The 141,415-nt window shown below is 52.5% G+C and overlaps 2 protein-coding genes and 1 long non-coding RNA gene across 9 annotated transcripts; 1 reads left to right on the top strand and 2 right to left on the bottom strand.

Annotated features, from left to right (window-relative positions):
* Window positions 1–2,718: 2,718 nt before the first annotated feature.
* Window positions 2,719–87,283, bottom strand: SYNE3 (spectrin repeat containing nuclear envelope family member 3). Of its 2 annotated transcripts, XM_081290915.1 has the most exons (19): window positions 76,593–76,680; window positions 56,167–56,193; window positions 50,329–50,486; window positions 43,272–43,444; window positions 41,675–41,984; window positions 35,273–35,434; window positions 34,036–34,386; window positions 31,837–31,970; window positions 30,101–30,275; window positions 26,143–26,325; window positions 24,873–25,016; window positions 23,903–24,037; window positions 21,407–21,568; window positions 21,110–21,282; window positions 20,515–20,644; window positions 18,931–19,092; window positions 15,842–15,991; window positions 15,200–15,238; window positions 2,719–3,051 (listed from the first exon to the last, which is right to left on the bottom strand). In XM_081290915.1, the coding sequence occupies exons 3-19, from the start codon at window positions 50,470–50,472 to the stop codon at window positions 2,857–2,859; spliced, it is 2,922 nt and encodes a 973-aa protein (XP_081147041.1). In that variant the 5' UTR covers window positions 50,473–50,486; window positions 56,167–56,193; window positions 76,593–76,680; the 3' UTR covers window positions 2,719–2,856. The 2 variants fall into 2 exon arrangements, with proteins under 2 accessions (XP_081147041.1, XP_081147040.1); XM_081290914.1 differs by lacking the exons at window positions 56,167–56,193; window positions 76,593–76,680 and adding an exon at window positions 86,542–87,283.
* Window positions 87,284–94,317: 7,034 nt separating this feature from the next.
* LOC308646291 lies at window positions 94,318–102,883 on the bottom strand. Of its 6 annotated transcripts, none has more exons than XR_014021350.1 (3): window positions 102,117–102,883; window positions 101,019–101,186; window positions 94,318–95,405 (listed from the first exon to the last, which is right to left on the bottom strand). It is a non-coding gene; the product is annotated as an uncharacterized lncRNA (long non-coding RNA). The 6 variants fall into 6 exon arrangements; XR_014021351.1 differs by lacking the exon at window positions 94,318–95,405 and adding an exon at window positions 97,598–97,887; XR_014021352.1 differs by lacking the exon at window positions 94,318–95,405 and adding an exon at window positions 98,169–98,515 and having other exon boundaries at window positions 99,621–101,186.
* A 119-nt stretch (window positions 102,884–103,002) lies between these two features.
* Window positions 103,003–113,229, top strand: GLRX5 (glutaredoxin 5). Its single transcript, XM_081289027.1, has 2 exons — window positions 103,003–103,341; window positions 112,661–113,229. Exons 1-2 carry the CDS (start codon window positions 103,053–103,055, stop codon window positions 112,837–112,839), a joined length of 468 nt encoding a protein of 155 aa, XP_081145153.1. The 5' UTR covers window positions 103,003–103,052; the 3' UTR covers window positions 112,840–113,229.
* Window positions 113,230–141,415: the final 28,186 nt, after the last annotated feature.

Here is a 141,415-nt window from a genome sequence, read left to right on the forward strand (position 1 = left end):
GACAGCCTGGTTCAAATCCCGCTGCAGCGTGCGCAAAAGTCTATCTTCACACTCTGCTTTCTCATCTCAAACCTAGAGGTAGAGTACTGTGGAACCTCTGGAGGGTGACAGAGCACAGTTGACAAGTGCCTACCAAGGGGCCAGGTGCCAAACCAAAGGTCACCTCCAGGTTACCTCCGGCCTCCCTGGCTGTCCTTACCTGCCTGCCCACCCACTCACAGCCTTGCTTTAGAAACATCTGGATCCTGAACTTGCTGGATGAAGAATAGAGCAGGGTTGGGGACAGGTGAGGGGAGGAGCTAAGGGCATCGGACTTGCCCACTTGTTACACACACACACACACACACACACACACACACACACACACACACACTCGCCTCCGGGCTGGGCCGTGATAGTCACGTTACCATCCACTCTAGGAGATCTCTCTTTGGGACAGAGGGACAAGACACACACAGGTTCCACGCGACATTCTTCTCAAATGGCACCTTGAGACTCCTGGTAGCTCTTGTTAAAGAGGCTAGAAAGTAGCAGGAACATAACCACTGTCCACACCTACTCTAAGCACAAGAGACGACATGTTAAAGCGCCTGTTCACGGGCCGTTATATCATGCCTGTGTTTATATGAAAGTAAGGAAGATATCAATTCTCTCTTTAAAAATAAGAGTTGTGCAAACAAGTAAATTTTTATGGCATCGTTATCAAAGTTTAAAAATATAGGGAGACATTCCCACCAGCCAAGCCTCATATTGCACTCCCTGTCCCCACCCCCAACATGGGGCACCTGAGACAAAATTATATTCATGATAAACATTTTTTTTTCTGGTAGTGCTGGGAATTGAAACAGGGCTCACATGTGCCAGGCAAATGCTCTACCCCTGAGCTGCAACTCAGCCTGGCTCTTTCTTTTTGAAGGTACCAATGTGGGGGATTGTGTTATATTGAGCAGGGCACTCCTGAGGACCATGGTGACTGGTTCAGCTTTGGCCCAGCCTCTTGCTGTGTGGCCATGGGTGAGTTACTTTCCCTCTCCAGGCCTCAGATTTCTTGCCTGTGAAGTGGGAGAGTTCAGATGGGAGCACTCAGGGTCCTCTGCTGTGGCCTAGGGCTGGACCAATTAACTAGTGAGCATCTAGGGCTGGAGCAGATGACTAGGGAGCATGTGTGCTTGGCTGCCTGGCCTGAGCCCTGAGTTCACCCAGCCCCTGACTTTCCAGTAAAGTGGCCGCCTACTGAGAGCAGCCTTTGTGACTGGTTCCCAAACATCTGGAGGGGAGTCAGTGCTTGGAGTGCCCCAGCACAGTTTGCCTGCCCTGCAGATGCCCAGCTCCTCCTAGCCAGGGCCCCATGAGGACTGCTGCACCACGGCCAGGCCCATGCTGAGGCGAGGGGGCCAGCCTGTGTGCGACAGCAGTGGTCTGGGCCTCGGTTTCCCCTCTGCTTAAAGTTCCCCCGTGTCTACAATACTTCATGATTCCAAGTCTGATACCACTCCGCTGGCCTCCTGCTAGCAGTTGAGCAAATAGATAAAATATTTATAAATAGATAAAATCTGTTTGTAAAGAGTGAACACTAAATAAAAGAGAATTTAGTGTTCATTTATGGAAACGTGATCCACTTTGAAGGCACTTAGGATCCATCCCAGAAACCCCTGGGAGGAAGAGATATTTCTGGCTCTGGGACCCAACATGGAGTCACCTTGGCCACATCCCAGGTAGTGCATGGAGCCCACGTGCCTAGACCTGGTCCAAAGGCCACGCTGGTGACCTGGGCCCTGGGACCCCAGTGGGGTGCTGGTGAGACATTCATGGTCCAGGGACCTGGCTGCCTCCAGTGCCCCTGTGGGAAGGGGAAGGAGCACCTTTCGGGTAGGCTGCACTCCGAGGTTGAGTCTTGTCTGTGTTGGACCCTCTGTCCCTACCCCCAGTGTGGCCAGAGCTCACCTTCAGCTCAGCTTCTAGGTGACAACACTCAGTCCCTCAGCTGCAGAGGTCACACAACTCTCCCTTCAGCTGCAGGGGCTGCTACCTGGAGCATTTCATCCTCCAGTATAAATAAAAAGTAAAGCCTATGTCCTTCCCTTCTTCCTGAACAAGACACAGACGAAATCTAAGCCCATCCGGAACACTCCAGGGACACCCGCTGTGGGTCTGTGCTCTCAGAACGCCGGCACTTGGTGCCACCCTTGCTCAGTGCTCCCTTACACTGTGCTCTCCTAATTCTGGTCTGCCCTTCAGGGTTCGTCCCCGCCTCTTCCACCTCCCACTGCCCCCAGGGTGCCCTCTCCCACCCTCACTCTCTCCACCTTCTCGTCCAGGCTTTAAGACGAAGTCAGCATGTTTGTTCTCATCCTGCGTAAAGCTAGAGTCCTGAGCTCCCAGCAAGTGAGGGTCTGCTCTGCTCTCCTGTGCTCACAGCTCTGACACCTGGGTTGGGGACTGGCTTCTGGGTGAGAGTTTGTCATAACGTTGTGTGTAGCTATCCCTGCTTGTCAGGGCCGATGGCAGGCCAAGACACAAATGCCACAAAGTCCCCTGGAGAAGGACACCGATAGGAACCTTGCTAACTAGAGAGACGTCAGGTAGGAAGCTGGACATACTGAGCATTTACATAGGTGAATATAAAAGTCCTAGACGTTGTCCCGAGTCATACACAGACACATTTAGGTATAAACAGACGATGACAACGCTGTATAAAAAGCGAGTTTGTTCTGGAAACCGTGGCGCGGGGTTTATGCCCAGGCAGCTCTGTGGTCTCTGGCCTGCCTGGTTCCAGGTTCCCCAGCAGGCAACCTCAGGAGGGGCCCTGGGACTGCTGGCGGTTGGGAGAGGACGTCACCTGCGTGCCCCAGTGGGCTAGGTGGGCGGAGGGCCACTATAGCGCAGCATGAGCGCGAAAGAGCGGGCGAAGTTGTTGGCCTGGGTGCAGCTGCGGTCCTCTTCCCCCACCGGGAGCAGGAGGAGCAGGAGCAGGAAGAGCAGGAACAGCATCTGCAGCGGGAGCGCCACGCAGCACGCCTTCCGGAGGAGCCCGCACCGCCGCCGCCGTGTCTACAGACACCAGACAGAAACACGAGGGACATGAGTATCTGGGTCGGGGGGTGGGGTGGGGGTGGTGGACACACCAGCTGAACCTGTGACCCCTGGCATCATCAGGTGCTCAATCTGTGATAAGGGACTGTTATGGTGTGGATGTGAGGTGTCCCCCAAAAGCTCACACGTGAGACAATGCAAGGTTCAGAGGAGAAATGACTGGACTGTGAGAGTCTTTACCCAGTCAGTGAATGAATCCCTGTGGGATCGACTGAGTGGTACTAGAGGCCGTGGGGTGTGGCTGGAGGATGTGGTTAATTGGGCCGTGGCTATGGGGTTCCTGTTTTGTATCTGGAGCTGGAGACTCTCTGCTTCCTGATCAAGGTGACGTCGCTGCGTCCCTCCACTACCCTCTCCCACCGTGATGTTCTGCCTCACCTCAGCCCCCAGGAAGGGAGTTGCCCTTCTATGGACTAAGACCTCTGAAACCGTCAGCCCTTGAACAAACCTTTCCTCCTCTACAATTGGTGCATTTCACCAGGGGCAAACATCTCTGTGGTTTTCTCAAACCATTTGCGGAGGGAAAGGAAGAAATCCAGTGTAACTGCAGGCTTCACTGTGGTGGCACAAGCCCTGGCTTGGTGCACAGGTCCCCACCAGACAACAGGTTGACTTTTCAATGATTTTTCAACTTTGCAATGGTATGAAAGCAATATATGCCACAGCTCGGTTTCTGAATTTGGCTCTGTTCCCAGGCTGGAGCACACAGCCCCACACTCCTGGGCAGCACAGCCGGCTAGCTGCAGCTCAGATGGCTGACACTCCTCAGGGTCAATACAGTTGCTTCCATGATTGAATGACACAGAGACAGGCATGTGGAAGGTCCTCCAAAGCCACAGCTGTCCTTGTATACGTGGCTCCTACTATTGGCATCTAAATACCACGATCACCACCATCACCACCGTGACCACCATGGGCAGCCTCTCCCTCAGCCACAGGCTCCCCTTCCCCTTTCTTCTCCTTCTCTCTTTCTTCCTCTTCACCATCATTTCACCGTCAGTGTCACCTGAAGGTCAGTCTCACAAGTTCCAGTGCCGGAGGGACTTCTCTGTTAGATGTCCATGAAAGGACCCACAGGACATTTCCTAAATCTACAGGGCCTGGCTGGGTTGTAGATTTGTGGATGTTTTCACGGCCTAGGGGTGTGGGGACGAGAGTTGGTCACTCAAGACCATGAAGGCCCTCGTGGTCAAGGTGTAGTATGGCACAGGGTCCAGCTCTGAGGGGCCTGGCAGGGTGGGTCCCAGTGTAGGCTCCACCATACCCTAGATATGTGATGTGGGCGGGTCAGTAACCTCTCTGGGTCTCTGTGTCCTTCTCTGCAAATCAGGGATAAAATGCCTCCCCCATCTGCTGGGTTGCGGTGCAGACTCAAAGCCAAGCACACGGCTACCACCATGAACTGTGCCAACTCACAAGGGCCGACTATAGAACCAACCCAGGTGCCCATCAACAGGACTAAGAAAATGTGGTGTATGTACACAGTGAGGATTGCTCAGTCACGAAGAATGAAAGTGTGGAATTTGCTGGTAAATGGATAGAACTGGAGAATATCACGCTAAGTGAAATTAGCCAAACTCAGAGAGTCAAAGGTCGTATGTGTTCGCTGATAGGAGGAAGCTATTGTGAAATATGGGGTAGAATGGAGGGGGGAGGAGGGACGGGATAAGGGAAGAACAGTGGGATGGATCTGACCCAACTTCCCTGTGCACCAGGGAATATATGAATGCACCACAGTGGATCTCAGCCTCATGCACATCCCAAGACACTAACAAAAAACAAAAAGTAAATAGCAGAAAGACCAGTGGAGCAGAAGGAAGGGAACAGGGAAGGGAGGAGGGGAGGGGAAGGGGAAGTCGTGGGGATTGAATTAGAGCAAATTATATTCCATGCTTTAATTATTATGTCAAATGAATCCTAATGTTATATATAACTAAAAAGAACTACTAAACAGAAAAAAACAATACTAGCTATTACTACTAGCACTGTTAGTACTGAGTCCTAGTACTAGTAGTACTAGGACTTGTGCTTCTAGTTACTATTAATATTATTAGTGATAGCAGCCCTAGTCCTATTTTGTAGAATGTATCTGCTGGGTTCCTGAAGAATCAAGGGCCTGTCCTGTAGAGCACCAAGTCACTGCTGCTCCCAGCAACCAGGGCGTGGTGGTGCTGGAGATGATGCTTACTGGTGATGATGATGATGATGATGGTAGTGATGGAGCCAGTGTTGGTGGGGCTGATGGTAGTGAAAGTAAGAGTGATGGAGGTAAAGATGGTAGTGGTAGTGATAATGACGATGATGGTGATGGTGATGGTGGTGATGGTGATGGTAATGGTGATGATGGTGGTGGTGGAGGTGATGATGATGATGGTGATGATGGTGATGATAGCAATGTCAGTGGTGATGGTGGTGATGATGATGATGGTGGTGATGATGGTGATGGTGATAAAGATGGTGATGGTGATGATGATAGCAATGTTAGTGGTGATGGTGATGATGGTGATGGTGGTGGTGATGATGGTGATGGTGATGGTGATAAAGATGGTGATGGTGATGATAGCAATGTCAGTGGTGATGGTGATGATGGTGATGGTGGTGGTGATGATGGTGATGGTGATAAAGATGGTGATGGTGATGATAGCAATGTTAGTGGTGATGGTGGTGATGGTGATGGTGGTGGTGATGATGGTGATGGTGATAAAGATGGTGATGGTGATGATGATAGCAATGTTAGTGGTGATGGTGATGGTGATGATAGCAATGTTAGTGGTGATGGTGATGGTGATGATAGCAATGTTAGTGGTGATGGTGATGATGGTGATGGTGGTGGTGATGATGGTGATGGTGATAAAGATGGTGATGGTGATGATAGCAATGTTAGTGGTGATGGTGATGGTGATGATAACAATGTTAGTGGTGATGGTGATGGTGATGATAGCAATGTTAGTGGTGATGGTGGTGATGATGATGATGGTGGTGATGATGGTGAAGGTGATAAAGATGGTGATGGTGATGATGATAGCAATGTTAGTGGTGATGGTGATGGTGGTGATGGTGATGGTGGTGATGGTGATGGTGATGATGATAGCAATGTCAGTGGTGATGGTGGTGGTAATGATGATGGTGGTGATGATGGTGATGGTGATAAAGATGGTGATGGTGATGATGATAGCAATGTTAGTGGTGATGGTGATGATGGTGATGGTGGTGATGGTGGCGATGGTGATGATAGTGATGAAGACACATTGCTAAATGCAGATATTTCTGGGAGCTTCTGGCCTGGACACTTCCGTCTCTCCCACTGTCCTGCTCCAGCTGTCTCTTCCAAATGATTGCACCCCACCCTTTTCCTCCAACCTCAAATGTTTTCACTCACCAAAGCCCACAGACACTGATTCTGTGCAAACAGACTGCTCGTAGCCCACATGATGAGTAAGCCCTCGTGGCTGTGTTGATTCAGCAGTGACTTCGGGGGTGGCAGCGGGGGAGGCGTCACGCTGTGCAGCAGCTGAGCAAGCAGGAGTTCACAGAGGAGGCCTCCCCTCCAGCAGCGGGGCTGGGTGGGACCCGGCAGGCACACGCCCTGCTTCCTCCTCGGGTCCGGCTGGGCTGCCTCAGCCTGGGGAGGCCCTGACTGGACTCCTGCACATTTCATGATGACTTTGCCTGATTCAAAACTCTGACCCATCTGGGGGGAGACCACATTTTGGGGCTGCCCGCCTGGTGGACGGCACCCCCTGAAACCTGCCGTCAGTGGTTCCCAAAGCGGGGGTCTGTTTAGTTTTCCTTTCCTGTTTGCTCCTCATGCAGACCGACCCTTTGCCTATTCGGGTGGGCAGGGGTGCTCAGCTGTGCTCTCGGGGGATGCCTTTGAGGTCCAGAGTGGGTCTGTGTTTATAGGTGCTGGCCGGGGTGGTCTGCTCCAAGGCTGCCTGCTGCCTGCCAGCCCGGTTCACCTCGAGCTCACCTCTTCCCTTCAACAGCCCCAGATTCCAAAATGCTCTTTAAAATAAAAAATTTTAAATGATCTTTAAAATGAAAGACACATTTTAATGATTCTCAAATGCTTAGAAGGAACACACACACGCGTGCGTGCACACCCAAACTACCTTCCAAGAAGCCAACAAGGAAATGGACAGTCTCAGCTCTTCCCAGCTCGAAGAGCTTCTCTGTGCCTCAGTTTCCCCACAGAAAGCCCTACCTGTCCTCTCCTTGGAACTCCCTGAAGAGAGGAGGGGAGAAGTGCTGAGCTCCCACCTTTCAGGGCGTGGATGCAGTGCGGTGGGGCGAGGCGCAGGGAACCAGAGGCGTCAGAGCAGCTCTGGCCACGAGTCCCTCCCGGCCTCACATGGGCCTGGACTCCACATCACTGAGGAGCTCAGGCAGGATGAGACTCACAGTGCACGTGACCCCATCTGCCACCCACGATGCAGGCCGGGGGAGGGAAGAAAAGGCAGAGTCCTGGCTCTTCTCAGCCGTCTGACCTCCACCAGGCCACTTGGCTCGGCCTCAGTTTCCTCATTTGTTGAGAAAAGGAAGAATGACACCGTCCATCGAACACGCATGGATGTGGGAGGCAAGGCCTGTGGAGCTCAGCACGCACAGCTGGGCTCAGCAAAGTTTCTGCTTCTTTCCCCTCTGACTCAGGAGCTAGACAGATGGGCACTCTATGAGCCCACAGGCTTCTGCCACAACAGGGGTGCAGAGATCGGGCACCGTGGACCTCCCCAGTCCATCAGAGGGGAAATCAGTGTCCTCCTTAAATGCCACCTCTCGGCTCCTTGGAGGCCCTCGTGTCCTCTGGCCGGGGCGCCTTTTCTGGCCTGACCCTTCCGTCTGGTGCACATGCTAATCTCCTTCTCTGATCCACTGATCACTCTAATCTCAGCTGAGTCACCACCTCAAGGAGCCCTCCTCTGGCCTCTGGACTAAGAAAAAAAAAGAAGCGTCCATCAAGCAGCCTTGTGGCACGCTGGCTTTCCTTTGGACCACTGCTGAAGGCCCATGCTGCCTGGACTCCCAGAAGGCAGAGTCCACTCTGGTTTGCACCCAGCAGTGCCTCAGTAGCACTCGACGAGTATTTGGTGAGTGACTGGGACAGTGAACATGAGGCCCTCCCTCCTGTGCTCCAGCCATCTGCTCCTCCCTCCGTGCCCTGCGTGCCACAGACCCTCGCTGACCACTGTCTGAGAACCGTTCTCACTGTAGCAATGGTTCACCCAGAAATCCGGACTCCACCAACACCCTCCAAAGTTTAGTCATGGCTCCCTTCAACTGCTCTGTGAGGCTGGCCTTCCTGTGCCCACTTTACAGGGAGGACATTGAGGCTGCAGGAGAGTAGCCAGCCGAGGTCACAGGGACAGGCTCGACCACCCGGCACCACTGCAAAGCCCAGGGTCTCTCCACCATCCCCTGGGGCGTCTCTCATGAGACACAGCCACTAAAGCCTTAGCACAAGTCACCTTGGCTCAGTTGTTCAACCTGCACCGGGAGGAGGGTCACACGCTGACCCAGAGCTTGAAGTGTGTGAGTCGAGCCACGCCCCCACCAAGGCTCGGGGTCCTTCCCAGCACCTGGTTGGGCCTCACTGTCCACCACTGAGATGCTTTCAGGCCAGCAGCAGGAGCCTGGGGTGAAGGGCAGGCCTGGCAGAGCCAGAGGTTCCCTGCCAATCCATGATGGCCCCGCCCCCACCCCTCTCTAACCTCTCAGCGCTGGTTCGTCCCTGAAGGTCCCCTGAAGGCTGCTGAGCTATGTGCCACCTGCTTCCTCTCCTGGGCTTTCCTCAGCAGGCCCAGGCAGGGGATGCGCCAGGCCTGCTCTTTTCCCAGGCTACTTGAGCAAGTCTTAGGGTGCCCATGGCCGCCCAGGCTGGGCCCTGCCTCTTCCGACTTGGACACTCTTCATCACTTTCTGGTACTGGATGCACTGAACTGCAGCCACAGTCACTTCAGAAGGCCCGGGGGCTGTGCCCCTGCCCACAGGCGGACAGGCCGGCAGTGGCCGGATGCGGGGGATTCACGCTCTCTCCCCGGGGGCTCTTCACAGGGCAGTCGGGCCGCAGACTGTGTTTTTCCTGTCCCTGTGTTGGTCTGGGGGTCGGAGAATGAGCCTATCTGAGCTGGCCTTTCCAAGGCGGTTTACCTCACAGGGGGGCGGTGCCCATGGTTGATCCAATGAGGGGTGCCCGGCCACACCAGGCAGGGACAGTGCCCTGGGAGATGTGCGGGCACACCACCCCTCCTTCCTCTGCCTCGCCCCTTTCTTCTCTCACCTCTTCTCATCTGAGATCCGTCCCCGACCCAGGCTCTGAGTCCAGGACTGGAACCAAGATCAGCGAGGGTCTGGGGTGGCCCAGGGCCCCCCAGCTTGGAAACCAGATGGTCATGACACTTTGGGGATGAATTTGGTTGGGCACAGGAACACGATGAGCTTTGCTTCAGCTGTGCTGAGTCCGAGGGTCCAGCAGGCACCTGGGCTTGGGACTGAAGCCTGAGGAGGGACCTGGGCTGGAGAAGGAGCTGCTGAAGGAGGTGCCAGGGAGAGAGGCCCCCCCGGGGGGGGGGGGTAGAGAGCCCCAGGGGACCGAGGATGCCCCCAGAGAAGAAAGTGCCTCCAGCGCCTGACAGGTGGTCCTTACAAAAGAAGTGATAACTCCATGGGAGTCCACCACCTGAGCCAGTGATCCAGCTGCACGGCCAAGGCTGGGCATGTGGACATCTCATGTCCCCTGATAAGACACCTGAGGACGACCTCAGCATTGCTCCTGAGACACTCCTGCCAAGAATGCATAACCAGACCAGTCACAGGGAACAAGGGAAAGCCAAACAGAGGACGTTCCAGCCTATCTGGCCCCTGCCTGAAAAGGTCAAGGTCAATGAAAATTAAGAAAACCAGAGAACTCTCCAGACCAGAGGGGACCGATGAGACGGACACTCAAAGGCAGTGTGCGGTTCTGGACTGGATCCCGGACTGAGTAGAACAGCCATGAAAGACCAAGAGGTGGGTTCAGATGAGGAGGCAGCAAGCCAATGTGCAAACCGTGGGCGTTAGCTAATAAAGGGCACTAAGACTGCTTCAATTACAACAATGGTTCACGCTCATCTCAACATTATTAAATGGGGGGAGGGGAGGGGCTGGGATGAGAGGAAGCAAACGGGAAGCCCGTGCCTTTTACTCGATTTCCTATGAACCTGAAACTGCCAAGACAGACCAATAATTCAAAAAAGACTACTGAGGCAGCTTAAGAATTTTTAAAATGGGCAATGAGATGGCTCAACAGTCACAGTTCATCAACATTGAGTTCATCAACACGTTTGGGTGAATTAAAAAAGTTAAAACAGAGAGAGGGGCCAGGATAGAGCCAAGAGGAGTGGGTGGAGGGATGTGCTGTCACCCAGTGCTGCCCAGAGGCCAGGGGAGTTGGGGACAGAGATACATCCACTGGGTTGAGTGATGAGGTAGCTCCTGTCACCTTGCTGGGGTGAAATTCAGAGGAGGGGAGGGGCAGAAGGCAGATGGGACAATGGAAGGAAGAAGGGACAGGAAGAGCAAGTGAAGATGATACCCTGGGTCTCAGTGGCCAAAGACAAGTTTCTGCACCAATTCATTCCCAAGTCAGAGAAGCCCTGTTGCTTCCGGGCTCTGAAGGTAGATGGAGAGATGGCCCTGGGATAACACAGGGTGTGGTTTTAGGCCTGTCCCTGACTCTCCTCTTTTAGAGGACAGAAATAGCATGGCCTAGTACAGCCCAGCACTTTGGCTGTGACCAGGGAAAAACCAGATTTGAGCTGTCTGCAGAGTTACAAGGTGAATCTCTGAGGCCCAAAGTCAGACTGTGTTGCTGTTGCCCAGCCCCGACCTGGCCCTGTGCAAGCCACACATGAGAAGAGGCCAAGAGGCCAAGAGGCCACTTCCTCCCCCTGAAGAAGGCGGTCATGATCGTTATGGACCAGGTATGTGAGTGTCCATCACAGTGCCCAGCACATAGTAGGGACTTTAAAAATCACAGTTCTGAGTAAAAGCTTATCTACCACAGAGAGCCCACTAATGCTTCATGAGATTTGATGTCACAGAATTAGAATTTCATCCCACTAAGACACCAAGGGAAAGGTGTCACAAGGTAAGAAAATAAAAACCTCCACCTAGACGGAGCGTTTGACCGAAAAGCCTGTGTCTAGCAGGGGCACTAGGGGCCGCACCTTTGCTGTCTGGGGAGAGAGAATAAACCAAGACAAGGACATCCAGTGTCTCATCTTGGCAGAGATTGAAGGAGGGGGACAAAAACTCATTTCTAAGAGTCCAGACAGCAGGCTTGCACTCTCAGTTTGCACAATCAGTGTGACCCGAAGAGAAACACACCCGGCCCACAGACAGGTGTCACGGCCATGGCAGGAGGGAGGTTGGCCTGGGTGGAGGAGGAAGCAAACCCACACCTCCCTGGAAGAACTAGATTCCAACACGGCGCCCAGACCCCAGAGCTGAGAAAAATGAAGTCTCAAAAATCTATGAAATATGGTCGAGTAAATGAACTGCGGCTCTCGGGGGCCTGAGTCACTGGGTTTATGGCGAGAGCCCATGCTGGGCTCCAGGTGGGAGGTGGCAGCTCTCTGCTCCTGCAACCCTGGTTTGCCCTGGCGAATGGCACGTGCGCCAGTCTGTTCCTCAGGTAAGAGTGTGTCTGGGAGGGTGACAGCACCTCCCCAGGCCAAGGCAGGACTTCGGTTAACTCGCAGCCCACTGCAACCCTAAACACCATTACGCTTTGTGGCTCTGAGGGCTATGGGCAGACATCCAGTGGCACGGAGCTGGCCAGGGCAGAGGCGACTGCAGATTAATACATCTTAATTATTCTGTTTATACAAACAAGCAGGATGAAGGCCCTACCGTAGCTGGAGCTTTCAATGACTTAAGGCCCAGAGAGAGAAAAAAGTGTAGAGAACCAACCGCTCGATAATTAGCTTGGGAGCAGACTTTTGGTTTTTCTTCCCTTTGGACTAAAAATAACATATGGGATGTTTTTACACTGGCAACATTACAACCTCTGCAGATGGTGCTTATTTTCTACCTGTCAGGCCTATGTGTGTGAGTGTGTGCAGAGTCACACACACGCTGTGCAACCCAGCACAAACCATAAGGATGCTATGGTTGGGATGGGGAGTGTCCCCAAGAGCCCATGTCTTGAAGGCTTGGTCCTCAGGGCGGCGCTGTTGGGAGATGGTGGTACCTTTAAGAGGCGGGGCCTGGGGAGAGGTCCTGTTGTTGGGGGCGTGTCCTAGGAGACTGGGGAGCCCTGCTCCTTCCTGGCCAGGCAGATGGTGGTTCTGCGGTGCCTCATGCTCTCTGCTGGGCTGTGCCACCTTGTCACAGGTCCAAAACAACAAAGCAGCAAACCATTGACTAGAAACTCCAAAACTGAGCCAAAGTAAACCTTTCTTTTTATGGTTTAATGATATTGAGTATTTTGTTATGAATTATATATATAAGCTAACACAGGAAGACCCGAAGGAAAAAAAAAAGATCAAACCCCACGGAGGATTTCCCCTTTTGAAAGCCACCACTCCTGCTCGCTCTGTCCTCAGGCACAGAAGCAGGGCCCTGTCTGCAGAGGTCTCAGGTCCTCGTTTCCACAGCAACTCAGAGGCCACTACGCGCCAGTTGTTGCTGAGGACTTTGCCTTCCACTAGCTCAGTGGATTCCCTTTCTATTCATAGGAAGACCACGGGTGAGGGACTAGCAAAAGGTCACACGTGCTAATGGTGGGGCCAGGATTCGAATCCAGAACATAAAGCAGAGGTTCTCCATGTGGGGACCCCAGGCCCACAGGATCAGCACTGCCCTGTTAGAAACACAGATTCCTGGGCCACTCCAGTCCTAATGGCTCAGAAACCCTAGGACTGGGCACAGCAGTCTGTGACATGGCTGCTATATATCAGCCCGTAGGTTGCTTACTTCCTCCCGGGAGACTGAGGTCTCGTCTCAAAAGCTGACCAGCACCAAAGTAAAAAATGTATACCTCCCCTTATCTTAAACACAGCCCCAGGAAGTCGATCTCGTGGCTGCTCCGGCTTCCTGCTTGCCTACCCCGAGTTTTATACAAAACGGCACCCAGCATCTGCTAGGAGGAGATGAGATAAACCTCGGGATGCAAAGACCCCCGTGGCTGCTGCCGTGCAGAGCTCTCTGCCCCAGAGATGCCCCCTGTGCTGCCAGCAACCCCAGCCGGATGCGAGGCACCCTCCGACCCCTCCTTCTGCCCGCCAGGTGTAGGAGGGCAGCGGCTCTTTCCTTCGCTGACGTGGCCCCAGTGCTCACAGAGCTCAGCCCAGTCGGCCCTCAGGGCACACAGGAGAAAGGAAGGAATGAAGGAAGGAGGATCGGAGGATCGGCAGGGCCACCACGGTGGGGAGGACCCACACTGACACATGAAGCACAGGCCACAGGGAACTGAGCCTGCACTGGAGGGCCGGGGTTAGCCAGCCAAGTGACACCTACCCCAAAGCCTTCAGCAAGCAATTCCTATGTGCTGGGCACCATGGCCAGGCCCCAGGGGACCCACACATGACTCCTGCAGGGACCTGCCCTGGGAGCTGCATAGATGGGGCTTAAAGTGCAGGAGTTAGAGGCAGCCAGGACACCTGGTCCCGTGTCCCTGTATCCCACCAGAAGCCACTAGGTGGGGCTGTGTGGGTCACCTGCCCTTTCCGGATGTTCTTTCCTGTTTCATGAGGAGGCTGGTGTGGTTCTGAACTTGGGGAAACCAGGGCTTAGGCTCTAAGAAGCCTATCTTCCACACATAACAGCTCACCCGACTGTCGACACTGATTCATGAAGTAAATAAAGTTGGCATTAACATTATACAGATGGGCCAGGTGAGCCCCAAACCAAAGTGACTTGCTGAAGGCCCCAGAGCTGCTTGGTGTTGGGCCCAGAGCACACCTTGGTCTCATAACAGCCCTGCCCAGTCCAGGGTCACCTGCACCCTGCAGATGCTGGAGCCCAGCTGGAGCCCAGGAAGGAGTCCTGGTGTGCCGGGCACCTGGACAATGTGTGTTCCAGGGAGGGTGAGGTCCTAAGTGCCTTGGGGCTCTGTGAGCCCGGCCTGCCGGGGCCTGTGTCATCCCAGGCAAGAAAACAAGGGTGTGCTCTGGAAACGGCAGCCCTGGGGACAACAGTTACATGTGGCTTTTCCAGAAGTGGAGAGACCCTCCAGAGCCCAGCAAGACATCCCCCCAGGCATCACACAGAAGGTTGAACCTGGGTGTTGGAGCCAGAGACCAGTCAGGAGTGTGGTGCCTCCGAGCATTTCAGCTCATTCACCTTTTCTGATTCCCCAGGCTTAAAGCAGAGACAAGAAACCACTTGGAGGGCTTGGGATGTGGCTCAAGCAGTAGCACGCTCGCCTGGCATACGTGCGGCCCGGGTTCGATCCTCAGCACCACATACAAACAAAGATGTTGTGTCCACCAAAAAATAAAAAATAAATATTTTTTAAAAAAGAAACCACTTGGCTATCAACGGAGGGTGAAATGAGATGCCCTGGCTACAGTGGACACAGGTCCAGGCCCCACAGTGGATGGCCAGTGGGCACCATGTCGGGCAGTGAGAACTGCTGCTTCCTCCCATTAGTACCCCATTCCTGCCATCACTTGGGCCTGGAAACACCATGGGAGTGACTCTGAGCATGTCTCAGTGGGCCCCAGAGGAGAACCTGCCTGGTGGAACTGGAAGGCCCCGCTGGCCCTTCCTCCTGAGTCCTCCTGAGCCCCACCCGCCCCTCTACCACCAAGGTGGGCACCCGGGCCAGGTTCCTGGGACTACCCTGGTTTACACCTGCGATTACAGTCATCATTAGGAGCACCCTTGTCACTCCCCAGTGTGCCCTGATCCTGGATGGCAAGCTCCAGGGTCCCTTCTCCACCAGGTGTCTGTCATGGCAAGTGCCCTTCACATCCTTGCCAGCCACTCCCCGAGCCTGGAGCTTCTGGAAAGCAGAGACCCCACAGAGCCTTCCAGAAAGCCCAGGGGTCCTGCCCCAGCCATCCAGGCCCTCAGCCCCCCAGATGCCTGCTCTGCAGCCCCAGAGCAGATGGCAGACACGTACCTTTTGGAATCCGGTGGGGTCCCCGGGAAAACTCAGCGTCTGTTGTTTTAGGAAGGAGAGGAGAGGGGGAAACAGGTGAGGTGAGCAGAACGCAAGTCCCAACAGGGCTTGTGCTGGGCTATCTGGGGGGGGGGGGTCTTCCCTAAGGCGCTGGCCGCCTGCTCGGCCCTGCCACGGGGGATTCTGTTTAATGAGCTTTTTAACACACTTGGGCCTGGCCTGCGGGCATGGTCTGGGGAGTCCCTGCCTGGCTGGCTGGGACACTGGCACCTGGCTGGGGCTGGGCTGACACCTAGTGGCAGAAAAACCTGCAGAGCAAGGTTTTGGCTTCTAGGGGCCTCAGCTCCCCTCTGGACGCAGACAGGGTCACTCCAGCAGCCGTGGCTGTGCTGAATGGAGTGACGCAGACAAAGCTCTCAGCATGGTAGGCAACCGTGAGGCCGTTGCCATGGTTACTGGGAGGCCAGCCTCATGGCAAGGGAGGATGGCCAACTGAGATGACCTAAGTCAAGTGTCCCTCCCCGACCCCAGCTGGGACGTGGAGGTGCAGGACAGAACACATGCAGGCTATTGGCCCAGTGAGGCTGGGCCCAGCTGTGGTCCCTCCCTGGGTCCCGACACCTGAGCATCCTCAGCACCTACCAGCAGGTGGCTGGAGTCCTTGAGCTTGGACTTGTACAGCATCCAGCGGTAACGCAGATCCTCTAGCTCGTCCGAGGTGCCCCTTGCTGGCCCAAGACGAACGAGGTTCTCGAATAGATGCTGACCTGTCGGTACTCGAGCCTCTAGCTCCTAGGGGAGAGGGCAGCATCATGGTGAGGCTTCTAATGGCCCAGACAGCCCACCCCCCTGGTAAGGGCAGGCTGATTGAATTGCCCTCGACAGAGAGGCCCCCAGGGAGGGGAGCACTGAACCAGTAACGTGGGACCCTCATGTGCAAGTGCAAGCCAAGGCCCAGCAATGCTCTCTGGAATGTTACAGAAAGACCTCCTGTGTGGAAGGGCAGCTGGACTGCCAGCCACTGTGGCCACTTGGCCTGCCATCCTAGGACCAGGTCCTAAAAGGGCTTGTCAGAGGAGTCGCCATCGTTTCAAAGGTCACCCCGTGGAACGTGCCTTTTCGTTGGCATGATTTCGTTTGGCAGTTGGTGCTGGAGGGAGCCAGTTTTTCTATCAAAATTGAGTGCCAAGGACAAACCTCTTAACTCTCAGGACTCCCGAGAGGCCATGTGATGCAGGGAAGGGACTGGGGCAGGAGCCTGGGTTTAAATCCTGGTTCTGGACCCTGATCGTACTCCATCTTGTTAGCTATGCAGTAGGCGACCATTTGCATCGTTGCTCAGAGCCTGCTAGAATGTGAGCTGAACAAGAGCAAAAGGGTCTCGAGGGTGGAACTAAGAGCCATTTCTGATATGATTGGAGTTGGGGGTGGGGGTGGAAAGTGAGGAGTGGCCAAATCTGAGGTAGGAGGGGCTTCCTGGTGATGGTCAACTGGATAATTGGGAACAAACCTGCACTGAGGACATGATATTAAAGACATTTTTAAAACGATCAAAAGACTTAACGAAAGAGTGAGTTACATCAGGTCAAAACTCAGGCAAGGAGAACTGGGGGTGCAGCTCAGGGGCAGAGCCCTGACCCAGCACATGAGAGGCCCTGGGATCAAACCCTAGCACCGCAAGAAACCAGAAATCCAAAACAACACGAAAGGAACCTCAGAGAAGCAAGCCTGTGTTAGGCCTGCGTTCACCCTTAGGATATCCTCCAATCTGGAAGAAATGGCTGTGAAGCAGATCTGTGGTTTGGCAACCTCCTCACGGGGTAGGGAGGCAGAGGTCAGACTCTGGGCTGCCTGGAGGTGGACAGAACAACTCCCCTCTAGCTGAGACGCCTACAGGCTTCACCCTCAGAGCAAAAGTGAGCCAGCAGTAAATCTGGGCCTGGTGGAGACTGGCCGCCCAGCTCCAGGTCATCTTGTAATCCAGGGGCCTGCAAGCCTTGGTCTTGGGTTCAGTGTCCCAGAATGACTCAGCCTCCTTCTCAGCAGGAACAACCACAGAAAAGCCCTCTCTGGAGGCAGAGGGTATCCTAGATCTCAAATTACTCTAACACATATTTTGTCCACCACAATATTCAGCACAGAATAATCACAGCCTCACACAAATACAAGGCACTAAGGAGAAGAAGCAGCAGAAATAACACACATCAGAACCATTCCTAAGATGCCTTGGGATATTGATGTTATTAGACATATTATAAAACAGCTATGTTTACTGTGTTCAAAGAATTAAAAGACTAGTGTAAACATTTGAGCAAGGATCTGGAAGCTAGCTAGGAAATATGACCCAGCAAATTGTTGAAAGAACCAAATAGAAGTTCTAGAGTTGATCATTAAAATTACAAAAGTTACACTCAATCAACATGTGTAATAGCTAAAGAGAGAATCAGTAAACTGGAAGACAGGTCAGAAAAAATATTCAGAATGCAACATGAAGGGATAAAAAGACGGAAAATACACAAGAGAAGCCAAGAGACATGAAGCACAGAGTGAGAAGAAATAATTTACGTGTTAATGACATAAGAGAAGGAGAGAAAAAAATGCACTAAAGCAGAGACAATGTTTTAAAGAGATAGTGTCAGAGAATATTCCAGAAAGATCCTTAATCATAGAGTCAGGTGTTCAAATGAATCCCATAAAGGATTAAAAGATAACAAACGTCAGACTCCAGCATGTCATAGTGAGATTTCATTAAAACAAGGAAGAGAAGAGGCAAGCTGGGGTCTGGTGAGAAAGGCCTAGCATGATGACCTTGGGGTCTGAACTTGTTCTGAAATGTTTCCATTAAGTGGACAAGGTCACTCTTGTCCCCGTGGTTCTGGAGGGTCATTCTGGCTGCAGAATGAACCATGACCTGGGAAGGGTCCCAACAGGGAGAAGGGAGACCATCTGGGAAGTTAGTTCTACAATCAAGGTGAAAAACAGTGCCTAAACCGAGGCACTCACAGTGAAAACAGCCTTCAAGGAGGTGGAACCAAGGAGGATTTGGTGACTATTAGGGTCTGAATTCTTGCCCCTCCCCAAATTCATGTTGAAACTTTACTGCCATTGTAACAGTATCAAGAGAACTGAGAGGTGACTGGGCCATGAGGGGGAGTTAACATTGCCCCCCTTCCTGGCCTAGGCCTCCGAGGGCATGGCCTGCTCCCACTGTCCCCTCCGACCTGCCTCTGCCATGGGAAGCCCGGGCTGCCCCACAGGAGGATAAGATGTGTGGTCCATGTCACTCTCTTCCCCACCAGCCTGCTGACCTCCAGAATTAGAGGCACTTGGTTGACCTTCATCTGACAGCAGACAGGCGAGGGAGCCCAGTCCTTGGCCTTCTGAACGGGCAGGAGCCAGGCTGAGCTCAGGGTCCAAATATGAGTTAAATACACAGCTGCTGTTTTCAGCTGCAAGCTGTTGGGGTTGTGTATTACACAGCAATTTCCAACTGATACAGGCGTCTAGAGACAAGGGCTGATATTCTTATTCCCAAGTAAGGAATAAGAAAAGGAGGCTGAGTGAAGGAAAGCAAGGAAAAGCTCTAAAATATTTGAATCCAAAAAGTTTAAGAAGCATTAATTCTACACAAGTGAGAACAGTTCACAAATGACTATCAGTGCTCCCTGTTAGAGCAAACACATCTATGGGTGCAAAGCCCACAGGCAAGGGGTGGCTTCTTGGGCACAAACCTGCAGCTTTGTCTCTCTGGTCCTCAAGTCCTTGGAGGTGGTGGTTCTCATTGCAATGGTTTGAATGAGCTTGGAGTTTTCTACCTGTAGCCACTGCTCAAAGTTCCTCAGGAGCTGGGGGAAATCTTCATGGCTGCCTCCTTCTTCCTCCAGTAGATGGGCCTGCAGGAACACACAGGGCCAGAGCCGTGGGGGTGAGAGAGGACCACTGGACATGTGGGCCTGGACGCGACTGAGGCAGCGGTGGGGGATGAGGACAGGGAGAGGCCTGAGGGGAGGATCTCTACTTAACATGGCCACATCTAGGTCAGGAGCATGCCTCAGTGTCACCTCTTCATTCCTAGTGCAAGTCATCGTCACCTCTTACCAGGACCGCTATCCAGCAGTCACCCTTCTACCACTCGTGTACCCTGTGGCTGTGACCAGAGTGATCAGTATAGAGCACGAGACACCTTCCATATGTGGTATCACCTTGTGCCTCCCTGATGTGGCCTGAGAGCCTCGGGCTCTGGCTATTGTGGCCTCCGAAGGTCAAGCTGGTGCTCCTCTCTGAGCCGGAGCCTGCAGGCGTGTCTTAGCCCCTGGACTTGGGCTGCCTCCCTCTGGGTCTGTGCATGCACGGTGCCCCCTGTCTGAAGCGCCTGTCTCCCTCCTCTCTCACTCCCACTCAGCCTCCAGGGCCCATGCTCCCAGGAGGGCTCTCCTGCCCCAGGTCTGGGTCAGGTCCACTCCACCACAAATTCATGGCATCGACCCGTCTGCCCACGTCTGCACAGTTTTGTAAGCTCATTTAACTGCCCATGGACCTGTCTTGCTCCTCAAACTGCACTAGAAAGCAGCATGGAGCCTGCTAGCGATGCAGACCGTGGGGCCCAACCAAGCTGCTGGATTGTAATCAGGTGCACGTCACAGTCGCAAAAGCTCTGAGTTGCTTTCTAAGCCAATCCTCGGAACACAGTGGCACTCAATAAATGTGTTTGGGTGGATGAAGGAAGGAGTGGGAGAATGAATAATTGGATTTTCTTTTTCTTTTTTGGGATGGGGTCTCACTATGTCGGTCTTGCACTCCTGGGCTCAGGGAACCCTCTGCTTCCGCCTCCACCTAGCTGGAGCAGGTGTGATCACTGCACTGGGCTTTGATGGATTGTTCTTGAAAAACAAGGAATAACGTTCTTTTCCACATGGCTCAGTTGTTTAAAGGCAGAAAGAGAAAGTGCTGATGATACCATGTTAGTTCTTTTCAAAAATATACAGCCAAGGCACAAAGGTACCCCCTTCTCCTGTGATCTCAGGTCTAAATCCAAGGACAGCAGGAGGTCTGTGACCTTGTCACTGTCCTCCCTGCTGGGGAACCATCTAGGGATTCAGAGAGGGAAGGACCAGTCTGGCCCAGGGTGGCCCGCCACCTGCCTGAGGCCCTCTCTGCAGCAGGCACCCTTGCCCTTGGGGCCACAGCAGGGACAAGTGAGATGGAAAGTGGCCAAGGCCTGGGAGCTGAGCCCGGGGTCCCAGGCAGGGAGGGTGCCATGCTGCAGACCCCACCCCACCCAGCACTTGGCCCTTCTCCCTGCTAGACACACTCACCCCACGACGATGCCTGGGAACGGGGTCCATGGGGTTGATGAGACACCCAGACTTCGGGATGTTGTTGGTGAAGACCAGTTTCTTCCCGGTGTCCACCTCTGTACTCTGCAGCTGCTGGCTTCTGATGAGGCTGGGAAGACAAACAGCCCCTCAAGGTGGTGACCTGATGGGGACCCATCGGGGCACTGGAGAAGTAACAGCCCTGGGCCTCAAGGGTGGCAGGACACTTCTGGGTTTCCCATCAACAATGAGCCAGCAGCCATCCTTCAGGTGTGGCAGATGCTCCTGAGTCTCCCATGTATCCCGTCTCTTCGTTGCAACCCCCCCCCCCGCCCCGGTCACACAGGTGCACATGCTCAGGACACAGATAAGAAACTGAGGCTCACACCAGAGCGGGCTGGAGGCCGACCCCCAGCCACGGACACCTCAGCCCCCCCGTCCCTGCCAGAATCCCCAGAGGGGCCCAGGTGTGGGGAGGCGGGCAGGTCCCTGGCACGACGCCTGGCTCAGAGCCCAGGCATCTGCTCGGAGCTCTTCCTGGTGGCAAGGGGGGCACTGCCACAGACAAGACTCAGAGCCAGCGAGGGCCTCTCACCTCAGTAGGTGCTCCTCCAGCAGCCTCAGGGCCCGCCAAGCCTCCGCCAGCTCCTGCAGCTCCGCCTGGACCAAGGCCGCCCCCTCAGGAGAAGACTTCTCCATCACCAGCTGGCCGTGCGCCTCGACCAGGGGCAGCTGGGCCTCCTTCTCAGGGAGGTCAGCCAGTAGCCTCTGGAGGACACGGGGGACACACACAGTGAGGGTCCTTCTTTGGGGAGGTCTCTGCTTCCCACGGTGGGAGCGTCAGCCAGAGAGGCTGCCTTGGGGGACGCAGGTGAGGGAGCCACCCCCTTACCTCCACCTCGGCCTCTCGGGACACAGCATCCCACGGGCCCACGTCCCGCTGGTGTGACTCCAGCAGCTGTGTGACCACAGTGACCCACTGCCGCAGCTCCTGCAGCTGGTGGCTGAAGGTGCAGTGCTCCCGCACGCTCTGCCGACACCTGTCCACGAGGTCCTGCAGCACAGCCGGAGGCCAGGGCACTGAGCGCTGGAGCAGGCAGAGAGCCAGGCACCCCCCAACCCCGCAGGACCCCAGACCGCCTGGGCCCTGGCTCCTCCCACAGCCAGACAGACACCACAGGCTGGTCCTCCCTGGGCACAGCACAAGGATCCCCAAAGATCAAGTCTGGTTCAAAACGCCTCCCGGCCTGTCTCCTATAGAAACAGCCAAGGGCAGGTGGGGCTGGTGTGAATGGGCACAAGCACCTTTGCTCAATGGAATGTTCTAGAGCAGCAAGAATGGGCACGCCGCACCAGGGCAACCCTACGGATGAACCTACAACCACACTGTGGGGGGCCAGCACGGACACAGTATGAGCATCTGTGTGGTTCCGTCAGGTAAGCCTAAATGACGCTGGGTCCAGTCTGAGGTCAGGAGCCGGCAGTGACTGGCGGGCGCGAGGGAGGCTGGCGTTGCTCTGGGTTCTTTCTGGGTGCTGCTGAATCCGATCCATTTAATTTAAGATTCCGCCGAGGTGCCCAGTAAGACATTCACTTTTCTGGATAGGACTGAACTTCACCAACAGGTTTTCAAACAGTCTTACTTTTTTCTCCTCCCTGAGGCCTGTTTCCTGGGAAACTGAGGCCTCGGAGGCTGGAACCTTGTTCTTCTCTGTCTCCAGGAAAGATGGCACTGAACACAGAAGAAGGCCATTTTCCATGCTCCTGGTCACCCTGCCCAGGACCCTTTTGAGCACCTTCTTCATCTCACTAGGAGCCAGTCAGACCCAGGGCCTACCGTTCCCTTTCCTGCTGTGTCTCCCAGCTTAGGGTCTCGTTATGTGGGGCCACCAAAGGCCCTGCCTTCCTGCGTTCCACAAACACAGGCTGGCCCTGCAGGGTTCCAGGACCATGCCAGGGATGGGGACCCAGAGAGGGGCTGGGCATTCCGTGGGCCTCCAGGGGGTATGGAGCATCTGTCCTCGAGGGCTGTCAGCAAGGGCAAAACGTTACCTAAAACCCCACTCCTCCTAGTTCTCACCACCCAATGCCTTCAATGGCTCCCTACTGCATAGAGCTGGGACCTACCCCTGGGAGACAGGAAGATCACTGTCTGGGGGGGGGGGGCACATTAAAACTCACTAGACTTAACAAGCACTGAACATCCAAATAACAGGAGGGGCGGTTTCCCCTTAAATGACTTGGACTGTCGCAGTCTGCAGTCCCTAGCTCCTGACTTCTGATCAACCTCGCTCACCGACTGGATGTGGGTACCGGAGCTGACTTCGGCTGCGGGGTGGTTTCCTGTCTCTCGACGCCCCCTCCCTCGACCTTGAGACCACAAGCTGCTCCTGGGTTAGGCAGACTCCATGCGTCACCTGCACCGTGGGTCTCTATAGGTGGTGCTGTGCTCCCTGGAGACCCCTGGAGTGTCTAACTCAATGCAGATGCCAGCCTCTCCAGGGACATGTCCCTGGTGTAAAAGGATGGGACCTGCACTTTGGTTTGATCACTTTTTGTCACATTCCAGAAAACCGCATCCCAGGAGGTCGAGCAGGCACCACCACGGATGGGGCACCTGTGGCCGTGACCTGGAGGGAGCGTTTACTGACCATCTCCCCATGTCTTGATGTAGCCACCTGGGAGCATTTAAGCATCAAAGGACAATATTTGATTATAACTATTTTTAAAAATCTCTTATATTCTAGAAAGTTCTAAATGGTCTGTGAGGGGAACTCACATTACCTATGGGCTGGAGGTTGTAAAGAGGGCATTGAGCAGGGTGGGGTGGGCAGAAGAACCTGCCTCACACTGTTTTCTTGACATGTGGTTGTCCGACACCAGCTCGCGGCCTCGGGACTCCACACAAAGGCAGACCCAGGCCTCCACCTGAAGGAACCAGCGCCCAAGTGGGGCTGCAGTCTGCGTTTCCACTTGTCCACACACGCAAGTGTCCAGGCGGCCACTAGAGGGCTCTGCAGACGAGGTTCTGCGGCCACCGGGGCTCAGGGCTCCCTTTGCAAAGGCCTCTGCGCGCAGGCTGCTGGGGTCGCAGCAGCTCTTCCCCCTCGCGGCCCTTAGCTCAATACTGAGTGGAGCCTTTACTTGCTTCTTGATGATTCATCTGCATCTACCCAACTAGAACGACCATCCCCAAGGGAGACGACGCCTTGGCCCTCTCCTTCAGGCTGCTCTGTTCGCAAGCCTAGTGCAGCGCCCCCGTGCGGAGGCCTCAGTAATCACCTGTCCCAAGAAGCAGGGAGGGAAGGGAGGACGGAAGGAAAGAGGGGAAAAGGCACCAAGAGCCCAGGGTTCTTGGTTGCCACTCAGGCTCCTCTGACGGCCTTACCTCCAGGGGCCTCTGCAGGGCCTGGTGGTCAGAAGAAAGCTGGTCCATCTTGTGCTGGTGGTTGGGATTCCCCTGGACAAGAGGCTGCATGGCTTCGATCTGCAGGCCCAGCTCCAGCCCCTCTTCCTGCAGCCCCTGCCGTGGAGATGGAAGGGCTGAGCCTCCTCCCTGCCCCTCACTGTTGAGGCTGATCAGGGCGGAGGTGGGGGTCGGCTCAGAGCCAGGGCCTGGGGTGGGGGCTTTCCAGGATACAGGGCTCCCCACATCAGCAGATGCACCACGTGTCTGGTCTTATAGGCCCAGCTCACGGCTGATGAAAAATTTAAAATCAGACCAAAATATTCTGGGACATCATGAAAATAAACTCAGTAAAAGATCAGAGGACATCATGGGGGACAAAATCACTTGTACTTTCACTTGATGATCATCCCGATTTCAGGTTTCAAGACTCAAACGCACCATGCGTAATATCTTGCAGAGAACTCTCAATCTATATATGAGCTGTCCTTGGGTTCTAAAGATAATCTTTGGATCACATGCATTTTCAAAACCAGCAAGTTCCTTATCCAACCAATCATTATCAATGATCAGTGTGTGAGTTAAAATGCATACTCTCAATCTCAGGATTGTGTTAGTTAACTGAAGGCCTCTGGACCCATTAGGGATAGTTAGCAATGCAATTTTAAAAACAAATACCAATGTTAGGCTTTGAAACTGAGAGGTAAATAATTATGATTTTGTTAGGCTTCAGAATCTGCAGTTTGAAGGTGCTAAAGGCCTTGCTGAGGCCAAGAACCATCAGATAAATAAGCAGAAATTCCATTAAGACAAAAAGTCAGATCTCAAGTAAGGTGTAAATCTCTGGCTCAAGCTGGCTCTGGCTTTGCTGGTTACTAGAAGAGGAGGAACTGCTTTTATGCACAAAAGAGTCAACCCTGTGAGGGTTGACTCGGCCCCACAGACCCCTTACCTGCAACCTCAAGAGCTGGGCCTGTTTTCCAGGAAGGTCCCGTTGAAGCCCTTTCTCGGCTTGGATTCTAACTTGGAGGTTTAAGAGCTTCCTCTGTAGGGGTTCAAAAGCAGCCCCAAAGTCCTTGTGCTGATCAAGCAAACTCTGCAGAGACAGAATGGGCAGCTGCGAATTAAGAGCTTTCCTCAGGGGCACCTTGTTATAGACCTGGCACCCATAGAAGGCCTGGCTGCTCCTCAGCACATTCTTGCTCCAGAAAACCTTCTCGGAGCCTTGCTGGGGTTGGGTGCCTCTTCTTAGGGTCCCATGATGTCCTTGCATAACACTTTGGCCACATCCCTCTAGAACAGGGGCTGGCAAACCCCTCCCCAAATCCCACCAGAGGCTGTTTACGTCGGCAAAGTGCTGCTGGACACAGCCACATCCCTTTATTTACCACTGAGGCTCCGGGAAGCCCACCCTGCATATGCTGACCAGGTCACCACTGGCTCACAGACAGCCTTTGGACATCTCCTGGGGATTGTCCATTTGTTGGTTTCCATCACCAAGTTGTGAATGTTTGGGGATGAACTCTCAGCTTCCTTTCTTTGTCTCCCCAGCTCCTAAAACCCTGCCTGGCCCTACTAATGGAGGCAGAGGACACAGGAGGTGAGACAGCAGGCTTGGGGTCAGGCCGTGTGGGGTATGTCCTGGCCCTGCCACCCTGGCCAAGAGCCACCACTGAGTTTCCTCATCGGTAAAACAGGGGGAAGAATAGCAGGTCCTCGTGGGTACCGTGGATCAGATAAGATCAGGGGGTGACACTCTGAGCAGGTGCCCGGCCACAGACACTGCCCTATGCCTCGGAGCTGCTATCATCCCCGCCAGCTCAGCAAGCTTTCATCCTGTAGAAGAGGAGGCTGTTCCCTGCATCCCAGCTGCATCTTGGATTGGGGACAGTCAGTGTGTCACTAATGACACCAGCCTCCAGCATCATGGTGGCTTAACAGTTCCAAGTGCTCTCACCTGCGCTGGTCCCTCCACCAGCTCCCTGTGGTATAAGATAGTTCACTTTGATTGCAGTGTAGCGAGGGGACAGACAGGTGGCTAGGGAACCAGTTAGAGGGATCCTGGGAGAATCCTACCCAGTTTATGCAGGAGGAGCCTGAGAGGGTGAGGGACAGAAGGATTCGTCCAGGCCACAGCGGTGAGCGGCAGTGGGGCTTGGAACACCACCGTGAGGGCCATTCCCACTGGCCAGGCCCAGTGCCGAGATGCCGCCGCCCCTCACCTGCAGCTTGCTCTTCCTCTGCAGGAGGCTGTTATGCAGCAGGTCCCTGTCCCTCACAGAACTCGCCACCTGCTCCAGAAGGGCGCTGGCTCGCTCTGGGCCGAAGATGCTGCTCAGCAGGTCCGTCTTCAGCTGCAGCATCGCCAGCTGCTCTTTGAGGCGGGAGCTTTCTGCCAGGGCCGCCTGTGGGTGACAGGACCCCCGGGAAGCTCAGCAGCGGGCCAGGAGCACCCGTTCCTGGTGCTGCCCAGCAGGAAGGTGCGCCTCTGTGCAGGTGTCACGGAGGCAGAGACCCAGACAGAAGCCAGAACTTCAGGGTCAAGTCCGAGTCTTCTCCCAACCACCCCACACCACCCACCTTGTCACCAAAGCCTAGTGATACTTCCTCCTTCTCCCCATCTCAGAAATCTGGCTCCTCTCCACTGCCACTGCCACTGAGGGCCGCACACGCTGGACCATGTGGCTTCTACCTGCCTGTGGCCTCCCAGTGGGAGCCGGGACTTCCCCGAACCAGCCTGACCTCTAGACAGAGGGCCTCCCCCAGCAGTGTTGTGAGGGGCCATGACATGGGAAGGCAGGAGGCTGCCCGGAGGGGTCACCCCTCGGTGGACTTCTGATATGCAGGGGCTTACCAGGCAAAGAGGGGACCTGAGGGGACTCAGAAGCCACCTCAGAGGATGGCAGCTGGCCTCCAGGACACCTGCACCCTGCACGGCCAGGCCCTGCCTGTTCCAGGAGGCCTGCCCTGACCATGCGCCCAGGAGTTCTGGAAGCCAGAGGTCCCCGTGTTATACCTGGTGATGTTACTGACACCCCCTCCCGGACCTGAGACCCTGAGCAAGGTGCGGGGCTGGGGCTGGACCAAACCCTCAGGCAGATTGGCAGGTGCAATTCAAAGGCGGGAAGCGCTGGGGTGGTCAGTGCTGGCTGGGGACATCAGAGAGGGCTCCTTGGAGGAGCAGGTGCTGATGTCAGCCCCTGAAGGGCAGCGGGCTGGCAGAGTGACTCAGACACGCTGGCATGACCTGCAGATGAGGGCACCCGGCCTGTGGCAAGCCACACAAGGCTGTCCAGCAACACAGCCATGCCCCTGTGTCCACTGCGTCCAGAGGCTGCATGGCAGGTGTTAAGGGCACCTGAGTTTGGATTCCATGCTAACTGGGAGGCCATGGGTGGTTCTGAGCCTCCCTTTCCTCTTTTGTAGAACCTGCAGGGACGCGCCCCTCCTGGGGCTGGGACGGGGCTGGAAGGAGCCTCTGGGTGCCCCGCATGCAGAGCACACAGAAGCTCAGCTCCCCCGGCTCCCGTCACTGACCAGCTGGGTGGGCCCCGATGTGTCTCCCCAAAAAAGATGCAGTAAGGTCTGAGTGTTCCCCCTCAGTCCCTCGGAATGTGATAGCTTAAAATGGGGTTTGTACAGAGTTAAGATAAGGTCATCAGGGCGGCCAGGGTCTCGCACCAAGGGCAGCTTTGAACGTGGACATTCACAGAAGGAAGGTGGGGAGGGGGTGGCCGTGTGTCAGCGGGCGGAGATCTAGATCTCTACCAGCCCAAGGTCGCCCGGGATCGCAGGCAGGGAGGGAGCCTCCTCAGAGGCTTCAGGGGGAGCACGGCCCTGCCTACCCTTGTCCTGGGTCTGGAGCTTCATGACAGTCCTCAGGAGCCACTTCACCAGCCAGAAACCCGCAGATGCGCAGGACACTCTCAGGCTAAAGCCAGGAGCCCAGCCAGGACAACTGAAGCTGGCCACTCAAGCCACACCTGCTGAAGGAACCCTCCCTCCAGGGGGTGGCACGGGAGAGTGACATGGAAGGCACCAAACAGAACACCTGAGCTCCTGGCTCCCCCTGCTCCCGCCAGCGGACCTGGGCTGGGAGTCCTGGGTCACCCTGGAGAGACTCCACTTGTGTCCCCTGCCTGGCAGAGGCCCTGGTTTGCTTTCAACCCCGGTGGAAGGAGGAGGTGGAGACGGGATCCTGGCAGAGCAGGAGAGCGCTAGGCGGAGTTGGCAGCCTGAGGCGGGTCCTGGCCCTGTCCATTGAGTGTCTGAAACCTTGAGCCAGGGGCTGCCCTCTCTGGGAACTGGCTCCCCTAACAGCCCAGCAACAACAATAAAATCAGTTCTTCCACCTCACAGAGCTGTTTCTAGAACCTGGGTGAAAACAGATGAGGACATCAGATAGGAGCCCTGTGCCCGCTGCTCCCGTCCAGCTCGGCCTCCCTGGAGAGGCCTGACCTCGGCCTCCACGGAGCAGCCTGACGGGAACAGGCTCTCTGACCTCTCCCTGGCTCCAGCCAATCTCTCCTCTGCAAAATGAGATGCATAATGGTAAAAATAGAAACACATTTTATACGTAAATATCCAACACACACTAATTATGACAACAAGGCTTTGGGAGCAGCCTAACTCTCTAATGGTGGATGTGTGAAATCACGAGCATTTCCAAAGTGGAAATCCCACGGCTGCTGCAGAAGATCACTTTTATTTGAACTGTTTTAAATGTTGCTGAGAAAAAAACAAATGTGTGCAGTGAGAACACCAGAGACACAGGCCCAACTACACAAAAATAGTAATTAATTAGTTAAACTTTCTGCCTGTCAGGGATCATGTCCCATGGAAAAATCTAGGTGGAATCCACCAGATTTACCCAGCACCAAGGTTTGTGGTGCACAAGAAATTCACTGACGAATATCTCAAAAAGATGACCACGGAGCCCTTGGAAGGAAGGGCCGTGCTCTGTACTCAAAAACTAGGGAGACAGAAAACAGAGTTGTGTGGCAACACGAGCCCCAAATGGAAAATCCTCTGGAGCTCCAAGACGTGGGCCATGGTCTAGGGTCAAGAAATGCCCTCCAGGGCGGATACCTAGAGGGACGGGAAAAGTGCTAGAGATAGTGTCCCCACAGGTCAACGGTGGCACTGCGGCCTGGGGGACTCCCATTCTCTGGCAGGTAGGCCTTCTACAGTCAGAAGGAACACTAGTGTAAAAAGGAGGCCGACACCCGGCACATTTTTGTGTCCCTTTCCACTCTACCCGTCTACGACTGGGGACAGAAGCATTCCGTGGACTTCAGAGCTCAGTGACGGCAGAGAACAGTGTTGACAGGTGACCCTCAGTCTCTTGTGGACAGCACTGACCATGGCAGCCGCTGCCAGCTGCTCACCCCACGGCCTTTCCTCCTCCCTCACCCAATAGCCGGCATGTTGGCTGGGTGACCAAGTGCCCACCTGGATGCCGGGGTTATTGAGACCATGGCCACAGGCCAGTCCCAGGGATCCCGTCATCCTCAGCCACTGATTGGTCCAGGGATGGTCAAGTGACTTTGAGGGACCAATGAGATGTAAGAGAAGCTGCTGGAGCTTCTGGGATGGGCCTCCCTGTTGATAGTGAAGTGGTGATGGAAGGAGCCCTTCGGCCCCCACAGTTCCCTCCTGCAACAGGTGTTGCTTGTGGGGGATGCGTGTGTGGGGTGGTGGCAGCCATTTTGGAGCCAGAAGGAGAAACACCACCTGAGCTAGGTAGAGCCTGGGTCCTTGATGACACTCAGTCCTAAAGTCAGCCTGTGTTTTAACCTGTCACTGGGCAGCTTTTGTCACTTGTAGCCACAGTGAAGGCACTGGCCTGACAACACCGCTTTCTCACAGAATGGCTAATGTTCCACAGAGGACGGCCTATGGTGGGGTCCAGAAGGAAAGGGGAGCTACCTCTGGGTGGGAGAGGGTCAGTGGGGCGTCCTGGGGTCATCCCAGGCTTTGCCTCCTACCCAAGTTTGAGGATGACCTGAATCACAGATGACAACATGACATTCCCTGTGCACTAGGTCTTGCCCAAGCAGTGAGCTGGAGCCCGTGTCTGTGGGGCCAGGGAAACACCCGTCCCCAGGATGGTGGCCGACACGCCCCACGCTCAGCCAGCAGCCTCCCGGCCACAGAAGCCGGCCCTCCTGGCGCAGTTACCTCGATCTGGGGCAGGAAGGTGTGGATGGAGGGCAGGTCTGGCAGGCTGGCGGTGACCCCCAGGAGCCGCTGGGCCAGGGCCCTCCACAGCTGCAGGCCCTGCAGGGGACGCTGGAAGCCCTGCCACAGCTCCACCCCCGTGGCGTTGCGGAGCCTGGTGCTCTTCCCCTTCATGCTGCGAGGACCAAGAAAGAGAAAGCGGGGTCAGCTCCGGGTGAGGCCCCGCCGGACCCCCAGGGAGCCCAGGAGCACTGCGTCGGGGTGGGCCCTCTCCGTCCCGCAGGCTGCTGGGAGGGTCTGCAGCCATGGGCACGAGGTACAGGGGAAGGGACTCTGGGTGACGTGGAAAGGCCTCAGCACATGCTCAGGTCTTCCTGGGCACAGACCCCAGGGCTCCCGGGGCCTCTGCGCTTGTACATAAATAAGACGTGTGAGCGTCCTCAGAGTCCAGAGGAGGGGTGGACGACCGGGAGTCTCAAGTCTGGCAGACAAGTCTGCGATCTAGTTGGCTCATCCTTGAGCCTCAGTTTCTTCACCTGACAAATGGGGAACACGGTGCCCCCCAAAACACTTGTGAGTGCTAACTGAGATAATACAGAGACGTCTCCTGGGAAGAGAGGCCTGGCCCGCCCACTGAGGATGAACCAATAACACCAAAAGCTTGGTCTAATTTTAAAAAATGAGCAAAAAACAGGAATGGGGTTTAGCGTCCAGGGCTCCTTTGACCCCGAGGGCTTTGCCCATCTGTAATAAAATGGCTGCAAAATCGAGCTGGGCTTTTGACACTCCCCAAGGAGTAGGGAGTAAGGTCCACCAAGGGCGGCAGGTTCTGAAAACCTCACCCATCCTAGAGCTGGGCCTCCAGGTCCACGCTGTCAGGACAAGAGGGCACAGCAGGTGAGCCAGGGGACTCCTGGCCAGGGGACTGCAAGCCGCAGGGTAAACCGTGAAGACCTGAGATGGGCACGGCCCCAGCAGGGGCGATCAGAACCCTCTGTTAACAGACAGCACCCCAGGCCCCACTCATTTCTAGGAGCACGTTTTCAAATCCAAGGTCCAGCTCCCAGACAGAGATGTGCAGCCCTGGAAAGCTCCAGGACAGAAAGCTGAGGCAGAGGAAGCCCCTCGGCCACTCTGACCCTTGGCATAAACCCCCCCACACCACCCTGGAGCACCTCACAGAGGACCCAGGCTGTGACCTTGATTCTGGAGAGGGGGACCTGGGCACGGCTGTGGGGGAGAGACACCACAAGCTGGACCCCTGCTCTGCCTGAGGGAGCCCGTACCCAGCAGAGGCCGCTGTGCTGTGTTAGCACGTCTCGGGGAAAGAGGGCCACACCCCACATTCCCACGCTGCTTCAGGCCTCAGAGGGAAGCCATCTCCACTCCAGGCCATGCCCACCCGCTAAGGGGACAGGCAGAGGCTGGTCTGAAGATGCGCTTGAGGTCCCAGAGTGGCCAGAGGCAGGGCACTGCTGTTGACCTATTGAGTAGCCCTCCCCTGGGGCCACTGCGTGGTGAACCCTTCCCGATGTTAATTGGCATGAAGAGACTTGATGGAATGGGCGCTGGGCTGCCCACCAAGGACAGAAACAGTCCAGGCCTCTTTCTAGGAGCGAAACCCAGAACAGATCTAGAGGGCCCAGCGCCTGAGCCGAGGGAGGACCCGCAGCAGCCGGTCACTCAGCAGGAGGCGGATGCACCACAGTCCTGCCCACCCTGGGCTCCCCGGGTACCTCTGGTACTCCTGGATGGCGGCCACCACGCTGTCGGAGAGCGGCTGCAGGTCGGGGAAGGCCACGAGGTCCTTCAGCTGGGCCTGTAGCCAGGCCACCCGGGGCTCCTCGGAGGCCAGCGCTGCCCGTGTTGCCTGCAGGACAGGATGACACCCCAGGGTGGATAAGGCTCCTCAAGGGGATGGCCACAGACTGCAGGGGGCTGAGCACAGGCCAGTGAGTGGCGCCAGGTCAGAGGAGCCTGTCACCGAGGGCAGGGGCCCGTCAGTTCATTCCTAGGCTGGCCTTTCCTCTCTGAGCTGCAGTTCTTACTGTCACCTGCCTCTGAATATGCTGGTGGCAGTTGCCAGCTCCTCATGCACAAACACCCAGGGCAGAGGGCACGCTGTCCCCTGCAGAGTGCCCCAGGTGCCTCATCCACCTGAGCCTCACCACCAGCCTGGAGAGAGGCTGGCCCACGTTCTACACAAGGACACTCGGGCTTAGCGGTTTGGACAGTCGTGAAACCTGCAAACTGTGTGCCTCACGGCTGGGCCACCTCGTCAGCTCAAAATGGAGCGTGCATCACAGGGTGCTCTGTGAATCTCTACTTCTACAGATGGACCACGCTCAAATCGCTTCACCTCACTGTGATCAGCCCCTCCAGAGGCTGCCATTTCCTGCTGGGGACATTGGAATTTGACCTTGACCTACAGAACTCAAGCCCCTCTGGGCTCCTGCTCAGGAGGAGGCAGGGTGGGGTGCTAGAGAGCACTTTGGGGCTGGGGGGGTGCAACACAGGGCAGGCCTGAAAACTGTCCCATATGATACAAGGGGCATGCTCCCACCAGCCACAGGGGACAGGTGGCACTGACCAGGCACACAGGGCAAATCAGGGGCCCAGGGCGGCTGCCACCCAGGCTCCCTGAGGCAGCCCTGGGCTTCTGCCCTCCTGAGCTGACCTCAGAACCTCCTTGCACAGGGATGGACCCATGGGCAGCCCCAATCAGGCTTAGTCACAGGGAATCCCCGGGAACAGGATCAAAGGAAGGAAGCTCTGGAGGGATTCTAGGAGACGCTCGGGTGATGTGGGCCACTAGTGGGCAGCGGGGCTGGTGGGAGCCTGCCTTTGTGGCAGATGCAATTCCAAATGCTCTGTCATTTCCCCAATTCACAGGCAACTGAGGCTAAAGCAATCCTCCCAAAGCCATCCCAAAAGCAAGGGGAGGAAGCAGGGCTGAGCCCAGGAGGTCTGGCCCCAGAGTCTCCTGGCCCTAACCCTGGACCACAGCACCTTCTGCTCATGCAGAGGGGAAATGGTTCCCTTGCAGGAAGATGATCGCTGCAGTGTGACCTGGTCTGCCACAGGACTGAATCGCAAGAAAGCCGAAAGAGTGCATGCCCTTGGTCACTGCCTGCTACTACCTCCAAAAACATTTTTGTCTGTGGGCAAAGATGAGAAAGAGGAGAGGCCGATGCATTTGGAAGATGCTGTGGATCTTGAGGAGATGAGACCGGGAAATCCCTAGGTCCTAGGGGAAAGCGGCGTGCCCTTGGAGAGGACTCTGGGGCCCCAGTCTCTTCCTCTTCCTGACTCATGAGATGAGCTCTTGGTATGAGCCAGGGGTCCACAGAAATGGGGCCACTAGATCATGGACTGGAGCCTTCAGAACCATGAACCAAAGCAAACCTTTTCTCTTTATAAGTGAATTGCCTCAGGTATTCTGTGATATGACAGTATGATGACTAATACATCTCCTAAGTGTAAAGGAGCAGGGTGTCCTCTGATTGGGTCTGGAGTCCACCCCACCATCCTCCATTTGGCCTCCCCAGACGCCCCCACCGCTGTGTCTGTCACTCGTCATGTCTCCATTACAAGCTTTTCTTTCTGTGGTAACAGCCTGTACTCTACTGAGATGTCCACCCCAAGCCACCAAGGGAGTCTGAGGCCCTGTCTACCTCTGGTGTTTACTCTCTAGCTCACCCTATGACCTTGGGAATGGTGGGGGGATTCTCTCTGGGCTTCAGTTTCCTCATCTGAAAAATGGGGGTGAACACCCATTTGTCCTCTACCCCTCCAGGAAGGTACCAGAGACCCAGGAAGCCAAAGGGAGTGTGCGTAAGGCTTGGTGGCTGTTCCGTCCCACGGAGGAGCTCCGAGTGGTGACCCCCAGGCTCACACACCTGGACCGCTCCAGGGCTTGGCCAAACCCCACTCACCGAGTACAGCCTCCAGCGGGCCACCAGCTCGTCCTCGGTCCCTGCCTCCTTCCCTGCAGGCTCCAGGCCCTCCTGGGCCAACCTCTGAAGTCCCTTCTTGAACTCTCCAAGCTCGGCCTCCAGCAGCCCAATCTGCCGCTCACAGGCCCCCCTGGACGAGAGCAGTCCCTGCAGCCGCTCCTCCTCCTCCTCCCAGAGGCCGTGCAGCTTCTCCAGGACTTTCCGCATCTCCTCCAGTTCTCCCAAGATCTTCTCCGCGCCCAGAGGAGAGGTGTTCTGAATGACACCCTCCGACTGCTCCTGCAGCCTCCTCAGAGACTCCTCGCCCCGGGGGAATTCCTTGGCGATGTCCTGAAGCGGGAAGGGCAGGGGGAAAGCAGACCTGGGATGCCACGTGGGCACTCATCCCTGGATTCCTGGGTTAGGGCTGCCCAGGTGGACTCTCTGCCCTAGGATGGGTGGCAGGGTGAGCACCTGATTCCCTCCCAAGCCCTTCTCAAGCCTTTGATTAGGTCAAGGAGAAAGTCGGTTGGGTGCTTCTCTGACTTAGCACTTTGGGGCACTGGTCCATCTTTTTAAGGCACAGAGCCATTGACAGCACTGTGGGGACAGTTTCACTGTGTTTATATGAGGAATGGTGCTGGGTTTCCATTTATGACAATATTTTTTTCCTGAATAACTTTCATCAACATTTTAAAAAGTAAGTCCATTAAATACAAATACGAAACACACCCATCAGGTGCCACATGGCTCTTGAATTATTGAGGATGACCTGCCCACTCACTTAGCAGAGGGAGCCGGGGTCTCTCCAGGGTCATGCAGTCACAAAGGCCGGCGTCTCTGGACTGAGGGCCCGAGGTCCACCCAGGGCTCTTCTCCTGGGCACTACATGAGTGCCTGGGTCATCCCCTGCTGCAGAGCTGTCCTGGTCATTGGAGGGTGTTTAGCAGCATCCCTGATCTCAGCTCACCCACCCCCAGTTGTGACAAATAAAAATGTGTCTGGACATTGCCACCTGCCTGCCTTGAAACCCACGGGTCTAGACCACGCTGCTGTGGTCCTGCGTGTCCAAAAATGGCCCCTGGCTCCCGGACTTCTGTGAAGCAGCCAGACCCCCAGCGTTTTGCGCTGGATGCCTTGCTCCTGTGCCCAGGCGCTGCCCTGTTAACTGTAACTCAGAACCCGCCGCAGGGGGGCGCTCCCTCCACGGCGTCCGGGGCCTGGGGCTGGGACGTACCTGCAGCGCAGAGAGGCGGAGCGTGGCCGGCAGCGAGCAGCCCCGTCCCATGCAGCCGTGCACCTTCTCCACCACGGCCCTCAGCCACAGCTGGAACTCGTCCACGCTCACCTGGTACTGCTCGTGCTCCTGGGCCACCCGCTCCAGCACCTCCACCCGGTCCTACAGGAGGGGAGAACCTGCTGTGAGGGTCCCCCGTCTGGCTGTCCCTGCCTTTAACTCTACTGCTGGTGTTCTTTGCTGCTGTGTCCTAGGAATGGCACTCAACACCTGGGGCTTGGTGACAACAAGGACAACACTCCCCCGGAACACTGTCCCTTCCAGTGCTTAGCACCATGGCGACCCGCTAAGAGCTTTACATATTCAAGCTTCTTGAACTCTCCTGGCAGCCCATGCAGTGCTCCCGTGATTATTCAGGTTTGGCAGAGGAGGACCCTGAGCCTCAGAGAGGTGATAGGACTTGCCCAAGGTCGCCAGGCTCAGACAGTGGGGAAGGCCAACCTGGGTGGCAACACAGGGCCAACAGGCAGTTCTAGCACCATGCCTACAGGGTACACAGGCTGCCCCCTTCTCCACGGACATGGTGATGCTTACTGCATGGGCTGGAATCTGACCTTCAGCCAGTCCCACTGAAGGTCTAACGCCCCAGAGGCAGGGTAGTTGATACTTGGGGGAAATGACAGTATCCCTGCTGTGAGACCTACTGTGCTCCTAGAGACTGTTCTTTAGAATTCCCTGATCACAGTGCTGTCTCTTAAGCCCCTTGATGGCTCCCTACTGTCCCAGGCTTAAATGCAAGTTATAAATTCTGGCATCCCAAGACAGGTCCTTGGCATGAGGCTCTGTGGTCCACGGGTCAAGGCCTTGGGCCAGGGAGCCCACTGCCTGTAGTTGGAACCTTGGCATGTAATGGACTCCTCTCTGCCGGAGTCTCTTCCTTCCTAACAACCTTATTGGGGTGCAGGGAGATGAAATAAGCCAGGGCTTGTGCCACTCTAAGGACAGTGCCCTGCAGCGAGGAAGCACTTGGTAACCATGAGTCATAGTTTACTATCCCCTGCTTCCCAGGGCTTCTGGCACAGTACACAGCACCACCTGGCAGAGCTGACCCCAGGGCCCTGCCTTCTTTCTCTGAAGCTCTGCCCACTACCCTGGAGGCCCAGGGTATTTCCAAAACACGAGGATGCAACCCTAGCCCAGCACCCCTCCATCAGGTTCCACCTTCAGGGGGACCAGGAGATCACTACAGACAACGCTGCCCCACTATGTCATCTAGCTCAGGACCGGCTCAAGGTGTGCCTCCTGAGTGACAGGAAGAGCAGACCCTGGGTGTCAGCCAACAAAGGGACTTTCCAGGGACAGTCAAGAGAAGGGAAAAGACAGTGGCTCATTCCATAGTGTGACTGGAACTTACGCATTATCTTCTTTAACATGATGCCACAAAACCTCTCTTCTGCCACTGTCCAAACTAGAGTCAGGAGGTCACAGAACTCTTGACAGAATCAAGGTTCAAGCCTCAAGTGTCAGACCCCAAATCACGGCTCGAGTGAGGCCTGGCAGACTTTCTATCAAGGGCTGCACGGCATGGGGTCTAGCTTTGTCCTCCGCCTGATTTCTGTTGCAATCCGCCAGCCACGTAACGGCCACTTCTGTTGTAGGACAGGAGCATCCTTAGCCAGCGTGTCAAGGATGACATGTTCCAACACAGCTTTCATTTTGGATAGTAAAGTTGGGATTTCATGCCATTTTGCCATCATGAAACATTCAGCTTTTAACTTCTCCCAACCATTTAAAAATGTGGAAACCGCTGCCAGCTGCCAGGGCAGACACAAGCAGGGGCGGGGCTGGATTTGGCACAAGGATTGCAGTTTGCTGACCTGGGCTTTTCATCCTGGAGAGAGGCCACGTCTGGGGGCGGGGGGGGGGGGGGCCTGCTTGCCATGAGGCTAAGTCAGAAGCTCTCAACTGGGAAGAGACACAGACAAGTGGACCAGAAAAACGTCCCCAGCGGCTTGTGCAAGCTCCCTCTCCTTTGAGAGGCTTCTCACCAAATCTAGAAACACTGATCCATTTAACCCTCTGTGACAACCATCACAACGGGAGAAAACCCCCCATTTTAGAGACGGAGACTCCCAGGCTTCAGACCAAGTCTTCAGGGAAGAACTGAGTGGTTCTCTCCAAACAAGTGCCTGCATCCCAAAGTGGACCCTGAACAGGAACCGTCCCCTGCAGCCGTGGGGAGGGTGCTGGAACCTAGCCGGTTCCCTGGCTGGCTCCCCAAGCCCCAAGGGACTGTTGGCATCCATCAGAACCCCCGCCCAGCTCCCCCATTCCCAGGGAAGGTTCATCTGTAAACACCGTGGGTCGTGGGTCAGGAGCAGCCAGCGGAGGCTGTTGGCCCGTGGATGCTGATGGTGACGGATGTGGGAGGGAAGTGCATTCCTCTCCCCACGTCCCCAGGAAGGGCCCACGGGAGGTGCCCCGTGTGTGAGTGATGAGATGCTGGCACCCGCCACGTCCAGCGTAAATAAAAGTCTCGGTGATGGGAAGCAGGCGCTCGAGAGGAGTGGCGGGCAGGGCCGGGATCCAGATGAGATCCGTGCCAGGCGCAGCCCTCACGGCAGGGTCCAACGTGGCCGTGGGAAGATGTCTGGGGTGACACATGGGAGAGTGCTCCGCCTTAGACCCAACAATCAAGCCGTCTGTGGCCCAGCGGAGCCGTCAGGGATGTCACAGCCCAGCCAGTGAGCAAGGGCAGCGTGGATCTGTGTCTCTGACCAGTGGCCAAGGTACCAGACAAACACTGCTTCTCTGAGGCCCACGGTGGGAGGGGGGAGGCCGGAAGAAAGAGGACGCTGCTATTCATCTTGTGCTTTGGCAAACGGAAGTAGTGGATTAAACACAAACAAGCAGGACACTCTGGGCAACCGGCCACCAGCCTGATTTCCCTCCGCCTGCTCTGGGCCAGCCTGTGTCTCTGCTCAGCTCGGCTCAGCCTGTTGACCAACCCAGAATCTCACCATCCAGAGGCCACGCTGGTCCCCTCCCCACCAACATCGGACCCTTCCCACCCCAAGGTCAGGCCTGGACCCAGAGGAAGTTCCCAGGACTGACCCTCACAGGCCCTTGTGCAGTCACTGGGGTGCCCTGAGGGAGCCTTTCATGCAAAGTGAGGTTGGCCATCAAACACGCAGAGCAGGTGACCAGGGGACTCTGGACCACCAAGGATCTTTGGGGCCACTGGATCTGCATTTCCTGCTTGGGCGAAGCCCGAGCATTTTCCTTGTGTCCAGGGTTGGCAGGCCAGGGTGAGCCCCGGAGTTGGTTCCCTGGGGCCAGATCCCACTGTGCTGACGAGGACCTTGGGCCACAGCCCTCTTAGTAGCCTGTCAGTGTTCCAAGGTGGTGGCACCCTCTGGGAACCTGGTGGGAACTCTGGCTCCTCAACCTGGAAAGATCCATTGAGTGGACCTGCAGGGGACCCGGAGGGCCCGCCTGGCCCTGCCCTCTGTCCACCTCGGTCCTCCCTCAGTCAGCTCTGGGGAAGATGAGGAAGGCCTCACCGAGTGCCACATCCCTCCCCATCCAAAGCTAAATGGGTTCCCTCGGAGTAGGGAGTGTTGCCGAACCTCTGGGGCCCGGAAGAGAAAATCCAGGGTCCAGGGACTTCAGCCAACAGCTGAAAACGCCAAATGGATGCACTTCTGGAATCAGGATCCAGTCACCCCCACACACCAGCACCCCACTGCCACATCGGAGTCACACTGACCAGCTCTTCTGGCAACTCTGGGGGCCTTCCACCGGGGCAGCTGCCCCCACATTGCTATTGTCTCAGTGGAGGACCCACACCCCGGCCCCCCAGCCCACCCCCAGCCTCGTGGAAACCTGGCAGGAAGTGCACCCTCCTTCAGGGGTCCCAAGCGCCCCCATCTCTGCTGCTTGTCACTTCCCAGCCTGACCCGCAGAAGCACTGAGGGCCCAGCGCTGGGAAGATGAGCCCAGGTGTGTTGATGCGTCCTGGACCTGAGGCCCAGCTGCAGGTGGAGCACCTAGGGAGCCACCCAGAACTTCTGTCTCTTCCAGTGGCCAGGGTTGTCAGACCCTTGGATTATTTTTTTTATATGAAAACTAAGCCCAATAACATCTTCTTTGTCTACTTCATAAGAAGGCTGCAGGAATCGAGTGAGGCCAGAGACAGGAAGAGGCTTGTAAAAAGTAGTGCTTCCCGATAAGAGTTGCCATTTCTACAGGTTTTTGGCCCATGTGAGGGGGAAGTCCCCTGGAATGACAGTGAGACTCTCCGAGGTGACCATTCCTGCCTTGGGGCCAGAATTAGTGCTCAGCCCGCACCTTGGCACCCGCCCACCCCGTGGACACCAACGGCTTCCGTTCCCTCTCCTCTGCACCCTGCACTAGGGGCTCTGCTGATGGGCACAGGCACCTGTTTTCTGTACAGTCAGGACGAGGGGCCAGCACTGTGCCCTTTAAGGGCCCAAGGGGAGACCTGGAGAGAGAACTGCTCTTGAGCCTGCCCTGGCCACTTGGGATTTGGCTTGCTGGACGAGATCAGCTGCTACACCTGCAAGAACGAACCTGATACCCGCCTTGCCCTTCCAGTTCCTGACCCCTGAGCAGCTGTCCTAGGACCTCTGCCACAGCCCACTGGGGCCCCGCGGGTTGCTCCCCTTCCTGCTGCAGGGATGGGGACTTGTGCATCCAGCAAACAGCCCTGCGCACCTGTTGCACGCCCAACATGGGTGCTGTTGCTATTTATTCTCACCCACCTGGAGCAGAGGCTGTCCTCCACGCTGGGAAAACACTGCTGATTTTAAAGAGCACACAGGTGTCTCAAGCAGCCCTGGCAACCTGGCAGAGCAGGGGAGCGGCCCCCAGGCCACACAGCTGGGAAGCAGCAGCCTGACCACCTTGCTCCCCACCGATTCCCTGTCTCTCCTTACTATGGGGCTTGTTTCCCCTGAGCTGAGCAGGAGGAGCCCAGGAGACTTCCAGCCCTGTGCTGTCCTCCGGCCAGGCCAGCAGGATCATGGGGAAGAGGGAGCCAGCCCTGTCCCCCAGCACACACCTGGCACAGTGGGAAGGAACAGTCCCCAGACCAGGAGGGAAGCTGCGGAGAACTCCGCATGACGCGCACTGGGCTTGGTTTCTAGAAGCTGGGGCTGAGCGCTCAGGCTGGACTCTGCATGAACTTTGGCCGCAGAAGAAGCAGAGACCCCCTACAAGGGAGCCCTAGGGGGGCTTCCTGCCCACACCAGCCAAGGGCAACTAGAAACACATACGTTCATAAAGTCAGCGTGAGACAGAAACCCGTGGTTTAGACTAGGCCTAACAGACAGAACCAGTCACCTTCGGAATACAGAGAGCCAGGGGCCTGTCCCACAGTTTGGTTTTGGGGTTCAGTTTAGAGAACCCACTTGATTCAGGAATCCCCAGGGGGACTATGAAGGTAAATTCCCAGGGGAGTTTTGCAGGCCGGGCATGTTCCACCCCCGAGGACACACAGAGCAAGCTTGGGGTGACTCACAGCTCCCACCCCCAGAGCCCCCAGGAAACAGTCCCCCCAACAGGAGACACATGAGCAGTAGCACCAGACCCTGGGGCTTTAGCTGCCTGAACAGCCCCGTGGGGACCGAGAAGTACACATGCTCAGAATACGATCCGCATCCAGGAGGAACAGGAGACTTTAGGAAAAAAGGACATTTGATAAAGAAAGAATAAGTGGACATAATAAAGAACCAAACAGAACTTCATCACATGAACTCAGTAACCCAATGAGTCAAGGCAAGGTGGGCAAGGGACGGGCGGAGGGCGGGGGTAGGCGAGGGACAGGAGGAGGAGGAGGGAGGGATGAGAGAGAGAAGAACAGCACAGTGACCAGCCACTGGTCACCACCTGTGGACTCAGACACAGGCACATCAAGCCCTGAGCGACTCTGGGCATGTGTGGGTAATGGGGAGTGGTGGGTGGCGGCAGCAGATGGACGGGTAGGTAGAAGGTGACGGATAGGTGCCTGGTGTGTGGTGGATCAGTGGATGGAGACAGTAGATAAGGGCAGGTGGGTGAGGGGTGGACGGGGAGAGAGATGGGTGAATGTGGGTGGCGAGGTGGGTGGGCTGAGGGGCAGTGCATGATGGGTGGGTGATCACCAGGTTGAGCACATGAACAGGTTAGGCTGGGGGGGATGGGTGGGTAGAGGGCTGGCTGGGTCAGTGGGCAGGGTGGGGGCCAGACAGGTTTGGTGACAGTGGGAGGCAGGTGGTGAGGAAGGAGAAGGTGGCCAGGAGGGTGCTGAAGGGAGGGCGGGGGCAGGGGTGCTGGGCGGCTGGACAGTGAACGGTGAATGGATGGCGGGGAGGTGGCTGGATAGGGCACGGCTGGCCTCACCTGGGCTTTGGCCCTCACTGAGTCGTACTCGGCCTTCATCCTCTTCTGGGCCTCTTCGTCCACGCTGGGGTCCCCGATCCTGTTGAACAGGGAGCCCGCCTCCTCCAGCAGCCGGTCCAGGAGCACGGCCTGGTTGTCCACGTTGTGCAGCAGCACCTGGGCGTGGCCCAGCTGCCACTGCTTCTCCTTCAGGCCCAGCTGCAGCTCCACCTGGGGCTCCAGAGTGACCGTCATCTTCTGGAACCAGCGGTAGAACTCGTCCCGGGCCAGCAGGTACTCGCTCCAGTGCAGCCACACCCACTCGATGCGGCTGTGGGCACAGAGCACGAGGCCATGAGGAGGTGCTGCCTGGCTCCTGGGCAGGGGCCATGCCACTGTCCCCGCCCCAGCACCAGGGGCCATGGAGAAGGCCCTGTCGGTTCCCCAGAGTCACTGGACAGCTGGTCGACACTCCAGATTCTAGACCTCGCTCGGTCCTCCAGGAAGAGACCCTCCTGTCCTGCTGATAAGCTCCCAGTGAGGCCGTGGCTCAGCATCAGGTATGTCCTGAGAACCACCAGCCAGTGACGTGGCTCAGGCAGCAGTAAGCCACTAGCACCCCAGTTCCACGATCAACACACCAATCCCTACAAAATCTCCCTGCCACCGGGACTCTGGACACATGGCCTGGTCCCCTGCCACATGCTGTCCACAGTCAGGAAGGACAAGGTCACCTGGGACTGTGCCATCAACGTGGAGATGCAGTGGTGTCTGTGGCTTGCTAGTTACTATCCAGTGGGGGACTGTGGCCTGCATGTGGGTTCCAGGGGCGCCGTGAACTCTCAGCGTGAGCACGCCTCTCCACCGGCCTCAGGGGCCCCTGAGCCACACGCAGGAACCCTCCCATCTGTAAGGTGGACCTGGCCCTCTCACTCCAGGCAGCAAACCTCAAGCCACTTTGTTTGGGATTTTGAGTGGGAGGGTTTGGAAGACAGCACCGGGCCTTGCCCTTGCCGTTGGTCATCTCTACCATCCCCCTAACCTTCAGGAGCACTTGGCGGCCCCTGTGACTGGAGGAAGTGCCTGTGGTTCAGAGGCTGGGGATGTGGCTCAGTGGTCAATTATATGCCTGGCATTTATGAGGCCCTGGGTTCAATCCCAGCACCAAAAAAAAAAAAAAAAAGGTGGTCTGGTAACTTTCCCAAGATCACACAGCAACCACACAGCAAGTAACGGGCTCCAGTGGAGGCCAGGTCTGTCTAGTCTCCGTCTCTCCTCTCCAACCCCTCCCCCCAAGCCGGGCTCCCTGGTGCAGGCAGAGCATGGGGCCAAAGCTGGCAGGCCAGGCCTTCTTCTCGGGGGCTAACCTAGAGGGCGTACGCGTGAGCAGGCTACCAGGATTCGTTAGCAAACCTGGGGGCTCCCAGTATCTACTGTCATCATTAAGCTGGATACTAATGAGGAAGAGGCAGGCAGGCCGGGGCCGAACCCCAAAGAATATCCTGTTCCAGGAATCCCAAGACTGAGAAATGCCCCCTGGACACAGGTTCCAGGCCAGCGTGGTGCTGGCCCAGGAGGGTCGGCAGCCCTGGTGGGTCCCCTGTCCTGGCTGCCCTACCTGTGACAGTGAGTCATATAGGTGACGGTCTCCTCCCACTGGGCCTTGATGTCCTTCAGCCGGGCCAGGATCTCCGACTTCTGGTCCTCGGGGCAGCACGCCAGGAGCGCCTCGGCCGCCCGCAACACCACATCCACCTTCACGCGCCCCTCGGGCTCCAGCTGACAGATTTTCTGTGGGCACAAAAGCCAGTTTCCCAGGGTTGGGCACACACAGACAGGCCCAGGCTCGAGAAGACAGTGGCTTGGAGCTGACAGCCCGGACCCTGGGGCTGGAGGAGCGGGGCTCAGACCTCCGCCCTGCACCCCTCCTCCGTGACCACGGGAGACCCGCTCCTGGCTCCCAGGTAGGAGAAGAGGGGGAGCCCGGCACTGCTGGCCCGTCCTGGGAGTACGCAGGCCCACTGGGCCTGGTCTGTCTGACACCTCTCAGTCTGCCCTGAGCTCCGTGATCTCATTTGTGAAATGGAGCTTTCTCACTCTGAGGTGGAATGACCACCGTCTGCCTCTCTGATTGTTTTTTCAGGATGAAAAGAGAAAACACATGCGGTGTATGTCACAGACAGTCATCTCGGGACTACTGTGGGGGCCAGCGTGGCCCAGGGGCCCAGTGCAGCCTCTGGAATCGGCAACCCTGTTTCCCCGTTAGCACCAGGGCCGTGGTCCCACAGCCGCTCCCACAGGTGACCAGTCATGGCAGGACTCATGGCAGGTCTATATCTAGGAGACAAAGGGGCCCTCTGATGGGCCACTTTAACTCAGAGACACCTGGGGCCTTGACAAGTGCCCCGAGATCCCCAGAGGCCTGAGCTGCTCCCACCAGCCCCCCTTGCTCCCCGGCCTTGGGACCTGTCCTGCCTCCCAGCCTCCCGGCTCCTCCCTGCCTGTCACTCTCCTGGGGGTGTCCCCTGCCTGGCTAACCTTATCTTGCATCAACTTCTTGGTGGCAGGAGGACCCAAAGGAACGTGCAAGGTCTGGCAAGGAGTGAGCCTCTGATTATCATCATTATTATTCTGATGCTCCAGGGCTGGAGTGTTGGTCCCTGGGTCAGACAGGGCTGCGTTCCCACTCCACCCCCTGCTACTATGTGACCTGTCACGGGACTTACGTCCTCTAGACCACAGAGCGGGAGGTCACGGATAGGCCACCAGGGCTGCAGTGTGTCAGGAGCTAGAGGACCTCTGTCACCTGCCGTCACCACCTGCTGCTCTGTGGCTTTGTGCTTCCTGGAGTTGCTCATTTGCCTAATGCTCAGGCTCAGTGCCCAGCGGTCTCCCTGGGGCTAGCTGTCAGTTTCCCAAGCTGAGGTCCCGGGGCCTGGCTTCTCGGACCCTGTTCTGTGGCTGGAGTGTCGGTGCTGCCCCGCTGAGGGCTGTGGCCAAGGCAGGCCATCCGGCACCTTGGGCCTCCCTTCCTGTCCCAGGGCAGCACTAAGGACCCCTGCTTTGCCCACCTCATGTAGTAATTTAAAAGTCACAGCAAAGAAAGCAAACTGTTGAGCACAGGGTACTGGTCCCAACCCCTCTTGATCCTCCTCAGGATGGTGACCGTGTAAAGGACGTCCCCACCCACGACACTAACCAAGCTGCTCCTGCAGGTCGCCTTTGTGTGCACAGGGGAGTGGGGTGGGGCACAGGTCGAGAGAAGCTGAGCAGGTGTCCCCAGAGGAAAGAGGTCTTATTTGGACAGTGGTGGGATGAGGCAGGTCCCACAGGGCGGGGCTTCCGCAAGCAACCAGTAGGGTCCCCTGCAACTGCTCAGTAGCAGGCAGCCATGTGGGGACGAAGAGGCCGGAATGGCCAGTGCAGATTGAAACCCCAGGGCTCCAGCTCTTAACCCACTCCCAGGTAGGCCACTGCACATCACTCAGGAACAGGATCCACAACAAGGCCAAGGACAAGTGTCCTGCCATCTAGAGAGAGTTTGACTGGTTATTAATGAACCTCCTTAAGGACGGGGTGACTACAACTCCCAGAATTTTCAGAGGGACACCACATCCCCAGGCTTGCAAGACGGGCATGTTGGCAATCCCAGTCTTACAAACGAGGGCGCCCAGGCAGGCGCAGGGGTGCATAACTGTAGTCCCAGCCACCGGGAAGCGGAGGCCAGGGATGGCAGAGGCCAGGAATTCCAGACGTGAGAGACCCAGGATGTTCCTCCCTCTGCAGGTGAGTCCTCTGTGGCTTCCCTGCAACAGAAGAGGAGCTGGCGGTCCCCGTGCAGAACACCAAGTCCCCCTGGCTTGAAGCAGAGACACCCGCCCCGAAAAGCCAACATGTGGGGTGTTCCTGAGGGCCTGGGGCTGTGTGGCTGAGCTGGGGACCAGATTTCCCACAGTCCACCCTGCCCTCCTCCCCTGCCCCAGGGTATGCTCCTCCCCTGGTCCATCACCAGCAGGGGCGTGGCCAGGAGCGCCTGGCCAGGGGTGCGCAGCCACCTGGGAAGGAGCCCTTGAGCCGCAGCCGTAAGTCGCTCTGATATGAAGCAGCCAGTGTGAACAAGGGGGGTGACGTGGGGATTGGAGTGGGGTTAACCAGGGTTTCAACCCAGCAAAGACCAGCTGAGCAGTGGGGCGCTGTGCTGGACAGTGGGGTCCCGCGTGAACAAGATGAAGCCGGCACTTCCAGGCTGCAAACAAGAGCTCAAGTGACTGTGAAAAAGAACCATGAGGAAGCTCAAGGAGAGGCCTGGGAAGTCCCCGAGGGCTTCCTGGAGGAGGCAGCACGGCTGCCAAGTCTTAGAGACAGGGTAGACCACTAGAGGGGGTCTGAGCAAGATAGATTTAGGGATGGGTGCATTTGGGTTTTGAAAGCTGAGTCCTAGGAAATGCTGGAATGTCCCTGACCAGAAAGGGGCCTAGAAGCCAGAGAGGGAGTAAGGCCAGGAGTCCTGCATCCAGCAGGATCTGGAGGGCTGGGAGCCAGGAAGGAAGAGGATCAGACAGGGGGACGCTGGGGGGGGGGGAGTTGGGAGCCCCAGGACCAGCTTGGCAAGGCTGGGCGGGGAGTGAACAGCACGAGGGCAAGGCCTGGAGCCAGCTGCCTCCACTGAGCAGCCAGAGAGGCCTTTGGCCTTGGCCTTCACTCTCTCTCCCTCCTGTAAGGCAGGGACTGTCACTTTCCCCAGGAGCAGGAGCCCAAGGTGCAGGCCCAGAACCCAGGCCTCAGCCGCTGTGGGCAGCCTGCCCCCGCCCCCAGGCGCCAGGGACAGAGGGGTTTCCCACCGTTCTCCCTCCCTCCTGCAGCGCAGGGCTGGGGCCAGGCCTTGCTCATGCTGGGCAGCCTCGGCCCCAGCCAGGCCCTGCACGCCCTGCGAGGAGTCTTCATTTCCTGCAGCCTCTGGCAGCACAAGGCCAGCTCTGCCCTGCTCTCTCCCCAGGACTCCTCCTGGCCACACAGCTACCAAGAGCCAGAGGATTGGGACCCACGTGCAGGGCCCTGGTGCTCACAGAGGTTGGGAGGCAGGAGAGGGAGATTGGTCAGGAAAGACTCAGGGACAGGCACTCACTTCACTGCCCACTCAAACCAAGCCAAAGGGCACTGCCAGCAAAGGACCCCCAGGAGCTACGGGAGGCAGCTGAGGTGGGTGAGCAGGGTCGTGTGGTAGGGGAGGCTTTGGATCCCAGGGGAAGATTGTTTGGTCTTTGCTGGGCAATGGGGAGCCATGGGAGGTTGCAGAGGAGGAGAGTACATCATGGGACCCGACTTTGGGAGGATCCCCACACGGGCTGTGCGGTTGGCCTGATGTTTGGTACCATTCCCCTTAGGCCGCGAACTCTGGACAATAGGGTGTGTCTCAGCCACCTCCACGCCCCAAGCCAGGGATGGCAGAAAGGGGCAGGGTTCTCCAGGGCTCTGTCAGGGAGGCTGTCCCCTGAATGATGATGAGAACAGAGAGCGCGAGACCAAGTGAAAGGGCTCTCCAGAGGCGCTTGGAGACTGGGCCCCCAGTTGCAGGATGCAGAAGGTGGCTCCTCCCTCTGAAACCGCGATGCCACCTAAGCCAGACCTGGACTCTGAAAGGTGATGCAGATTCTTCATCTTTACTGTCCTCATCCAAAAAGGGCGACAAATGTTGCAAATGAGGTATTTGCAACAAATGCACAGAATAAGACCGAACCCAGAAGGAAACCCACAGGATGGGGGTGGGGATTGCCAAAGCTAAGTGGGAGGTACAGGGTTTTGCCACAGGAAAAGGCAGGCCCTCCCCTTAATAAGAACCACTGTCCGGGCGCAGCGGCAGCTACTTGGAATCCCAGTGACTCGGAAGACCCAGGCAGGAGGATTGCAAGTTAGAGGCCAGCCTGGGCAAATTAGTTAGAACCTGTCTCAAAATAGGAAAAGTTCAAATAGGGCTGAGGGTGTAGCTTCGTGGTAGTGGGCCTCTGGCTTTCCTCTCCAGAACCAACAGCAAAAGAAAAACAAAAACAAAAACAAAATGTTAGGCCAAGTGCATTGGCTCATGCCTATAATCCCAGCTACTTGGGAGACTGAGGCAGGAGGATCACAAGTTCAAAGCCAGGCTCAGCAAAAGCAAGGTACTAAGCAACTCAGTGGGACCCTGATTCTAAATAGAATCCAAAATAGGGCTGGGGGTGTGGCTCAGTGGTAAATTAGAATTATGATATTTCCAAATGATATGACCCCAGAGGTGTTTAAGTCAACTACTTCACTTACAGAAAGGAAAACTGAGACCCAGAGAGGGATAGGGACTTTGCAGAGGCCACACAGCAGTCTAGCATCATCATAGAAATTACAATTCCAGTCTCTGAATCTTGGTTTCATGTTCTTTGCTCTTGTCCCTTGGGTAGCTCACCCTCAGACCAGGGTACCAGGATGCCAGGTCAGGCACTGGTGAAGCCAGATTTAAAATTAGGTAGTCAGTGTAGTTAGGTAAATCGGGTCTAATACCGAGTGAAATCTAAAATGGAGGCCATGCTGGGAATGACTCAGGGAAAACACAGGACAACTCATGGAATGTTGACGAAGTCCCGAAAAGGCCCTAGGCCAAAGTCCACCTCAAAGAAGTGTTAATGAACAGCCCCCAACAGATTTGGAGATAGCCCATCCCAGAGGAGTGATAAGCCCATCCCAAAAGTCCTCCCTGCCCTTTTGGCCCACCTGTGTCCCACCCCTCGGGCCCTCCAACCTACATTCCATCACCAAACCTATAAAAAGGGGAACACATTTGCCCGCCAACTGGATTCCACCTCTTGGGTCCCCTTCTTCCTCCGGGAGAAGTCTTTTCTGCTGTCCTTTAATAAACTTCTAATTTCTACTCTGACCTTGCCTCAGCGTGCTTCTTTGGTGTTATTCTTGAACATCGGGGAAGCAAGGACTCATCACCGGTCAACAGCGGTAACATATTGGAGGTCCCACCGAGATTTTTCTACACCGAGGTAAGCGCCTCTCTACGCACTCCATGTCTGTTTGAGGTGCATCTTTCTCTCTTTCTTTCTGGAGGGTTAGGTGGGCACCCGACGGCTACTTAAACGCAATTAGTGCAGCCGCCACTCTACAAGACTCGGGTGAGAGGTTTCCCGGCCTAGGCAGCTCTCAATCACCTGTTCGGTACAGAGCAGGCATGTTGGGTTCTGCCAAAGCCACTTCCAACTTTTCTGTCTGGGCCCGGAGAGCAATTGGCGTGAGTACACAGTGTCCCTAATCCCGATCTGCCTCGGATGCGTGGAGGTGGAGGAAGGAGTCTGGAACAACTGCGGAATTCCGGTCTGGGCTATCCTCAGACGTTTCCTAAGGTTCCTTTCTCTTGGGCCCCCTCCCGACAGCCCTCAGGGGTATCTAGGGTGATAGGTAGATGAATGGCACTGAGGGAAAGCCCCAATCACATTTGCCCCCGTATGGGCTACACAACACTCCCAACCCTGCATCCAATCCCTCCTGGATGCTCCCCTTCCTTCCTGGGTCAGAAATGTTAGCAATTCAGGCTGTAGGACTGAGAAAAAGGCATGGGATAATTAGTAAGATCTGCCCAGGTTCCCTAAGGTGCATAGGTAACTTTCAATAGTCTGTTTTACCGTCCAATGTTTAAAATGTGCTGTGTTCCTTAAGCTGCTAAGAGAAGCATTTTTAGAATCAACTCCTCCGGTAATCTGCTAGTCTACAGAGCAAAGGCGACAAAAAGTGCATGATTTTCTTTTTCTGTGGGTTTTAGTGGCCGGGAGGATAAGCAGTAAGGCCCTTAAGTCTGAATCCTCCCAGGGTCTCTGGCACAGGGCAAACTGAGACCCTAGCAGTTTGCTAAAGGGGACCAGAAACCCCTTGGCAAAGCAAGGTGAGAGACGGGTTTTCTGGACCATTTAGGAGACTCAAGCTTAGGGAGATCAACAGTTTTCTCCGGCGCGGGCGCCTGAGTTCTGTTTTTTTCTCTTTTCACTCAGATGGGAGCCTCACTCTCTAATACGTCATGTACGCCACTTACCTGCGGGGAAGCAAGGACTCGTCACCGGTCAACAGCGGTAACACTGGCACCAACACTTCTACTTAGTTCTCTGTGGACCAAGGCCCTGCTGTGCCCCAATGGTGGTGGACAGAGCCCAGCTCTGGAGAGATCAGGTCATCGTTTCTGTCACTGGACAGAGCCCCCCCCCCCCCGCATCCTGCTGAAGGCAGACCTGGCCAACCCAGACCCTCCTCACAGAGGCTGGGAAGAGGCTAGGGCCAGCGGAGTGGGGTCCACCTAGCTGCACAGCTAGGACCACAGGAAAAGAGGACAGGCTCCAGTCCCTTACTACCAACATGTGCCCAAAGAACAGCAGCAATGTCTACCATGGGACTTGTCAGAAATAGACCCTCAGCCCTGCGCCGGCCCCCGGCCAGAGTCTGCATTGCAACCCAATGTCACGCAGGCCAGAGTGTGACAACGCAGACCAGAGTGTGACAGCAAAGTCCAGAGTGTTACAACGCAGGCCAGAGACTGATAGCGCGGGCCAGAGTGTGACAGCACGGGCCAGAGTGTGACAGCACAGGCAGGAAGCCTGATGTCCACGGGGAGGGACACGCCAAGGCCGCAGAGGCCCCGGGGCCAGCACTCCACGTACCTCGGTCTCCTGCAGCCTGGCCTCCAGGGCGGCGCGGGGCCCGCGGGTGTCATCATTGACCCGCAGCTGCTCCTGCACGGCCGCCATCCAGGCCTCCGCGTCCTCCACGCTGCGGTCGAAGCCCTCCCGGGGCTGCTGAGTCATGGCACCTTCGGGGGCTGAGGAAGGACAGAGGAGGTCAGGAAGGTACAGGGGCCGCGTCCTGCCACCGGCACCCCAGAGCCCCCGCGGGGCCAGCCCGTCAAGCAGGTGCTGGTGCCACAGGGGCCGGGCTGGCAAAGCCCCACTGGCCCTCGGCCCCCACTGCCCTCTCATCCAGCTCTGGCTCCAGCAGCTCTCTCCTATGGCTCGAGGGCGGGGACCCTCCAAGAGGGGGTCCTGAAGCTCACCATCTAGACGCCTGAGCCCAGATCTTGATTAAGTCAAAGAGCCCTTGGCCTTGGAGTCACAAGGCTCCCCCCTCCATGAATAGCCCAGGCTGGGGACAGTCCGTGGGCTGTGTGTTGTCCCTACTTCTCACCACCAGGGTCCCCAGCTGTCACTGATGTTCCACCCCTCCCTCTGTTGGCACACCTGGCAGCGACAGCAACCGGCTGACCAGAGACGCAGCCGTGAGCTCCTCTGCCTTAGGTGGCACCTGCCCCCTGGCCCAGGCCACCCATCCAAACTACCCCCTTGCTGGACTGACACTCCTGGCCTTGCCTGAGCTGCAGAGGCAAAGTCTTGGGTTTTCTCACAGGGACTTCTTAAAACCCTGGGAAGCCCCAAACTCTTCTCCAACATTGTGGTCTTGGTTATCTGTTGATGGTTCGTCTAACCTGCTTTGGATTAAAGCTATTTATATCTGCATTGTAGGGATTATGCCCGGTTTACCCTCCAGCCTCCCATGATGCCTTGCACAGAGTGAGCCCAAGGTTGTTAGAGAAACACAGAATGGGAATCGAGTGTAACACAGCAAAACCCTCACCGCGCCATTATCTACCATGGCAAGGCAGGACAGAGCTAGGAACAGCCCGTGCCCAGTGATTGAGGATGAGTTCATTACATGGTGGTAAATCTGTACTTGACAATATTATGTAACCACCCAAACCTATGCTCACAGTGAACTTGCAGAGGAGAATGTAGAGGGTGTCACAATACCAGAATATGAGGCAAGGTTAAATATTTGGTAGTTACAACTCTACACCTTCTAAGGCAAAATGAAACATTAACTGGGTGCAGTGGCACACACCTATAATTCCAGTGACTTGGGAGGTTGAGGCAGGAGGATTGCAAGGTTGAGGCCAGCCTCAGCAACTTAGGGAGACCCTGTCTCAAAATCAAAAAGAAAAAGGGCAGGGGATGTAGATCAGTGGTAAAGCGCCCCTGGGCTCAGTCCCCAGGATTAAGAGAGAAAGAAAGAAAGTTCGTGTGTGCTTTGGGGGGCGAGGATCAGCAACCACTTCTTCCCAAAGGAAAACATGGAGACCTCTCAGTGTCAGAGGGTCCCTGTGACTGAATGGGAGCCGGAGTAGGGGAAGAGGTGGTCCCACCACCCCAGGCCTGGCCCTTGCCGTCTCCAGGCTTTTCTCCCCTGGCATGGGAACAGCACTGTGGCCTCAGAGGCCACGTGGTTGAGACACCTCTAGTGCTTTCCCTCATCCTCCCTCTCAGGCCCTTTGTGAATTTTCCAGAAGGGCCGTGGTCACCCAGTTTTCTGAACCTGGCTGAGTGCCGTGGCCTTCTCCTCTGACGGGGTGGGTTGCTCAACCAGCCCTTGCTGGGCGCCAGCCCCAGCTGCGAGGGTGGAGAGCTTCAAGGAAGACCTTGGAGGACAAAGGCAGCCGGCGAGGGGTGCGGGGGCAAGGCAGGGCGGGCTGCAGTGGGCTGCGCTCTGGGAACTGGGCCGTGACTCAGGGCCCGGCCGCCCCCATGTGTTGTTTTGTTTTTCTTCCAGAGCCTCTTGATTTGATTTTTTTTTCAAACAATTTAACGCTCCCAGCGCCACACCCAGGCTTTGCTTCTTTTGAAAAGCACATGAGACAGTGCGGAGGACGACTCGTGGTCCCAAACACGTGGTCCCAAACTCGTGGTCCCAAACCGTGGTCTAGGTGCGTCTTGCCTGGCTTCCAAAGGTTCGCTTTGGGTTTTTATAAAGCCAGGGACAGAAAGGCATCTCTGGACTCCCAGGGTGGGGGAGCGCCTCTAATCATCTCAAGGCGGAGGGGTTGGGTGACTCCCCTGCTGGAAGTGCCCAGGGCCCGTGTGCTCGGTAGTGTGGAGACAGGGGGTGCATCAAATGGGGCACAGGGGCCTGATGCTGGGCTCTGTTGAGCCTCGGACAGAACCAGCACTGGGCTGGGGAGCTGCAGGCGGTGCTGGGAGACCCGGGCCTCTTGGGCGCATCCGCCAAGCCATTTTGTTTCAGCTCAGTTCAACACTAGAAATGTGACAGCTCCGAGCCGCACCAGAGGCCGGGACCACGGCCACAAATAGGCATGACCCATCCCGGCTGCAAGGGAGTCTCAGGTGGCTGTAGGTGGAAGAGCCACAAGGCGGGTAAGGACGCTCCTGACCTTTCCTCCTCAGAAAAACGGTTTTAAATGCCAAAAATAAAAGACAAAGAATTAGAGAACCAATTGTATCAAAACCTAGTCACCAAATATTAAAAATCAAATCCATGAGATGCACGCACAGCGGCACCCCTTTCTGGATGCACTAAGCACAAGATCTAACCGAGGGCCTCTATAACTGTGCAGTAGTATTGAGCGCAAATGACACTTGGTCCCTGCAGCAACCACAATGCAACCTAAAAATACATGTGCCCAGTTCCAGGCACTGTGACTCCCGGGGGCGCGGCTTGGCTCTGCCTCCTGCAGCCGGAGGAACACCGTCAGTTGGGTGTGGCAGGAGGTTGTTGGCTCCTGTCCAGGTTCACGGGTCCCTAGATTCTAGCCAGGGGAGGGTCTTTTGTTGGTTGTTGTTGTTGCTGGGGTTGGAACCCAAGGCCTCCTGCGTGCCAGGCAAGCTCTACCCCACCCCACCCCACCCAGGAGTCCTGCTCTCAGCTCCCCATCACCAACAGAGAGGAGCAGTTAACTGCACTAGGAAGTGTGGACACTTGGTAGATTTAAAGAGCAAAGAAACAGCCAACGAAAGTCCATCTGGATAGACGCTCCCCACACTAGGACCCCTGGAGGCTCACCAGGGAGCCCCCTGCACCGGTCATTTGTGGAAGCCAAGGTCAGCGATCGAGGCCTCGGGGTGGAGGCCTGTGAGGAAACCAAGGGCGGAGGCCCTGAAGAGCCCTGTCCCTGGTGGGGGGCCACCAGCACATCCTCTGACGGAGGACGGAGGGCAGACCTCAGTGAACCCAAGCGCACTCCCGGCCTCCTCCTGCCCTCCCCGGGGGCAGCCCTAGGAGCGTCCAATACAGCCGGCTGCGGCTGGGCTACAGGCATCTGAGACACCTGGTCTTCCACTGTCCCCACCAGCCCACAGCCAGCCTGTCACCGGCCCTGCTCCATCTCATGTCCTCCTCCCTGACCCCACGGAGACCCCTGCCCTCGATGACCCTCTGTCCTCAATGATATTGCTGGGGTGGGGGGAGCAGGGTCCTGCTCGATGCCCAGGAAGGGCTGAGATGGGGCAAGCAGGGGGCTTTGGATTTGGAGTCTGGAGAGTTCCCTGAGCAAGCGCCTGTCCCTCTGGGCCTCAGGGTCCCCATCTGTAGGCGGTGAGTGTCGAATTGTGCTAAGGTGTGGATGTGACTTGTCCCCAGGGAAATTCATGTTGGCATTGATTCCCACTCTCAGGAGGGTGGTGGGGTGATCAGGTTGTTACGAGGGACTAACCCCCTGCTGCGGCACTCGGCTGCTTCTCTTGGGAGTGAGTTCTCGCTCTCTGGGGCCAGGCTAGTTACCATGGGAGTGGGTGGTACACGGCGAGGCTGCCCCTTGCGTTTCTCTTCTGCACACACCTGCTTGCCCTTTTGTTTCCCACCATGAATCAAAGCAGCACAAGGTCCTCACTGTTGCCATGTTCTTGGACTTTCAGCCTCCACAACTGTCAGCCCAAATAAACCTCTATTTTTCATAAATCTGCTGGTCTCAGGTACTCTGTGATAGCAACAAAGAAATGGACCAGGAGTCCCTGAGGGATCTCTGAGGTTGTGACCGAGGCCCCTGTGAGCTAGGACAAGCCCAGCCACACACCAGGCCTGGGGACCAACCACTACCCTCAGAGTGTCAGTTGGTTTGGTCCTTTGCTCCCTTTGTCTGCTCACGAGACCCTCCTCAGCCAGTCCAGAGAACTGCTTCTGCCTCACTGTACCCCTCAAAGTAGCTGAGGAAAGCCTGCCTCTCACAGCTCCCATAACTCGCAGCCCCTGGGCATTCCTTGAATCACATCCAAGGTAGAAGTGGCCAGGGGACATTTTCCATGCAGGGGACACACTTCCATGGCATCTGTGGCTGTGGATGGCTGCGTGGGCCTCACGCATGCTCTGCTGCATATTCGTTCCCTGGCTCCATAAAAAACGTGAGAGCCATCCTTGGCCTGCTGAGTGGACAAGAGCCGGCCGCTAGCTGGGCTGGAACCGCGGGCTGTAGCTGCCAACTCCTGTGCAGATGGCCCAAGGTGCCAACCCACAACTGCAGGACAGCACTGCTCCCCCAAGATGGCGGCATGTGGTCCTGGGGTAGGGCAGGCCTCGCAGGTGGAAGGACCGGATGGTCCGCGGCCCAGGCCTCATGGTTCACTGGCTGCAGGACACCTAGCCACTCGACCCCTCTGGGTATCTGTCTCCTCACCTGGAGAATGAGTAACACCTACTGTGACCCATGAAACCACCCCGTGGGCGGCTCCCAGCTAACCCTCCACAGGCGGACGCTGCTCCTTCCTCCCTGAACACGAGTGTTGGGTAGAGGGTCTCCCCTCTCAGGACTGGCAGCCAGACAGCAGCCCTCGACCACCCCGGGGGCTCTAGGACAGCCAGGGGCCCGCCGACCGCTAGACTAGTGGACTGCAGCCACACAGCGTGCCAGGGGCTGCGAGTGGAGACACAGGTGTGTGGCCTCCCAGGACCACCTGTTCACTAAGGGACACGGACGTGTGTTCAGGTGGTTAGAGCACAGGCTGATGTGGGCCTTGAGAGACAGGCTGGGGGGGGAGGGGCGATGGCGAAAGCCGGGATGGGGGCGTGAGGGCCAGGTCAGAGCCTCTCAGGAGCTGGACTTGACCCTCAGGGCAACGGGAACCAGCAGGAGTCTTGGTATGGGGACAACAGCTTCAGGCGATGGCCAGGGTTCACGGGGATGGACACACGGGGCTGGCTGAGCCTGGGAACAGTGCAGGGAACAGGACAAGGGGAGGCCACGGAACACGACCCTGTCTCTCTGTGGGGAGGGGGGAGTCCCATCTCTAAGTTGGTTAAGGAGATGGCATTTTAAAAGGGACCCGGTTCACAGCAGCCATGAAGAACTCACTCGGGGAGGGGAGCTCAAACCTAAGGAAAGGACAGGGACAGGGAGGGGCTGGTTACCCCAGGGGACCGCGACCTCAGATCCAAGGCTCCCTGTACTGGCTGTGCCCCCAGACAGGCAGCTACTGCGAGCTAGTTAAAAAGAAGACGTCCAACTAATCAGTAATGCCTTTGAAGAATCTGGTTGATTCCAAATCTATATTAAACAAGTTACATTTGTAGAAATTTTTCAAAATCATGTAGAATCTTTTCCCTCTAGTTTCTGACTACTCTTTTTTTGTGCATCTGTAGATGCCCTTTAAACAGTCTTGTAACAGGCCATTCAAGATTTTGGCATAGGTTTCAGTTCTTGACATATCGGACAAATATTTCCTTACCTTGTTTTATTACATAAAGAAATGTTTAACAGGTCACACTCGATCACATTCGTGTGTGGATGTATTTGTTCCCACATTATGTTGATCATTTTATGGAATTATTTTTTAATGTTTAGTATTATAATCCATCTAGGACTAATTTTGTTGCACTTAATAAGAAACCCAAATAGTTAAAAAAAAAAAAAAGAACTATGCATTTTGTAAGCATTTCTAAGCAGAATTTCAGCAAGAAAAAGTGCTCAGGGGTAAAAATGAATAAATAAGCTGCTTCTATTTCTAGGCCCCTGGAGGGGGAAGGTCTCCGGAAAGGGGCAGCAAGGGGTGGGCTCTGGGTGTGTCTCTCAGCTGTATGTCGGGCAGCAAGGGGGCCTCCGGGAGGACACTGACCACTGTGGTCCAGACAAGTGCAGCCCGTGGAGGAGACAGCTAGAGAGGGAACAGCCTTGGGTCTCAGTGGCCATGTGACCATCACAAATGGCATCCAGAAGAGGAGTATTTTTTTTCTCTTTTTTTCTTGAGGTAGAAGACCCAGGTGGGGGCAGGCGACAGGACAGACTAGAAACAGAGCAAGGACGCAAAACCTGGGCCAGAGCCGTTGGCTGGGAAGGCGGAGCAGCCCGTAGGAAGGTGGCCAAGGCCCTGGGCACAGCTGGAGACAGCCTGTCCAGAACGCTGTGAGGGTGCATTGTGGGAGAGGTCAGGAAGCCTCTAGAACCTGAGCACCAGGCCTGAGCCATCTCCTCAAAAAGGGAACCTTAATGAGAGCCACAGGGAAGGCTGACTGAGGAGGCTGAGCTGTCACAGAGAAGTGTGAGGTTGACAGAGGGGACGTGCAACCAGACGCAGACTCCAGACAGCAACCAACCATGAACTACGGCCAGGGGGAGGGGGACCTCCATTCATGGAATAACCAAGTGGCTGCATTATGTCAGGAGTTTGCAAAGCCCCCACTGGGTCCTCCACACCCCGTTGGTGAGGTTGGTCCCTCCATCCTCCAACTTGGCCTCGTAGCAGGGGCCTTGGTAGAGCTTCCTCCGCCCCACACAGGGTAGCAGAGCATCTTCCTCTCAGACGTAGTGGGCAGCTGGGCAGGCCAGGAGAGCTCCTGCTTGTAGACAGCAGCTCGGGGACAGTACAGGGACGAGAGGCCTGCAGACAGAGCCATTTGAGGCAGCACTAAGACTGGAGCCTCCTTCTGCTGGTTCCAAAGCCCCAGTTTGAATCACGGATCATCCTGCCTCCAAGGTGAGGCCCAGCTCCACCCGCCAGCGGGGCACCAGGCACAACCGCCCAGGAGGACAGCAGCCCTGGATCAGCTGGGGTCCAGAGAGGCGGAGTGACCCACTGAGTCCTGGTACAAACCAGGGGAATGGCACGCAGGGGAAGGAGCCGAGGAGCTACCAGAGGCAAAGGGATCCTGGGTCCCACCCAGGATGGCGAGGCTGTGGGAGGAAGCCCCAGCCTTGTCCTTGCCTGGGCCCTGTGGCGTTAGCTCGGGCTCAGCCGGAAGCCAGCACCAGGAAGCTGTGCCACACAACCTGCAGGGTGCGCTTCTGACTGTGGGTGGAGCAGGGGACAGGGAGGAATGGATGTAAGTTCCCAGGCTAGAGCCTGCCCATCAGAGACCACAGAAGAAGGACACTAGACCCTTTGCCCTTGTCCCAGGCCCAAGAACAAATGGTCAAGTTGCAATGTGGCCTGCAGAGGACCAGCCTAGCAGGAAAGACCGGGCATTTGGCACTGACAGAAAGGCCTGGCACTGGCCTCCTGCCAGCTCAGCATCATGGATGGCCACTGGAACCAGCACCCTAACCCCAGGTCAGTGGTTAGAGCTTCTCCTTGCCTTCCCTTTCTTCCCAGGCCCTAGGAGGCGGAGGTGCAGGGGGAAGCCCCTCTATGGCTCTGCAGTGCCACTGTGAGGTACTGACATACATAAGGACCAAGTCAGGACAGCCCCTGCCTCCGCCCCTCAGACTCCTGAAAAGTCTCCAGGAGTTGGCTAACACCGTGACACCACTTCTATTTGATGATCCAGGGTTCCAAGCACCCTTAAACCATGACACCATACCCGCTGCCTTACAAGAAAGGGGCAAAACCAGGTTCACAGTGACAGTCACACGGTTAGCATCACTAGTCCCATTTTACAGAGAAAGAAACTAAAACTCACAGAAATCCATAGCCTGTCCCAAAGGGGAGGATCCAGGGTGATAGATAATAGTAATGGCCCATGTTTGCCTGATAAAAAAATGTACAGCTATTAACTTATTTAACCCACAAAGGATAGGGAGACGTTTACTATTCTCCCTACTTTGTGGCTGAGAAAACCGAGATTCAGCAATGCTGAGGACACTGCCCTGAGTAACAGCGATGCAGAGCGGGGCTTGAACCCAGGACAGCTAAAGTCCAAAGCTTTTGTTCTTTAACCCCATGGTGTACACAGCCTACCCGCCCTGTCTGTACCCCAGAACCTACTGAGAGCTGCCACACAGTGCGGGGAGCCCCAGGCAGACAGCCTCGGCAGGCCTTCAGTAAGATCCAAGTTCAGAAAGGGACCCTCGGGGATCGGAGGAGCTAGAGTGGAAGACAAATAGGCGAGCCCCCGCTGCCAGGCAGCATCCATCTTACCACCTGGCCATGCCTGCCCTGTGCCAACCCAGCAACCTTCTGACATTTTGTTCTGGAACCCAGGAAGTACTGGGATGTGGTTCTAGACAACTAGGCTCTGCAGCGGCCCTGTGAGTGTTCAGCCTGGGGTTCCCGCCGGGTGAACCCAGCCAGGGGCCACCAACCAAAACCCACCCAGAGTCCCGGTAGGCTGTGACTCACCAGCGCTGTGACTCAGTCCTGCCCTGTCACATGGAGTTCCCACCCTTCCACCCTCCTTCCCACTGCCCTCCTATACTCAGATGGAATTTCCGGAACTGAGACACAGCTGGGTTCAATTGCCAAGCATATTCCAAGGGACTCCAGGAAAGCAATCTGCCCAGAGATCGCAGGGGATGCTGCGGAGAGGCCACAGCCCAGGACAACGACAGATGGGCCTCCGTGAGCCACTCCTGCACTGGCTGAACAGAAGGTGGTTTTGAGAGCAAAGTGTGTACAAAGGAGGGTCAGGGGGCTCCCATGGAGGACAAACCAGCCTCAGACCAGACACTGTAGTGCTATCTTCTATATATTCTTCCAGCTCTCCAAGGCAGCTGAATCTAGATTTTGGAACCATTCCTGGGTTTTATCCCACCGTAGAGGTAGCCACACAGAGGTTTGGACAGGGACTGCATGGAAGCCACACAGGCTCCAGGGGCCTCAACCTCCTTCTGATCATTGGCTACATGGCCGGCCAAACCACAGATCAAAAACATTTTTGGGCAGGCTGTATTGGCGCACACCTGTAATCCCAGCAGCTTGGGAGGCTGAGGTAGAAGGACCCAAGTTCAAAGCCAGCCTCAGCAACTTCACGAGGCCCTAGGCAACTTAATGAGACCCTGTCTCAAAGAATAAAAAGAGCTGGGGATGTAGCTTAGTGGTTAAGCACCCTGGGTTCAATCTCTGGTATATATTTTTTAAAAAGTTGGGTTTTTTTTTAACTTGCATTTTTATTAAACCTGTACAGACTTCTTTTTTCTTGTCATTATTCCCTAAGAAATACAGTTTAACAACTATTTACATTATATTGTCATAAGTAATCCAGAGATGACAGTCTATAGGAGGGTGTCTGTAGGTCCTATGCAAATACTGTGCCGTTTTATGTAACAGACTTGAGCGTTTGCAGATTTGGGTATTTGTGGGGGGTTCTGGAACCAAGCCCTGGAGGATACTGAGGCACGACTGCAAAGGTCATACAACAAACCCCACTTTGTGAGGGGTTGTGAGGTCCACTTTACAGTCCCAGTCACAAGAGCACAAGCCAGCAACTGCTTCCAAGGCAAGAGCGCTAAGAGTGACTTTAAATCAGCCCGCCCTCCTAGATAAATGGTGTTTGGCACGGAAACCAGCGGCTCGCTGGCCCACCTCCTAACCCAGATAGGCCAGCAATAAAACAGCACCTCACACAGCTCCTAAATTAACTCCCAAGCTCTCTATCAACAGGCACGGCTGGAGGGTGCCAGGGTTTCTCCCTGGGAAACACTGGCCTTGGCAGCCTGCAGTCAAAACCTAAGTGGCCCAGTGAACAGAGGTAGGAGAGCAACCTAGGGAGGACCCAAGAGCAGGCGGTGGGTCCACACAATCCTCCTAGGGGCTTCCCAGGGGCGGGGCAGTGGCTCCAAAGGGTGGAGCCTTAGCTTTTCCGGGCCAGTTGTGATTGGCTCAGGCTCCAGGAGGGCAGCCAATCAGAGGCTGCGGGAGTTCACAGCCCTTCTCAGGACCTGCTGGGTCCCAGGAGCTGCTGGTAGAGTGGGTGAGCAGAGCGGGTCAGAGGGCCGGAGGTAGGGGACTGGTCTTCTGCTGAGGCCCACAGCGCTGGGCAGGGTGTCAGGGACTATCTGAGGCTGGCTGGGACGCTGAGTGCCCCATCCCGGGCTGATGTGAGCAGGCCCATCAGTGCCGCCAGTCTGGCCCCAGGCATTATTGCGAAGCCGCAGTTTTTTCACACTGGGGTCACGACCTCTCCGTGGGTTGTGAAGTTAATTCGGGGATCTTGATCCAAAGTGCGACATGTAGAATGGATGTGTGTCATCAAGTGTTGTAATGGATTTCTTATTAAGTGTCGTAACACACACACACAACACAACACCCCTTTGAGGAGTGCTGGGGGCCAGCACTTCTGCACACACCCACCCCTCACCTGGAGGGCTTCTTAAAGCAGATTGCTGGCCCCACCCCAGTTTCTAAATCGTGGAGGGTGGAACGGCACAGCTGGATTCTCCCCCACTTAGGCTGCATCTGTGCCCTTCCTCCCTTGGCCCCCTCCTCTCTGGGCCCTACCTCCCCCTGGAGCTCAGGGCCTTCTCTGAGTCCACAGGAAGGAGTGGAACTTCTCCCACCCACCCAGCACCAGCCATGTTCATATGGGACCAGGGGCCGGGGGAGGGGGCAGGAACCGGCATCCTCTCAGTGTGGGGAAGAGAGCCGAGGAGGAGCCCTGCCCAGCCCCTGCCTCAGCAGGAACCCATCACCTGAAGTCCCAAGCCCCTGGAGATGGACTCTCCAAAGCCCTGGGCCGATGTCAGCTCTCCACTGGCCTGGGGCGAGGCCCAACCCATGCCACAGCCCTCCCTGAGATCTGTCCCAGTGGGGTGGAGCCAGCAGGAACTCATTCCAAGTCCCTATATTTGTCTTCACCCTGCCAGCATCTCTGGGGTGTGGCACTGACCCACACCCCCCATGCTACCCTCTCCAGCTCCCTCCCTGATCTTGTTGGCCTTGGGAGTCAGAGGTGTGTGCCAACCAGGTCTGACCCTGTCCCCCAGCTCCTCCTGTCCTCAGACACAGTCTCCCCTGCAGAGGGAACATTCCTGCACCCACCAGACCTGCCTGGCCGGCTGGCCCCGCCTCCCCAAGCATCTCCCACAGAAACCAGTGCCTGCTCGCTGGACTGTCACCACAGTGACCACTGACGCCTCACTGCGTGCCTCCTGCTGCCTCAAACCCAGATCACACACGAACAGGCCCTTTAGAGGAAAATGGGCAGCACAGCACAGTGTCCTGGGACCCCTCGCTTACCGACAACTCACCAACTCGACATCAGACACAGCAGAAAGCAGGGGCTCAATGCAGGGTGCACGATATTTTGTTTTTCTTATACAAAATTTATAAGACTTCCCCTAGAACTCATATCTCTAGAGCAGACCCTCACCGAAGGGGCTCCCACCTCACTCTAACTTGCCAGGGTGCTCCTGGTCCCTGCAGGCCATGTTTCTAGAACCTTTGGGTCTGGGCATTGCCCCTCCCAGCTACTTCTGCCTGGGAAGTCCTTGCTGCGGCCAGGCTGGCCCCTCCGTACCTCCTGCTCCCAGGCCGTCCCTGTTCTGCTTTAGACATCCAGCCCAGGGCCACTCAGGGGCAGCTTCCTCGCCCCTGGCAGGAAGGACCTCTCCCCTGCTTGGGTCTCCAGGGGCCCCGTGTCCTTTGACCTCCAGCAGCCCTGGGAGTGGTCCCACTGCTCAGTGAGAAGACTGAGGCTCAGGTGGCAGAGGGAGAGCAGGGACAGGAACCCACCCTCCTGGTGTTGTTTGTATCTTGCTGCTCCTGTCTGCGGCACAGACGGGCAGCCCCTGAAGGAGCAGGTGGGATTCATCTTACAGATGGCTGGCTGGAGATTTTTCTTTTAACACCTTTGTGGGGGGCATCACTGACAAACAAGAAACTTTTCATAGTTAAAATGCACAATTTGGTAACTTTTGACACAGACAAGTCACTTACGAAGCTACCAGCCCATCCAGACAATGAACCCATCCTCTTTAGAATCCCTTGGTTCTACCGACAGCCCGTCCCAGGCAGGCACAGAACTGTTCACTGTCACTGTTGATTAGTTCCATTTTTCTAGAGTGTAGTGCACAAATGGAATGGAGAGATACAGCAGGAACCCATATATATATATATATATATATTTTTTTTTTTGAGAGGTCTGGCTTCTCCCATTCACCATGACCACTAGGAGATCCATCCCCCCCACCTCCTGCTGCCTGTATCGATGATTCCTTCCTTTTTATTGCTAAGCTGTATTCCAGAGCAGGCCCTTCCACGGGTTGGTCATTCCTAGGCCCACTGGTGGCTGGCATTGGCTGTCACAGGAGGCTGCAATAGCACCAGGCGTGGATAGAAGACTTTGTTTCCCTGGTATATAAATGCCAATGAGTGCCGGATCACAGAATGGCACCTGGTCACTGTTTTATGAAGCTGCCAAACTGTGCTCCCAGGAGCTGCGAGGCTTAGTATTCCCACCAGCATCTGTGAGAGCTCCGGTTCCCGCACACCCCAGCCTGCACTTCACATGGTTAATCTTTTTAATCTCAGCTCTTCTAACTGGTGTGTAGTGATAGCACGTGGTGGCTTTCACTCACAGCACAAATGGCAAAATGTCTTGTTGATTCTGCACTTGTAGTCCAGGACGCCCTTGCTAGGCAGTGACTCTGTACCAAGCACTGCCCAGGCCTCTCTCCCTGTAGAGCTCCCCAGTGTGCTCAGCACCGGGCCAGCTGGCAGAGGCTGAGGGCGTGAGGAGCTGAGTGACCCGGAGACACTCAGCCAAGAGCGACCTGCTCCAATTCCAAGGGTGCTGCCAGCCAGCTCCTTGAACGGGTGACACTTGGGACAAAACCAGGCACCTAGAACCAACAGCCAGGAGGATGTAAAAGCAGAAAAATAGACTCACCAAGTGTGCACAGGCTCTCTCAACTCCCACAGAGCACTTCCGTGGGGCCTCTATTCCACCACCCTGGGGCCCCTTTGTATCCTCCTGAAGGTCCCAAACTGGACCTGGATTCCTGCACAGCATGTGCGTCAGCCCTGGAACCTCCTAGCATCAGCGTTGAAGATCAACCACCTTTGATTTATAGGAAGCGGCCACAGTCCAGCTGCTCTGAACTCAGCTTGCTCTCGCTTCAGAATAAACAGCACCTGAGCCCTTGCCTATTTTAATTCCAATACTGGGGACAGATACTGACATACAGCTGGTGCATACAAATACTGTTAATGGAGAGATAAATCTGGAAAATGCAAATAAGAGCACCTATCCCTGTTGGTACTTATTATGTATTCAAAAGATGTTCAGGGTTTTTTTTCCCCTCTCTTTTTTTTTTTTTAATTAAAGAAGAGAGCTGCTCAGCATGGTGGCACACTCCTATAATCCCAGTTGCTTTGGGAGGCTAAGACAGGAGTTCAAAGCCAGCCTTAACACCTTAGCAAGATCCTAAGCAACCCACTGAGACCCTGTCTCAAAATAAAATATTAAAAAGGACTGGGGATGTGGCTCAGTGGTAAAGCACCTCTGGGTTCAATCCCCAGTAACCACCCTCCACCCCGCCCCACATAAGAGGAAAAAGAAAAGTGAAAGAAAGAAAAAAGCATGGAACCAGGATGTGCCTCCCTCTGCCAGCATCAGTTCTTGAAATATACTCATGTTCTGGTTCAGTGAAACCTGAGAAAGGCAAGCTCTAAGGGCAAGAGTGGACATCAGCATGGGGTGGAGCCGGCCGAGAAGTGGGTTTAGGGGACATGGGTTCCAGTGAGGGCTCTGCCACCCACCAGCTCCATGACTACAGTCTCCTTATTGCTAAAACAGGAGCAGTTGTCGCCACCTGACTTCCATGCCTCTGAGATTGGGTGAGATTTAGTGCAGAGGGTGTGGTGAAAGGAAGGGCCACATCGGTTTCACTTCCAGACTTATTTGAACAGAATCATTGTAAATAAGGGAAATCCAGGCTTCTGAGCAGCCCTGATCACTCCAAGTGTAAAGGGCTTTAATTATCTTCTGCTCGAACAATCAAGAGGCTAATTGTACCATGTTACCATGTTACAACGTGTCTTGGCCGTGGGCTATAAGAACCAATTGTGGATTGGACACAACATGTTGGAGTGAATGCTGCATTTTTTTTCAAGCTACAATTTCAACCTGTAAGAGCTGTGCCATGCCATTTAATAAAGCACTTTATCAAGCTTTAGAAACAAATATTCCAACAAGCATAAATACATACCCATGGAATAAATAAGGGAACAAAACACAAAGATGTTAAATAACCTTCTCAGGAGCATGTAGAGCCAGGATTGGAACTCAAGAATTCTAGCTCCAGAGTTTACTCCCTAACTAGGATACTGTACTTGTAGACCCGTGCTCAGCACCTACTTGGTGTGTTGTACTGGTTAGAGCCCAAAGTGTGAGTGAGGTAATAGTGGCTGCTGCTGGGGGGCAGGTGCAGAGCATGGTGGCCTTACTCCACAGCTCCACCCTTCAGATATGGCCTAAAGCAAATGTTCACCCTATGGACCAGGCCTGGGCTCTATCAGCAAAGTCATGTGTTGCCATCCATTGCCCATACCTGCTGCCTACAGTACCAAGGGCCAGCCAGCATGTCCACTCCACTCAGAATTACTTGCTGATAAGTCTGTCTTCCACTGGACACTCAGGCCTGGATCCCAGCTGGCACAGAGCGGGAGAGCAGCGTGGCTTACTAAACGAATGTGCACAGCAATAATATTGCTGGAACTGCCCCCTGATTTAGGACAGGCTGCAGGGGTGGGCCTCATGGGATGGCGAGACACTCCAAGGAGCAGAGGAAAGAAAGGATCCGTGCAAACCTTCCCAAGTGCCCTCATGTCACAACTGAGACAATGCTCAGAAACCCTCTTACCTAGCTGTGCTGTGTTTTAGACAGAGAGACTGAGATTTAGTGAAGGAAACAGACTCACCCAGGATCTTCCAGCAGCTCAGCCACAGAGCTAATGGCCAGGACTTATCTTTGTAAAAAGACATCCTGCGCTTCTGAAGGGGAGTACTCCATTTCTTCAAAAAACCCACGAATAAAGAAAGGGTCAACCCTCATATTTATAGGCAATTCTCAACAAGGGCATCAAACCAATTAAATGAGGAAAGGATAATCTTTTTGACAGACAGTGCTGGGACAACCAGATATCCACGAGGAAAGCTTGAAGTTGGACCCCTACCTCCCACCAAGTGCAGAGTTAACTCGGTAGGTCAAAGGTCCAGATGTAAGAGCCCAAACTATGAAACTCTAGAAGAGAACAGAGGCATAGACTCCTGGCCTTGGAGTAGACAGTGATTTCTTAGACGTGACGCCAAAATCACAAGCAAAAAGAAAAAATAGAGAAATTGGACACCATCAGAATTAAAATCTTTTGTGCTTCAAAGGCCACCATTAAATAAGGGAAGATGGTGGGAGAAAACTTTTGTAAGTTATGTAACTGACAGAGGACTTGTATCTAAATATTCAAAGAACACTTACAATTCAATAATAAAAAGATGAATAATCCATTTATAAAATAGGCAAAGGATCTGAGCAGACATTTCTTGAAATAAGATGTTTCTACAAGTGGCGAATAAGTACACGGGAAAACAGAAGTCCCAGAAGAGGACTCCAAACTATTAGCCATGAGGGAAATGGAATGAGAGGCTGCTGCCTATCTACTAGCCTGGCTGTGATCACAAAGACGGTTAACAACAGTGTTGGGAAACAGGGAGAGAAGTCACAGCCTTCACGTGTTAGGTGTCCTCCAAGATGGCCCTCCCCCTCGGGCTCTCTGCAACTCTGAAAGTTGCTATCCTCTGTTTCAGAGATAAAGAACTTAGGGCTCTGAAAGGTAGAGAAAACCTTTGCTCGCTGTAATTGCCCGAGAGGCAGAGCTGGGATTTGGACCTGGGACTGTCAGATTCTGAGGCTGCTTGCTGCTGACCCAGGTCGCCTCAGGAGCCGATGCCATTCCCTGTGTCTAAACTGTTCTTATGGGAATTACAGAAATGACAGGATTGTTTTTCTTTATGGTGCCAGGGATGCAACCCGGGCCTCCTGCATGATAAACACCTGCTCTGAGCCGAACCCTCATCCCCAACCTGAGACTTTAAACTCCAACAATGGAACCGATGGAAAGCAGAAGTGCCTCCCTCAGGAGATGCAGCAGGAGGGCAGGCAGAGCACTGGCCTGAGCAGGACACCTCTGGGGCAGCCTGGTCACCCAAAGCCTGCTGGCCCCTGGCAGGCTCAGGAGAAAGGAAGCGGGTGAGGCCCTTATTCACAGCCTCCAGTGCCAGGGCTCTCAGCCCAAGGGGGCGTCACTGTGCTTGGAATTCCCGAAAGCCACAAACCCATCTATTATGAGAAGCCACTCAGTCCAGCAGCCTCTGATGAGTTCATAGTAAAAATGTGCTTTTGTGCTTGAGTGACAGGTCTTAACATTCATCCCTATTTTACAGATGGGGTCACCGAGGCTGAGAGAAGATCCAGGGCCCACACAAAGTCTCGAAGAAGTAGTTGGGAGATGTGGGGTCAAATCCAAGATCACTTTACTCCCACACCCAGATGCATGGGGTGCGGGGTCACGCAGGCCCACAGGTGCACAGCCCGTGGTCTCCATGACCACAGGTTCCAAATGGTGTTACATGGAGAGATGCACCAGGAGCTCTGGAGGACCAAGCACCCAGGGAGGGGCTCACGCAGGAGGGAACACCTGGCTTAGCCGGAGGGATGAGAAGTGGGGACAGGTGTAAGGAGCAGGTAGAGGGGTAGGAGCAGAGCTGGAGGTGGGAAAGTGCAGGCTGAGGAGGGGGTGGAATTGTTAGCAAAGGGAGGCATCAGAGAGCCATGCCAGGGAGGGGCCTGGAGCCCAGGTGAGGAGGATTCCAAGGAGTGTGTGGGTTTTACTCAGTGTAGTAGGGAGCCAGGATGGGTGGCTCTGAGCAAGGGAGTGGCATCCAGGATGGATGGCAGGTCTTACAGAAGTCGAGGCAACACAAGACCGTCTATCTGGAGACAGTGTCGGTCCCGCATGGTGCTTGCCACGTGGCACCTGAGGTCACATGCTAGAAAACGCCTTGGGAGTCGATAGACCCTAAGGCAGGCTTTTTACTTAAACCTGCTCTTCAATAAAAGGCCAAGAGATCCAGCAGAAGCTTCTTCTCCAGAAGTGACTGGACTTGCACACGGCTGGGGAGCTGGGGGAGCAGTCCCTCCGCCCACCGCACCTGCACCTGACCTCCGTCCTCAGAACCCCTCTCTAGTAAACCTGGGCCATGCCCCTGAGCAGCCAACGCCCCTCCTCCAAGCTCATCTGTGCCCCTGTGAAGGTCCTGGATGAGTGTCAAAGTCATCTCAGATGCAAAGAGGCTCCTGAGGGTTGGATAAAATGTCACCAAATGCCAGTTAGGACAGCCAGGAGTCCCCTGGGTGAGGCCCACCCAGTGATGGCCCTGGGTTTGTTTCTGTATGGAAGGTTCCCTCAACTACCAGGGCAGGGGGAGCCGTGCCACCTTCTAGATGGAGAAACCGAGGCTTGGAGTGGCCAGCTCTCCTGCCCAGGTCAGGCAGCTACTACGACCCAGAGCTGGGAACAGCCCAGGCCTGCCTGGCCCTAGTGCCTGTGCCATGCGCAGAAGCTCACCAACAGAGGAAGTGAGTCAGGAGGCCAACAGGGGGTTCCTTTTTGAATCAGGACGGACTTCCCATCACACGCCCAGCTGACTACAGAGCCAGGCAGGGTGGAGGCTGAACCCCACTGCTGGGCCCCTGCGGCGTCCACCCCAGGAGCCCTCCTCGAGGACACGCGGAGAGGCATGCATGGCCAGGGCTGCCGCTGACCAGCCTGCTGGGCCTCCCCGTAGACGTCGCCGGGGTATGACCTAAAGTGAATCAGGCAGAGCTGTCCAGGCAAGGACGCCGAGCCCAGCCACAGGGCCTGGGCCTGGGGTTCAGGAGCGGCTGGCTCTCACTGCCCCAGATGGGCCTGATGTCAGGTGATGGCGGGGCCTGCGAAGCACCCAGCGAACCGGCAGGGTCGGCTGGGCTCAGCTCATCTTCCAGCGGGGACCCCACCAGGGTCACCTTCTCTCCCCTGCAGAGCTTGGGACACACAGAATCACCTGATGACAAATCGCCTCCCAACACCTACTCTAGGCTGTGGTCAGCACCAAAGATCACAGATGAGCAAAGAGAACCCGCACCTGACAGCACCTTCACCTGACCGCGCCTGCCCTGACCGCGCCTGCCCTGACCACGCCTGCGCTCTCGGGGACCGACAGCTGGGTCCTTGCCTTCTGGAAAGAGGATGTTCTTGAGTATGCCCCACATCTGCTCCTCCCTGTCCCTGGACTCCCCCAGCGGGGATCTGCCCATTCACAAATACCTTTTCCAAAAGTCTCTGTGGACCTGGATTTTTACCTGCCTGCTGGGACAATGGGCCAATAGTCACTGCAAACGGCCTGAATGCCCCTGGAGCAGATGGCACCAACTTTAACCTTCCCTTCCTGCTGGACAGTTATAGTGCATCTTTGCTGAGTTTTTTTTTTTCAAATTTCTCAGTTGTTTAGCCCTGGACCCCCCCCCACACACACTCACACACAGCAGAGCCCCAGCTGAGCTTGCCCCATTTCTACTGGGTTCTGACACCGGGTGGCATTTTTCTGATCAGGAGCCATTGGTTCTTTGGTCTCTGCGCTTGCTCTTTTGCATGAATGGTTGGCCTTCTTTTCAGGGACATTTTAAACAGAGAAACAAAATGTGTGATCCTCTGGCAGGAGGGGCCTGGCTGTGGAAGACCAGAGGAGGCCCAATCTGGGGGATGCGGGCTGTGTGGGAGAGAGGGTGGTGCCCGCTCCTGGTGAGTCACTGCCGGAGCCCGACCCCAATCAGGCTGCACAAAGCCTGGGTTTCCTGGGACTCCTCCTAAGAGCTGTAGAGAGCGGGCACTCAGGAGACAGGCTGACTCCATTCAGACCTGACCTGTGGCTGACAAGCTCCGCAGCCTTCGTACATTTGCCTCCTCCAACTTGACCTCCTCATCTGCAAAACAGGGATAATCATAGTACAAACTTCTGCTGGCCACGGTGGTGCACGCCTGTGATTCCAGCAACTCTGGAGGCTGAGGCAGAAGGATGGCAAGTTAGAGGCTAGCCTGGGACACTTAGTGAGGCCCTGTCTCAAGATAAAAAACAAAAAGGGCTGGGGATGTGGCTCCATGGGAGAGCATCCTGGGCTCAATTCTCAGTAAAAAAAAAAAAAAGAAGAAGAAGTAGTACAAATTTCTTATTGCTGCTCTGAACATTGGATGGGTGGTTAGTTTTGATTTTGTTTGTTGCAGTGCTGGGGATGGAACCCAAAGCCTCACACATGCTATGCAAGTGCTCTCCCCATCGTCCCACCCAGCTGAGTGATGAGTGAGTGCTGAGGACGTAACTGAGTCTCCCCAATGCATTTGCAACTGTGAGGGTAAGCAAAGACGGCTCAAGAAGGTCTGTGACATCCGTTCCATGGAAGGTTCTGGGCCATGTGCAGGGAGACCTGGATCCGCCCCTGGAACGAAGCTGGGGCTGCAGAGGAAACCTGGGGTACAAGCCCAGGCAGCAGCGACAGCGAGCTCTTCCTGGAAAGAGGCAGTCAATACAGCCGCATGGTCTCCGTCACAGCTCTTCAAACGTGTCTCTGCGGTGTGAAAACAGCCATGGATGAGACACAAATGAGCGTGGCCCTGTGCCAACAGAACTGGATTTACAGAAACAGGCAGCATGTGGCCGACGGGCCACTGTTGCCAAGCTTTGTTGTGAAAATAATGTAAAAATGTCAAAAAAAAAAAAAAATGGAGGTGAATGGGCTGTCTGCTGCTTCATTATCAGTGCAGTTTTAAATGTTCAGTTTCCTTAAGGTGGGAGTAAAAGTTTTTTTTTTTTAATGAAAGACCTTTAAAGTAACATTCTAGTAATAAATTAAAAGATTTCCTACTTCTATTAGACTCAGAATAAATTACAAGGAGTAATGAGTCTAACATTCACATACTGCTACACAGAAAATATGCAGATATTGAAGTAGGGGCAGTCTGAAACCGGTTTGGGCTTCTCTGTTAGCTATGTGACCTAAGGCAAGACTGTTAACCTCTCTGTTCCTCAGTTTCCTCAAGCGTCAAAGGGAGCAGCAGCAGCACAGTGGTCTAGAAAGCCCACACTCTTCATTTCCTCTGCAATCTTCAGGAGCAGTTTATGTAGTGACACAGAGACACCTGGACTTATGTAAGAAGGGCCATCCCAGCCTGGGAGGCACATCCCCGGGAAGCAAGAATGGCCTTGGATTCCTTTCTCAGGAAAGCTCCCCGTTTGACAGGAGGCAGAGGGACAGCGTGTTCTCTCAGGAGAAAGGAGTCTATGGACTCGGGTCAAGGGCCCTCCAGGGCTCACAGCCCTGCCCCAGAAAGCCCAAGATGCTCAGCAGACAAGTCCCCGCCTCCACCTGTGTCCCCACTCCCCCCCTCCTGTGTCCCCACTCCCCCCTCCTCCTGTGTCCCCACTCCTGCCCCTCTGCTGGCAGCAGGGTCACCTGGCTCCGTTTCTCCTTTCTCCCCTGGTTTCTTGGGCCGTCTCTCTGCCTTTTCCTGCCTGCTATGGATCTCTGGATCTCTGCCCCCGGGAAGCCTTCCAGGACTTCTGGGGTGGGGGGCAGAGACCTGGGAACTGTCATTGCTAAATACCTAGCAGGCCCTGGGCACCGTGTAGGTGCTGCCACACATCCTCCTGTTCTCCCACCCACTGTTAAATAGAACTTAGGTTCACAGTGTAACCTGGCCCAGGTCACACAGCAAGTACCCCTGCTGCCTTAGTCTCCCCAGTAGCTCCTCAGCAGAGCCCAAGAGGTTTGAAATTGTCCCGGTTTTGCTGGGGCTGCAAGGTGATATCCCCTGAGCCACCTAGGAGAGCCTGTATGTGGATCACTGTGATCACCTAGGAGAGCCTGTATGTGGATCACGGTGATCACCTAGGAGAGCCTGTATGTGGATCACGGTGATCACCTAGGAGAGCCTGTATGTGGCTCACGGTGATCACCTAGGAGAGCCTGTATGTGGCTCACGGTGATCACCTAGGAGAGCCTGTATGTGGCTCACGGTGATCACCTAGGAGAGCCTGTATGTGGCTCACGGTGATCACCTAGGAGAGCCTGTATGTGGCTCACGGTGATCACCTAGGAGAGCCTGTATGTGGATCACGGTGATCACCTAGGAGAGCCTGTATGTGGATCACTGTGATCACCTAGGAGAGCCTGTATGTGGATCACTGTGATCACCTAGGAGAGCCTGTATGTGGATCACTGTGATCACCTAGGAGAGCCTGTATGTGGATCACGGTGATCACCTAGGAGAGCCTGTATGTGGATCACTGTGATCACCTAGGAGAGCCTGTATGTGGCTCACGGTGATCACCTAGGAGAGCCTGTATGTGGATCACTATTGCCTACCCGATAGCTGAGACCCTCCTAAGCACCCAGAGACCTTCTCCTTGAAGCCTTCACCTGGGGGAGTTCAAGGACGATCGTTAACAGGCTGGGCAGATTATAATTAGCACATGCCTGCTCCTGCCAGGGCTTCCAGACGCCAGGTTTACGATGTGTCTGTGTGAAGCCGGGGGGCGCCCGCCTGGGGGCTGACTTTCATTTGTCTGTTTGAAGGGGTGATCCACAGGGGGTGGCTCCCCTGGAGGCTTGGGGGTGCCCTCTGAACCCCAGGCCTCAGCACCACGCCAGGCAGCAGGTGCGGGGCAGACGGGTCCCTCCCGAGCAGCTTGCTTCAGGGTGCAGACTGCGGTGGCCCTGCTGGCTCTGTGGGGGGCTGCCCCTCGCTCCTGGAGGGGCCTGCGTCTGGGGCTGAGCTCCCCGTCAGCCCTGAGGACAGCGCCCACTGCTGAGGCCAGCGCCTGGGAGCTGACCAAGCCCAGTTATCCCCAGTCCTCTGCCTGCCAACCCACTGCGCACCAGCCCCCAGGGAGCCTGAGGCCTGTCTCCTGGGTGCTCCCTGAAGCCCCTGTCACAGGCTTTGGGTGCTTCCCAGGCAGCTGTGACTGCGGAGGCACCCACCCAGCTGCAGTAGAGGGACAGTCAGCACTCCTGGTGCGTGACACACACAGGCGTGCACACGGTATCACACACACACGCATGTGGCTTCCCACACCAGGCACCAAGCCCATCTGGCTTCCTAAAACCGCCCTCCTCACAGACAATGCCTGCTTTGATGGTTTCCTTGAAGGGACCTACAGCCCAGAGGCTTTGCACACAAGGCAAATGCCAACGTCCCCAAGTGGACCACACTAAGCGGTAGGGCTGCCACCACCCAGGGGAGGGTGCATTCTTTCAGCCTCCAGAAAAGGGCACCGCATGTGCCGAGCCTGAGTCACCTCCCCTCCAAGGAGCCAGGGGTTGGCAGGGGCCTGACTGCTGGCCTCCTCCTCTGTGTCTTCAGGGCACACAGGACCTTCTGACACGGCCTGTTTACTTGCTTGTTAGGGACGATTCTTGTTCCTCCTAGAATAAAAGTTCCCTCAGAGCCACAATTGTTGCCGTCTTATCCATTACTCCCGTCCCACTGCCTTGAACCGTGTCTGTCACACAGGAGCCTTCAGGGAGGGGCAGATGACAGGAGGAGACAGGGAATCTCTGCTCTAGGCGTCCGACTGCCTTTGTTCCTTCAAGACCCCTTTACAGAAGGGCCTCCAGGTGCCCCACAGAGCAAATATGAAAAGCCGAGGCCCTTCCCGCAGGGGTCAGGTGCGCGGGCAAGCAAGGCTGGAGGAGCCCAGGCCGGGGCCAGGGAGGCCAGTGCAGAGGGACGAGGAAGGGGCTGGGCGTGGGGAGGGATGGCCAAGAGGGGGCGGGTGGGGCCTCAAGCCGGGAAGGGGAGGAGGTGGCCCAGGAGAGGAGGGACAGGCTTGCAGAGGGCAGATGTATTGGCACCATTGTCACTTGCCCCCAGTGAAGAGGAAGGGAAGGAGCGATCCTCCGCCCCACTCACTCACAGTACTTACTGAACACTCTGTGGCCAGGGCAGGCAGGGGTTGACCCAGGACAAGGGTGGCTTCTGCCTTGGGGACAGAGGGGTCCTGGGAGTAAGGAGCGGGCAAGTCTGAGGGAACACTGAGGCTCAGCCCAGGCCCTCTCACCATGCCCCCTGACCTCACCCCCCCATCACTGACCTTGGGGTCACCCACTGGTCCTGGCCTGTTCAATACTATTCAGGTCTTAGTCCCCAAAGTCCTGAGCCCCAGGAAATCCCTCTACCCTGGGCAACCCAGGGACACCTTCACGTCCCCTCCCAAGATGCCCGATGCTCCTCCCACCCCAGGCTCTCAGCCACTCATGGTTCCAGCCCTGCTCCGAGCTCCCAGCGTCAGGCCGCCTCTTCCTGGGGAACCACGGAGACCTGCCCAGGTTGAACAGGACCGAGTGCCCCCTGCTCTAAGCAGCAGTCTTCAGAGGAGGCCGAGCGGAGGAAACGCTCAGCCCATCTGCCCCGCAGCTCCCAGGGGCAGGTGCCTCGGCCTCTGACCAGCCACGCTTTGTCTCTGTCCTCTGAGCCTTATCTCCAGAAGCTTCCACAATCCAAGGACAGCTTCTTCCCAGCCTTCCTTTGTGCATTCAGACTGAGGCCCACTATAGGTGCCAAAAAAGCAACTAACGAGGACATTTCCACCTCCATTTCACAGAAAGGAAAATCAAGGTCTGACCCTGCTCAGCAGCTTTCCTCCTGTATTTGTATCATAAGACCCTGAGGATTCCTCCTTCAAAGCACTAGCCCAGAATCCTGCCTTCCAGAACCTTCTGGAACCTTCCCTACTGGCCTTGCAGAGATTCACAAAAACTTAAAGTCCCCACCCCTCCAGACCCATGTTTCCAGACTGGGCTCTAAACTAGAGCTCAACTTAGGGCAGATGCTTCCCTCAAAGAGGTCCACAGAAACCCCCAACCTGGCGCCAACCCCAGCTGCTGGAGGTCTGTGAGGCCCCTAAACCACGCTGCTCTTCCCAAGAGTGTGCAGCGGCCCTCAAGGACTGCCAGGAGAAGAGTTGCTAGAGATTAAAGCCATCCCGTCAGCAAGCTTCCAGGGAAAGCAGATGTCTCCTCCGGCAGGTCCCTGCAAGGGCGTGGTGTGGAAAGAGCTGGGTCTTGCAAACCAGGTACCTGGTGCTGCCACATATCACCAGCTGTGACCTTAGGCTCCTCAGCCCTCCTGGGCCTTCTTTTTAAAGTGTCTCCTCTACTGCACACAGTTTTGGGCGTCCACTTTTGCACACTGCTCTTGAACTCTGTGCAGAGGTGAGGGAGCAAGAGCGAGCCTTCCCTGGGAGCAGGCCATGTGTCTGGGCTGCGCTGAGTCCTACAGGGAGCATGTCACTGCCACCGCAGGTCTTACTATGATGGCCTCTTTAAAGAACTGACGCTCAGAGAGGCTAAGCCATCTGCCCAGGGTTCTGCAGCCGGTACATGACAAGACTCCCCTGCTCTTAACCATGAACATTTGGTGAATTAAGAGTAGGTTCGGCTTTCATCAGCAGACACAAAGTGGAGATCTGCTACCGCACTACATTTTTAATAATACAGTGATCAGTTCAGACCTGCGAGGCCCCTCTCCACTGCAGAGAGGGAGCTTGGAACTGGGAGCTGCAGACCGCTGCCCACTGTCTTGAGCCAAGATTCATTTTTACATTTTTTTAAAATGCTGAACAAAATCAGAAGGAGACACCTAAGAGTCGTATGAAATTCAGCTCCTGGTGCCCATAAAGGAAGTTTTACTGGAATGCGGTGGGGGCCCTCCCATTCACACACCACGTGGCTGCATCCTTGCAGGAGAAACGCAAAAATCTTTCCTCTCTGGAAACCTTCCCAGAAGCAGCCCGAGAAACTCCAGAGGCCCGAGCTCCTTATCAGCTTGGGTAGCCTCCTCTCCCTCAGCCCCGCCACCAGCACGACCCTCCTCGAGGCCTGGATCCTAGAAGATTCTACACTGCTTTCCTCAGCAAACCCTGGCGCAATGCCTGATTGCTTCAGAGCAGATGGAGAGGCCACGTTTCCCAGCGCTGAGAGTCGCGTCCTCACCAGGGAATGTCCCCTTCTTACAGCTGCTGGGGGCATTTATCATCAAGGTCCCCACACTGTCAGGGCTGTTCTGCTGGGTGCACCCTCCTGTGCCCTCCATCCTGGACCCAAGGATCAGCTTCCTCCCTCCTGGCTGCAGTGTAAATCCCCACATGGGTCGAGAGGCAGCAGGAGCCCACAGTCATTCACAACAGAGAGGCCAGTGACCCTGACCCTCCAGTGACCCTCCAGTGGTGGATACCACCAGACGTGGCAGGAAAAGTGAGAAGGGGGCCAGGCAAGGGCTGTCCCCACTGAGCTGTGTGGTTCCCTTGTGGAGAGGTTAGGCGCTTCCCCATCTGAGAAGTCCAGGCTGGGGGCCAGCAGGGCTGGGCCTTCCCTAAGACTTGGGGCTTCTCACTGCCCTTCATGACCCTTCACCCCTGTTCTGATGAGGGAGCTGGATGCCCATGGACACTGACGTCCACAGGCTTACACGGCAAGTGGTCTCCAGGAAGGAACCTGAGAGATGGACAGGAGCCTTCGGGCTGCCCGTGGTCCACGCAAGGCTGAGCAGGGGGCAGATGCAGCCCAGAGGGGGACCTTTGTTGTGCCCCTGCCACACCCCCTGCTCCCCAGGGCTCTCCGCCAGGGCTGACAGTCCTGGGGCATTTGGTGATCCTAAGAGGCAGGAAGCCCAAGGGCAGTGTCCCTCTGATCGGTCAGGGTGTTGTACCTGAAAGCCTTTAGATGTCATCTAGCTCCATCAAGTTTGGGTCACTTGTCGATCATGGTCGTGATTTTGGCCACATCCACACGATTTTTTTCTGATTAGTTTTTAAAATTAGACCCATCTAAATTTATTTTTAAAGAATATTAAAAAAAAAAACAGGGCCAGGATCAATTGCTGTATATAGAACATCATAAGAAATACATATGAGGGGCTGGGGATGTGGCTCAAGCGGTAGCGCGCTCGCCTGGCATGCGTGCGGCCCGGGTTCGATCCTCAGCACCACATACCAACAAAGATGTTGTGTCCGCCGAGAACTAAAAAATAAACATTAAAAACTCTCTCTCTCTCTCTCTCTCTTTTTTAAAAAAAGAAATACATATGAATATAAGCAATGCTTATTTGACTGTTTCTGGATACCATTGCAGGTTTGTACCCAAGGCCTGCTCTTTTGTACAGAGCCAGAGATGGGCAAACGTTCCGATTGTTAAAAACAGGTTGGCACCTCACTGAGACATTCTCCTAGGCCAGATCCTGTGGTTCTCAACTATCCCTGTGCACCTGAATCACCTGGGGAGCTTTTAACAGATAGAGGTAAGTGGCCGCATTGCCCAAGATTTCTAACTCAATTGGTCCCCGGGCGAGCCCAGGTGATTATGAGAACATCCTACAATCAGAGGGATCAAAAGGAAAAGGTAAAGGAGCAGGGAGATAGAGGGTGACAGTTATTTTGTCATTCTGTGCCCTGAGTTTATGCCACTAAATTCACCATGTCGGTCATTATTGGCCCCGGTCCCACACTGTCAGAATCCTGGCCAGACCTAAGCCTTGCACAGTATGGAGGAGGACCCTGAAGCTCAGGGCTGGGAATTCGACAGCAGTTCTGAGTATGCTGACATTGTCCCCCGACCACCATGGCCACCAAAGTTAATTTTATAAAAGAAAAAGTTGCTTTGGCCTTTTGGGAGTGGCTGGTGCCCTGGGAAGCAATGAGAGAGAGTGGTATGTGGTCCACACGTGTACCCCTCAGGGGGTGCTGTCTGTCCACATGGGTAAGCGCTTGGCTGGGTCAACTCCTGCCCATCATGCCCCCCTGACCTGCCAGGGCACCAGCCTGGAGGCCAAGAGCACCCGAATCCAGGGCTGATTCAGCAACAGCTGCTCCAGATCCAACTGGCTGCAGGCGCTGGGGCAGGAGCAGGAAGAAGTGCTGGGCACCCTCCAAGTGACCCAGATTACCCACAGTCACCTCCTGAGCTCAGGAGCACCCAGGGGAGTGTCCTAAGAGGCACCACTGGGGATTTCAGACCTGTTATCTCATTTGGTGTGGCCAGCCTGCTGACAGGTAGTTAGCCAGGTCCAGGGAGGATAAGTGACAGCCAGGATCACACTGTGGAACCAGGTTCCCTGCCCAGGTCTGTCTGATTGCACCTGAGGCCCGGAAGCAGAAGGAAATAGACAAAGTACAAAGTCTAGCTGGCCTTCGCCTGGGAAGGGGGTGGGGCAAGCGACGCCTTGCTCTGCTGGGTCCCCTGACAGCTAGGCCGAGTGGAGCCTCCAGGGTGGTACAGTCCACATCATGCCCAACAGACCCCACAGGTGACAGGTGGAGCCCCAACCCTCCCCCACTCCACAGAGAGGGGAGTTGGGGCCTGCAGAACTGTGTCCTTGAGCAGAGTTAAAGGTCTTTCCAGGCTGGGGACAGTGGCATGCACCTATAGACACAGCTATTCGAGAGAGCGAGGCAGGAGGATCACTTGAGTCTATGGGTAATATAGTCTGAGCACATCTCAAAAATGAAAAATGTTAAAGGATCTTTCCTGATGCCCTGCCAACCCTCTGAGTGTCCCTCTGTCCAGGACATTGGCAACTCTGAGGGGACTGTTTAAAGCACCACCTCACCCCAGACTCCTCCCACAGGGCAGGGACCTGTTCCTAGCATCTTCCTCACCTGCGTCCCTCTTGGCCAGCATCAACCCACTGAAGGAATGCCACTGGCCAGGACATGTGGGTTAGAGGGCGGAAGGGCCAGATCCCAGCCCAAACACGTGCCTTTCTGGCTCCCAAACCGAATCTGGCTCCAGCGATGGATGGGCAGCATGACTAACCCTCTGCTTCCTGTAGGGGACAAACACCGGAACTCATGGGCCATCCCCTCACCTCCTCAGAGGAGCAGAGCCGTGCCCGAGTGCCTGGCCTGGACCCCCATCTCCCGTCGTTTAACCAACAGGAAAGCAGGGACGGGAGAAACCACAAGACGGATCTTTCAAAAAAGCCATTTTCTAAAATTACTTCTGAGCAAAACTGAATTCAAAACTCACAAACAGATAAATAGGCGAATTCTGTGAGCCAGGCCCACTGGCCGCCCAGGGCTGGAGGAGGGGTGGTTTACCCTGGCAAGCCCCGCTGGTCCACATGCCACCTACAACCGCCAGCCTGTGGTCACCATTGCTGTGCAGTTAGATGGAGTCCCCTGGGAGAAGAGGGTGTGGCAGAGGAGACAGGGCGGGGTGCCCAGGGGGCCCTGGCTCTACGTTCCCAGGCCCCAGCGACAGGGCCATACAGAGAGGGTTTCCTTGGAGGCAGGGCCTGGCAATGTAGAGCCACGGGGGAGGCTGAGTCCTAGGTCTGCTCGCCAGCTCAGCCCTGGCACGGGCACCCAAGGGGTCTGGTGGCCACCTGCCCAATTCAATGCCCAGCTGCACGGCTCCCTGAGGGCACTGAAGCTCCAGATCAATGCCAGAGAATCACCCCTGGAGCTGTTGTGGGACAGGGGAGGAATCTTGGATGCACCAGCCCATCCCCTCCCTCATTCAATCCGTAAACACAGTGGGCGCCCTTCCCCCCCCCCCCACACACACCCAGGTTCTGCCTCTACGGGTTCAATCAGATGCACACAGAAAACATTCAGAGGGGAAATACTGCATCTGTCCTGAATACGTACAGACTTCTAAAAAAATCACTATTCTTTAAACAATATGTTCTAACACTATTTACATAGCACATAGCACTTTATTGTATTGGGTATTATAAATAATCGGACAGTGATTTAAAGTATACAGGCAGATGTGTGTAGGTCACATGACATCATATTTGACATTAGGGATTTGAGAAGCATGGATTGCGTATCCATGAGGGTGTGTGTGTGTGTGTGTGGGGGGGGGGTTGTGTTCCTAGAACCAATCCCTGGAGGGACACTGAATGGTTGAGTAGCTGCACTGGCTAGGGTTGGGACAGACCAAGTCCCTGCCCTAAGGCATGATGTTGTAGTAGAGGAGATAAATGACAAGCTCAACTGCAAATCAGTAACTTGCATAATTTCCAATAGTGGCAAGTGCTAGGGACACAAAACAACAACCAACAAATGAAACACCAAAAACCCAGGGAGACGCGACAGCAGCCACAAGGGTGGGACACGTGCCACTGTGTGGGCAGGAAGGTCCCTCTCCAGCAGGACAGTGCGCTCAGATCTCAAGGGAGAGGGGAGCAGCCACAGGGCCCAAGGGAGGCCCTCCTCAGGCAGAGAGGACGGCTGTGGGGGCAGAGCTCCGGGAAGATGAGTGAGGGCAGGACAGGTTCAGGGGACAGGGCCAGCCCCCAGAGCCCAGGAAGCCAGCAAACTCCCCAGGAGGACTGGTCCCTGACAGGGACCACACAGGGAGATGACGGGTCTTGACTCCAGGGCTCGCTTTCTTCCTCTGTGTCCTGAGCCTGTCTGGGGTCGGCCTCCTCCTATGGAGCTGAGAGCATCTGCTCCCCAGAGTTTTTCAGGTCCCAGTTAAAGGGGAAAGTCTGATGATTTAATATTAATAGTCGTCCTAACCGCTTCCGATTGGGCTGTGAGGACAAATGGGCGGACACAGGCTAGCGGGGAATCAGATTTGAAAACCGTTGGTTAATGGCCACGGCACAGTGCAAAACAGGAACCAAAAAAAGAAAACTGCCAATCCTGTGGAAGCTTCTAGGGGGAGGCGCCGTCCAGCCCAGTGTTGGTGGGGAGGAGCGAGGGAAGGACATTGGTGGAGACGCGCTTGTGCACAGGCTGAGGTGAGAAAGGTTGGGATGAGGTTGGGGCTTCAGGGGACCCAGAGGTAGCCAGGGACTTGAGACCGCATCTTCAGAGCAAGGAAGATGTTCAGAATCGCCCACATAATCTGGCCCCTCCTGGGATGGGTGGACAGATGGCAGGGGCCAGACTCAGGTAACCAGCACCTATTTCTGGGCTATCAAGTGAGAAAACAGCTGGATTTGAAGGAGCCTTGGAGACCTAACTTCAGCCTTCCAATTTCTAGAGCAGGAACTTGAGACCGGCCCAGGAGAAGGTCAGGCGCCTCTCCTCCCATCAGGAAAGAGTCCACCCCAGTGAGTCAGGCTGCTGCGTTACTGCAGCAAGTGTCACTTGGGAGGGGCTCAGCCCTTCCCACATCTCAACTAAAACTCTCAGCTTCATTAGAGTCCGGCCACCCTCAGCTTGGTGATGACCAAGTGGCCTGAGCCAAAACCAGCCTCCACTTTCAGCACCAGTCAGGATGTCACACCAACACTTACAAAAGGGACCAGGGGAAGGAAGAACACTGGCCTGGGAGTCACAGGGTCTCGTCTGCACCCTGAGGCACTGGCAAGACACCCAGTGGGTCAGGTCTGCTGCGGAGACTGTAGAGGTGTAGGCTCAGACAAGGTCTCTCTGAGGGCCATTGTCGCTCTCCACTGCAGCGTCCACCTTTAGATGCAGGCTGAGCATGCCTAATCTGAAATCTGTAATCTTCCAAAATCCAAAATTTTATGAGCACTGATGCTATGCTACAAATGAAAAATTCCACACCTGACCCTCTGTGATGGTTGCAGCCAGGACGGACACACAGAAAGCGTTGCATAGAATTACCTGCAGCCTCCGTGTACTAGGTGTCTAGGAAACACAGTGACTTTCCTGTTTAGGCTCAGGTACCGTCCTCAACTACCTCACTACTGCATGCATCCTACTCCCCAATCTGAAAAAAAAAAAAAAAAAACCCAAATCCAAAACACTTCTGGTCCCAAGCATTTTGGATATGGGATACTCAACCTGTCTTTGAACACCCACACACCATCACTCTGGGCTCATAAATTCAAGATTTGTTTCCAAGTCTCCAAAAGCTACCTCACCCTTACCTTTGATTACAGGTGGAACGCACCTGTAATCCCAGTGACTCAGGAGACTTAGGCAAGAGGATGGCAATTTCAAAGCCAGCCTCTGCAACTTAGGGAGGTCCTAAGCAACTTAGTGAGACCCTGTCTCAAAAGGAAAAACATTGCACGCACCCTGTAGCTCTTCTCTGATTTTTTAAAATTAAAATGATGAAATTAACCAAGCCTGGTGGTGCACACCTATAATCCCAGCAGCTTCGAAGTCTCAGACAGAAGGGTAGCAAGTTTGAAGCCAGCCTCAGCAACTTAGGGAGGTCCTCAACAACTTATGAGACTGGGTCTCAAAATAAAAAAAATTAAATTAAATTAAAAAGCTGGGGATGCGGCTCGGGGTAAAATATCCCTGGGTTCAATGCCAGTATCAAAAAAAAAAAAAAAAAGATGCAATCAGTTTAACCTCAGGTATGCCACCCATCTCTCTCCGCCTGCCCTTGGGAGGAGCCTTGTGATCCAGGAATCACACTGGTGTGGTAGGTGGTGTCTGCATGAGAGTCATCCACAGGTGTGGCCAACCAGAGCGAACTGTCCTCCCTACTGATATGCCCCTGTTGACCTTGCCCGGAACACTACTCTTGGTTGTTAAACCAGCAGCCTGGTCCATGTGACCTGGGGCTCCTCCCAGCTCAAACATTACAGTGTTTTATGATTCAGAAGAAAAAATCATTAGGCCAGGACTTTAAAAAACATCCTGTTAATAGGATAGACAGCAGAATACATCAGACACTAGAATGGCAATATGTAAATCAATGGAAGTGTAACTGATGTGATACAGCAATCTGTATACGGGGTAAAAATGGGAGTTCATAACCCACTTGAATCAAACTGTGAAATATGATATATTAAGAACTATGTAATGTTTTGAACGACCAACAATAAAAAAAAATAAAAATAAAATAAATAAAATAAAATAAACATTCTTAACAACAACAAAAAAACATCCTGTTGATGATCGGAGGTCATGGGCTGTGGGTGTCATCCTCTTGAATGGCTTCTGAATGGGGAGATGATGCTCCCGATGAAGGGAACATGTGTCATCCAACACATAGGTGTGTATTTTCAAAATCCAGCCAGATTAACATTTGAGTATAATGAACGAGCTTGATTTTCTATGAGAATTTTTGAAAATGTCCCATATTATCTTTCAATTTTACATGTTTTATGTGACATTTGAGATGCATAATGGAATATGTATGTGCATCTCCTGATTGTGATTGATGAAGCCCAGAACTACTTAACAATAACCCGGATGAATCCTGCACTGGACGAAGAACAGATCTCACCGAGCTCGCCACAGGTGTCCCTATCCTTCTCCAGGACAGACACGCTGATTTTACATTAACATTCCCTCACCTTTTGCATTTATAAACTGCTTACATTTGTAAAACAGAATCTCTGTAGGAATGATATATGCACTTAACAAATGAAACAAAAGTGACTTCCCTGGTCACAGCCACCACCTTCCCAATCCTCTCATTCCTCCCCTCACCCCCTGGTGATATTTGACTTTTATTTAAGGTAATCTCGCTTTTGCTTTTTGTCATCCCTTACTTCTCATTGTGATGAGTCACAGGAGAGGTACAGAGGGCATGTGTGTGGTGTGACTACATGCTTGTGGAACGCACATGAACAGAAATTCCACCAAAGAGCCGGGTGTGGTGGCTCACACCTGTGATTCCAGCAGCTCGGGAGGAGGCTGAGGCAGGAGGATCGAGAGTTCAGAGCCCGCCTCAGTAACTTAGTGAGCCCTAAGCGACTCAGTGAGACCCTGTCTCAGAATAAAATACAAAAAAGGGCTGGGGATGTGGCTCAGTGGGTAAGCACCCCTGAGTTCAACCTGGTACTGAAAAAAAAAATCACCAAAGGAATCTACAAGCAGAGCTCAGACTTCTTTACTTACAAGTCTTCTTGAGAGAGCTGCTCTTGCAGAGCGTGCTTGATAGAGTCACCCAGGCAACTCAGTGCCATGGGTATGGCCATTCCAGGTTTTCAATCTCTGCTGGGACTTTCAAAGCCTTAAAGGGTTCTCTATGCCGAAGTCACAGCCAGGAAATCAGGCATGGTGTGATCCAGGCTGTTACCATTACCGTGGGAGGGTTGGTTGTACTAGAAGCCATAGCTTCTCTTCTGGGTCTGCCCCACCATGCAGGGCACTCTGCTGCCTGTTGTCTCATCATCCTCTTAGCAATCCTCAGAGTGTGTTGTCACTACTTTAGAGAGGACAACAGCAAGGACTTGTCTCCATCTGCTACCTGGCTGCTCAGTTGCAGGCGTCGTCACTGAGTCCAGAGGCTGAGGTTCCTTGGGGTGGGAAAGTGGGAAGCTGGGAGACACCCCCCAGACTTTTGCTGTAGTTGTGTTCTGGTGATTGTTCCTACTAATGAGTTGTGTCCCCAGTCCTCTTTATTTTTATTTATTTATTTCTTTTGACGGGGTCTCTCTACGTTGTCCAGGCTGCCCTCAAACTTGCCATCCTCCTGCCTCAGCCCCCTGAGTGTGCCATCAGAGGTGTGGGCCACCGTACTTGGGCTACTTTCCTGACATCTGTCTTTTCTTCCTGACATCCTGTCTTGCTTCCCCAAAAGCTTACAGATGTTTCAGGTGGGGGAAATGTTCAGAATTCATTTCCCCTTTTTTACAGCAATTACTTGGGGTCCTGCCTGATTAGTACCTACTGTCCCAGTGATTCACATTCAACAGTGTCTTCACATTATCTAAGAGAGGCTCGTGATAGGATGAAGAGTATCAAGTCAAAGGCCCTGAGTTCAAATCCTGGCCCCGCCGCATGGTGCCACTGAATATTCTCTAACAATGGGCCAGGGGTGGCAGCCTGGTCTACTTCCAGGATCACAGGACATGGGGGATGAGAAATACTTCCTGAGACCCACAGACACATCCAAATCCCTCTGGAGTCCCCTCTCCAGTCTCTTTCTCTGGAGACCAGCTTTCAGTGTTGGAGGACCCTGAGGGAGGGGACCCAGGACCACCCCCATTTAACAGACAAGGAGAAATCCATCAGAGCAGAGGGGAGCCCAGATATCCTGACCAGAGCCCAACACCCTCCCTGGGACAGCCATTGCCTGTGCTGGGTCTGCCTGGCACCCCGACGTAGGTTCTAGGCTGTGCTGTATGTGGGGGAGGACCCTGAGCTCTGAAAGTTGAAACAGTGTTCCAAGGTCACCTAGCTGGGAAATGGTCAAGGCAGGACTGGCCCTGATAATCTGACTGGGCTGTCTCATTCCCAGCAGCTGGAAACAGAGCCCTGACTGCCCTCTGGGCTCCCAGGCTCCTGGGGTCCTTCAGATGTCATGCTGGGCCTCGCAGAGCAGCCAGGATCCCCCACTAGCCCAGCCCCAGGTTTCCCCCGCTGCCCCAGCCCCAGGTTTCTGCATCATAAGGCAAAGGTGGCCCCAGGCATGGCCAGGTCCACAGCTGCCTGAGACAGGGAGAGCGGGTCAGGCTGGAGGCTAGTTCTCATGGAGACAGAGGAAATGCAAACACACCCTGGGGGTCCCTGCAGCGCCAGGTGCCAGCTGGCCCCAGAGGCAGACCCCGAGCCTGGATTCTCATGGCCCCCTTCAGTGCCACCAGCCAATCCTCAGGATGCCCAGCAAGGCATGAGTTCCAGAAATAAGGCTCCCAGCCCCCTGCCTGATCCGCCACCCCCAGAGGGGCCTCTCTGGTAGAAAACAAGGGCTGAGGCCAGCAGGCTTGGCACAGCTGTGACTGTCGGCAGGCCCAGTGTCCTGCCTGAGGAATGCACAAGCCCACATGTGCTGGAGTGTCCCGCTAGGGCACAGTTAACAGGAAACGGAGCAAAACAGCCTGATGGCACAGATGCACTCCTCCTGACTCCCCACTCACTCCTCACCCCTGTGAGCCCTTGGCTGCCCCAGCTGTGCAGGAGGCAAGGCGCAGCCTTTCAAGATGGCCAGGTCCTATCCCAGGCTGTGTGGCTTCCAGTAAATCACTCTCCTTCTCTGGGCCTGTTTCCTCTTGGTGGATGAAGGAGGCTGTCAGCCAAGCTCAAGTCACTTTCCCCACCACCTCACTCAGATGGGATGGGACATGCCCCCTCAACATATAGCAGCCCTCAGCTAAAGGAGACTCCCCATTTCTAAAAGGACCTTAACTTTACAGAGTTGAAAGAAGACACCAAGGATCTGGGAAAGGGTCCCAGGCCTGCCTTAGGTCACAGCTTCAGGACTATGGCGATAAAATGACAATAGTCATTATCACCCACCCCAAACTGGATGCCCCTGGCTTCCAGTTTTAAAGCAGAGGTCAGGTGGGCGACCAAGAACGCTACTCTGGGTTGACGACTAGGCCATATCAATTCGTCAAGGGTCCAGATCTGAGGGCCCCAAGGGAAATCAACAGCCACCTGAAGCTCACTCAAGTCCTGCAAGCCTTTGGCCTTGCTACCCTTCCTTTAGAGAGATGGGAAGGAGGCTCAGCAAGGCTGAGCCACTTGCCTAAGGCTTCACAGCAAAGAGGTGTGTGAAGGAAAACCAGCCCGCGGGTGGGACTTCCCCTCCGCACCGCCCCCTTGGCTTTCAGCTCTACCCCGCGAGCTCGAGGTCGCCAGAAGCGGGTATCCCAGCTCGTGTTTACTGCCAATGCCAGGGACGCGCCGCCTGAGCCGCGGTGACAGGTCCGCTGGCCCTAGGAGTGGCAGAGCAGAGACACGAGGAGGCGCCGGGCCCTGGGGACGCGCGGCCCGGGGCGTCAGGGCTTCTTGGGGCCGAACCCAGGAGTGGAGAGGGGGAGAGGGGATTTCGGCGCCGGCCGGGGACCGCACGGTTTAAACTAGAAACCCCGCCCGCCCGCAGCTGTCACCGCGGGCCTCCGCCCCCGCGCCGGCGCGCCTCCCCGGGTCCCGGACTTCGGCGACGCGATCCCTGGAGCCGCGCCGGGGACGGGCTGGGGGCTGAGCCCGACCCTCCCCGCCCGGCCTCCCGGCCCCGCGCCACTTACCGGGCTGGAGCGAGCAGGAGTGGCGCGGCGGGCAGCTGGGCCACCTCCTCCCTGCAGCCTGCGTCCCGGGCGGCTCCGGGGCGGGGCGGGGCGGGGCGGGGCCCGGACACCGCGACCGCCCCGCCCGCCGGGACCCGCCACCCGCGAGCCCAGGGGACACTCCCAGCGCGGCGCGCACTCTGCGCCCAGCCCAGCCGGCCAGCCCGCCGCTCCCGGTCGCAGACCCAGGGCGGGGAACACTGTCCACAAGGACCTAGAGTGGCGCCCAGGTCCCGGGTCCCCCCGGGCCCCGGCCGGGGCTCGTTCTAGGGTGTGGGGCGGGGCCGCCTTCCCGGGGAAAGTGGGGCCTGGGGAGGAATTCGGGGGGCGGCAGGTTTGGCTGTCACTGAGCCCAGCCCGGGGGGACGGTCAGGGGCATCCTGCCCAGAGGCGCGAAATTCAAGGAGGAAGTGACACCGTCCTCCAGTCTGACGCGGGAGGGGGCAACGCCCCTCGTCCCACCCCGCAGTCCGCCAGCCACAGGAATGTGAATCCCACCCACAGTGCGAACCACCCCCAGATCCGAGGTCCAGAATGAGCTCCCTTCTCCCTCGTCCCCTCCTCCGCCCCGCCCCAGCTCGGCGGGCAGACGCGGCCTCCAGCCTTTTCCCGGCTCTAGCGACTGGGTCCCTCAACTGGGCATCCGATCCGCTCGACAGGAGTTTGGCCCCGGGCTTGGCCCCTGCACCGCCCCGCCTCCGCGGCTGTCCCCGACGCTCCCGCCCAGCCAACCGCATTTTGAACAGACCGGGGATTCCAGCCCTCATCTTCTGCCAAGAAATCAGATTTGCAAGATGGGTCCCGCCTCCTCTGGACGGGATGAGAGCGTCAGTCGGTGGCTGGCCCACTCCAGAGATGAGGAGGAGGCCGGAGGAGTTGACTGGCCCAAGTCCAATGCTTCCAGGAGGTGTTTGTTTTGTTTTAAGCAGCGCTGGCAGAATAAATCAATGTAAAAGTTAGCATTCTACGAGATTAAATTGTCAGGCCCGGATAGTAATGAAGCATGTGTCTTTTCTGGATTAAGGGAGAGGTAAGAGGAATTAGCCAAAACCCGGTTTTAACACCTCGGTGGACCCAGCCTGAACTGGAACGCAAGGCGTCAGGTGTACCTGGAGCCAGATCCCACTTATTAAGCCATAATTATTTTAAGCATCAGGTGAAGATGCGAACAAAGGGCCTCTCCTGTTCTGTGTCCGACTGGTTCCATTATTAATCTGACTCCATCAGAGGTGATGGCCCAGGCCCTGCGGTTACCACAACCTACTGAAGGCGTGGGCAGTAATGAGCGAGTCTTGCAATCCTTGCATTTGGATAATGCTCTTTGCTAGTTGGAAAGCTTTTAATGTAGTGTGTATGTTCAGATATGTAACAACAGATTCTACTATTACCTATCATTATAATGTACTAATAAAAATAGAGAGGGCTTTGAATGCATCTCCTTGTTAAACCCCTGCAAAGATCCTCCAGGTAGTTAGGCAAAGTTTAATTGGTTTTATCTTAGAGGGAAACCAAGGCACGTAGAGGTCAGGTGACTTGCACAAGGACAGAGCTGGCCCTGCCAATTCCTCTGGAGGGTGGAGAATCCACTAGGGAAGTCATTGTCCTGCAGTGCCAGATGGTTTGGTGCAGGAGGGAGTTAAGAGATCAGAGTCTGTACCAAATTGCCCCAATTTGCAATGTTGGCTGATTACTCATCCTTGGTTTCCTCTTCTGTAAAAAAGGATCTAAAACAAGAACCTATCTGGTATGGTTTTGTGTCTGGTATGTGAGCACCTGCCTCGTGGGCGCTGTGGCATCATGGTTCTGGGCAGGTCTGATCACTACAGTCTCTGCATACAGCCATTTAGTCTTTCTTCAGGTGCCTCCTGGGGTTGACTCTGTGCCAATATCTGGGGATTCAGAGAGGAATGAGACATAGATTACTATTCCCAGGGAAGTCAACGTGCAAAAGTGCTATGTCCCAGACAGAGTGGCAGGGTACACAGTGCCAACAGCCCCTTTCACAGCTAAGGTGACACGGAGCACCCGGTTCAGAGCAGTGGGGAGACTCAGATTTCAGGCCCAGCTTTTGCTGTTGCTTAATTGAGTGAATCTTGGCGAGCCATGTAACCTCTTGGATCACTGGGTTTATTATCTGTTAGAGGGGATAGCAGTACTATTTCAGAGGTGAAAAAATATATATGTGATAAAATATTTTACAAACTACAAAATACTCTGCAGATGTCAGTGGTGTGATTGTTGTTGGAGTTGATGTAATCTTTGCAGGGCTGGATGTTTTTCAGGACCCTCTCCTGTTGCTTTTCATAAGCCTGATATAAGCATTGAAAACTGGGCTTGCTTTCTCCCCCCTCCCCCACTCCTGGAGATTGAATCCAGGGGTGCTCTACCTCTGAGCCACACCCCCAGACCTTTTTTAACTTTTTATTTCAAGACAGGATCTCTTTAAATTGCCAAGATTAGCCCCGAACTTGCAATCCTCCTACCTCAGCCTCCCATATCACTGGAATTACAGGAGTGTGCCATCGTACCTGCTGTGGCTCAATTATTATCATTTTTGTGGTGCTGAGGATGGAACCCTGGACCTAAGCGTGCTAAGCACGTGTTTCTACCATTGAGCTTCACCCCCAGCCCACCATCTTATCTTTTATTCAGTGGTGGATTTTTTTTTTTTCCATTTTAAAGTGAATCATATAGAAGGAACAAAAATTGAGTAAGCAACACAAGAGCAGAGGGATGTGGCGGCTAGGAGGCTGCGATGCATCCTTCATCTTCAGCATTTACTGCCGCTGCAGGAAGGAGTGAAAATAGAAACCTATTTGGAAAGAAAATTCTGGCAAAGGCCCTGGGGGAGAGCCCCTCTGTCATCTCTGGAATTGAGCACAGGAAACCCCGCCCGCCCTTGGCCTCCCTTTCAGAGGCAGCCTGGAGAGGGAACCACAAGAAGTACGTTAAAATTATGCCTTTCGGAAATTCTGACTCACTTGGCAGCGGGGGCTGTTTGTGCCACGTACAAAAAGTGAGGTTTTCACGGCTGCGCAGCTCACATCTCCACCACTTGCAGGGCAGCTGGGGGAGTATCTGGGCCTGTGTCACCCTGGCAGTTGATTACCCGGATTCACCAGCACTCAGTACAGTTCTCTTTTTGTAAGTGTGGTTTTTAGTTGTGTATGTGTTCAGTCTCCGCAGAAAGATTGGGAGAAGAGCTGGACTGGGTTTTCTAAATTATGAGAAAACCCAGGGGTGAGGAGTGGTCTCAGCAGCAAGCTTGGGAGCTGGAGCAACTATGGATGTACCTCCAGCCACGGGGATGTGCTACTTTTATAAACCCCCTCATGGCATGGATGGGTCAACCAAGGCCAGAGGGCAGGCAGGAGGGGCACTGTCAGGGTCCCAGATGGCAACTGGTATTCGGGACATTGGTGATCCCATCTCTCTTCCAACTTCCTGTTCTTGGTAGATTAAATACTGGCTCTTAGCTAAACACCGGTGGAGAGCCCATATTGGGATGCTCATTTCTGGGGCACCCATCAGAGAAGTCCTCCTGGGTGTGGAAAGGGTCCTCTCTCAGCTCTGGTCTCAGATCCTTCTTTTCTTTCTTTCCAGTTTGCCAGCTCTCTAATGTCAGTCTGTCCCTTCCCACTGGGCTCTTGCCTCGTGCTTCTCAGGGGAAGATCCACCCCCTGGTTGTCTTTCCCATGGGCGATGGAGGGGGGCACCCCTGTGGGGAGTGAGGAGTGGTCTCAGCACCACCAAGCATGGGGGCTGGAGCAGCTGGGGATGTTCCTGCAGCTACACGGAGCTGTGCTGCTATTATAAAATAAAAACATGACATAGGAAGCCTGGGCTGGATTGTAGGATGTCTGGCTTCTAGCCCTTATTAGTGCAGTTAATGAGCTGTGTCATCTCAGGTCACTTCTGAGTTTCCGAATCTGTGAAATGAGAGATATGGAAAAGACCATCTCTACGTTGTTCATCCAACTTAAAAAACATGAGAATTCCCTTTCTTTATCTTTTCGTTTCTTTTCTTTTTTTTCTTTTGTGGTAGTGATATTGAACCCAGGGGCACTCTACCACCAAGACAGTCCCCAGCCCTTTTTAGTTTTTATTCTGAGACACAGTCTCTCTAAGTTGTCCAGTCTGGCCTCAAACTTGTGATTCTCCTGCCTCAGCCTCCCAAGTTGCTGGGATTACAGGCATGTGTCACTATACCAGGAAAGAAACTTGACTGTATTAGATGTTAAATGTCATTTAACAGAACTAAACATTCTATCAGCATGCTCCAAGGGATAAGTACCAATAGAAACAAGAGTGTTATAGTACAATTGATACATTTTTTTTTCTGAAAAAAATGAAATCCTTCTAGAAGAGGCTGACTATGCCTCTCCCATCACTGGGCAACCCTCTCCACTCCTGCTGCGTCTGTGGGGACTATTTTAAGGGTGTGTGTTTTAAATTAAAGGTTTTATTTTGAGATAATTATAAATTCACATTTGGTTACAAGAAGTGACACAGTTTCCCTCATGGCAGAGTCGTGTTCCAATGTCATATTAGGAAACTGACCCCCACACCATGAAGGCACAAGCTGTGTCCACCACCACGGAAGCCCCTGTGCCTAGCCCCTCCTTAATCCTGGGCCAACACTAGTGTATTTTCATTTCCATAATTTGGTCATTTAAAGACTGTTACGTATATGGAATCATATGGAACGTGACCTTTGGGGATTGGCTCTTTTCACTTGGCGTGGTTCTCTGAGGTCCATCCAGGTGCTGGCTGTGCCGAGAGGTCACCCTCTTGCTTGCTGAGTCCAGTTCCCAGGTGAGGGTTTTGCACAACTTCTGCAACCATTGCCTCATTGAAGGACGTCCTGGTTTCCAGTTTGGGGATATTCTGTTTAAAGCTGCTGTGAGCATTTTGTACACAGTCTTCTCACATTAGGTTATTAGTTATCCCCATGCGCAATCCCACACCACCTGACTTTCTCTACTTATTCTTAGGAGGACACACTCCAAGGATGTTTGAGTGTCAGTAACTGCCTGGGACTAGGCTGTTTGTTGTGCAAATCCAACCAAAGTAAATTGCATGGTTCCTGCCATCGGGGATTTAGGGTCCTTGGGGATGCTACATTCAGACACAGAGAACATTGACATAACAGCATTGTATGTCATCCTTTGCTAGACTGCATAGTACAGAGTCATCTTGTAGAAGGATCCAGAGACAGTAGAACATCGAAGGCTTGAGTATTTGGGGAAGGCCTTCTGGAGACAATGGGTTGTGAGCTACTTTTGAATGATGGAGAATAATAAGCTATAACATAAAAGGCTTGCCATACCGGCACTGTTTTAAGACTTTACACATTTAGTCTTCATTACTAACCCTTCCTGGTAGCTACTATTATCAACCAAAGAATAGAGAAAGTGATCACTTGCCCAAGCTCACACAGTGATCACATGACTCATTTGAAGTACACTTCAATTCTGTCCATCTGATAGCAATAGGGGAGGATTATATTCTGGTTGTGACTAAATTCCAGTCTGTTTCTTAGGCTCTATGTTCACACAAAACTCTGTTGTACCCAAAATGTTAATCAGTTTGTTTCAGGTCAAGGTTATGGATGAGAAGTTAAAGTAACTTTGCTCAGAAGCAGCACCAGTTTTGGCGATTGGAGGGTAGTCTCTGTGTGAGGTATCAGTTGCCAGAGGGAGAGCACCAGTCTGGGGGTGTGTGTGTGTGCGCACGCACGCCAGGGACTGAAGCCTCTATCATGCTGATTATCTTCACATGCAGCCAGGAAACAGCGTTGGCAGCTGTTGGCATAGAACACACTGGGCTCTAAGCCCTTCAGAGAAGGAGTGTGGTTTTGAATTCTCAGAATCACAGCATTCCGGGGAGTCGCCTCCACGCTCAGCTCTTTCTTGGTTGCTAAACACACAGGACTGCGACTTCTCTACAGTTAGTATTGGGGGCTGCTGACCCTTGGCACCTCACCCTCTGGTTTAAACAACGGCTGGCCCTGAAGCTGGTTTGCTCGTCAGTTTTTGTTCTGAAATCAAAATGTAGGTGTTTGCATCCTGGAGTGGTTGGCAGAGCCAAAAGCACCTTTCCTCAAAGTCTCTCGGCTTGATCCCCAGGCAGCAGAGTGGCTCTGAGCCACCTTGCCCCAGTCCATAGAGGGGAGCCAGTTCTCTGCCTCCCCTGTGGGAGCCACCCCGAGAGTCACATAGGATACCAACAGCCAAAACCTGCTGCGCACTTGAAGATCTGTGCCCGCGTGTGCTGACAAAACTCCACGGCAGAGACCAGCTCAGGGTGAGGCTGAGTGAGAGGACTTCCCCTGCAGAGAAAGGGGACTCTTGCATTATCTTGTTCCCTGGAGACTTGTTTTGAAAGTTGCTGACGCTGTCTCTCCTGGCTTCTGATGGGCGTGGCTGTTCTGAGCATGTGATAATCCTAGAAGCTGTGATAGGCAGGCGCCCAGGAAGCTGGGGGAGGCTTCTGAGCCAGACCTGGCAGGCATGAAGGGTTGGTAGGAGCCATGCAGGCGTTTGTGCCACCCCCACCGCCCCCAGACAAGCAGGCGGTGTTCTGCTCCTACACTGCGGCCCAGCTTGCCCCTTAAGCCAAGCCACAGGGGCTTGTAAATGCCACACTGGGCCAGGTGTCTATGAAACCTGTTGCTCTTGACGACAATTGTTGGTGGGCCAGGACACTTTCCTAACAGAGAAGGCAGAGTGTCACTGCCGCAGCCTGATTCCATAAAGCCTTCGAATTTTGCTAAAGATGGCTGACAATTAACATGTAGAGAAATGCTTTCCAAATGGGTCACCGCAAATCCCCCAAATGCAATAGCCACAGCCCTGGCCCAAGATTTTAAAGAACATTAATCTGAAATTTCCTCTTTGTGGGTGTAGAGTTGGTGTACAGAGCAAAAGAGCAAGTGTTACTAAAGGCACGTCCTGGATCCCCAACTACCTATATTCAGCAGACAGAAGCACCCCCACAACTAGGCAGAAGAGAGCTGGGCAATCTCCTTCTGGTGTCCCGGGGCACTGCCAAGGTCTCTGCCAGCACCATGTCCTTGGGTCCAGGTCCTGAGCTATGGCACTCAAGGCAATGTCATCAGTCGACTGGGAATGTTGGCTTGTTTGTCACTGAGCAGTCTTGGGTAAAATGACTGGGCCCACTCAGCTCAGTTTGCAAACTAAACAATGGTGAACACGAGGGCCCACAGCCAGACACAACTCGGTCAGAAGACACTTGGCAAATTCTCTGGCCAACCCCTTTATATCCCAGAGTCCCTCAGTGAAGGGCCTGAGGTCAGGACACATCCAACTGCTATAGCCCACAGCCCTGTGTGCCTCATGGCCAGATCCAGGCGGCCTGGGTATCCCCACCTGGCCCATCTGTGGCTCTGATGTCACTCCCTCTTTCCACAAAGCACTTCCTCCTCCTGTTCCTCTGCCTGGCTCCTTGTCAGAGTTGGTGACCTGTCCTTCCCCATCTGCATATGCCCCTGGGCTTCTTCTGTCTCCTTGTATCTCTCCTTTCCCACCCAAATCTCTCTTATCAATAGATCCCACCAGTAGAGGCAATCTTCAGAATCATCTCCATTTTTCAGAGATAACCAGAGGGCTTAGATGTCCCTGGGACCATGAGTGGGCGTGTCCAGAAGCAACCTGAGATCTTACTTTCACCATACTCAGCTTTCCCTCCTCTGCAAGGAGAGTCACCAGGGACTGAGCAGATACCTGTCCCTCTCCCCACAATCAGCCAAACACTGTCAATCCTGCCTTCGGAGGTTAGCTCTGTTAGCACTGGCGCCTTCTCCACCACCAAGACCTGGATGGTTCAGTTTTACAAGCCTCCCGGCTGGCCTTCCTCTATGGGTTCAGCCACCTCCGGTCACCTTAACACTCCTGCCAGCTGGTCTCCCAGCTCTGCAGCCCCCAGGCTTTCTGGGTTTCTCTCACCCAAAAGAAGAGATCCCGAGGCCCTCACCATCTGAGCTCACTTCTTTCTAAAGGAACCACTTAATGCTCCCGTGGAGTACACCGTGGCCTCTGCCTCCTTTTCCTGATTGCTTCCTCTTCCTGGAACACGCTCGGAAGCTCTACCCACTTCCCAGACTCAGTCCAAGTGCCACCCACTCTCCTGAGCTGTGTCCAGCTCCCGAGGCACTGACTGGCTGTACTCAGAGCCTGCCCCTGCACCTCCTTTCCATCCCTAGTGATCTTGGATCTGCCCCCACCACAAGTCTGTGAGGTTCTGGGGATTTGGAGTTTTCTCATTCCACTCTGGCTAGCATGGTAGCACTCATGGAGCTGCTTCTTTATTTATATATTTATTTTTTTGGTGCAGGGGTTTGAACCCAGGATCTTGTACATGCTAAGCATATACTCTATTACTGAGCTACTAACCCATGCATTTCTTCTCATTCCATGTCATCTGGGGTCAACACACTAGATAAGCATTTTTGTTTTCCATAGTTTTAGTCACCTATAGTCAACCAAGTTCCAAAATGATTACATGGGAATTTCCAGAAATAAATTCATAAATTTTAAATTGAACTCCAATCTTAGCCATGTGTTGAGATCTCAAGCCACTGCACTCTGACCTGCCTGGAAAGTGAATCCTCATTTCCAGTGTGTCCACGCTGTATATGCTACTTGTCCATTAGTCACTTAATAGCCTTCTCAGTTATCAGAGCTTCTGCTGTGGTATCTCAATGCTTATGTTCAGTTCACCTTCATCTGACTTCATAATGGCCTCAAAGCACAAAAGTGATACTGGCAGTTTAGATACATTGAAGAGAAGTGGTAAAGTGTTTCCTTTAAGTGAAAAGGTAAGAGTACAGTAAGATATTTTGAGAGACTGCATTCACATAACTTTTATTACAGTATATTATTATAATCGTTCTATTTCATTATTTTTATTAATCTCTTATTATCACTAACTTATAAATTAAACTTTATCATATGTCTGTATATATAGGAAAGAATAGCATATGTAGGGTTCAGTACTATCTCTAATTTCCAGCAATTGAAGATCTTAGAAGATATCTCCCGAAGATGTATGAGTTTCATGCAACTTGGGACTTGCTGAGACACTGTCCTGTATTGCTGTCCTTGTCCCATGTTCTTCATTCAAGAATTGTGGATTGAGGGTGCCAGGGAAAATGCTGAAGCAGGGGTTGCAAAAATGAATCCTGCAAGTCTAGAAGTGGACTTCTAGACTTCTAGTAGTCTAGTGGGCGGGGCATAATAAATAAATAGAGAACTATGACACATACACTCCCTTAAGGAATCTTGGTACCCAACATCAGTGAAATAGGACCAAGCAGTAGGCCCAGTGGTCATATTCTTTCGTGTCTCTGTGCTTCCTGGCGTGAACAGTGTAACACTCAAAGTGCAACTTACATCTTCCCCAGGCCCAGTGTGAGCTGAGCTCTCATGGAACCAGATGTTTGGTTCATAATCAGAAAAACTCAACTTCATGCCAATATCATTCAGTCTCTTACCACCTAAATGATACAGTGCATATATTATTCATACACACACACACACACACACATATATATATATTTGGTACTAGGGATTGAGCCCAGGGTGCTCTTCTACTGAGCCATATCACCTCTTCTTTTATTTTTGTATTTTTATTTGACATAGGGTCTTGCTAAGTTCCTGAGGCTGGCCTCGAACTTGCAATCTTCTGCCTCAGCCTCCTGTCACTGGATTACAAGTGTGCACCACCTCACCCAGCCCACGTGTGATTTCTGTTGGCAATCCTACATATATTGCACATTTCCTGGGCCTCTTATCCAGAACATGTGGAACATAATTTCCTTTTCTATGTAAACTCGAAAGTATACAGGGCTCTAATGCAAAAGGAACAGTGGATGAGAAGGTTGTTTGACCCTTCAGACATAGAATGCTTGTTTTTTTCCCCTTCCAGTATGGCGGGGGGGGGGGGGTCAAACCCAGAGCCTCATGCGTGCTAGGGAAGTGCTTTATCACCAGGCTATAGCCCAGCCCTAGAATGCTGCTTTTAAAAGTCTTAGGATGTCTGCTACTTATTTTGAAAATCTCCTGTTGGCCTGGTAGTCTTTGCTTCCTTCTGCTTTTAGTGACAGCCTTTTAAAAATTTCTGCTTGTAATCTGCTATAGCTACAGTATGAGAAACTCAGAAAATTATCTATCCATTTCTGATGTGAGAACAAGCCTGGGGTGAGAGTGATACTTCTTAGAATCAGCAAATGGGTGAATTTCAACTTGTATTTAATGACAGGGACAACCCTTAGTGGCCAGTGGCTGCTCCTGCTTCCTAAGGATGAGGGAGTAGTGCCCCCTACCTGCCTTGCAGGGTAAAGCAGAGACTAGTTAAAAAATACAAGTTTCTTAAAAAACTTGACGACATGGGTAATTTTTAATACAAACAAAAATTTCTTCAAGTGAGAAGATATTATTGCCCTGTGCTCAGACTTCGTGGGACTTATCATAGGGCTGCAGTTGCGTGGTATGTAGAGGTGAACTGATGGGGACACCACAGTTGGATTTGCGCACACTTAGAGCTGCCCCTGTAAAGCTGCTACATAGATGCCAGATCCCAGGACTTCCGCAGAGAGGTGGGCCAACGGGGCACCTGCTGCTCGAGGCTTTTAATGCAAAATCACCTTGGCTGCCCAGGTTTGCATGAAGCCTATGCAAAAAACAGCTCCCTTTGCCCAGTTTTTTAAAAAATAAAAAGTGATAACTTGATATCTTACTAATATATATATTATAATATTTGCTGGGTACAGTGGTGCACACCTGTAATTCCTGCTACTCAGGAGGCTGAGTCATGAGAATCCCAAGTTTGAGCCCAACTTCACCAACTAGTGAGATCCTGTCTCAACACACACACACACACACACACACACACACACACACAAAGGACTGGTGATGTAGTTCCACGGTAGAGCCTGGGTTCCATCCCCAATACCTCCAAAGAAAGGGTATGAATTGTCGAAGAAGACACACATCACAGATTATCAGAAGACTTAATTTTAAAGACATGAAGTTATTAAGGCTCAAAGGTGGAAGAACAAAATGAAATTCCAACTCATTATGAAGAGTGTTTAAGACTTGGGCAATACACTGCAATGATCAAAAGAAAACAAACTTCATGAGCACTCCCGGGGGCTCCAGGCTTGGTGGTTACGGAGGCCTTGAAGGCTTCTGCTGACAGACTCATCTTCCCAGCACAACGGCTTCTCCTACTGTGGTCTAGGCACCTTGTCAGAAATCTTTGGAATATGAGTCACAGAACTATCTGCTGGTAAAAAAGAAAAAAAAAAAGGAAAGAAAAAAAAAAAGAAGCACATAATGCAAAGCATTAGCACTGCTCCTTCCACAAGAAGGGAGGAAAAGCCGGTTCTTTCATCACATTTAATTAAAAGGCCTAAGGAGTGTTATGCTTCCCATTTAATTCTTAATACAACCTTACAGAAGGTCTGATTTGAGCTCTTTCCCTTGGAATAAAACAAGGTTCTCAATAGAACCACCACCAACAGATGCGTGTTGGCAAAGGGCAAGAGCAAGTAGTTTGGTCCTTGGTAAGAAAAAGGGAACACTACTTTCAGAGGTGGAGAATTAATGGTTAGCTTTATTAACTGCACTGAAATTATCATCACTGTAATTTTACAAAGCACAAATCATCCAGTACACACACACACACACACACATATATATCACATAGTCAGTTTTCTGTAGGACTTGCTGGTGATTCTGATTCAGCACAAAAATGCAAATTCCATGTAGCCAGGTTGGTGGCACACATCTGGAATCACAGCTACCCGGGAGGCTGAGGCAGGGGGGATAGCAAGTTCAAGGCCAGCCTCAGCAACTTGGCAAGGGTGTCTCAAATAAAAAGGGCCGACAGTGCAGCTCAGTGGTAGTGCAGGCTTGAGTTCAATCCACAGTATGGGGGTGGGGAGATTGCATGTGAAAACAAAATGTACAGAGGAGCACAGTGGCAGAGTCTATCAACAAGACGTTATAAATACATATTAAAAAGAGAACAGAATCTAGAGACTAAAATGCCTAAGAATCATTATCCTAGGTTTGATGTAAGGTTCAAGTGGATTAATGTACACAAAAGCTGTTTTAAAAATAAAAATTAGAACATATACACAAGATAATATCAAGTTGAGGGAAGCATTTAGGAACACAGTGCAATAGAGGCCTTAAAACTCTGCTGCCTTACATAAAAAATCTTGAAATATGTATAATCTTCAACAGATGTCATAAGTACATTTTTTCAAAACTCCAGGAAGGTGAAATGGAAGGTGTTGCAAAATCCAAGGAAAATCAGAACTTCTGAGTATTTAATGATGTTCAGGATTGGAACCCAGCGCCACATCCTACACTCCAAATCCCAAGGCAGGATCAGGTCCTACTATGGCACTCAGGATTTCCTAAATGCACCCCATTTCTTCAGCAGTAGTCTGCACTGACCTAAGCCCATCTGCGGCACATCTTCTCTCCTTAGAGGGCAGAAGAAGTGGGGTGAGTAGGACCTGTGAGCCACCGTGGAAGCTGGCCCTAATGAAGTCTGCCTTCCTGGCTGTAGGCTGGGTCCCCAGAGTGTGGGCAACAGGGATTAGTAAATTGGAGTCCATTCCCACGGCCAGAGAGTATTTATGAACCAGCTGCCTTGTCAGATGGATGTAGTCAAAACCAAAAGGCATCTCTAGATCTGCAGTGAGAATTAGAAAAATTCTCTGGGCAGTCTGGCTCACATATATATGTTTGGTTCAGGGAATCAAGTGAATTCCAGGGATGCAGCGCATGAGGTTCTAAAATTACTGGATAATAGCTCCACAGAAAGGTTTCAGGTTCCAGCTCAGAACCACAAACTGGTCGTAAATGCTATTTTAGCTCAGGAATGTGTGGTGGCTCCACCCCTTGTGTAACCCAAGCAGCCACTTTTCTCTTAGAAGGATTCTGGCAGAAAGGTCTGGCCAGCTAGGAGAGCACTTCTGTGTCCCATTTTCTTGTAAAACTCACCTCCTTCTCCTCTAAAAACTGGTCATTGTTGAGGAATCAAGAACACAGCACTGGCTCCAAGAGAAGGGAAGGGAAAGAGCTACCTGCTAAATGTTCCGACAACATGTCACCTGTCACCCAGTCACCTTGCAAGCTCAGCAACCCCAACTCTAGCTCTTCATCAAGGGCTGGGAGAGCAAAAGGGGCCTCCAGGTTTCCACTATGGTTTCAGTGGTGAAGCTGCTTTTGGAAAGGCGGATGCAAATGAGGATATTCACCACATACATGCAGCCATATCTGTTTGAAAGGATAGGGGGAAACATTTTGGGGGTGTCAGAGTCAGCATGTTTACAAGGTGTGGGGAACTTGGGGTTTAATCCTAGGATTCTCCTCACTGCTCATTAATGCCCACTGGGTGTGGGGAAATTTGGAAATTCATGAGAACCTTAGGATCTGGGTGATAGCTTGCCTAGCATGGATGAGGCCCTGGTTCCACAAAACAAACTAAACCCACAGGGAGAGAACACAAACTGGCAGACACAGGTGACTTACTTGTTCAAAACGCTCAACAACACAACAGCAAATTTCTAACAAGTATGTTTTTGTTATAAAATTTCTAAAGAAAAATTTCAAAATCAAAATAGTGAATCATGTATAAAAGTTTAAATGTTCTTTTTGGTTTTTGGTGCTAATACTCCAAGGGATTTAAGTCACAAACAGAACCAGCTAACAGATGCCATACTTCACTGTATTTTAGGTTGTGTTTTACTAAAAGTTTCAATGTATCTTTATTATTGCCTTTTGTGAAGCTAAGGATAAAACTTGCACATGCTAGGAAAGCGTCCTTCCACTGAGCCATATCCTCAAACCCTTAACCACTTAAATTTAGATATACTGTTTCAATTTTTTTTTTTTTTTTTTGGTTTAGAGATTTAAATTGCTTTCTTGCCCTTGGACACTCTATCAAAGGCACTGGTCTCAGCTCCTTGAAAGAACACCCATAGATCCTCGGCATGTCACCTGTCTTCCTATCTACAAGACACTGCAGCTCCACTATAATTTTGAAAGACATAGACTTTGTACTCTTCCTGCTCAAGGGTTACTTTTAATTCTTAATGAGAGCTGCATTCTCAACTTAGTAACATCTGACAACTAAAAAGGACAAATGTTCTTCAGAAGACAACATTACACACTAGTTTAGGGATAGAATAATGTTTATATAAAAAATATAAAACACAGAGTGTGTGCGGTCTACATATATGTTCCCATTACTACTCTGTCTCAGATCCTCAGAACACAGTTTGTGAATTCTTATCCCTCTCTTAGTCAACACAAAAACAGAATTAAGACAGTTTAAATAAAAAACAATGTAGGTTTTCAGGAACAAATTGTCAAATTTTTTTTAACTAAGAAACTTACTCCCATATATACATGAATAAAAGTTGATTTTGGAAGGAAATCAATACATTCTGTATTGTTAAGGACACCTTCTGACTTTGAAACAACAGTCACCTCAGCGTTAACAGCATTTTCTATATATTTCTTCCCATGATGCTCCTTCCTCTGACTTATCCGGAATTAATGGATCTGTAAAACAAAAAAAAAATTATTTCTTTTCTTTTTTTTTTCCCAGTGCTGGGGATTGAACCCAGGGTCAAGCATGAACTCAGCCTAAAACAAAGATTCTAATTTTGGATCCCACATTAGAAAATTGGCAAGCATCAATAATATCGAGGGGGTTATAAGATGACAATAAAGAGCACTTCCCGGTAGTGTCCTAAGTTTATTAGTAAGTTTCATACTGAATGATTATCTCGAAGACTCACAAGCTGACATGTGCTGATTTTCCGGTTTTAAACTTGAGCATTCCCCCAAAATAAACAAACTACCTCCAGCATTATTTAAAAAATAACTCAAAGGTTAAAAAAATAATTTGTAGCAGTACTTAGTGTCCAACAGAAACCACTCTGTCTGCCAAACAATATCTCGACTGCAAAGCTTCTCTTACTGTTGGTGGATAGATAATGACATGGAGGTCATTATCACCGTGGCAACAGTATTCAGGAACTATCAGAGGAAAATTGCACATGGAACCGCTGGCTCTGGAGCAGGCATGCCTCAGCTTCCTCCGGAGTATGCTTTTTCTGCAAGTCTGGTGTGCTCTTGGGTACCACCAACCCAGCGCGGTCCCAAGACTGCAGACCATACAGCATTCCACCCAGTCCTGCTCTTTGGATTCATGCTTTTACCAGTAAGAGCACCTACCACGTTCCAGCCCTTGTTCTAGTTAGTAAACACAGGCCAAGCAACGACACATAAGCACAGTGGCCTGAGGAAGCCTTTTCTCTCCTGGGTACCCCCACACGGCTTTATTTCCGCTTCTCATTTCTCATGCTAATTACAAGCTTCGGACACCGGGCGTCCTGGGATAGTCGGTGTTGGCACCGCATCAAGCACCCCGAGGCTGCTGGGGAGATGGCTGTGGGAGGAACCCATTCATTTATTACTCCTCCTTACTTTTTCTTTTCCGGACCGGGTCACGCTAGGCCGCCCAGCCTGGTCTCGAACTCGCAGGTTCACGTGATCGCCCGCGCGAGCTTCCGAGCGCCGGACCGCGGGCGCCTGGCAGCTCCTCCCTGTTTGAGTTCTCCATTCAGCAACCCTTGCCCAGCCCAGGCACGAGCGCTGACTCAGCTGGGCTGGAGGACCAGCGAGGCCCGAAGTCCAGCGACCGCGCAGGCGACAGCACCTGACACATTTTTAAAACAAAAGTTGTTCCAGAGAAAAAATCGCGCGCCGGGCGGGGCCTGGGCCGCTGCCCACGTGCGCGGCGGGGCCAGGGAGGGAACCCGCAGGCCTGAGGCCGGAGCCCCGCCCAGCTCCCCGTCGTGTCGGCTCCTCGGGCGCCCGCGAGGCTCACCGGGGCTGGAGAAGCGGGGGCCCGCCTACCCGAGTGCTTCCGACTCTCAGGATTCGGCCAGGGCCGGATCGACTGCCCGCCGCGTCGCCATGGCAACCCCCGGCCGCCGACTTCGGAACCGGAACCTTCGTCTAGAAGTGACCCCTTCCCGGCGTTCCGCAGAACAGAAACCCCGCCCAGCGCCTTTCCCCGCCATCCCTGGGCATCCCTGCTGGCCCCCTGGCGACTCTCCGGAAGAAAGTCGCTTTCCCCCAGTTTTGTTTCCCGTAGACCCTCAGCGTGACTCTGATGGGCATCCACTCTGTCCAATCAACTGGAAAAGCTATTGCCGACAGCCAATAGGAAGGCGGTGAGGTGCCGACGTAAGGCCCACCTCCCACCTGCGCGGGCTGGTATTGTCCAATCGTGAAGAGCAGTTAGGATCCCGTCCAATGAGGGCCTCTAGGGGGCGGGCCGGGCCGCCGCGGGCCTAGGGAAGACTCAGTGGCCGCTGAGGTTCGGGGGCCGTAGAGGGCTCCGGAGGGCGGGAGGGGATGAGCGCGTCCCTGGGCCGGGCGGCGGCGGCTCTACTCCGCTGGGGGCGGGCCGCGGGCGGCGGCAGCCTCCGAGGTACCGGCGTGCGGGCGGCAGGCTCGGGCGGCGGCGGCCGGGCGGAGCAGCTGGACACGATGGTGAAGAAAGACAAGGTGGTGGTCTTCCTCAAGGGGACGCCGGAGCAGCCCCAGTGCGGCTTCAGCAACGCCGTGGTGCAGATCCTGCGGCTGCACGGCGTCCGCGACTACGCGGCCTATAACGTGCTGGACGACCCCGAGCTCCGACAAGGTCAGGCCCGCGGCCGCGGGGTCGGGTGACCCGCGGAGGCTTCGGAGCGCGCGGGTCGGAGGGTCGTGCTGGGGCCTCGGCGCCTGAGAGCCCGAGGGCAGCGGGGCGGGGTCTCGATCGCGCCTCTGCTGCGCTGGGTCTCTGCAGTTTCTACCGGCGTTAGGGCGCGGAGTACTGTCCTGGATAGAGAGTTAGGTAAGGGTGTAATTGACTCGCGCAGATCTTGAGGGCCCGGGGCTCTGGAGCTGTTGCCCGTTTGGACAGTGGTGTAAGTCCTAGGAGCCCACGCTCACTTTGAGGGGAATGGGCACTTCCAGGCGAGCAGTCTCTGGCGGGCTCTCTGGCAGACTCCCCGCCCCATAGGACTGGGGAAGTGGGGCAAAGAGGGGAGCTCATAACGAGTGTCCTCTAGGAGGTAGGCGCTTTAAGGAACACTTTGAGGGGCTTGGAAGCCTTTGGTCTGCCTTGCGGATAGGGACTGGTGCTGTTCACGGGGGGAAGAGGGCCACATTGCCCTTGTCTGAGGTTAGTGGGGTCAGAGGCTGGCCTTTCATGGTTCAAGGCTCAGGGTGTCAGCGACCATCCTCGGTGGTTGCTACAAGGAGAGGGCTAGCATTACAGTCTGGGCTTCTGCACTCCAAACTAACTCATTGCCTCAACTTGGGAGTCCAAAAGGACAGGGACCAGAGCATCAGGGCCTGTGGTTTTTTGTTTCCTACGGGAAGGTAGAGGGCTATGACAGCTAGTTAGCATCCTTGATGCAATGTGTTAGGTAATTTATCAGCATTCTCCCATTCTAGGGTGGAGGGAGGAAGGGGACCAGCCTAGGGACCTGCTCCTTTTGTGTGTGTGTGTGTGTGTGTGTGTGTGTGTGTGTGTGTGTCAGGGGTAGTGTTAGGGATTAAAACCAGGGTGGTTTACCGCTGAGCTCCATCTCCAGTTCTTCTTTTTTATTTTGAGACTGAAGCTCTCAAGTTGCTGAGAGTCTCACTGAGTTTCTGAGGCTGGCCTCAAAGTATCAATCCTTCTGCCTCAGTCTCCCGAGTCACTGAGATTACAGGCATGTGCCACTGTGCCCTGTAGGGTCCTGCTCCTGGGCAAGGAAGGATTGGGTGGGGTAGGTGGAGAAATGGGAAATCTGTATTCATTTTCCTGGGGACTAGCCCCCGGGGGCACTGCTTTCTAGTTAAGGACTTTGAGGGGCTGAGTTTCTGCACCTCCTCCTGGTACTTTCAGATTGTGCTAAAGAGAGATCCCAGTTTCTATGTTAGGGTGGACATTTGAAGTTACTAACCATGGTCTTTCCTTATGCTGATGTAACAGGCTGGTGTTGTGAAAAGTACATTTTGGAGACTTGTGTTCTGTTAGCCTTACACAAGTCACAACTAACTGCAGTTTCCTTTTCAGTAAATTGAGGATAATGACACCCGACTTGGCAAAAAAAGTAAAAATGACAGAAAGTGCGGATCACTTCATCTGGTACAGAAAGCACCCAGTAAATGGTAGCTATTTTATTATTAGCACTTCATGGTTTTCTAAGTATTTTTTTCCCCCACATTGTTTCATCCTTGTAAAAAAAAAAAAAAAACTCTTGGTATTGGATGATCCTACATATGCTACTGGCAGTAGTTTTGTTGGATGAAACCTAGGAGGCGTGTTAAGTGACGGAGGAAGGGCAATTTATCATTGCTAGGTTGACGTGACATTACCACACATTGCACTCATGAGTCTGATCAACAAGAACTTGGCCAGTTTTCTGGCTCCAGGTTTTATCAAGCACAGGGGGATCAGTGGCCTTCATTGAAAGCCAGCTTCTTGACTTGAAAGATAAGAGTAACCACTCTGCAGTCTTTCAACTGGGACCTTGCCATAGATCCCCTGGAGATTGCCAGTATGGCTAATAGCAAAAAGTTGTACTATTGATACTTCAATACCATGAACTTCTTTAATTTGTAAATTTACATTCTCTTGTTTAATGTAAGTGGAGATAAGGTATACTGGAATATGACTAATAAACACCATGGGAACAGAAATTAGGGTTACTGATGGCATTAATAATGTCTCTATCATCTTATTGTTTACATCTGGAGTCTAATCTATGTCCTTTAAATGCTCAAATAACAGTGAGAGGAATTTAACCCTCACTTCTCATGACCTTTGAATTTCATTGGTTGTTATTTTGGTTAATAAATGCATTGCATAGCTGGACATGGTGGCACATGCTTGTGATCCCAGCTATTCAGGAGGCTGAGGCAGGAGGATTTTAAGTTTCAGGCCAGCCTGGGTAATTATAAACCGTGTCTTCAACAAACAAACAAACAAACAAACAGGTGACTGGGATTGGCTGTGTGTAGAGTGTTGCCTAGCATGTAGGAGGTTCTGGGTTCTTTCTTTCTTTCTTTCTTTCTTTCTTTCTTTCTTTCTTTCTTTCTTTCTTTCTTTCAGGTTGTAGTTGGACACAATACCTTTATTTTATTTGTTTATTTTCATTTGGTGCTGAGGCCTCACATGTGCTAGGTGAGCACTCCACTGCTGAGCCACAACGCCAGCCAGAGGCTCTGGTTTATCCGCAGTACCACAAAAAAAAAAAAAAAAAAAGAAGTTCTTCATAAATATTGAGTATCACAGACACCTCTTCTGTTGCTTAGAAAAGCATAATGGAAGTGCTCGTGTTCAGGCTGGGGCAGGGTGATGTAAGGGCATTCCCATGGTGAGGACTACTGTGGCCACATTAGGACTTTACATCATGAGACTCCTTTTCTCTCTGCTCTGCACCTGAAGTTTGCCAAGAGAGGCTGACAGGCACTTGGTGCTTGCTTTTGCCAGCCAACTAAGCATGTCTGCTTACCTTTCCCAGGCTCAGGGTTGCTTCTCATAACAGCTGCAGGGCTCCTGCAAAATTGGCCCTTCTTTGTGTCTTGTGCCAGGGAAAACTGAGCTTCACAAAGGGCCCAAGTCCAAGAAAACACTGTCCCCCTAGCTCCTAGGCTTGGGTGTTAGAAACCTGATGCAGAGAGGCCTTCTTGCCCTCTGCTTTATCTGGAGTATGCAGGGATCTTGAGGAAGCCTGGAGTACAGTGCTGCCTCCCCATTCGCCTTTGTTCCTTGGGTCACATCAAGACCTCTCTCCAAACAGATCCTGCTTGTCTGGACATAGTATTTTGCCCTCTGCAGAACAGAGCACGTGTCTTATGCACCTGCCTGTGGCACTGTGTCTGCTGCTTGTGCAAAACAGGCTTTCAGTGACTTCTTTAATGGATCAGTTAAGACTTTTGTTAATTTATCATCATATTGCAAAATCTGTGTTCTTAAAAACATTATAAACATTCTTGAATTTCTTCTTGTTTAGATCACCTTTGTATTCCTTGCATTGGGAATAGTGTCTGACAAAATAGAGATTCAAATATTGTTGAATGAGTAACCATTATCTTATTGTTTTTTTCTTTTTTTGTAGTTAAAAAAATTTTAACTGGGTGCAATGACGCATGCCTGTAATCCCAGCAGCTCAGGAGGCTGAGACAGGAGGATGCGGGTTCAAAGCCAGGTTCAGCAATGCCAAGGCACTAAGCAGCTCAGTGAGACCCTGTCTCTAAATAAAATACACAATAGGGCTGGGGATGAGGCTCAGTGGTTGAATGCCCCTGAATTCAATCCTCAGTACCAAAAAAATTTTTTTAAAATTAACATTATACATTTATCGGGCGCAGTGTAGTATTTCATTGCATATACAGAATGTATAATCCGATCAGAGTAGTTGCCTCAAACTCTTGTTTCCTTGTGCTGGGAATTTTTAGAACCTCTCTGAAACCAGTTGTCACCAGTTATCCCACTGGCTGCGGTGTATGAAAAGGTATTCCTTGTGTCCAGCTCACCCTGTACCTGTCAGCCATCCTCCTTCCTCCACACTCCCAAATCCTACTGTTGAATGTTTATTTAGCATTTGAAAACACGTGCCACCTTTCCAGTGTCATGAATTTGCTGCAGTAGTAAAGAAAGCCCTCCTTACATGGCGTGTACTGACAGATGGACAGGGTTGCAGGTATGCACTGGTGTGGAGGGTAAGTTCTGTGCTATAAGTGTGAGTAGAAAAGGGTACCAGCACTTGGGAGGAGTGGGGGTCAGCACCTAGCAAGTCAGAGCTGAACAGAGCCTGGACCCAGCTGTTTCACTCCCGGACAGATGGGCTGGGCTGGGGGTTGGCAAGCTTCCTTTATGAAGGCCCTGGAGGAAGTGCTCCAGGCACCCTGGGCTGTGGGTCTCAGTTGCTGTTGTAGGTGAAAGCAGTCATGGATAACCTATAGATGAATGAGCATAGCTGATTCCAATAAAACTTTATTTACAAAGGAAGAAAAAGGAAGTGGACTGGTTTGGCCTGAACATCCTTTGCTACCCCCAAGTCTAGAGAGCCTGACTCTTGCCCAATTGTGTCAACATCCATGCCAAAGATGTTCGCAGATGTCACTTGTATGGATGGAAAATGTCAGTGACAGAAAGCGATGTTAGTAGCACACTGGATAAACAATCCAGTTTTATCTGTGGTAGAAAACCAAGTTGTCTTAAAGTGAGCTAGATGTTCTTGTGATCAGCATGCTCAATCTCAAAAATACAGTGTTTAGTAAAAAACCAAGCTGCAAATAGTCATTAAGACACAGTGCTGCTTGTGTACATAAACCTAAGTACACATGGGATGTAAAACAGTCCTAGCTATTGCAGATCTGTGGCAGTGCAAGTGTAGCTCGAGGGCAGGAGGACAGATGGCACCACAGACTGGAGTCCCTCTAGGAGGGACTGAGGCAGCATGTGATTAGGAACCTGGCATCTGGACGCCTGGAAACCTGGGTGCACATGTAACTTTGGGTAAGTTATTTAACCTCTCTGAGCCTTACCTTCCTCATCTGTAAGATAGGCATAATTATACTTACTTTGTAGGATGTTTGTAAAGAAATCATTTAAGAGATGAAACTTAGTAACTTAGCTCATTAAATGCCATTTTTATTACTGATGGCATTGGCTTGAATCACTCCTACAGTTTTTCCCTGTGCTTTCTCTCTTTCATATATTTCTGAGGAAAACATTACTGTGGAGAGTGGCCGTAGAGGATATTGACAAAGAGAGATTGTACCCTGCACTGTGCTTGGAGCTTAGGTCATTTCATGCATTGTGTCTTATTTAATCTTCAGGATAAATCTGTGAGGCAGAGTGTTGTTTCCATTTTGCAGATGAAGAAAGTTGAGTCTAAGAGAGACAGATTTCTGCAAGGCTGCATTTGCAAGCCAGGAAGCTGGCTTTGTGTTGCTCTTCCTCTAGTGAGGGTCTGCTGGTTTCCATGTTTGGGTCATCTTGTGTCATCCTAATGCTGGTCTCCAAGTTAGGACAATGAGGAAATGTGATCCTGGGAGGTGTGTGTCCTGCCCACGGTCACAGAGCCTGGTAAGCAAGTGAGAGTGGAATTAATCCACCTGTAGAGAAATTCAACCAGGAAGAAAGCAAGCTGTGATTGTGGTGCTCAGGAGCAACTTAGTGTCCAAGCCAGGAATAAAGTCCAGTGTTCTGAAGGGTGGTGTATTTTGGGAAGTACTTTTTAAAAAAATGGTCTTGGGGATTGAATACAGGGCCTCACATATGCTGGGAGGTGCAGAGCTGCACCTACCTCCTTTTTTTTTTTTTTTTTTTTTTTTGCCAGGTGGGGATCAAATCCAGGCCCCTGTGCATGCCAGGCAGGTGCTTACCAGTGAGCTATACCCTTTTTATTTTATTTTGACACAGTGTCTCCCTGTCGCCCAGGCTGGCGTTGAACTTGTGATCCTTCTGCCTCAGCCTTTTGTGTCAGTGGGATCACAGGTGTGTGCCTCTGACCCAGAGGAAAGAACATTTTGGAAGTTCTGGAGGGGGGTTGCCAGTGCACTGGCGTGGCGTTGGAGTAGTGGCTTCTTTGTGATGGAGGAGTAGGCTGTGACGCCTCTTGTTGGAGAGCTTCCAAACGCCCAGTCCTGGTGCCTGCCACTTGTTATGTAACTTTGTAATCGGCATTTTCTGTCCCACAGGACTCACTGTCTAACATATATGAAACACAGTCATCAGTAAAATCCATTCTTGGGCCTGGTTTTCTAATTTTCAAGAGTTGCTCTCTGACTTTGAGTTATTTCAAGAGGTATTTGTAAGAGCCATCACTATATACTGCAGTTTTTGAAAACTAAAGCGAGAGAGAAATAAACCCTGTGTAAAGAATTACTTGTGGATCCAGGGATTCATTTAAATTTTGAATTATGAATAACATTCTTTAATTATTAAAAGCTTCTCACTTCACTCTGTGGGGGACAATTGGATATTTCCTTACAAATATTTAGACTAGTGATCAGATTTCTTAAAAATAAAAAATTGCGCAGGGCTGGGGAAGGGTGCTGAAGCTCTGCCTGGCCATCAGCTGCCCACGGCTCTCGTGAGTCCAGACAAAAGAAGCAGGTAGATTCAGTCTTGAGGAACTTTGGCTCGTGGACACCTTGGATGCTGTCGGGAAAGTGCTGTCATTCACCTTGGGCTGGCCTCTACGTTCTCAATGTAAGTTGAGAGGCAAGACGACCCAGGCAGAGGGGTTTGTGGGGACATGGTCTCCCAGAGGACTCAGGCTGCATGTTGGGTTCATGTTCTGCAATCCATCCTGGCTGGCAGCCGCTTGTCCTGGTGGTTTTGGTGATAAGAATTCTCCTGGAGTCCCCTGGAGTTCCCTCTCTTAGGTGAGAGTCAGGACTCCTTGTCTGGTAACATGAAATTTCATGAAGAAAACAAGTCCAGTGCTTTGAGTCTGGCTCTATAAAAATGATTGATAAAAAGCAATTCATTCTTTTACTCAGCAAAGATTTACTAAAAAAATTATACCATTTAGGAATAAACATGGTTTTGGGTAGCTTTCAGGCAGCAAATTTGTTTTTATTTTTGGTGATTTTAAAATTTTAGGTCCTCACAAAGTAGTAGGCATAATTTTTATTTTGCTGGAAGGCTTAGTACAGTGTATGACCAGTTGGAAAGAAGCAGCCGTAATTGCAGGTGCAATCCTGGCTCGCCTGTGTTGAAGGTGCTCAGGGTTGGGTGATGATCCTGCTGTGGGCAGGGAGTTTCTAGCATTTAGACCACTGGTATTGTAAAGCCATTCCAGGGACGGGAACTTAGGCTCTACTGGGAGCCCCGAGCCTCTAGCTGATTGTTTCATAGACATCCAGAGTGGCTAAGAAGCTTTTAGAAGCCTGTGACATTGTGACCATTTCTGACCACTTCTTTCTTGTTTTTTTTTTTTTTTTTTTCTTGTTACCAGGGATTAAACTCAGAGGTGCTTTACCATGGAGCTACCACAGAGCTACCCCGACCCCCGCCCCCAGCCCTTTTTATTTTGAGATAGGGTTTCTTGAAGTTGCTCGGGGCCTCACTGAGTTGCTCAGGCTGGTTTTAAACTCTCATAATCCTCCTGCTGCAGCTTCCTGAGTTGCTGGGATCACAGGCGAACACCACCACACCTGGCTTGTGACCATTTCTTAATGTTGATGCCTGGAGAAGAAAGATAAAAAGCTGGTGACTCAGGGTCTCTCTCCAGCCCTGATCACAGATGTATGGTTTAGAGCAAAGTCACTTATATTTTTTAGAAGGCAATAACTTTTTTGGGGAGGTGGAGTACCAGGGATTGAACTCAGGGGCACTAGACCCCTGAGCCATATCCCCAGCCCTATTTTTTTTTATATTTTATTTAGAGACGGCCTCACTGAGTTGCCTAGTGCCTCACCATTGCTGAAGCTGGCTTTGAACTCATGATCCTCCTGCCTCAGCCTCCCTAGCCATTGGGATTACAGGCATGGGACACTGTGCCCAGCAGAAGGCAATAACTTTTAAGAGAAATATACTCTTGCCTTGGGACTGTTATTTATGACCCAACTCAAATTGATAATTTTATTTGGAAAATAAATGATTCTAAATAATGGTGTACCAAGAATAAGTTTTGCATTTTTTAGTTTGCATAAAAATCTCTACTTAGCCATTTTTAAAAATTCATGTACTGTTTTTGCTGTTGTTGTTGTTGTTTTGGTAGTCTTCACTACCAAAGCCCAGAGGCGTGTTTTACTTGAAGAAATCTGTTTATTTTTATTTATTTGTATGCTCATTTTGCTATTTAAAAACATCTATCTATATAAGTAAAAATTATCACATATGTAGTCTGTAGCAATTAATAATCTATGCCATATTTTTACCATTTTGTTTCCAACATAATCAATGTTAGAATAGGAATATGGCTGAATGTGTTTTTGAAAGTATATCTGTATCAACATAAGAATAGAAAATGGAATAGAATAATGAAGAGGGATGTGAAGGAAGAGTATGTTTTGTTTTGTTGTTTGTTTTGGAGTTAGGGTTTTGCTGTGCTGCCCAGGCTGGCCTCCAACCCCTGGGCTCCAGGATCCTCCTCCCTCAGCCTCCTAAGTAGTGGGACTGCAGGCAGGCTCCACAGTGCCGGGTTTAGAAAGAATACTTTTTAAATGTTTAACATTGAAACCACATTTCTTTCCTGCTGGACAGAGTTTTGTCCTCATCTGTATGGCCCAGAATTAAGCAGAGTAATCTCCTGGTGCACAGTCGCAGAGCAGATGCCCTGACTCTTCTGTGTGCCATGAGCTCTTGAGAGCAGAGAGTGGGTCTCACTTGCCCTCTAGCCCTGAGTCTCCTCAGCACATGGACTTGTGGGGCTTGGGGCCTTTTCTTACCTGTGTAAGTCACTCTGGGTTTGGAGCTGAGCCGGATCCCCTATTCATGGACAGCTCATCTTTGTGGTGGAGGAGGATGGGCTTGTGGTTGGCTCAGTTTCTTGAGCAGTCAGCGTCTGGTGGCCCGCACTGGCGGAGACGGGCATGAGGGCGCAAAGGTGGGGAGTCCCCCGACTGGGTGCTTGGTTACTATGACGGGTCCATGTCAAGTAGTCCATTTGGAAATGAGGTTGGGACATTTCTTCTGGTTTTGAAAACAAGGCTGGCAGGTTTGTGACTTCGTGTATCTTATGTGACTTAAATTAACCAGTCCAGTCCTCCTGTCATTAACCCACTGTTGACGTGTATTTCACTCAAGCTTTACCTACCTAGTTCTCACAAAAACCTTGGGAAATGAGTCACAAGGTCACGTGACCTCTCGAGGTCTTAGAGGTCATTGTGGAGGAGCGAGACCCTAGTCTATGTGCCTGGAAAACTTGTTGCTCCTCCTGGGGGGGGGGCAGGGGAAGGTTCGAGTGCTGCTGTGAAGGCTCAGCTCTGATCTCGGAGGTAACCTGTCCCCGCTCTTCCCACAGGCATTAAAGACTATTCCAACTGGCCCACCATCCCGCAGGTGTACCTCAACGGCGAGTTTGTGGGAGGCTGTGACATTCTTCTGCAGATGCACCAGAACGGGGACCTGGTGGAAGAACTGAAAAAGCTGGGGATTCGCTCCGCCCTTTTAGATGAAAAGAAAGACCAAGACTCAAAGTGAGGGTGCTGGTCCCCTGGGCAGAGCCGCGGGGACGCCCCCGAAAGCCTTACCCTCGCCGTCTCTGTTCCCAGCAGCTGCTCGCAGCCCGGGCTCTTAAGCAGCGGACGGTTTTCGCTTGTCCGTCTCTGGGCTGAGACCATCCTGTTGTGAACGTCTTGTAACCACTGCACTGTAACCCTTCAACTGTTGTGTGATGATGTTGCTGGAAGCAAAATTTGTTCTTATATTGTCTTTTATTCTTTGCCTGATTCAGGGTCATGAATGTGTCAGTCTGCAAAGATAATATACCCCCAATTTTTTGGTAATTTCTTCTATTAAAGGAAATGACAAGAAAAAGTTGTTAGAGTGGGGGCGTTGTTTTTTTTTTTAAATAAACTGCCAACACAGAGACAGCATGCGTGTGTGTTGTCAATCCTGAGGAGCACACATCTGTAGGATGTGGGTGCCTGCGCCTTCTCTTTGCAATTAACTCTGTCAAGTGTGCTGTGGCGGCTGTGCCCCCCATTTCTCTAGGGCAGGTGGCAGTAGTAGCTTGGGAGGAGGTGGGCTGCCCCACTGCCCTGTGCCAGGCAGACTGCTATGATTAGCTTCCACCGTCTGTCCACCAAGGCATGGCTTTCAATGAGTATCTTACTCTTAAAAAATGAGCCTTTATTAAAGAGGAAATCTGGTGTCTTGATAAGACTCACGGTGCTTCTGCATGCCCAGGCTGGCTGGAAGGAACCTGAGGGCTGCACCGAGGTGCGGGAGGAAAGCCCAGCCTGTCCTGGTGTCTTTGGCTCTGCAGGAAGTGGCCACACAGCATCTGCTTAGAAGTGCATCTTCCGGAAGCAGAGGCAGGAGGAAGGACGCATCCTCCAGTGAGTGGCTGTCTCTCAAAGGCAACCCAGGTGGGTTCCAGTCCCTTCTTTTTTTTTTTTTTTAACTTTTTAATATTTATTTTTCAGTTTTCGGTGGACACAACATCTTTATTTTATTTTTATGTGGTGCTGAGGATCGAACCCAGCGCCCCGCGCATGCCAGATGAGCGTGTTACCGTTTGAGCCACATCCCCAGCCCCCAGTCCCTTCTTTAGCCTGCTGAGCCCCCTTGAAATCAGCTCCGAAAGTGGACTCCCTCTGGGAGGTGGGCTGCCACCTGGGGGGATAGCCTCCCCGGGGCAGGATCTGCTGGGTCCCCTTAGCCACTGTTCCTGCTGCCTACCTCACTCATAGGCTTTGGGATTCCCCCAGGGAGCAGAAGGAAAGCTGTAGCCAACCCTCACCTCACTGGGGACCTTGGCCCAGACAGAGGACTGGCCCTTGCCCCTCACCAGCCACATGGCGAAAGCCGCTCACTCTCGGGAGGTTTTGATAGCACTTGTACACACAGCCCTTTGTTCTATTGCAAGCTTGGCTTGTGTGGGATCATGGAGGAGGTTGGTACTCTAGGGGGACCTTGGCTCCACCGGAAGGAAGGCAGGTGCTCAAGATCTTGCCCATGCTGCCATCCCAGGTTGTGACCTTGTCCTCCGGAAAGAATGGCAATGACAAATCACTTCACATAAGTGCCAGCCTGTGGGTCACATACATCAGGCTGCAGAATTGTCCCTCGCTGTCACACCTGTGTGTAGCAGGGGGCTTTCCCACTGGGCCCCTTTGGCTTTCCCAGAATCTGTCTCTATTCCCTCAGAGCTCATTATGAAAAAGAAAAGTGATGGGAAACATATTGGCAAGGAAACGTCAGTGTAAGAAGCATCTGGAACGTTACTGGGCCCAGGAGGAGGCTGCCCGGTGGATGATGGGACTGGTGCTCATGAATCACAGCAAGATCCTATCAAAGTCTCCAGAGAACTGGGAAGTTCAAGGAGCCACTGAGCTCTCAGAAGTGTAATGTTCTTTCCAGAAGATAATTAGTAATTTTTTCTATATCCTTAACAAGTCTTTACCAAGTGGAAAATTAAAGATGCTATCTAATGTGAGCTTGAACGATGCTGACGGCCTGTGAGGGTCTGTGAAATTAGCATTCACCATGAGAAAGAGCAGCGCCTGCAGGCTCCCGTGCAGATAGATCTCAGTGCTGCACAGCGCCTCTGAAGATGCAGGCAGCTTCCCGTGTCCAGCATGTCCTTTGGCCCTGCTGTCCTGATTGTACTAGATTTTCCTCACAGCTCCTAACTCATGGTGTTAGACCCTTCAGAGATACATGAGTTTATCTTAGAAGCTCAAGCATTTTTATGATTTTAGGCAGTTTTTGTTAGGTTCTTAGACTGGCAGTTAACACAGACACTTCATCTGTGCTATAACTTTTGGAACTATTTTTTAAAATAACTCTTTTGTTGGTGCTGGGATTGAACCATGGCTTCCTGCATGCTCCCTCTGCGTCCACCCCCAGCCAAGGTGACTAAGGTGAGTTTCTGGCTCTACTGATTCACTTGTGTAGATCTGGGGCCTGAAGCTTTCCTATCATTAAAGCTGTCAAGCCAGTTTAAGAAAACTCTTGCTACACCCACTAAGTAGTTTACTTGAAAATGTAGAGATGAGTAGAATATCAAGAAGTCATTCCCTTGTTGTTTGTGGCAGAGATCACGCTGAGGGCACAGGAGTGACGTCTGTGTTGGCAGGGTTTTGTTGGATGACTCAGTTGTGGGTCAGAGAGCTTTATCTTAGTTAATGAGTCACTGAAGAGAAGAGATACATCAGGGCCTGATCACACAAAGCAGATTATTTTTATAAGTCTTCAAAGACATATAATATTCCTCTTAGGAGTTGTTTAGTGATTGTGGCAAATATATATATATATATATCTCCCAGGGGATCCTCTATCACTGAGCTACATTCCCAGCCCTTTTTCTTCCTTTATTATTTGGAGCCAGCGTCTCACTAAGTTGCTGAGGCTGGCCTTAAACTTGGAATTCTCCTGCCTCAGTTTCTTGAGTTGCTGAGATTACAGGCTGCACTGCCACGCCCTGCTAAAAAACAGCCTGAAGGAGACCTGTGAACGACATAATAGCTGGTTTGAGGGAGACAGGACATGGGGAAGGGAGGGGCTGGTTAAGGTCCAGGCACTGGCAGAGACTGCAGAGTGACCACGATGGATGTGTCTGAAGTGGCGTTTCTGTCTTCAGTTGAACAGCAGCATCGCTAGTAAAGCCGTGTGGAGAGTTTGTGGTCTTGAGCATAGAGGGGGACAGTTTTCTGGGCAGTTGCTCTGGAGCCCAGTGCAGTGGGGCTGGGGGAAGGATGGCCTGCAGACACCTCTCTGGCCATTCCACTCCCCACTCAGAAGCCTCCCAGGGCTCCTGGTTGGCGGTATACAGAAGTGTGCCTTCTACCCCAGAAAGCCTTCCCTGACCTCCCTGGCAACGGACGCCCAGGTCTGCTCCACGGCCTCTTTCTCTGTAGATTGTGCCAGCACACAATCGCCTTTTAGTTGGCTTCATTCAGGAATCCCCTGTGACCAGCATCCATAGTGCTCCCCGAAAACATGTAAAAACACGACTGAAGTATTTCCTTCCCTCCTGCCTTCCAGATTGGCCATGACTGGTAGACAGCCACGGTTTACCAGCCTTGCAGGGTCTCGTGGGAGCTAAGAGCAAGGCCCTGGCTTTGTGCTCTGGTCTTCCTGGGTTTGCGCCTGTGTCACTTGACCTCAGGCAGGTCAGTCACCTCCTTTTTCTACCTTGGGCTTGTTAGGAGCTTAGTAAGTTCCTGTCTATTGAGGACATGGCCCGTAATGAGCTCTTAGTCCAGTTTGTATTATCTTCTGCCATTCACCACCACTGAAGGCTTTAAGTCCATGCCTATTAAAATTACCATTGTTAGTGTTTGGTTGTCTCTGAACATGGAGGTTCATCTTTGAAGGTATGTGACAAGATTTAATACAGATATCATGTCATCTCAGCTGCTCTAGGGGACAGAAGGGTGTTCAGCCAGAAAGATTTCCTATAAATTATTTTCTCAAGCATATAGTTTGACTTACTGATTTTCATTTTTTAAAATATGACTTACACTGGATGTGGTGGCGCATACCTGCAATCCCAGTGGCTCAGGAGGTTGAGGCAAGAGGATTGCAAATTCAAGGCCAGCCTCAGCAACTTAGTGAAGCCCTAAGCAACTTAATGAAACCCTGTCTCAGAATAAAAAATGAAAAGGGCTGGGGATGTAGCTTAGTGGTAAAACGCCTCTAGGTTCAATTGCCAGTACCAGTGAATGAATGAATACAACTATATTTCAGACCACATTGGAAAGTCTTTTGTGACCTGATATGTTAGGCTTTTATTGTGTAGAGTTAATGCTTGAAAGAACACAGCTTAATTAACCTTGAGGTGATCCTAACTCATCAGCAGGGATTATGATTTGAAGATCTACTGAACCTCATTAGCAATTCTTACAGAGATATATTTTGCCAGAAAAAGAAGGTAGAAATATCTCCCAGTTTGGGAGGATCCAAGATGATGGGCCAGAGGGAGGCAGCATTCTGTGTTGCTCTATGACCTGGGACTCAAATAGTGAGAACATTGCTTCTCTGTGAGCGATATTCCTGCTTCTGCACAGGAATCACAGCCACTGTGCCGTCCAGGGCTCCAGGCCTCAGCATCAGAGTAGGTCGACTTGCCCACCCAGACTACCCGAGTGGGATCTCAGCCCGCCACCCACCTGAGCAGAAATCACAAATGCCACTCCCACGCAGGACATCTGACAGCTTTCCACACACAGGAACTCCGGCCACCACTCCCGTGTGGACCCCCATCTACCATTGTGGGGCTCCCCTGGTCGCTGCCATCTTGGGACTCCGCAGCAGGGAGATAGTCCCCTACGTGCACTGGCCTGCCTGCACCCAGGAACTTCACCCAGGCTCTGAAGTCAGCCAACTGCATGCCACAGAGCTCGGCTCTGAACTCATCCTCTCCAGTGCCATCACTAGGCTCCCCACACCCAACCTGACACCCCACCACTGAAAGCAGGCGCCTCCATCTTGGGTCACCTTCATCACCATCTTCAGTGCGGGCAACTCCCAGTGTGGAACTCCACCTGGCCAGGTACCCAGTTTCTAACACCCCTCTCCCAGCAGCCGCTAGCCAGGCACAGTGACACCCTGGTTACCTTCACCATCCTGAAGGTGGAGTTGCCAGCTAACAGCAGATGACCCAACTATTGGATGAGAAGGGACGCAGGAAAGATACTGATCTCCAACAGAAACAATCCCTGTTTCTTCCTTCAAGATTTTTTTTTGTTGTTGTTGTTGTTCTTCTCTATCCCTATTCTCCTGCCTTCACATCCCCAACATATGTGAAACCAAGTACGTTTCATGAATTAGGATTTTGAGGACTGGGACATCTGAATAGTATATTACAGTTGTGTTATATTCTTTTTTTCTTTTTTCCCCCACCAATTTCTACTATTTTAACATTTTTCGTTTTTCTTAATATATATGTGTGTTCATTTTATGTACTCTACTGTCTTCCCACTTACTTGTCTACACAAAATTACTTCCTCTCCCTTCTCCTGCTACTAATCTTCCTCTTTAGATTTCTCTTTCACACTTCCTAAGATATAACAACTCTATATCCTCACGTCCTACCTCCTCAGCATATAATCCTACTCCTCACCCTCGGTTCTTTGTCCACCATCAGAAATAGAAGGGAAGACACACAAGCAATGTGAAAAAAACAAGGGAAGAAAGTGCCCCAAACAAATCAAGATTCCACATTATTAGAAGCCATGGCCAGCACAGCAGAGGAAATTACAGAGAAGGAGTTCAGGATGTTCAAATGTTCCATGAATTAAAGGATGATATAAGAGAGCAAATAAAGGCAGACAAAGAGCTACATAAACAAATACAGGAAGCAAAGATTACTTCAATAGGGAGATAGAGGTTCTAAAAACAAACAAAAAACAGAAATCCTTGAAATGAAAGAAACAATAAACAAAAGTTCAGTTGAAAGCATCACCAACAGATTAGACCTCTTGGAAAACAGGACCTCAGACAATGAAGACAAAACATATAATCTTCAAAAGAATGTAGTTCATACAGTGAAAATGGTAAGAAACCATGAGTAAAACATTCAAGAAATATGGGATAGCATAAAAAGACCAAATTTAAGAGTTATTGGGATAGAGGAAGGCATAGAGGTCCAAACCAAAGGAATGAGCTATCCAGTGAAATAATATAGAAAATTTCCAAACATGAAGAATGAATTGGAAAACCCAATTCAAGAGGCTTATAGGATGCCAAATGTACAAAATCACAACAGATCATTACCAAGGCACATTATAATGAAAATGCCTAACATACAGAATAAGGAGAGAATATTAAAAGCCAAGAGAGAAAGAAATAAGATTACATATAGGGGGAAACCAATTAGATTATGTGAAGATTTTTCAACCCAGACCCTGAAAGCTAGAAGATCCTGAACAACATATATCAAGCTCTGAAAGAAAATATATGCCAACCAAGAATCATATCCAGCAAAATTAAGCTTTTTTATTTCATTTGATAATGAAATAAAAACCTTCCATGATAAACAAAAGTGAAAAGAATTTACAATTTGGATGCCTGTACTATAGAACATCCTCTGCAAAATATTCCATGAAGAGGGAATGAAAAACAGCAATGAAAATCAGCAAAGGAAGGTATTGAACTAAAGGAAAAACTAATCAAAGGAGAAACCAAGTCAAGTTAAATACCAAAAGTAAACAAAAAATGGCTGGGAATACAAATCATGTCTCCATAATAACCTTGAATATTAATGGCCTAAACTCACCTATCAAAAGACATAGACTAGCAGATAGGATTTCTTTAAAAGACCCAACAGTATGCTGCCTCCAAGAGACTCATAGGAAAAGACATCCACAGACTGAAAGTGAAATGTGGGGGAAAACCATACCACTCACATGGACTGCAGAAGCAAGCAGGGGTTTCCATCCTCATATCAAATAAAGTAGACTTCAAGCCAAAGTTAATCAAAAGGGATAAAGAAGGATATTTCATACTGCTTAAGGGAAGCATATACCAACAAGACATAAATATAATAAATTTATATGCCCCAAACAATGGAGTGTCTACGTTCATCAAACAAACTCTTCTCAAGTTCAAGAGTCAAATAGATCACAACACAATAATTTTGGGTGACTTTAACACACTACTTTCACCACTGGATAAGATTGTCCAAACAAAAGGTGAACAAAGAAACTATAGAACTCAATAATACAATCAATAAATTAGACTTAACTGACATATATAGAGTATTTCATCCTTCAATGAATGAATACACTTTCTTCTCAGCAGTACATGGATCCTTCTCTAAAATAGACCATATACTATGCCACAAAGCAACTCTTAGCAAATATAAAAAAGTAAAGATACTACTCTGCATTCTATTAGATCATAATGGAGTGAAATTAGAAATCAATGATAAAATAAAAAATAAAAGCTACTCCAACACCTGGAGACTAAATAATATGCTACTGAATGAACAATGGCTTGCAGAAAACATCAAGGAGGAGATTAAAAAATTCTTAGAGGTGAATGAGAACACAGATACAACATATCGAAATCTCTGGGACACTATAAAGGTAGCACTAAGAGGAAAGTTCATTGCATGAAGTTCATTCCTTAAAAGAAGAAAAAGTCAACAAATAAATAACTTAACATCTCAAAGCCCTAGAAAAAGAAGAACAAATCAACACCAAAAGCAGTAAAAGATGGGAAATAATTACAATCAGAGCTGAAATCAATAAAATTGAAACAAACAATTGAAAAAATTGACAAAACAAAAAGTTGGTTCTTTGAAAAAATAAATAAAATTGACAAACTGTTAGCCATGCTAATGAAGAGAAGGAGAGAGAAAACTCAAATTACTAATATATAATAAAAAAGGAGATACAGAAGATAATTAGAAATAATTTTGAAAACTTGCGCTCCAATAAAATAGAAAATATTGAAGGCATTGACAAATTTCTAGAGTCATATGATTTGTCCAAATTGAATCAGGATGATATACACAATTTAAACAGATCAATTTCAAGTGATGAAATAGAAGATGCCATCAGAAACCTACCAACTAAGAAAAGCCCAGGACCAAATGGATACACAGCCGAATTCTACAAGACCTTTAAAGAAGAACTAAAAACAATACTCTTCAATTTATTTCAGGAAATAGAAAAAGATGACTTTCAAACTCATTCTATGAGGCCAGTATCACCCTGTTTCCAAAACCAGGCAAAAACACATCAAAGGACGAAAACTTCAGACCAATATCTCTAATGAACATAGATGTAAAAATTCTCAACAAAATTCTGGCAAATTGAATAAAAAAAAACGTATCAAAAAGACAGTGCACCATGATCAAGTGGGGTTCATTCCAGGGGTTCAAGGTTGGTTCAACATATGGAGATCAATAAATGTAATTCATCACTTCAATAGACTTAAAGATAAGAACCATAGGATCATCTCAATAGATGCAGAAAAAGTATTCAACAAAATACAGCACCCCTTCATGTTCAAAACACTAGAAAAACTAGGGATAACAGAAACATATCTCAACATTGTAAAGGCTATCTATGCTAAGCCCCCCGCCAACATCATTCTAAGTGCAGAAAAATTGAAAGCATTCCCTCTAAAAACTGGAACAAGAAAGGGATGCCCTCTTTCAACATTTCTATTTAACATAGTTCTTGAAACACCGGCCAGAGCAATTAGACAAAAGAAACTAAAGGGATACAGATAGGAAAAGAACTCAAATCAGCACTATTTGCCGACAATATGACTTTATATATAGAAGATCCAAAAGTTTCCACCAGAAAACTTCCAGAACTAGTCAATGAACTCAGCAAAGTAGCAGGATACAAACTCAACACCCACAAATCGAAGGCATTTCTGTGTATCATTTCTAAAGAAATCTGAAGGAGAACTTCAGCGGTTGCTCAGTTCCCATACAGGTAAGCTGTGATCCTGGGAATCAGCAGGATCTGTCATTACTTTATTTAGAAGTAAAAATACCTCTAAACTTTGGCCCATGATTCCTAAATGAAGTCTCCTTAGAACAACCGTGATAGCTCTCTCTCACTACAACAGACACCTAAGATAAAGAGAAAAGGCCTATTTGGGCTCACAGTTTTGGAAGTTCCAGTCCACGATCCACTGGCCCTATGACTCCGGGCCAGTGGTGGGACAGCACGTCATGACCAGGGTACAGTAGAGCAAAACGGCTCAGCCTTTGCCACAGACACCCCGTGACCTAAGGACTTCCCACTAGGCTACACCTTTTGAGATTGGGTCTCTGTACTGCCTAGGCTGGGCCCACACTCATGATCCTGTTGCCTCAGCCTCCAAGGAGCTGGGATTGACAGGCAGGAACTACCGTGACCCCTAGGCCACCTCCCAATAATGCCACTCTGGAGACCAAGCCTTCATTCCATAGACCTTTGGGGGACTCCCAAGTTCTAACTGTACCAGTGACTCTTGGGAGAGCAAAGCACTCTGTTACAGAGGTGAGGGTAAGGGACAGTGTCAGGCTTCAGTTTTAGTGGACTTTGAAAACATCTGTGTGGTGGGATGTTTGCATCCTAACCCCAGAATTTGTGGCTGTTTTGCCTGGGACCTTGTGGATGTATTTGAACTCAGGATCTGGAGATAGAGAAATGAGCCTAGATCACCTGGGCGGGTCCAATAGCTTCCTTAGAAGGGGAGGTAGAGGGGAGAGTCAGGGGTTAGTCCAAGGGCAGCAGAGATACAGCTGTAAAGATGGAGGAAGGGGCCGCGTGCCAGGGATTGCAGGTGGTCTGCAGGAGCTGGGAAGAGCTGGGCAGCAGTTCTCCCCTGGAGCCCCCAGAAGGAGCACAGGCCTTGATTTTGGTCGAGTAAAGTGGATTTTGGACTTTTAACCTTGAGAACTGTAATATGGAAAGTTGGTGGTATTTAAAGCTATGAGTTTGAGGTCACTGGTGACAGCAGCCACAGGAAGTGACTAAAACTACTTTCTTGGGTTTTTATGGTAGACACCACTTGGTACGAGCAGATGGGTGGGAGGTCAACAAATTTTGCATTACATCTCCAATTTGCTCCTCACAGAAGGTAGGCAGATGTGGGATATCAGTTCCTCTTTTCAGATGATGACTGTTTCCAAGAGGTCAGGCCCCTTGTCCAAGTCCCTGCCCAGTGGACTGAAATTTGAGCCATGATTCCTTTTATTTTATGTTGTTTTTTACAGTCCTGGGATTGAATCTAGGGGTCCTCCACTACTGTGCCACATCCCAGGCCTTTTCATTTCTTGAGACAGTGTCTCTCTAAGTTGCTGAGACTGGCCTTGAACTTGTGTTCTTCCTGCCTCAGCCTCCTGGGCTGCTGGGGTTTAAGGCATGCACCATGCTCTTCACACCCTGGAGACTAAATGAGCAATCCAGGACAGCAGTGGTACAGCTCTGTGTGTGTGTGTGTGTGTGGGGGGGGTGTCTGGGAAGGGGCTTCCTGCAGCCTGGCAGGAAGAACTTCTCTCACCAGCCTGATCTGCAGTTCCCTGGGAAAGAACTGGGGAGGCCAGGCCATTTGGAAATTCCCCCGGCTCCAACTCCAAGTATGTTAGAGGTGCCACGTCATTCTGCCAGATCAGTGCAGTGGGATGGGCCTGGTTGGACAGAGACAGACAGACGCACAGTCAGTGTAGGTTGTTCCTGGGGAAAGCACCCAGGCTCCCTGTGGTGTGTGGACATGTGGCCAGGCCAGAGTCCCACTGGACTTAGTTGGTGAAATTTCAAAAGCAGGAAGTCACCAAGGTGCTTTGCAGAGGGGCTCTTGAAACCTGGGGGACTTCTTCACTTTCCCTGTCCTTAGCCACAACCCTGGCCTGTGTCCTTTCTGCACATACTCTGAGACACCTGCTGTCCTGAGCCCTCTCTTCCAGCAGTGTCCTTCTGCCCAGCCCTTACTTATGTCCTCCTTCCTCTGTTCCCCCAGCCCTTCCGTATGTCACAGTTGTCCTCTTGTCCCCTTTGGCTATTGGCACCATGGTCAGATAAGTATAGTTTTGCTTTTTTTTTTTTTTTTTTTTGCAGGGTACTGGGGATTGAACCCAGGAGCCTACCACTGAGCTACATCCACAGCCCTTTTTGTTTAAAATTTGAGACAGAATTCCACTAAGCTACTACGGGTCTTGCTAAGTTGCTGACCTTGAACTTGAGATCCTCCTGCCTCAGCCTCCTGAGTTGCTGATATTGAAAGGGTGCACCACCATGCCAGGCAGGTATATGTTTTTATAATCCCGTTCATTTGAATTTTTAGCTGGTTAATTTTTACCTTAAACAATGCATGCAGTTAGTCAAACAGTTAGGATTAGGAAAATAAACTCCTTGTTTATTTTTCAAGTGAATGGGTGACAGGGGTACAATTCATAGTAAGAAGCAGCTCCTTAGGACTGGGGAAGGGCATGGCTGAGCAGGCAGAGAGCTCCACCTGATGGCAGAGCCCACATGGGCGCCAGGGAAGCACACAGCAGGGGTCTCCTGGGCTAGGGGTCAGCTCCTTTGCTGCCATCTCTAAGTCCCATCAAGGACAGCTCCTTGGTGATGGAGGAGATGTCAGTGTGCAAGTGACAAAGGTGGCCTCTGAGGCCCACTCTGGCCCCCACCAGTTTGCTCCCCCTCCTGCAGGACAGTGGCTTCTTCACCCCCGGACTGTGCTACGGGTAACTGGACTCTGGGAACTCCCTGACCCAGTGCCCAGAGCTGCTTCCAGGGCCCTTAAACTTCTACCCAGTCCACGTTCCCAAGGGAGGACAGCAGCCCACCATGCTACCCTGAGGGTGTGGGCTGTTGTGGGTGCTTCACGGAGGCCCTCTGGGTGCTGGTGGAGTCGCTGGATGGAGAAGGAGGAGGACTGTGGCCTCCAGCCTCCTCTGTACTGTCCCTGTCCATACTCGTTAGAGGTGACCCCCTTGGACACTTGTACTTCAGCACTTTGTAAGCTGTTGCAGGGTTCGGGGTTTACCCAGCCACTTTCTGCCAGATGGGGTTTGTCTCAGTGTCACCAGGTTCTTTTAGCAGGACCTTGCAGTGAAGGACGGTCAAAAATGACGTGGGATAGTCCTGGCCAGGATCTCAGGCCGCCTTGGTTTCCCAGGCAGGAAACCATTTCAGGTGTAGAGCGCCCCCTACATCCAGGCGGGCGTGTTGGTGTTTGGAAGGGTGGAGGATGGAGGGGTGGAGAAAGGCAGGGGTGAAACCCAGAGTGGTGAAGGGGAGCCAGAGTGGCCACAGCGGTGGCCTTCACGCCAGGCTTGCTTTTAACTCTGTGTTGAGTATGGAGGGGAGGGACCCGGCCAGAGACCCCCCTGGAGGACAGGGAGCTGTCCTGGGAGTTGGAGAACTATTTAGGGGAGCTGAGGATCCTGGGCTCTGAAGCACCCCATGGAGTCATAAGGTGGCAGAGTGACACCCTCCACCCCTCCCTAGCCGCTGTCACAGGAGGGTGGGAGCTGAGGCTCCAAACCTCTGTCTTTGTGTCCCAGTGAAAGAAAATTTGAAGTCAGACTCACGAAGCCAAGCAGGAGAATTTGAGCGTAAGAGACAGAACTGGGAGGCTGACGCAGGGAGCACTCCAGAGAGCGGGTCACCTCCCAGCAGAAGACAGCAAAGTGCTGCCTCCTAGTCTGTTGCTGTGTGATGTTGACCAGGAGAGCTGGGGCCACCTCTGCAGTCCTCTCCAATCAGATGTTTATCTCCCGCATGGTGGACGGGGGAGTGTTGACCCTAGTTGGTCCTTTCCAGAACTGTCAGGGCCAGCACCCCATTCAGGGTGCTTGATTCAGGGGGGCTTCATCGACAAGTCAGTCCTATGCTAATGGAGGTGCCGGGGCCCATGACCAGGCAAACTTGACCCTAGTGCACTTGACCCCGGCTGCTGAAGACACTTCCCCTCTGGTACCCATGGAGGAGCCCAGGGCCGTGAATCCTGGCTCTGTAGTGGTCCCCCGTCTATTCTCAGGGTTAGTGCACCTCTTATCTTTCTGTAAGTGACTGGATTGTTTATCTGCCTTAAAAGCATTTTAAAGAAAACTGGTCCCCCTGCCAGGTTCTTGGTTTGGATTCCACTGCTCCTTACCAGGACCCAACCCCGCCCGAGCGCTGGGTACACCGCTGCCCGGCCAGGGCTCCGCTGGGTTCCTCCAGGGCCCTCAGACTTTAGGGCATGAGGTTCCCTTTCCCGGTTGCCCCGGACCGTGGTCCTACCGACCGAGGAATCTGAAGCTGGCCCTGGACTCCCTGAGGAGGTGACCTGGCCTCGCCCGCCTCTGCCCTTGTCTTTGCTTCAGGCCTTGGGGTTCCTCTGGCTGGTGCTGGGTTGTACCTGGAGGGACTCTGCTCCATTTGGAATTAGACCAGCTGTAGGGGGCCCACGGCAGGCCCTGCCATCTTAGCATATAGCGGGTGAAACCGCAGGCTTTCTTCTGGCTTGTCCTGGGGTGTGTGAGACTTGTGCCCAAAACAGGTCTCACCAGCTGGTGGCTGCCTGGGGCTCTGGGGAGAGGCAGGGATGGCCAGAGGGCTCGCTGCTGATGTCCACCTACACACAGGTCTGAGTTGAGTAGGTGCCTGCAGGAGCCCTGGACTTGGGGTCCATCATGCCAACTGGTCTCGTCTCCTGAGTCCCACAGCCAGCAGTGTGGGCTGCAGGGAAAGAACCTGCCACCTTCCCTTGTGACGTGAGAGGGGAACTTCTGAGCGAGGCGTCTGGGAGCCAGCCGTCAGGGTTAACCGGGGCCTCATGTGCTCCAAGCCCTGCTGGCTTCCCAGAGCACTGGCCTTGGACGTGCTGCTGGGAGATAACCCCGAGCCCTGGGGTACCTGCTCGATAAGAGCGCTCTCCATGCCTGGGCCGGGGCCTCTGTAGCAGTCTGACCTCTGGGGTGGGGGTGGCAGGAGGCCAGTGGTTCAATCGTGGGGGTGTTGTTACCTGGCTACCCCCAGGGAAAACCCTGGACACCTGGCTCAGCTTCCATGGTTGCCGCCCCTGGCAGAGGTCATACACTTGCTGACAGAATCGTGTGCCCCAGGATTCCATTGCTGGGGGGACAATTGGGAATTGCTGCCTGGGCCCTCAGGGGCTCTGCCCTCTGCACCTTCACCTTGGCTTTAGAAGGTGTGTCTGAATCCTCTCACTCTAATCACCCACGTTACAGATTTCTGAGTCCTGTGGTCCCCCTTAGTGAATCAATAAGCCGGAGGTAGTGGTCTTGGGAACTTCCAACGCAGGGGACCATGTCCCCCTGGCTGCGCTTGGTGGCTCCAACCCTTCTCTAAGAGCGACTATTTCTTGGTAGTCTTTAACCAATCACCTCCCCCATTACCAGGCCAACTCATGACCCGTGGACCCAGGGCCCTACCCAGGTGCCCTATGCCAGGTGGGTGGAGACTGGACCTCTTCGGCCAAGTCCTTTCTGAAGCCTCAGGAATGCCCAGGACCTCCACGCACAGAGTAGAGGCCCCGACTCCGCACACTGCGCCCTGGCCCCCTCACCTGGATCCCTTCTCACGCCCACCCGCTGAAGCCCACCCTGCATCTCCACACCTCTCCAGGGCCACGCCAAGAGAGGAGGAGTTCCAAGCCCTCTCTTCCACCTTCTCAGAGTTGGCATGTGAGCTGGATCTCCTGCCTGGGCCAGCGTCCCTGGCAAAGCCCTCTGACCTCCGTGCCACAGGGAAACCGACCGTCATCCACACTTCCAGTAGGCAGAACTGTAGGGGGAAGGTCTTGTAGTTTGGGCAAACTGCTTTTCTCTGCGGCCTTTCCAGGGCTCCGGGATTTTCATCTAGTCATTTAATTAGTGGCTTACATTTGAAGACTCCATTCAAGGGGTCCCAGAGATGAGCAGAGCTGGCCAATAGAAGCCCTGCTTCATCACAGGGACTCGGGCTGACCCAAACTGAGAAGTACAGAAATGAGTTGCCTAGCTGTTGAAATCCAGCTTAACTGGGATTGTTTATGTTTGTAATGTAAAGCTAGCCATTGTTTCTCATTTTTCCCAGTGAGAGGACTTAAAAAAAAAAAGATTAGAAAGTTGAAATATAAAATCCTTTATGGATATAGATGACAGTCAAATATGTTAAATATATAGTACTTTAATAATCTTAAATGTATGTTAACATATATTTGAAATTTTGCCAATGAGAGCCCTGAGAAACAGAGATGAGTAATTTACCCAGAGACACCAGCTGGAAAAGTGAATTGAAAGAAATAGAATATACACCCGTGTAGTTGGCTTCAGAGCCCACAATCCTACCTCTGCACTGCTTATCTAGTTATAAACATATAAAATCTCAATTTATAAACATCACTTTTTTCTTTTTGTACCAAGGACTGAATCCAGGGGTGCTTAGCAACAGAGTTACATCTGTAGCCTTTTTTATTTTTTATTTTGAGACAGGGACTTGCTAAGTTGCTGAGGCTGGCTTTGAACTTGTGATCCTCCTGCCTCAGCCTCCTGAGTGGCTGGGATATAGGAGAGAGCCACCGTGCCTGGCCATTACCTTTTTCTTATAGTTCTTAAGACAACTGTTAAAATCCTCTACCTGCATTTCCAACATTCACGTCTTTTTCAGGACTGGAGCCACCTGTGATCTCTGTTCCAGGTTTTCAGAAGCAGGCTTCTCCAACTTTGCGATGTATAGGAGTCGTGTAAGGATCTTGTCAGATGCAGATTCCGACTCCATTAGTAACAGGTGCCCAGGTGGATGGCTCTGCGGCCCCACGGATCCTGGTCCAGAATCTCATTTCCTTGCCTTTCCACTCCGGTTTCCAAAAAGTCTGGAATCTGTGTAGGACCACTCCCTGGGGACTTTATTTTAAGTACATTAGGATGCTCGAGTTGCTCCTTTTTCCTGTAGGTCTTTAGCCACGGCCTCTGTGGTGTAATCACCTCTCAGATTGCCTTTGAAGGCTGTGAACAGTGATGGTAGACATTCCAGCTGCGACTGTGGATTGTACCTGGTCGACTATGGATTGTACTTTGGGCCAAACTAACCAGCCCTGAGGCTAACATGGCTTCCCCAGAAAGAGCAGGTATTTAAACTCGAGGAATTGAAAGATGACTTGTGCTGTGAGGATTTGCAGGGTTCAACTGTAAGGGTGATTCCTTCAAGAGATGATTTGGGGACACTGCATCTCACTGATTTAGGTCTTTTGCTTATGGGTCTCCGTGGGGCCAAGTGTTCGCAGTGCCCCGGCTCCAGGGCCTCCTCTGGCTCTGCAGCCTCGGGTCCAGCCTCTCTCTTCCTCTGCTTCCCTGGAAGACTCTTTCCTGCAGGGCGGCTCTCGTCCTGACTCAGGTCTTCACTCAGAGGCCTTCTCCACCACAGCAGGAGGCAGACCTCTCCTTCCTCAGTCCCAATCATCTTTTATTGTTTGGTTTATTCTTGACACTCATCAATACCCAAGCCAAGCCTGTGTGCTCAGGGGACAGGCCTGTGTGTGTGTGTGGGGGGGGGGGTGAGTGCAGGCGTCCTGTACCTGTGTATTGTCAAGACAAAAAGACAACAGTACAACTTCAGGGTCTTCCTCGACTTCACAGGTGGATTCTAAAATCAGGGAAAGCTTCACTCCATCAAACAGAAGGAACGTGTGTTCTCGTGGACTAAGCAGAGGGAGTAGGTTTAACAGACAGAGAAGTGCTGAAGGAAGAAGGAGAAAGGACAAAAAGCAGATCAGCCATTTCAAGTTTATTTTCCTGATAAGGTAGGACAGGAGTCAGAGATACAGAAAAACACCTGGCTGGCTAGCATCAGGTTTCCTTTTTTGAAAAGATTAACAAAGAACTTCACCATCAGACCGCCTGAAACTGCTCTGTTTGGGACTTGGTCCCCCCCCCCCCCCCGCCCTCTCCTCTTTCTCCTGGTTTCCTAGACACTCAGATCACTTAGTTTTGGTTTGTTAAGTGGAACTTTAGTATCAGTGAGTCCGTTGGTTTTTAGTGAGGTCCATTGAGGCCCAGGACAGGAGCCTGGTCCACAACTTCTTGGGACTTTGATTTGACATCATATGTGAGAGAGAGTGTGTGTGTGTGTGTGTGTGTGTGTGTGTGTGTGTGTGTGTGTGTAAGGGTGACAGCACAGCTACCCATTGCCAGAACAGGATTCCCAGAGGGCATAAGCTGAGTCCATCTTCTTTTATTTGATGCCAAATACATGTTTATTGAATCATGAACAAATGCTTACTTTTTGTTTGGTCTGAAATGCTAAGTGAGGCCTTGTGTGGTGGTGATGCCTGTAATCCCAGCTGCTTGAGAGACTGAGGCAGGAGGATGGCAAGTTTGAAACCAGCCTGGGCAACTTAGTGAGACCCTGTCTTGAGATTAAAAAACAAAAACATGGGAAAAGGCTGGGGGTGCCGCTCAGTGGTAGAGCACCTCTGGGTTCAATCCCCAGCACCTAAAAATAAAAAGCTAAGAGACCCAAACCCTTGCATGTTCTCGAATTTGATGCCATACAGTGAAATGTCATCATCTCACCTGTCTCTTAGATGCTGTTTTCTGAACGCTTTTCATTCCATGTCACATCATGTCACACCACAATCAACCAGCAGATGGCGGTGTTTCCCTGGGAATGAGCCTGTCCCCTGCCCTGGCCTCCACCTGGCTCCCTGGGAAGGCAGCGGCTACACCCAGGCAGGTTCTCCACCTTCCTGAGCCCTCTAGGTGAAAGAAAATCAGGCAGGTTTCTATGTGTCTCCAGGAAGAGTCCTGATTCCTCCATATTCCAGATTTCCTCTCGGACAGGAGTCCAGCTCCCTCCCAGAGCCCTGGGTTTCAGGAGGTGTATTTTGGCGCCAGGCAGCCCATCGGATCAGAAGGCCTGGTATGTTGACAGTCCGTTTCCTGCCCCCCCCAGCAGACCAGACACCAGTGTTCCTCTTAGGCTGCTGTCTGGGGGACAAGAAGGAACTTTGGGATGAAAGACTGGTTCCCATAAGCTACTCAAGCTTTGAGCCCCAATTTCCTCCTCTGTAGAATGGGGATGCTTAAGTCACAATAGCTAAACTGTGGAAGCAACCCAGATGCTCCTCATAGATGAATGGATAAAGAAGCAGTGGTGTATACACAATGGAACATTACTCAGCATTAAAAGACAATAAAATTGTGGCATTTGCAGGTAAATGGATGGAGTTGGAGAATATCACGCTAAGTTGGACAATCCCCCAAAACCAAAGGCCAAGTGTTCTCTCTGATAAGTGGGTGCTGATCCATAATGGAGGGGGCATGGGGAAAATGAGGGAACTTTGGGCAAAGGGGATGGAGAGGCGTGGGGGCAGGAAAGGTGGTGAAATGAGATGGACGTCATTGCCCTAGGTACATGCATGACTGCACATATGGTGTGACACTGCACTGTGTACAGAGACATGAAAAGTTGTGCTGCAATTGTGTACAGTGATCAAAATGCATTCTGCTGTCATATATACCTAATTAGAACAAATAAATAAATTTATATTAAAAAAGGATAAACCAAAGGCACAGGTAACCCGAGAATGTCCGTTTGCTCATCTACAAGGCAAACAGATAATAGATGGATTTCCGCAGAGCAATCGTAAACATAGGATTTGTAGAAGAGGCAGAGGAGGGGGGAAAGTCCGGCCCCAGGCCTTTGAAGACAGCCAGCTTTGTTCTTCTTTTCTGGGAGTCAAGGGCTCTGCCAGGAGGGTGGTCCCTGTTGTCCCTGGGTCTCCCCGAGAACTGGGTCAACTCTGCCATACTCAGGCCAGGCCATCCCTGCTGCCCAGGATCTTGGCGAGCACCTCCATCCCTAGGTTCACGTCCCCTGTCCACAGTGTCCTGTTGAGACAGAATTAAAGACAGGCAGTCAGTGCAGATATGCAGTTGGGTGGGATTGGGAGAATGGAAGCCAATTGGGTACCCGAAGTTGGAGAACCTCTGAGGAATTGAAATGTTAATGACTCCAGAGCCCTTCCTCCACCTGCCCCTGTCCAACCTGTAGCTAAGGTGGCCTGACCCAGGAATGGCCCCTCCCTACTGGGAGTTGTAAAAGTTGCTAATTAAGGGCTGCCTCCTGCCTGGACCACTCCATTTGGCCCCTCCCCATCCATCTGCTCCTCACCTTTTGGCCATCCCACCTGGGCTGTCTCCTGGGCCTCGATTGCAGGAAGGAGAGAGAAGGGGGAAGAAGGGGGAGAAGAAAGGAAGCCTAGGATGAATAACGGAGGCTGAACGCTCTCACTTCTCGGATACCAGGATACCAGCTATGGCCCCTTCTCCCTCTGGGGAGTCTGTGTTCCTACCTTTTCAATAAACCCTGCTTCACAAGCTCGCCTCGGTGTGCGTCTCTAATGTTCAAACTTCAACACGTGGGGAAGCAGGACTTGTCACCGATAACCAGTGGTATCACTGTCCTCCCCCCAAAGGACCCCAAGGCTCAAAGGGCAGGTATGGCGGAGTGCTGGAAAGTGCGGTGTCACACATGCTTACATGCCACAGGTCACCGCCACCCGACCAGTTGCCCAGACTAGATGCTGTTTGCCTCCTTCTTCTTCTGGTCCAAGAAGTGCTCCTGGTGTCTGCCCCAAGTGCCTCTTGGCTTGGTTCTCTGTGCCCTCCTTATCACATCCCCACCCACCATGTAGGCTTAGAAGTGACTCACCTCAGGAACGGCTCAGGATTCCCTTTGCACAAGAACACCAGGTGGCCCTCCAGGCACCCCTCTGGGTGTCTCCTTCACCTCCATCTCCCTCACACCAGCGCTGTCCCTCTTGGCTGGCTCTCAGACCCTCTCTTGGGTCTGAGAACTGCTGTCCTCTTTGTGGGCTGGCTTCTCTCCTCAAACCGCCTCTCATCCCTCTGACCTCAGCTTAAATGCCCCTTCTGCAGGGAGCCTGCCTGGCCCCTGGAACAGTGGATCCCAGCTCAGGTCCTGTTTCCTGGGCCCCATTTCCACCCTCAGGGGTTCCTTGTCTCTTCCACTGGCATGTGAGCCCCCAGAGGAGAGGTGCATGTCCTCTTTTCCATGGCTATCCAGCATCTGGAATGTAGTAGATGCTCAACAAAAACTGACTGGGTAGCAGAAGCCCCGTGCTGTTCTTCCTGAGATGAAGGACACTTTTCAGTTCTCTTTCTCTAGTTAGAGCCATGAAAATGTGTGAATTGGAGGACATCGCTAATTTAGAAAAGTGTTGGAGTGGGAAGCTATTATGGTTTGGGTCTTCAATGTTCTCCAAGGGCCACGTGTTGAAGGCTTGGTCTCCTGCCAGCAGCACTAATGGGAGGTCGTTTAGGAGGTGTGCCCTTGAGGGCTCACACAGCTGTCTCTCTGCCTCCTGGCTGTGAGGAGGTGAAGGGTCTCTTCTGCATGCACTCCCACCATGCTATAGTGCCACCACCGGCCCAAAGCAACAGGCCCAAGAAACCACTCTCTGAAACCCTGAGCCAAAACCTTTCTTTCTTATGAGTGGATTTCTCTGGTATTTTGCACAGTGACGGAAAGCTGAGGAGCATAGAAGCCAATTGAAATTGGTGATGAAATTTGGAGAGAGGGGAAAAAATCCAGTTGTTTGTAAGAAGGGAGAGGGCTGTGTAATGTCTGCTGAGCACATAAGGGCATGGGGTGGGGCTGGCAGGGGGTGGGAAGGCACAGAGCTGAGACTGGGAGCGCTGGCCCCTGATCCTGGGTCAGCCACACTCCTGCTGTGCAGCCTCAGGAGCGTCTCTGGAGTTTTGAGAGTCTTATTTGCTTAAAGCAGGACCTCTGTGTTGACGGATTAGAATGGCGGCTGCCAGGTGGCAGGTCATTGCATTCTGGACGGGCACTGGCAGACCTAATGTGTAAAGAGCTGGACAGTATATACTGGACTTGGCAAGCCGCACGGTCTCCTTCACAGCTGCTGGACTCTGCCATTGCCGTGTGGTGAAGCCACAGTCAACCTGTGGGCCATCCGACGTGCCTGGGTCTTTAAGGGCACTGAAATGTGAATTTCTTACAATGTTCATGTTATGAAATAGTATTTTAAACTTGTTCTTCTCTGTCCCCCTGCCCCCAGTATTATAAATCTAAGATCCCCTCCTAGCTCATGGGTGGTGCAGAGGTAGGAGCGGGCTGGGTCTGGCCCGACGGCCGCTTCAAGCTCCTGTCCTGGATGGGACTCTTGGAGCTGAGATGGTCTTTCTGGCCCGTGGGGCAGGGATGGGCTGTGGGTCAAGGGCAGGACCCGGGTCTCCTGGAGGAACCTGGAGGTAAGACCTCAACCTCTGTTTCAGTGCTGCAAAGGCAAATGTTGTCCACAGGGCTAAGTCCCAGAACCCCAGGAGGGAGGGCGGGGGAGGCCGGCCAGCTGCATGTTGAGGGCTCTATAATTCCTCCCAGGACCTCCAGGGCTGACCGCCCTCTGAGGCCAGCAAACCCAAGGCATCCGGGCTTCTGTGGGGCTCCTGGAGCCCTGAGAGGCACACCCGGGTGGTCCTTATCCTGTGGCATCAGGAGGGGCCCAGGCCTGGTACTGGGGCATTTATGTGAATGTCTCGTGTTTATACGACTTGCCTGGTTATTTATGTACCATATGCTCAAGAAAGGGACAGCTGGGACACAGAATGTGGCCTTATTTAGAAATAGGATCTTTGCAGACCTAATCAGCTCAGATGCGGTCATACTGGACTAGGGTGGGCCCTAAATCTAATATGACTGCTGTCCTTAGAAGGAGGGAGAAGAGAACAGACCCACAGAGAGGAAGGGAAGGGAAGGCAAGACCCAGGTGGAGGTCGCTGCTGCAGCCAGGGAGCCCAGGAGGATCACTGCCACCAGAGGCTGGGAAGGGGCCAGGCAGGTCCCACCCAGTGCTGCAGAGGAGAGGTGGACAGAGCCCTGGGTCACACTCCTGCATCCAGACAGTGAGAAAGTCATTTCCAGTCGCTCAAATACACGGTAGTTTGGCTCCCAAAGGCCCATGCATTTTATAAAGGCTTGGTCCCCAAGTGAGGTGGGACCTCCTGTGGGAGGCGGTGGGACCTCTGGGAGGTGGGCCTGGTTGGAGGTCTTCTAGTTATTGGGGACGTTCCCTAGAAGTGGCTATTGGAACGTGGTGCCCTCCCCTATCATTCCTTTCTCCTCCCAGCCATAAGGTAAACATTTTTTGCTTCATCAAGTGCTACCACCATGCTGCTCATCCTTCCCACAGGCCCAAAACAACAGTCCAGTTGATCACGGAGGAAATCTCAAAACTGTGAGCCAGAATAAAACTTTTGCCTTTATAAGTTGATTATCTCAGGTATTGTGTTACAGCACAGAAAGCCAGCACACCACTTACGGTGCCCTGGTGGCCCTGGGAACCAATACAGTGTCCAGGTAGAGATGTCAGGTCTAGAGCCGGCTTCAGGGCCATGGCAGTCACCACCGTGTGATGATAATTCACGCTTTGGGAATGAATGATATTGCTGAGGAGTGTGGATGGAGAGGGCATGTTTGAGCCCAGAGCTTCAGCGTGAGGAAGGAGAGGAAGAGGAGCAGTCAGGGAGATGGGGAGGGACCATGGGGGGAGGAAGCCAGGCTGTTCCTGAGGCCCAGGGAGGAGCTTCCTGCAGGAGGGCGCTATAAACAGGTGAGTGCCGCCTAGGGGTCCAGGAGAAGGGCTGAGAGGGTCCCACTGGATGTAGCCCAGGGAGGTCCCCGGGGACCTGGCAAAGCCCAGGGGAGAGAGTGTGGAGGCCTTTCCCTGGGCTCTGCCATAAAGCTGGGCTGAGTGTGGCTTCCTCTCAGAAGTCTCCCTGACCCATCTGCTGACAGCTAGCCCTATCCCTCCTCCTGAGGTCACCAGCCTCATGCTGGGCGTGGCTGTGCATGTGCCACAGCACCACCACGTCATCAGGCCTTTGGGTGGCACCACAACGGGTGGTTAGGGGAGAGTGCTCGGGAGCCAGGGAGCTGCGTCCAGGTCCCTCCCAACGACCTTGCTCCCTGGCGAGTGGCCTCAGTGAGCATGTCCATGGGGCTCAGGCCTCCTTCCTGGGTCAGATGAGCTCAGGACACTGGGGCTGAGCCCTGAGGACACAGCACACAGATGTGTCCACAGGTGTCATTTTCCTTCATTCCAACACCTGGGCCAGCACAGATCCTCAGCAAGGACTGGAGAAACTGAACCAGAGAGAAGCTCAGGCTTTGCCTGTGGACCAGGCCTTACTCAGCAGCCTGCAGCCTGCCCAGAGGAAGAAGGCCTCGTCCAGCGTCCCTGGGTTTCAGGTCCAGTGCAGACCACGGCCTGACAGCGGCCAGCTCAGGACTGGCTCCTGCTGGGCCCTGCTTCCCAGGAGGCTCCCCAGGGCTGAGCATTGGTGAGGAAGGAGCCCTGGGCATTCCACAGGCCAGGAGCAGGGGTGGGAACCTGAGTTCTTCCAAATGCATGTGGAGATCCACCCTCCAGCTGAGAGGCCTGGCCTGGGACCCGCAGAGATGTCAGGGAGTTTGTGGGGGCTCAGGTGCCCAGCTGAGGGGGGATCAGGAATGCTATCTGGGGATAAAGATGCTGGACCTGACCCCTCCAGGAGGGGCTAGTTGAGACCAGCTTTGCTGACCAGCTTTTGTGTGTTCGTGTGCATTTGTGGGGTTGGAGAGGATGACACTGAGCTCAGAAAGGACTGCTTTGGGGACTATGGCCTGAACCCAAGATTCACATCCCTGATGTGCTGAGCAGGGAGTGGGGAGTCATGGGCTCCTCTGGCCACAGGGCAGTGGTGAAGCAGGCCAGAGACCCCCCACCCAGAAGACCCTTGCCATAAATAAGCTTCTCCTCTTGTCGGATCAGTAGGATGTCTGCAGAGGTGATTGTGATTGACAGTTCCCTCTTTCTTGTAAACGCCAGGTTTGCACACAAAAGGTGTGGCAGAGCAGTCTGCGAGCTTGGTGCACAAAAGAGATTGTCTCCGTTTTCTTGGTAAATACTTATAAGATCCCCCATCCGGCCTACAAAGAACTTTCTGGGAACTCAAAGAAAAAAAAATATGTAAACCTCAAACCATTCCTCTCACTGGGAATGAAGTTCAAACATTTTCTAGACTCTTGGTCCAGAGGAGAATTTCAGGCACGAGTCATACTCTGGACCTGGCTGCAACCAAGAAACCTGCTTCCTGCCAGGTCCGCAGGTGTCCTGCCTCTTCTGTCCCATACGTCAGGGGTACAGGCGGGGTGAGGGTTAGGCCAGGTAGGGTCCTGGGTGGCTCTTCTCTTACTCACTGAGACCCTGGGCAAACCTCCCTCCTCCCTCTAACCTCAGGCTTTCTTCTGTAGAAAGGAATGAGAGTAAGATCAAAGTGGGCATTTGTGAGTCTTAAATAAAATAATGCCCCAAACAGAACCTGGCACCGTGGAAGCTTTGATACATATTGCCTATTATACTCTTTTTAAAAAACATATTCTATTTATTTTTTAGTTATAAGTGTACACAATACTTTCATTTTATTTTTATGTGGTGCTGAGGATCGAACACAGTGCCCCACACGTGCTAGGCAAGCACTCTACCTTTGAGCCACAACCCCAGCCCCTCCTGTTATATTCTTCTTGTTAAACTTGAACAACTACCAGAGATGAGCATGACTTGTTTATAAGAAAGGTTTTTGGGAAATGAATTCTCCCCACCCAAGCTCCAAGCCCTCCTCATCCTAACTCCAGCATGAATTTGGGACGTTTGTTCAATGGCCAGGACTTAGTTGGGGGTGCTGTGTCTGGAATGTGGAGAAGGATCCTGACACCTTGGCCCAGCCACCCCACCTGCCTAGTGTGGGTCTGGAGGCCTCTCTGTTCACCCGTCCAAGCATTTCTGCACACATGCTCCAGGCCAGCGCTGCGCCAGGTGCCTGGGACCCCTCAGAGAGCCAACCCAGGTCTGAACCCACCCTCGGGCGGCTGTAAGAGCCAGGCCTCCAACAGATTGTCCCATGAGGTGCTGAAGGAATGGAGAGCTGGGTGTGGGTGGCTTCCCAGAGGAATTCTAGCTTCTTGTGAGATCAAAGGACACCCAGGATTAGCAGAAGGGACGCTGGCCCACGAGGAAAGAGGAGGGAGGGGGGCTGGACCTGCAAGCCCCTGCGAGACCCCCATCTGTGATGGGGAGAGAAGGGTGCCTCTGTGACTGGGGCCCCTTGTAAGCAGGACTCAATGTGCACCAGGGCCACTAGCAGCAGCCCACACTGGCTGTGACTGCATGGTGAACAGGAGACCCCATCTCTTTAGACCTGGAGTGGGGCTGCATTCCTAGCAAGGCCAGAGGGGGCAGAACCTACTCCTGCCCACGTGGTCCCAAGGCTGCAGTTAGCCACACAACAAGAATCTCATACAAGGAGGCCTTGCTCTTCTCAGTTCCGACAGGGCTCCTCGGTGAGACTCCCCAGGGTCTCCTAATAGAGATTCATGGTCCCAGAAGAACACTCGATTGAAGGCTAGCCATTGGGACCCTGTTCTGGCTCTGTGTGGCTCACTCCATCTCCCAGGAGCTGGGCAACTCCCAGGGCTGGTGGCCTGTCTGATTTTCTGTGTCCCTCATAACCAGCATGGTGCCAGGCAGGTGGTGGGCCAAATGGGGTTGGAATGATTGACATCTAAAGACAATCAGGTGGGAGCCAACTGAAAACCTGGCACCTGTGGAAGGGTAGCTACATGGCCAGCTGAGCCCTAGACCTCCGCAAGGTGCTGTCTGTCACACCCTCTACAAGAGCCCTCTCCATGCTCATTCCCTGCTGAATTTATTCTTCTTCGATGCATTCATACCTCATTAAAAAATGTGTGCATGTACGAGTGTGTGTGTGAATTTGTAATTATTGTCTTCCCCGATAGACTGAAAGCTCCATGAGGGAGAATTTTTTATTCTATCCCTTTTTGGAGACAAAAAATCCCCCCATATTTATTTAGGAAAGCAGATACACATTCAAGGATAATGTAGGCAATGGGAGAGATATCTTTTGGAGTAAAGTAAGAATTCACATTCAGAGGTGAATGCAGGCCATCTTCAGAGGGAGCTACCACAAGGGAGGATTTTAGAAAACATTTTAAAGATGTCCTTTCGCTCTCTCTTAGCTAACATAAATTATTTTTTCATCCATCAATCTACAGTTGCAGCCTGGACTGTAATGTTCTGAGGCTGTTTTTAATAATTTTTCTTTTCAAGGGCTGGGGTGTAGTTCAGTGACAAAAGTGTGTGCCTAGCATGTGCAAGACCCTGGATTCTATTCCCAGCACTGAAAAAAATATTTCTCTCTCTCCGAGGGCCAGAATATGATGTACCAGGGTGGGGTGTCTTTGTGCTGATCTTGCTGGATGTTCATAGACCTTTTTGGATTTGTGGGTTGATCTCTTTCATCAGTTTTGAAAAATTCTCAGCCACTATCTTTTCTTTTTTTCTTTTTAAAATTTATTTGTTCTAATCAATTATTCATGACATCAGAATGCTCTTCAATTCATTTTACACAAATGAAACACAATTTTTCACTTCTCTGTTTGTACATAAAGTAGGGTCACACCATTTGTGCAATCATAAATGTACCTAGGGTAATGATGTCCATCTTATTCCACCATTTTTCCATGCTCCCTCCCCTCCTCTCCCTCCCTTTTGCCCTATACAAAGTTCCTCTACTCATCCCATGCTCCCTCTCCCATTATGGATTAGCATCCACTTATCAGAGAAAACATTTGGCCTTTGATTTTTGGGATTGGCTTACTTCACTTAGTATGATATTCTCCAATTCCATCAATTTACCTGCAATGCCATAATTTTATTCTCCTTTATTGCTGAGTAATATCTATTATGTATATATATCATAGTTTCCCTATCCATTCATCTATTGAAAGACATCTAGGTTGGTTCCACAGTTTGGCTATGGTGAATTGAGCTGCTATAAACACTGATGTGGCTGTGTCCCTGTCGTGTGCTGTTTTTAAGTCCTTTGGGTATAGACCAAGGAGTGAGATAGCTGGGTCAAATGGTGGTTCCATTCCAAGTTTTCCAAGGAATCTCCATACTGCTTTCTAGATTGGTTGCACCAATTTGCCGTCCCACCAGGAATGTGTGAGTGTGCCTTTCCCCCCACATCCTGGCCAACACTTACTGTTTCTTGTATTCTTGATGACTGCCATTTTGACTGGAGTGAGATGAAATCTTACAGTAGTTTTGATTTGCATTTCTCTAATTGCAAATTAGAGATGTTGAACATTTTTGCCTGTTTGTTGATCGATTGCATATCATCTTCTGAGAAGAGCCACTACCTTTTCTAATGCGACTTCAGCCCCCAGTCTCTTTCCTAGGATCCCAGTCACAAAGAGGCCTTCGGAGCATGTTCCACAAGACTGCTTAGCTCTGTTCTGCTTTTTCCATCTTATTTTGTGTCTCCTGGGTGCTTCTGTTTAGATAGTTTTTATTGATCTACCTTCAGTTTCACTAATTCTGTGTTCTGTTGTGTCCAGTCTGCTTTTAATCCCACATCCAGTGAGTTCTCAATTTGAGTGAGACATTACGTTTATGCATTAATTCTTCTATTTAAACATATGAATGTTAATTGCTTTAAAGTCTTGGTTGATGAACTCTAAAGTTCATGACATCTTTGGGTCTCCTGTTGCCTATTTTTTTCTTCTGCTTATGATTCAACTCTTCTACTTCTTTGAATGTCACGGGATGCTTTTAAAAATGTAAGCTGGCCATTTTGTATAAAAAGTCCATAGAAGCCATGGATTCTATTATTTTCTACCAGGAAATCTTTCCCCAGCTGAACTCCAGTTCAGTTGGGTTCATTTGACCTCTGGTTCCTACCTGCCCTTGAACCTGGCTTGTGACTGAGAATTTGGAGTTTCTCCACTTCTCAACTCTGACTGGTTCTTCCCTGCCTGAAGTATCAGCTTACTTGTCTTTGTTGATTCCACACCTGTCAAATGTCCTTAATATATAATTTTTGTAACCCTCCCCTTTTCTTCCTAGGTCCTGGGGACCCCAGCAGGAACTCTGGATGCCGAGACCTACTCCAGTTATCGTTGCTATTTTCCAACACCCAGGAGAGTTTTTCGCACACAATGGGTGCTCAAAAAAATGTCTGTTGAATTGAACTGAATCCTACACATCCTTGGCTTTGAGTAGAAAGCTCAGCTTTCAGTTTTAGTTCTTGCTCTGGGACAATGTAACTATTACTTAACATCTGTGAGGCTCAGGTTCACCACTGGTAATGGGGGGTAGTAAGATCACCTCGTGTTAGCCAGTTTTTCATTGCTATACTAAAATACCCAGCAATAGCAACTTGGAGGAAGAAGAGTTGATGTCAGCTCACAGTTTCAGAGGTTTAGTCCATGGCTGGCTGGCTTCACTGCTCCAGGATGAGGTGGGGAAGAACATCATGGTGGAAGGGTGTGGCATAGAAAAGCTATTCAGCTCATGGCAGCTGGGAGAGAGAGAGAGAGATATGAATCCAGGGACAAAATGCATTTTCCCAAGGGTCCATCCCCCTAGTGACCGGCTTCCTCTAGCCACACCCTAACTACCTAGGGTTACTATCCAGTCGTCCATTCAGATTATTAATCCATCAAATGTATTAATCCACCAATTAGGTTACAGCTCTCATATTCTAACTGGTTCACCCCTGAAC

This window comes from Spermophilus citellus, assembly GCF_964194105.1.
Source record: "Spermophilus citellus genome assembly, chromosome: 4".
Lineage (NCBI taxonomy): Eukaryota > Metazoa > Chordata > Mammalia > Rodentia > Sciuridae > Spermophilus > Spermophilus citellus.

Bases quoted from the DNA above. Each gene is read 5' to 3' on its own strand.
- SYNE3 (XM_081290914.1), bottom strand. From the start codon at position 50,472: ATGACTCAGCAGCCCCGGGAGGGCTTCGACCGCAGCGTGGAGGACGCG. The intron at 43,445-50,328 runs GTACGTGGAGTG...TTGTGCCCACAG, and splicing joins CCAGGCTGCAGGAGACCGAG to AAAATCTGTCAGCTGGAGCC. The intron at 41,985-43,271 runs GTAGGGCAGCCA...CTGTGCCCACAG, and splicing joins TATATGACTCACTGTCACAG to CCGCATCGAGTGGGTGTGGC.
- GLRX5 (XM_081289027.1), top strand. From the start codon at position 103,053: ATGAGCGCGTCCCTGGGCCGGGCGGCGGCGGCTCTACTCCGCTGGGGG. The intron at 103,342-112,660 runs GTCAGGCCCGCG...CTCTTCCCACAG, and splicing joins CGACCCCGAGCTCCGACAAG to GCATTAAAGACTATTCCAAC.